Source organism: Pongo pygmaeus, chromosome 1 (genome assembly GCF_028885625.2).
Source record: "Pongo pygmaeus isolate AG05252 chromosome 1, NHGRI_mPonPyg2-v2.0_pri, whole genome shotgun sequence".
NCBI classification, from domain to species: domain Eukaryota; kingdom Metazoa; phylum Chordata; class Mammalia; order Primates; family Hominidae; genus Pongo; species Pongo pygmaeus.
In genome coordinates this window covers 114,326,500-114,470,678 of record NC_072373.2, presented here as the reverse complement: position 1 = coordinate 114,470,678, position 144,179 = coordinate 114,326,500, and the positions used below count along the sequence as shown (strand labels likewise).

Genomic DNA, 144,179 nt, shown 5'->3' with positions numbered 1-144,179 from the left:
GAAAATTTAACATCACTGTGAAAACTCAGAAGAAAGAATTTTTATTTCTAATGACATGAAAGAGACTGGAGAAACCTTCCAAGTTTAGAACACCTAAAAATGCTGGATAATTTATTTAAATGCTTTTCTAAGTTGGTGGAAAAGTAAAATAAATCTTCAAAGCCTGAAAATGACAAGAGAGTTATGGCCTGCATTTGTCATGTGGATCCCTCACGGCCTAGAGCCTAGACTTTAATTAGGCAGAAGATAAAGCCTATGTAAGGTGAGAGTGTAGTCAGATCTGAAACTACTATATGAAGCTGGCATCACTGTAAGGCAGAATTCTCAGTGTTCAATTAGAATAAAACCTCATACCATCGAGATTGTGGGGAACCTTGCCTGTTTGGCTTTGATTCTGGGTGAAGTAAAATAAGGTAAAAGCCTTCTGCAAGAAGTCCTCACCTCAAGCTTACCTCACAGGTATCTGGGACCAAACTCCCCAACAACTGTAAAACTTAAAAACCAACCTCCAAGCTGAATATTTACTTTAAAGAGGTGTCAGGATTGGTAGTCTACCCAGATCCATGGAATAATCAGATGAAAATCCTCTGTAGGAATATTTTCAACACACACACAGACACACACACACACACACACACACAGCCATCATGTTCTAGAATCAGAACACACAAACTGCAGAATAAGATGCACAGTGCATTAGAATTGTTAAAAATGGAAGTAAATAGGGCATTTAGAGATATAAAAGAGGAGATTATAAGAGTGACTAAAAGATTTGAAAAGGAATCAAATAGAATTAGAAATTCAACATACGGATTAAAGAGGTTAAATAACTGTTTAGAATCACCAAAAGAAAAAATCAGTGAATTGAAAGACAGACTGAAATATTATCCAGATTTTAGTAGAGAGAGCCAAGAAAAAGAAAAACATAAATGGAATATTGGAAAGCATGGAGGTTAGCATAAGGTATGCCATTACCTTAATCAGACTTGCACAAGGAAACATTGTAGAGAATGAGTGGTTGTGAAGGATAATATTCAAAGAGATAATGGCTGAGAATTTTCCATCATTAAAAAAATAAAATGATCCTTATATCAGGAAGCCAAAGTAGAACAAATAAAAAGAAATCCACACCTAGACACATCACTGTAAACTGCAGAACAAGAAAGTTCATGAAAATCATAAAGATCATAAAAGCATTCAAAAGAGAAAAAAATCAATAACCTGCAAAAGAATGCCAGTTAGATTCATAATAGACTTTTAAAGAGGAACAATGGAAATCAGAAGACAATAGTATAATGCCTTATAATTGTAAACCTAGAAGTATATACCTAGAAAAAATTTCTGACAACAATAAGAATAAAATAAAAACTTCCACAGAAATAAAAACTGAGAGTTTACAACCAATTTATTCTTATTAAAGAAAATTATAAAGGGTGTACTTAAGGTAGAAAGAAAACAAACTAAAAAAGAAGATATAAAATGCAAGAAGAAATAGTGAGCAAAGAAAATAATAAATGTGGGAAAATATAATCATTAACTAAATAAAAGTTATAATAAAATCCAATTTTGGAGAAAAAACAACATAAAATCAAAATCATGGAGAAAAATACATGTAAACATGGTTGGGGGGTGGAGGGTTGCTGTGATTTATCAGTAAAGTGTTCTAAGCTCTATTTTCAGGGAGATGGTAAAAACTCTTGCTTAACTTTGACTTTGTTAAGTTATATGTACATGTTAAAAGTCTAGGATGACCAATAAAAGAATAGAAATTGTAAGAATTTTAAATTAGGCAATGGAAAAAATATAAAGCATAGGAAAAATTCCCTACAAAATTAAATTAATCTAAAAGAAGGCAAAAAAATTAAATGAGCATAGAAGAAATATAACAAATGAAAGCACAAAATATAGCATGTTAAGTAAATAAAAAGATATTATGAATTACAATAAATGTCAGTGGACTAAATTCCCCAATGAAAAGTAAAAGGCTGGATTTCAGAAGATAAAAACAAAAGCAACATCTAATTTTATGCTGTTTATAATTGTCAAAAGGAGAAAATTACAACAAATTAATTTAAAGATCTTAATTTGCTGATTTTCATGGTTGTATTGTGGTTATGTAGGAGAATAAGGAAATACAAATTAATGTGCTTAGGCATGACGAGAGCAACAGATTGGCAATTTATTTTTAAATAGTTCAGAAAAAAGTTCTTTGTACAGCACACAGCTTTTCTATAAGTTTGGCATTGTTTAAAAATAAAAAAAATCTTTTAAAAAAAGAAAGAAGAAAAAGAATGTCCAATAAAATGACAAATATTGAACCTAGGCAAAGAAGATGCAACACATGAATAGTAGTTTCAAAAGGAGAAACTCAACAAATACTAAAAGAAACAGAACAAATACTAAAAACTGTAAATCAATAAAACTTTTCCAATAAAAAATGAAAATACAAATGGGAAAAACACACAGCATGCATTTGAGAATACTCACCCAATATAACCAATACCAAGGCATATACAAATATAGACTTTGTATACCAAAATTGGACTTTAAAGAAAAAGAGAAAATCCTTTTGGGATCCAGACAAAAAGATCCTGTGATTTATAAAGAAAAGAAAATTATGGTAACATCAGACTTTTTCACAGCAAAATTTTATGATGGAATAAAAAAAGGAATATCATTTAAGATAGCCTAGGAAAGAAAATATAAACAAAAGCTTTTATATTCAGCAAAACTGACTTTTAAGTAAAAGCAACAAAAACTGTCAACACAAAACAACTCATGGAACATTGCTCTCATGAGCTTTTCCTGAGGATTCTAATAGAGAAAAACTTAAATGATTAGAGAGACATTAACAGAAATGCTGCCACCTGGCCTCTATTTCCGGGTCCTATTATCTTCACTGCTGTCAGCAAGCTAAGTCCTCTAACGGCCTCTGACTATCATCCATGGCCTACAGAGGGAAGCCTTCACTTCTTTGCTGACTATTTCACCAGCACATTCTTTATTGTTTCTGTAAATAATGTGTAACTATGTTGAAGTGGAAAATAATCATCTAGCAGGTCTCCTAGTAGTACATAGCATATCCATCCTAGTATTCCCAATTTCTTGAGATTTCCTGCCCCTACCTCCCCATCCAACTGGATATTAAAAAAAAAAAAAAAATCTCTTCATCTACCATCTGTCATGGCAAGTCTGGCATTTTCAACTCTACTCAGTGTGAGCCATTGCTTTTTCAATGTTCCATTAAGCCCTCCTAGTAGGAAGTTTGAATCATCTCTGGGGGCCTTGCCAGTATTTTAAATCCTGTGTCTTATGAGAATGTTCCCAAGTCAATGAACCCTTCTCTATCCAATTATATCTTGAGGCCTCTTGATTAATCACTCTCAGAATCCAGTCCCAGGAAAGCTTTACTGACTCCTCCTGAAATATGCTGGCTAGTTCTTAAAGTTCATTCGGTATATAGACCACTTTCTCTCTTACTAGTCCCAGCACACCCCGCACTGGGATTTGTTGCAACTGAACCCTAGATATAGGGCTAGTTAATGGCTAGGAGAGGAGGTGGGATGGTTACTAAAAGGGATACATGCTACTTTCCAGAGAAGAAGATTCCAGGCTCCTTTCCAGCAAGAGGATGGGAGGAAGGTAAGGGAGACCATGCTGATTTTTAGGAGTGGGGCTACATATGCAAGCTAAGAAGCTTTGGAGGAGTCTTGGTAGTCAAAATATTCAGGGCCTAGATATCTAGATATCCCTATCTCATGTTTCGAGGTTCCAGATTTCTCAAATAGGGGCTCGATCTTGTTAAAACAGACCTACTTTATTGTGCATTTAACCATGTTTGATGTTTAGCTATTCTATTAAGTGATAATGGGAAATGAGAGCTTCTTTGAAAGTGCCTAAAGAGGCTCTCTGGCTTTCACAGCAGATTTTCAATTGTATATTATGCTTAGTTATTCCTTACCTTTCTGTAGTGCATCAATGGTGCTTATTTATAGCCATCTAATCTTGTCCTGTTTTCTCCATACATATCAAACAACTGATACATCACCCCTACTATATTCTCTTTCCCTAGTATATTCTCCCAATTCATCACCTAATGGTTTTAATGACTGGACCACCACCTTGTGCCAGAGGCCATTGGTACACTGCCTTATCATCAATGATGGGGTTCTCATTGCCAGATAAGCGTTGAGTAATCCAGCTTCAAAATGTCATTTTATTGCCTGTTTTCTCACACCATTTCTGGTACTAACTGTTGTAGTTTGGATTCTTTAGATGCAGACATTGAGACAGAATTCGGGGCTTAAGATGTTTATTAGGGAATCAACACCTATGAAGGAAAGGGAGAGAAAGCTGGATTGTTGGGTTATCACACAAACCCAACAAAGTCTTAGCCAACTTGGCAAGAAGTCTGGAGCAAGTATTGACTATCAGAGTGTCTGCCATTAGCCCAAAAAGACCAGGTCTTTATACCCCCTCCTCTCTTAATCACTAGATGAAGACTGCAATAAGAAGAGCATAATCTCAAGTATCTCTTTGCAGTATCTCAGGAAAGTATCTCTTTGTAGACTCTGAAGTAGCTTCCAAGTGTAGGCTCTCTACTGCTCCAACTTCTTGAAACTGGGCAGGAAGTCCCTCTGTGAAGGAGAATTTGGCAACTCATCTCTGTGGCTACACAATATGTAATGGCATACATTTGACAATGTATGCTTACTATTAGCATAAAAATTGGGCTAGAATAGGAATAGCATATGCAAATATATTTTACAATCATGACTGGTGGTGGCTGTAGTAGTATTATGCTCAGACAGATATGTGTGAAATGTGGATTAAAGCAAATGAATAGTAATGGATATTTTAATTCTTTTACCCTTCACGTCCTTGAGGATAAAAACAATTTTTATATATGTATATCTACCGAAAGGCCTAGAGAAAGACTAGGCCAGTATCAATGAACAATGCTAGAACCTAGAATGTAATATTGAATTATCATTTCCTTCTAAAAGAAACCAGGGCTTTTTGGAGAAATGACTGATTCAACATTTGGCAAAGGAATGTATTAGATTAAACTAGAATATTTTGTCATGCAAAATAGCAAAGAAAGTAACAAAGACTATTAAAATCATAACGAAAGTACTAAGGAACCAACTTGAAGAGACTCCTTTTGGCCAAAGAAGGGATAAAGAATCAATAAGAATAAGAAAATTGAAATATATTTAAATTCTTGTGTTTATAATGATATTTTAAGAACTAATTGGATGATGATAGAAAATCAATTTGTTATCTTAAAATTAGTAAGAGGAAATGATAAGCATTTATTCTGCCTTCTTAAATGAACTGAATTATTGAGTAACAAAGTAGCAAAATGAGGGAAGAATTTCTTTATAAAGTTCTCCTAGCTAACAAATAAAAACAAAATTATAAAATTAGAAATACCACCATAATCCAACTGCTAATTAATTATTTGATCTGGACAATAAGCAACAATATCACAAGAAGAGGGACAACCAGGTGTTATATGCCTCCTGATGAATAAACATTACACCACCTGTAGTACTGTGAAAGAGATCAAGCCTAAATCTGATTGAGCCTCTAGATGCAGCTGCCATTTTTTAAAAAATCCAGGGAACAGAGGAATGTGTTGAACTCCACCATGGGCATGCAATAAGCAAAATCCAGACTGTAGGAAACTTTGGGAGTCAAAAGTCTTGGGTTTCAACAGCTAAATTAAAAGAAAAAAGAAAGAAATGGATGAAAAGCTGTAGAGTAAAAGAAATGTTAAAGACCTAACTAACAATATTTTTTAAATGGACATGACAGAACACTATAGTATCTAATGATGCATACTTAGGTAAGAGAAAAAACCATTAAAGAACATTCTTATGTGATTACCATAAAAATCAGGATATGGTTACTTTTGTAGGAATAGGGGGTTGAGATTGGGCCAAGACAAATGGAGGGCTCCTGGGTGGCTGGCAAAATTCTATTTTCTTTTTCTACCATAGTGATGGTTCAGGAATGTTGACTAAAATATTTCACTAGTCTATACATTTGTTTATGCCATTTTATGTATGTTTTTCATTTTATAGTAAAATGGCTAAACATTCTTAAAAAGTAATAACAATAAAATAGCAACTTTTGAAGTATGGTTAAAGCTGTACGCAGAGGAAAATGTATAGTCTCAAATGTTTACATTAGAAGAGAAGTTAGGTCATAATTAGTAAATTAAGTTAGAAAAAAACAAAACCAAGTCAAATAAAGTAGAATAAGGGAAATGAAGAAGATAGGAACTGAAATTAATGCATTAAAAAACTAAGATAAAAGACCAATGAAGCCTAAGTGGAGACACTGATAAAAATTATAAAATCAATTATAAGATTGATGAAGAAAAGAAGGAGGTATGGCGTATATAGATCATAATGTATCTATAGAAACAGGAAATATTTAAAAGACAAGAGAGTATAATGAAAAACTTCATACCAATAAAATTGGAAAACATAGGTGAAAGGGAAAAATTTGTGGACTCAGCATTATAAAATGTTTTCAAACTTAATCCAAGAAAAATTAGAAAATACGAATGTGTGTATCAACATTTTAAGGAATTAAGTATTGAAAGAGCTTCCTAAAGAGAAAACACCATGCCCAGACTGTTTTATAAGCAAGTCTTATAAGAATGCCTACTATCACACTTCCATTTAACATTTTTCTAGATGATATACCTAGCAAATAAAACAATAATTATAAATGAAACTTATAAGATTTGAATAGAAAAAAATGAAAAAAATAAAAATGTAGTTTATAGATATCATTATCAATACAAAAAACTAAAATAATCTGCAAATAAATAACTAAAATTTAGAGATTCATGTTTGTCAGATATCAATGTATAAATACAAATGTCTATATATAGATAGAAAAGTCTATGGTGTGTCTATATAATGGCAGCATTTTACATTTATATTGAGTTTGAGGGATTCTAATTAATAGCACCTATTTTCCCAGCCTGAGTTCTGAACCAGACAAAACATAGGGATACAGAAAAACTAAAAAAAATCCCAATTAATAGTTAGTCTGAATTGAGATTACACTGTACATGGAAGATACACATCAAATTTCGAAGACAGTACAAAAACAATGTAAAATACCTTACTAATAGTTTTATATTGATTACATGTTGAAATAATATTTTAGATATATTGAGTTAAATAAAATATATTATTCAAGTCAAAAAAAAAAAAAAAAAAAAAAAAAAAAAAAAAAAAATGGACAAAGGACTTGAATAGACATTTTTTTAAAGAAAACATACAAATGGCCAACAGGTATATAAAAGATACTCAATATCACTAATTATCTGGGAAACCAAATGTAAGCCACAGTAAGATATCATGTCACACCTGTTAGATGGCTATTGTTAAAAGTCAAAGATAGTACGTGTTGGTAAGAATGTGGAAAAAAGTGAACCCTTGTATACTGTTAGTGAGAATGTAAATTGATACAGCCATTATGAGAACAGTAACATTCCTCAAAAAATTAAATATAGAACTACCTTATAATCCAGCAATCCCACTTCTGGGTATCTATCCAAAGGAAGTAAATCACTATCTTGAAGATATATCTGCCCTTTCATGTTCTTTGCAGCATTATTCACAATAGCCAACATATGGAAACAACCTAAGTGTCCATTGATAGATGACTGGATAAAGAAAATGTCACACACACACACACACACACACACACTTCAGCCTTGAAAAAAATATATTGTTGGCTGGGTGTGGTGGCTCATGCTTGTAATCCCAGCATTTTGGGAGGCCGAGGCAGGTGGATCACGAGGTCAAGTGATCGAGACCATCCTGGCCAACGTGGTGAAACCTTGTCTCTACTAAAAATACAAAAATTAGCCAGATGCGGTGGCACATGCCTGTAGTTCCAGCTACTCAGGAGGCTGAGGCAGGAGAATCACTTGAACCCAGGAGGTAGAGGTTTCACTGAGCTGAGATTGCACCACTGTACTCCAGCCTGAAGACAGAGCAAGACTGTCTCAAAAAAAAAAAAAAAAAAAGACATTGTGCTGTTTGTAACAACATGGATGAAGCTTGAGGACATTATGCTAAGTGAAATAAGCCAGACACAGAAAGACAAATACTGCATGACCTCACTTATCATGTGGAAACTAAAAATAATTTGAGCTCATGGTACAGAGAGTAGAATGGTGGTTACCAGGAGCTGTAGGGTGGCGGAAAAGAGGAGGTATTGATTAAAGGATACAAACCTTCAGTTATACGTTAAATAAGTACTGGAGACCTAATGTAGGTAACATGGTGACTATAGTTACTAATAATGTGTCATGTACATGAAATTTGCTAAAAGAATAGATCTTAAGTGTTCTTACCACTCACACACACACACACAAACCGGCACACACACAATGGTAACTACGTGACATAATGGATATGTTAATTAGCTTGATTGTAGTAATCATTTGACAATGTATACATATACTAAAATGTCACATTTTATACCATAAATATATACAATTTTTATTTGTCAATCTTACCTCAATAAAGCTGAAAAAAAACAGGCAGATAGAGGCTGAAATACTTTTATTACCAAAAACATTGATTTTGGAGAATGTCGCTAATATTTATGCAAAAGAGAGATTCATAATCCTGAATTCCAGAACCAGACAGCCTTATCCAGTGAGTCACAAGCAGCATATGAACACCAGATGCTGGTGTTCCTGCATCTCCTGTAAAGGAGGGGTGGTTTCTGTTAGGTTTTCTGCATGGCTTAGAGTAATCAGGACCACATATTCTCATAGACAGAGCAGCTTCTAAGAGGAAGGAAAGAGGAAGGGCCTGGGCATGAAAGCCAAGTTTATCCCTTCAAATCATTAATCAGATTATGCCGCTTCTTCTCCCCCAGGGCCAAAGTGAGTGAGGGGCAGAGACAACCAGGATTGTTTCAGGGGTGAAGCTCCCTCCACGTGGAAGAGAATATTCAGAGTGGGGAAGGATTTCCTACCTCCTAGTCAAAAAATAATTTGTAATATCACTCCCCCTCAAAAAGGCTGGCCCCTAGGAATAGATTTTAAAAAACTTATGCAAGATTTTTATGGAGAGAGGTGTAAAAATTTATTGAAAGATATTAAAGACAACCTAAATAAATAGAGACATATCATGGTCACAGACAGGAAGACTGACCATTGTAAAAGTTATTAATTTTCCCCAAATCAATCCACAGGTTCAATGTAATTCTAATAAAATTCTGAAGTAAGATTGTGAAGAATTTGACTATTTTTGAAGTTTATATGGATGATCAAAATGCAGTACACAATATAATCCCAGAGAAAAATGTTAGATAGGAAGACTTGCTCTACCAAATCAAGTCTTATTTCCAGCTATCATAATTAAAAGTGTGGTTTGAGTGCAGAGATAGGAAGAAAGCCCAATGGAACAGAATAGAGCCCAAAGACAGACGCATACATAACTGATGAAAGCCATTACAGGAAGAGCTGGCAATGATGATAAGCTGGGAAAAGATTAACCATTTAACAGATGACATTAAGACAACTGCTCATCTGTGTGGGGGAAAAGCTGGATCCCTGCCACAGACACACATTCTAAATAAGTGAAAGGATTCCACTGAAAAAGGGAAACTACAAAATGTTTAATGAAAAATATAGAAAATATCTTAATTTTGGGAGTGGGAAAGAATGCCTTAAACAATATTCATATGAGGAAATCCTTATAAAATTAGATTATAAATTTGACTGCATCATAATCAAAAACTTCTTTCTTTCAAAAGACACCATAAAGAAAAGAGATAAGCCCCAAATTGTTAGAAAATAGTTGCAACATATTAACTAATAAATAATTAATATCTATTATAGAACAAAATTCTGTGAATTAATAAGAAAAAGAAACATGGGCAAAACATATGAACAAGTCTTTCACAGAGAAGAAATAGGACTGGTTAATAAATGTGAAAAGATATTCAACTACGTAAGTAATATCACAATTGGGTAGCACTTATATCTGCTATATTTTCAAAAACTAACAAATCTTACAATACTAAGTATTTGAAGAATGTGGAACAAAAAACATATTCCTACACTGCTGGATGGAGTATAAATTGCCTTAAACACACAGGAAAACCATTTGGCATTCCTTGGTATTGTTGAAGACGTGAATGTCCTGTGATATAGGAATTCTACACCAAGGTATCTTTGCTGGGGAACTTGCACAGGTGCCCCAGGAAACATGAACAAGACTATGATTGCAGCATTGTTTGCAACAGCAAAAATGGAAATAATGCCAGTCCATCAACACTAGAATGGGTAAATAAATCATAGTACACTTATGTAATGAAATATTACACAAAAGTAAAAATGAGTGAATGACAATTATACGCACCAATAGAGATGAACCTCATATTGAATAAAAAATAAAAAATTATGAAAGAATACATGTAGTATGATTCAATTTATATAAATCTAAAAAGGCAAACAAACTTATTTTGGGGGATATATTAATTATGGTAAACATATAATGGAAAGCAAAAGCATAATTAACAGCAATTTCAGTTATTTCAGGGTCAGGGATAAGGGGAAAGGCTTACATGGACTTTCAAATACACTGATTGCTATGACCTAAATGTTGTTGTTCCCTTAAAATTTATATGTTGGAACTTAATTTCCAATGTGATAGTATTAATAGGTAAGGCTTTTAGGTGGTGATTAAGTGATAAGGGCAGAGCCCCATGAATAGGATTAATACCATTATGAAAGTGAGGGACCCTGTTTGCCCTTTCTGCCATGTAATGACACATACAAGTCACCATCTATGAGGAACAAGTCCTTCCCAGACACCAGATCTGCTGGCACCTTGATCTTGAACTTCCTCCAGAACTGTGAACAATAAATTCTGTTGTTTACAAGTTGCCCAGTCTAAGATATTTTGTTATAGCAGCAGGAACAGACTAAGACATTATCATATTCTATGTTTAAAAGAAAGAGGTGCCTGCATGTGTACTTATTTAATAAATACATTTATACAGTAGACATAAATTACACATACCATATATTAACATATGGTACAATGTATTTTACTTGAAGAATGAAAGAACATTCCTTTGAAAATGATATACTGAAAGGTTCAGAACAAAACTCTAGCAAGTTATTTGGGATCTTCAGTGAAATGCAAGAAGACGTAGTTTCTATAAAAAAGGAGCAGAAAATTCTAAGAAGACAACAGGCTGGGATGAAAAATCAGTAGGCTGAGAAACGAAATAAAGAGCATAGAATCAATTTGGAGGGGCTGAGATAATTTTTTTAATTATGGAAAATTAATATACAACAGTGGAGTTTACATCCATATTGGAAACAATAAGAAGATGATTTTATAGTTTTGAAAATTGAATCAATAATGTGAAGAACAAACGTAAGATTTTCCAAAAGATAGATAAAAGAGACAAAGACATAAAACTGATGGGAAAAGATGAAAGATCTGGATGAGTCCAGTTGTCTCTTTCAATCCTTCCTGGACATCTCCAGAACTAGGGTTGGTGCCTTTCTCTTGTGTTCCCACAGCAACCTGCATTACCCTATTGGAGTACTTATCACATTCTGGTGTGATTACCTGCTTGCTTTTCTCCCTCTCCTGCCTTGGAGGTTAGTCTGTAATATTCATAAACTCTATCTGATTCATGATGTATTGCCCAGAGTATAGGCAGGGTTTGCAACATAGTATTTGCATCCTTCAGGGTAGAGTCAGTTGTGTCTAGCAGAAAGCCCTAGTCAAAATATTTTAGACTGGTGGTCAGCAAACCACAACCCACAGGTCAAATCCAGGCTGTTGCTTGTTGCGTAAATTATGTTTGCAATGGACTGAATGTTTATTGCCTCCCCAAATTCATATGTTGAAATCCAAGATGATGGTATTAGTAGATGGGGCTTTGGGAGGTGATTAGGTCTTGAAGGTGGAGCCCTCATGAACAGGATTAGTGCCCTTATAAAAGAGACCTTAGAGAGACCCTCACCCCTTCTGCCATGTGAGGCTATAGCAAAAAGAGAGCTAGCTGTTTATGAGCTAGGAATTGGGCCCTCACCAGGAACCAAGTCTACTAGTACCTTGATTTTGAACTTCTCAGCCTCCAGAACTGTGACAAATAAATTTTTGTTGTTTATAAGCCATCCAGTCTATGGTATTTTGTTATAGCAGCCCGAATGGACTAAGACAATGTTTTATTGGTACACAGCCACTCCTTTATGTCTTGTCTATGGCTGCTTTTATGCTGCCATGGCAGAGTTGAGGAGTTGCTACAGAGAAAATATGGCCTGTAAAGGACACAATGTTTATGAAAAGTTGCCAAACCCAAGGAGGAGCCAAGATGGCCAAATAGGAACAGCTCTGGTCTACAGCTCCCAGCATGAGCGACACAGAAGATGGGTGATTTCTGCATTTCCATCTGAGGTACTGGGTTCATCTCACTAGGGAGTGCCAGACAGTGGGCGCAGGACAGTAGGTGCAGCGCACCGTGTGCCAGCTGAAGCAGGGCGAGGCATTGCCTCACTTGGGAAGCACAAGGGGTCAGGGAGTTCCATTTCCTGGTCAAGGAAAGGGGTGACAAACGGCACCTGGAAAATCAGGCCACTCCTGCCAGAATACTGCACTTTTCCGACGGGCTTAGGAAACGGTGCACCAGGAGATTATAGCCTGCACCTGGCTCGGAGGGTCCTACGCTCACAGAGTCTCACTGATTGCTAGCACAGCAGTCTGAGATCAAAGTGCAAGGCAGCAGTGAGGCTGGGGGAGGGGCGCCCGCCATTGCCCAGGCTTGCTTATGTAAACAAAGCAGCCAGGAAGCTGGAACTGGGTGGAGCCCACCACAGCTCAAGGAGGCCTGCCTGCCTCTGTAGGCTCCACCTCTGGGGGCAGGGCACAGACAAACAAAAAGACAGCAGTAACTTCTGCAGACTTAAATGTCCCTGTCTGACAGCCTTGAGGAGAGCAGTGGTTCTCCCAGCACGCAGCTGGAGATCTGAGAATGGGCAGACTGCCTCCTCAAGTGGGTCCCTGACCCCTGACCCCCGAGCAGCCTAACTGGGAAGCACCGCCCCAGTAGGGGGAATCTGACACCTCACACGGCTGGGTACTCCTCTGAGACAAAACTTCCAGAGGAACGATCAGACAGCAGCATTCATGGATCACAAAATTCCATGGTTCTGCAGACACTGCTGCTGATACCCAGGCAAACAGGGTCTGGAGTGGACCTCTAGCAAACTCCAACAGACCTGCAGCTGAGGGTCCTGTCTGTTAGAAGGAAAACTAACAAACAGAAAGGACACCCACACCAAACACCCATCTGTACAACACCATCATCAAAGACCAAAAGTAGATAAAACCACAAAGATGGGGAAAAAACAGAGCAGAAAAACTGGAAACTCTAAAAAGCAGAGCGCCTCTCCTCCTCCAAAAGAACGCAGTTCCTCACCAGCAACAGAACAAAGCTGGATGGAGAATGACTTTGACGAGTTGAGAGAAGGCTTCAGACTATCAAACTACTCCGAGCTACAGGAGAAAATTCAAACCAAAGGCAAAGAAGTTGAAAACTTTGAAAAAACTTTAGATGAATGTATAACTAGAATAATCAATACAGAGAAGTGCTTAAAGGAGCTGATGGAGCTGAAAGCCAAGGCTCGAGAACTACATGAAGAATGCAGAAGACTCAGGAGCCGATGCGATCAAATGGAAGAAAGGGTAATAGTGATGGAAGATGAAATGAATGAAATGAAATGAGAAGGGAAGTTTAGAGAAAAAAGAATAAAAAGAAATGAACAAAACCTCCAAGAAATATGGGACAATGTGAAAAGACCAAATCTACGTCTGATTGGTGTACCTGAAAGTGACGGGGAGAATGGAACCAAGTTGGAAAACACTCTGCAGGATATTATCCAGGAGAACTTCCCCAATCTAGCAAGGCAGGCCAACATTCAGATTCAGGAAATACAGAGAACACCACAAAGATACTCCTTGAGAAGAGCAACTCCAAGACACATAATTGTCAGATTCACCAAAGTTGAAATGAAGGAAAAAATGTTAAGGGCAGCCAGAGAGAAAGGTTGGGTTACCCACAAAGGGAAGCCCATCAAACTAACAGTGGATCTCTTGGCAGAAACTCTACAAGCCAGAAGAGAGTAGGGGTCAATATTCAACATTCTTAAAGAAAAGAATTTTCAACCCAGAATTTCATATCCAGCCAAACTAAGCTTCATAAGTGAAGGAGAAATAAAATACTTTATAGACAAGCAAATGCTGAGAGATTTTGTCACCACCAGGCCTGCCCTAAAAGAGCTCCTGAAGGAAGCACTAAACATGGAAAGGCACAACCGGTACCAGCTGCTGCAAAATCATGCCAAAATGTAAAGACCATCGAGACTAGGAAGAAACTGCATCAACTAATGAGCAAAATAACCAGCTAACATCATAATGACAGGATCAAATTCACTCATAACAATATTAACTTTAAATGTAAATGGACTAAATGCTCCAATTAAAAGACACAGACTGGCAAATTGGATAAAGACTCAAGACCCATCAGTGTGCTGTATTCAGGAAACCCATCTCAGATGCAGAGACACACATAGGCTCAAAATAAAAGGATGAAGGAAGATCTAGCAAGCAAATGGAAAACAAAAAAAGGCAGGGGTTGCAATCCTAGTCTCTGATAAAAGAGATTTTAAACCAACAAAGATCAAAAGAGACAAAGAAGGCCATTACATAATGGTAAAGGGGTCAATTCAACAAGAAGAGCTAACTATCCTAAATATATATGCACCCAATACAGGAGCACCCAGATTCATAAAGCAAGTCCTGAGTGACCTACAAAGAGACTTAGACTCCCACACAATAATAATGGGAGACTTTAACACCCCACTGTCAACATTAGACAGATCAACGAGACAGAAAGTTAACAAGGATATCCAGGAATTGAACTCAGCTCTGCACCAAGTGGACCTAATAGACATCTACAGAAATCTCCACCCCAAATCAACAGAATATACATTTTTTTCAGCACCACACCACACCTATTCCAAAATTGACCACATAGTTGGAAGTAAAGCTCTCCTCAGCAAATGTAAAAGAACAGAAATTATAACAAAGTGTCTCTCAAACCACAGTGCAATCAAACTAGAACTCAGGATTAAGAAACTCACTCAAAACTGCTCAACTACATGGAAATTGAACAATCTGCTCCTGAATGACTACTGGGTACATAATGAGATGAAGGCAGAAATAAAGATGTTCTTTGAAACCAACGAGAACAAAGACACAACATACCAGAGTCTCTGGGACACACTCAAAGCAGTGTGTAGAGGGAAATTTATAGCACTAAATGCCCACAAGAGAAAGCAGGAAAGATCCAAAATTGACACCCTAACATCACAATTAAAAGAACTAGAAAAGCAAGAGCAAACACATTCAAAAGCTACCAGAAGGCAAGAAATAACTAAAATCAGAGCAGAATTGAAGGAAATAGAGACCAAAAAAACCCTTCAAAAAATTAATGAATCCCCGAGTTGGTTTTTTGAGAGGATCAACAAAATTGATAGACCACTAGCAAGACTAATAAAGAAAAAAAGAGAGAAGAATCAAATAGATGCAATAAAAAATGATAAAGGGGATATCACCACCGATCCCACAGAAATACAAACTACCATCAGAGAATACTACAAACACCTCTACGCAAATAAACTAGAAAATCTAGAAGAAATGGATAAATTCCTCAACACGTACACTCTCCCAAGACTAAACCAGGAAGAAGTTGAATCTCTGAATAGACCAATAACAGGATCTGAAATTGTGGCAATAATTAATAGCTTACCAACCAAAAAGAGTCCAGGACCAGGTGGATTCACAGCCGAATTCTACCAGAGGTATGAGGAGGAACTGGTACCATTCCTTCTGAAACTATTCCAATCAACAGAAAAAGAGGGAATCCTCCCTAACTCATTTTATGAGGCCAGCATCATCCTGATACCAAAGCCTGGCAGAGACACAACAAAAAAGAGAATTTTAGACCAATATCCTTGAGGAAGATTGATGCAAAAATCCTCAATAAAATACTGGCAAACCAAATCCAGCAGCACATCAAAAAGCTTATCCACCATGATCAAGTGGGCTTCATCCCTGGGATGCAAGCCTGGTTCAATATACGCAAATCAATAAATGTAATCCAGCATATAAACAGAAGTAAAGATAAAAACCACATGATGCAGAAAAGGCCTTTGACAAAATTCAACAACCCTTCATGCTAAAAACTCTCAATAAATTAGGTATTGATGGGACGTATCTCAAAATAATAAGAGCTATCTATGACAAACCCACAGCCAATATCATACTGAATGGGCAAAAGCTGGAAGCATTCCCTTTGAAAACTGGCACAAGACAGGGATACCCTCTCTCACCACTCCTATTCAACATAGTGTTGGAAGTTCTGGCCAGGGCAATTAGGCAGCAGAAGGAAATAAAGGGCATTCAATTAGGAAAAGAGGAAGTCAAATTGTCCCTGTTTGCAGATGACATGATTGTATATCTAGAAAACCCCATTGTCTCAGCCCAAAATCTCCTTAAGCTGATAAGCAACTTCAGCAAAGTCTCAGGATACAAAATCAATGTACAAAAATCGCAAGCATTCTTATACACCAATAACAGACAAACAGAGAGCCAAATCATGAGTGAACTCCCATTCACAATTGCTTCAAAGAGAATCAAATACTTAGGAATCCAACTTACAAGGGATGTGAAGGACCTCTTCAAGGAGAACTACAAACCACTGCTCAATGAAATCAAAGAGGATACAGACAAATGGAAGAACATTCCATGCTCATGGGTAGGAAGAATCAATATCATGAAAATGGCCATACTACCCAAGGTAATTCATAGATTCAATGCCATCCCCATCAAGCTACCAATGACTTTCTTCACAGAATTGGAAAAAACTACTTCAAAGTTCATATGGAACCAAAAAAGAGCCCGCATTGCCAAGTCAGTCCTACGCCAAAAGAACAAAGCTGGAGGCATCACGCTACCTGACTTCAAACTATACTACAAGGCTACAGTAACCAAAACAGCATGGTACTGGTACCAAAACAGAGACATAGATCAATGGAACAGAACAGAGCCCTCAGAAATAACGCCGCATATCTACACCTATCTGATCTTTGACAAACCTGAGAAAAACAAGCAATGGGGAAAGGATTCCCTATTTAATAAATGGTGCTGGGAAAACTGGCTAGCCATATGTAGAAAGCTGAAACTGGATCCCTTCCTTACACCTTATACAAAAATTAATTCAAGATGGATTAAAGACTTAAATGTTAGACCTAAAACCATAAAAACCCTAGAAGAAAACCTAGGCATTACCATTCAGGACATAGGCATGGGCAAGGACTTCATGTCTAAAACACCAAAAGCAATGGCAACAAAAGCCAAAATTGACAAATGGGATCTAATTAAACTAAAGAGCTTCTGCACAGCAAAAGAAACTACCATCAGAGTGAACAGGCAACCTACAAAATGGGAGAAAATTTTCACAACCTACTCATCTGACAAAGGGCTAATATCCAGAATCTACAATGAACCCCAACAAATTTATAAGAAAAAAACAAACAACCCCATCAAAAAGTGGGCAAAGGATATGAACAGACACTTCTCAAAAGAAGACATTTATGCTGCCAAAAGACACATGAAAAAATGCTCATCATCACTGGCCATCAGAGAAATGCAAATCAAAACCACAATGAGATACCATCTCAGGTCAGTTAGAATGGCAATCATTAAAAAGTCAAGAAACAACAGGTGCTGGAGAGGATGTGGAGAAATAGGAACACTTCTACACTGTTGGTGGGACTGTAAACTAGTTCAACCATTGTGGAAGTCAGTGTGGCTATTCCTCAGGGATCTAGAACTGGAAATACCAATTGACCCAGCCATCCCATTACTGGGTATATACCCAAAGGACTATAAATCATGCTGCTATGAAGACACATGCACACGTATGTTTATTGCAGCACTTTTCACAATAGCAAAGACTTGGAACCAACCCAAATGTCCAACAATGATAGACTGGATTAAGAAAATGTGGCATATATACACCATGGAATACTATGCAGCCATAAAAAATGATGAGTTCATGTCCTTCGTAGGGACATAGATGAAATTGGAAATCATCATTCTCAGTAAACTTTTGCAAGGACAAAAAAGCAAACACCGCATATTCTCACTCATAGATGGGAATTGAACAATGAGAACACATGGACACAGGAAGGGGAACATCACACTCTGGGGACTGTTGTGGGGTGGGGGAAGGGGGGGGGATAGCTTTAGGAGATATACCTAATGCTAAATGATGAGTTAATGGGTGCAGCACACCAGCATGGCACATGTATACATATGTAACTAACCTGCACATTGTGCACATGTACCCTAAAACTTAAAGTATAATAAAAAAAAAAAAGAAAAGTTGCCACACCCTAGCTTAGACAACAATAGGATTTTTTAATCTTATATATCATGAATTTCAGAGGTATTGTGGGTCCAAGATTGATTGAGTGGCTCAGTGACATCATTAAGAACTCAGATTCTCTACACCTTTTCGCACTGCCATTATTGACAAGTTGGCTACATTCCCTGGTCCCTGATGAGTATCCAGAAACAAAAAAGAACTGGCTTTTTCTTGTGTCTCTTTTATGAAATTAACACATATGTTCCAAAAGCCCCTCAGGAGACTTTCTCTCATGATTGGCCAAAACTGAGTCCATAAACCACCACGTAAACTACTCTCTAAATCAGTAACTGACAAAATTTACAGAGACACCATGATTAGCCTATATCAAGCAGGATTAACCTAAGTCATTTGGAAGAAGAACAAATACTGGGAAAAAAATTGAGGTTCCATGAGCGTTTAGGAAGGGGGAAATGGCTTTTAGATAGGCAATCAATAGTGGATGCTGTAACACTCAATAAATATTTTTTGAATGAATTAATTACCAATAAAAGCTCTAACATTTGGATAATTGATGCTTCTGAAGAGTCCAGGGAAAAATGAGCAGAAGAAATAATTAAGGTTGCAATAGAAAAAATAGGATAACCTTTTTCTGCTCTGAACAAGGACTGGGGTATATAGATTACAAAGATTTAATGTGTTCCAGGGGAAAAAAAAAATCAATGGAAAGAGATTCTTGGCTAGATTTTTCTGATGAAAATTTTGAATTACAGAATAAAAAAAGAATTACCCAAGTGACAATATGAAAAAACAATATACCGCAAATGAACTGAGATCAAGCTGTCCTTAGGTGTATACTGTTCAACATTAATTACCAGAAGATAGTGGAGCAATGTATACGTATGTAAACACCAAAAAGCTGTGACTCAAGTGCATTTTCACAGCCAAGTTGTCTTCCATGTGTGAAGGTAAAAGAAAGCTATTTTCTGACGTGCAAGGACTCAGAAAATATACCTACTTATACCTTCTTGAAAAAATAATTTCTAAAGATGTACTCTTACTAAGGATGAAGAAAAATTAAGTGTTCAATAATGGTGAGGCCATGGTATAAAGAGTCTGATATCTGCTATTTGCCAGATGCTAGAGCAGCAACTCTCAACCAGGGAGTCTGTCAAAGTATCTTTATTGCCCTAGGAGGCAGGTCCCTGGCTTCCTTCTTCCACCCTAAATGAAAATCAGTGTGTAATAAGGGGTGGTACTGTAAATCTAGGGCCATCTAGGGCAGTGCTCCACAACCCTGATAAAAATATCAATGCTTGATCCCACTCCAGCAGTTCTGATTTGTTTTGGGGTGAGACCCAGACACAGGAATTTTTTGAAAGCTCTCCAAGTGATTAGGATATGCAGTCAAGGTTGGGGAGTACTCTTCTAAGAGAAGAAAGCCTGTATTAGTTTGCTAGGGCTGCCATAACAAGTTCCGTATACTGGGTGGCTTAAGCAACAGAAATGTGTTGTTTCAGGTCTGGAGGCTAGAAGTCTGAGATCAAGTTGTTGGCAGGGTTGGTTTCCTCTGAGGCCTCTGTCTTTGGCTTGTAGATGGTCATCTTCTCCCTGTGTCTTCACGTGGTCTTTCCTCTGTATCTATCTGTATCCTAATTTCCTCTTCTTACAAGGACACCAGTTTTATTGGATTAGAATCTACCCTAGTGAATGACCTCATGTTAATTTAGTTTCTCCTTTAAAGACCCTATCTCCAAATATAGTCACATTCTGTGGTACTGGGGTTAGGACTTCAGCATATTAATTTTTGGGGGAAAAAATTCAGACCACAACAAAGTCTTTGGCTCTTCCACATCTTAAGGAGTAGGAGGGATTCTGAAGAGTCATCAAATCAAAGGAATTTGGCTAGACCAAAAAACTAATGGTATGGTCTGCCTCTCTCTTAGGATCTCAAATCTTAGAAATTCCACTCCTGCTCCATAGTGATGCACTTTTTGCTTCTACTACAAGGCTGATGAAAGGAATAGAACTGACTGCTGCCTCTGCCTAAAATTTCTGTAGCAAGTAGCTCTAGTCAGTGGAAGACTCTCTTCCTTGCTTTGTCTAACCCACCCCACTAGCACTTCCACTCTGTTGTGCTAATGAGATGAGGCAGCCAAGCAACTTCTTGCTCTATCCTGCTGAGTTCTGCTCAAGACCGCGGTACTATGTTCCCTTGCCTTAGTGCAAGGAATTTAGAGTTTAACTTTGAAGTAAGGATGATAATAGTCCCTCCCTAAAACCGAACCCCTCCTTGTTTGGAGGCTGAAACTGCCTCTGTAAAACTAATAAAAGCTGACAAGACTAGGATTATGGGAGGGGCCCAAATTCTGCTAAGATGTAGGCATAGTTAAATGATAACCAGCCATTGTTCTCCAGCTTGCTTTTCTATAATCCTTTACTGCTCAGGGCCAGAAGTCACAAGATTTGTGACTTTCCCCATTTCTCCTATAGATAACATCACTATTGCAGAACCTAAGATTGGTTTTTCAGACTTTCACATTCTGGCAACTGACTGACTTCATCCAGACCTGTGACTCATGACTCAACTGCTCCCATGGCCCCCACCCAGATGCTGACTCAGCACACAAGGACCGTTTTCCACACCCCTATGATTTCATCCCTAACCAATCAGCAGTACCCATTCCATAGCCCCCTGCCCACCAGATTATCCATAAAAACCCTAGCCTCTGGGGAGGCTGATTTCAGGAATAAACTTCTGTTCTATCACTTGGCTAGTTCTGCATTTATTAAACTCTTTCTCTATTGCAAGACTGCTATCTCAGTAAATTGGTTTTATCTGTGCAGCAGGCAAGAAGAACCCATTGGGAGGGTGTTGAAAATTAAAATAAGGTGGTCAGCAAAGTCTTTATTTCCTTGAGAACATGATGTTTGAGCAACGCATGAAATGAGAGCAAGAAAAAAAATCAATCTACAAAGGGAAGCATAGAGACTGTTAAGAGGACATTGAGGCCTGATTTAGGAAAGAAGAAATAAGAGATCACTTAGTCACTCACAGTTCAAACTTCCAGGCTCAGTAAAAATGTATCCTAGAGGACTTAAAAAGATGCATAGGAGTTTATTCCCACTCAAATGGAGACAAATAAACATTGTGTTCTTTCAGAAAATAGGAAAATATAGATTCTAATACTACTTGGTTAGATTTCTCTGTTTCCTTGACAGAATTCTAGAACACATTCACAAACAGGTGATTTGTGTGCATTTAGACAAGGAAGTAGTTATTGGTGTCCAAATATACCCATATTACATAACATACTCCTAATATCTCTACACAGGGTGTGTGTGTGTGTGTGTGTGTGTGTGTGTGTGAAAAAGAATGAGAAAGAGTGAGAGTGAGAGCAAGAGAGAGAGAGAGAGGGAGAGACAGCACAGATTCCCCGGCCAACTAATTTGAAATTCTTTCTAGAATGTCACTCTAACCAGAGATTCACAATGCACATTAGCATACGAAAGGCTCCGCAGTAAATAAAATAGTTTAATTTTATTTAACCCAAGAATACTCCTTAAAAAAACCCAAAACCTATTATCTGGTGGAAAGAATGTTTTATAAAACATACTTACGGGGAAAGGGGGGAGGAAGAGCATCAAGATAAATAGCTAATGTATGCTGGGCTTAATACCTAGGTGATGGGTTGGTAGGCACAGTAAACCACCATGGCACACATTTACCTATGCAACAAACTTGCAGATGTACCCTGGAACTTTAAAATAAAATAATAAAATAAAATAAAATAAAATAAAAAACATATAGATACACCATGTGAGAAGAAAGGATCAAAGGTGGCAATCAAACACCAAGGAATTGGACTTGGCAGTGGAGGGTTTTGGAGCAAGAATGGACTAGACTAGAATAAGCAAGAATAGCCCTCTGCAATAACCAGGAACAGCTGGGGGTAGTGATGTGGGGCAAGCTAGGCAGGCTTAAAGGGCCAGAAAGCAGGCAAGTACCAGCATATGCACAAGTTCTCTAAGAACAAATCATTCCAAACTAAACTCATTTTCTTTGACAAGTGATTGAACCTGCATATCCAGGTAATGCTATAGACAGTACATTTTGACTTCAGGAAAGCATGTGATAGAGTTTCTTATAATATATTTATGGAAGGATGAACAAAAATAGGTTAAATTATAGTATAAATATTGGCCTTTTAGCTGGTCAACCCAGTTATTCCTAAAGAGCATTGATTGTTGGACTGCTGCTGCCAAGGTGGAAGGAAGTCTCTTGATGTCTGCAAGCAGGGGCAATGTAGAAACGTGGCTAAGACGAAAGGCTCTGATGTTGGACTGCCTGGCCTCAAATCCTGCCTCTGCCATTTGCTAGCTGGATGACTGTGGGCAAGTTGCTTAACCTCTCCATGCTTCAGTTTCCTCATCAATAAATGAGGGATACTAATGATACCTGTATGTTAGTATTGATATGAAGATTAAATGTGTAAATTCATGAGAAGCATTTAATAGTGCTTGCCCATGGTAAACAATAAAACAATAAATGTTGGTAATTATTGTATATTCTGTTCTGGAACCTAATGAATACATGCTTTTTTTTTTTTTTAAATCTTGGGCTTGGATTAAGACACCCAAGCCACTTTCTTCCCAAAGATGGGAGGGATGGATGATATATTAGATGACAAAGTCAAGGTACAAAAAGATTTCAACAGGTTAAATGAAGCATTTAAATTGTGAAGATAAATATTTCAGAGGTAAAGCTCCAAGAAAATTTCAAGGTCAGCTGTATGCCTCAACAAATCTACAAAGTCCAGGATAGGGTGAAGGTGAGTTAAAAGCAGTTAATACCTGGAGGGGGACATGAGGGAAACCCACAGATAAACTACAGAATGCTATGATTTTCTGGTTTTCTAAAGAACAAAGATTAAGGGAAGTGATGGTTTGAGTGTTTTCTATACTCAGCAGACCACATTCAGAGGATTTCATACCTTTGAGGGAGTGTCCTGCCTGTCTGCAAGCTATCTTCAAGTGGGAGCATATCAGGTGGGGCTGCATGAATGACTAGGGAATGGCCCCACAATCCCATCACGTGCATGCTGGTGTCAGAAAATGGGGACTATTTAGCCCCAAGAAGGGAAGACTCCAAGGAGGCCTGACAATTCTTTTAACATATTTGAATGTCTGCCATGGAAAAGAGGGATTTATTTGATTTATCCTTTGAAGCTTCACAGGGTAGAGCAGGTCTGATGATTTGAGTTACAGGGAAGCAATTTGGGTGAATGTAGAGAAGTGACCATGAATAAGAGACCTGGACTTCCCGGGAAGTGGTGAGCTCCTGTTATTGGAGGGCCCCCCACAGAGGGGAGATGCCCCTAGCCAGGCCAGCCTGGTGACAAGAAAATCCCTGCATGGGGAGGGGTGTCTTTGTATATGCCCTCTAAGGCCCCTGCTGACTCTGAGATTTGCCATTCTGTGGGTCTGGTAGGTTTGGGAGAATTTTCTTTGAAGAAAAATTCTCATGAGTTTATGTTACATCTGGAGGAAAATGCACAGGAGAATTTGGGAGTTGGTCTACTGATTCTTGGAAAGGGGGCAGTGAGAGAGGCTGCCACCCATTGTCACACCCCAGTCCACTCACCTCTAGCCCATCTCTTTTTACAGCATGAAGAAGGCCTTGCAAATAAAGCCATTTTGGGGGGAAATAAAATAAAAGCGAAACCAAGCAAGTGTGCATGCTGTAGAAAGGGAACACTTACTTGGAGAGTTTGTTTGATTCTTCTTCTTTAGTTATTTTCTAAGCAGCTTGGCAACAGACCTATTGGAGACAGCTTCCATGCACTGGAGTGTGAGTTTCCAAGCATTATAGGCACAGATGTTTTGGAAATCTAAACAGGCTGTCTGAAGCTGCTTTTTTAAAGTGAAGAACTGTTTTCAACAAATGTGGCAATCCATTTCAATTAAACATTTTAAAAGATTTTTGTGCTTATGTAAAGAACAGTTTTAATTCCATGGCCTGACCCTAACTTCTTCATGGAGATGACCAGAACTCCTGTGCTATTGAAATACAGGGCCACAGACAACTGATTCTACCACAAAGGAGAATACCCACCCCCGACCCAACTCTTTGTCTCCACCCATGGGGGCCTTTTCTCTGCCCCTACCTTCTCTTATTTCAGCGTATATTTAATTAAGGCTTCTGTGTTCCTGGTCCTGATAATACATTTAAACAGAAAAACAAGGCCCATATCTTCAGGAAGCTTAACATCTAGAGTGGGAAATAATTTGACCCATATGAAATGACTTGAGGATAATTGTAAGGCAATTAACAGGTCTGGCCATGGCAAGGATGGAGACAGGCCATACTCACCACCTCCCATACCACAATGCTTTTTGTGTGTGTAGGAAAACTCATATTATGGCAGCTTCTTGGGGAACACACTTACAGAGAGGGGTAGTTGCAAAGTCTGTTACGTAAATCTCAATGCCCTAGCAAGCGTGATGCTCTAGTTGGCCCCTGTTCTTCGGGAGGCAACTTAGAAGAGAGTATTGAGGAGGAACTTGGTAGGAACTTGGTGGCATAGAATGTGTGTATCTTCCACTTGGCTTTGAGCAGGAACAGAAAGAACAGTTCAGATAACTGCATACAGTAATCCTGGTTAATTTATGTTCCACAGATGAATTAAAATATATTGTCATTCCACATTCATTTTTTGAGTTTTTATCTTTTATGGGCTAATATCTGCTAAGTATGTGGTACCTGATTGCAAGAGAGATCTCATTCCTGCAGAAAAGACAGACTTGTGAACAAAATTTCCAGTATGTTAGATACAAAGAATTAACCAAGGCACCCTGTTTTCCAGGCATAGGTCAGAATGAATTCTTTGGGGCTGCTTTGCATACCAAGTGTTCTGAATTAAACCTTAAAAGTGTCTTTATTTTTTAACTTCTCATACACAGTGATTAAACAAAAAATGAAGAAAAAAGAATTAAAAAAACATTGACAGGAATTGGTAAACACTGTGTTTCATTTAGGGTTGGGAGCGTGAAGAATATGTCTCTTCTTTTTCTGCTAGTTATTATCCATCTGAAGGGATTATGTCATTATTTGTCCAACCTTCATGAACCTCATGAACAGCAGTGCTCTCCATGTAGAAGCTGGACTTAAGATTCACCCTCTTAATCCAGAAGGCTTCCTGCTGTGTCCCTTGCTTGAAAGACAGGGTTTGCAGAAAGGATGTTGGGTTTGGCTAACCAACAACATTTGATTATTTTATTTTGTTAAAGATTGCAACGTTATGCAGCCCTTTCCCCTCCTGTCAGGATTTTTTTCTCATGACTTTCATTTCTTCAGAGGTATTAAGACCATAGTCCCTGGTTTCAGGCTGGACACACGTCCTTCTCCTAGAGTCTACAAGTCAGTCTTTACTCTATAGGAAACCATCCAACTGAATGCTGAGTGTGCATTGACCTCTCATTCAGTCTTCAATAGGGAATATACAGTATCTGGTTCCTTCTTCCAGAACTTTTTTTCTTTAAGTTCCAGAACTAAGTTCCTTTAAGTCCTTTAATGAGTTATATCTGCTACATGGATATCTTTGTTACTAGCCGTTTGTCTGTACAAAAAGAATTGGTTACCAAAGTGAAAGGGGGGCTTTGGGGTGGTTAATTCCTATGTGATACCCTTTGAGTCTTACTTGTTTCATTTGTAAAATAGATTGAGGTAATGTAATGGGTGCAGGGGTTCTTTAGAAATGGTAAAGATCTATAACATTACACAGTATTGGCCAGGCGTGGTGGCTCACACTTGTAATCCCAGCACTTTGGGAGGCTGAGGCTGGTGAATCATGAGGTCAGGAGATCGAGAGCAGCCTGGCCAACATGGCGAAACCCCATCTCTACTAAAAATACAAAAAATTAGCCAGGCTTCGTGGTAGGTGACTGTAATCCCAGCTACCCGGGAGGCTGAGGCGGGTGAATCGCTTTTTTTTTTTTTTTAATTATTATACTTTAAGTTTTAGGGTACATGTGCACAATGTGCAGGTTAGTTACATATGTATACATGTGCCATGCTGGTGTGCTGCACCCATTAACTCGTCATTTAGCATTAGGTATATCTCCTAATGCTATCCCTCCCCCCTCCCCCCACCCCACAACAGTCCCCAGAGTGTGATGTTCCCCTTCCTGTGTCCATGTGTTCTCATTGTTCAATTCCCATCTATGAGTGAGAACATGCGGTGTTTGCTTTTTTGTCCTTGCAAAAGTTTACTGAGAATGATTTCCAATTTCATCCATGTCCCTACAAAGGACATGAACTCATCATTTTTTATGGCTGCATAGTATTCCATGGTGTATATATGCCACATTTTCTTAATCCAGTCTATCATTGTTGGACATTTGGGTTGGTTCCAAGTCTTTGCTATTGTGAAAAGTGCTGCAATAAACATACGTGTGCATGTGTCTTTATAGCAGCATGATTTATAGTCCTTTGGGTGTATACCCATTAATGGGATGGCTGGGTCAAATGGTATTTCTAGTTCTGGATCCATAAGGAATCGCCACACTGACTTCCACAATGGTTGAACTAGTTTACAGTCCCACCAACAGTGTAGAAGTGTTCCTATTTCTCCACATCCTCTCCAGCGCCTGTTGTTTCTTGACTTTTTAATGATTGCCATTCTAACTGGTGTGAGATGGTATCTCATTGTGGTTTTGATTTGCATTTCTCTAATGGCCAGTGATGATGAGCATTTTTTCATGTGTCTTTTGGCTGCATAAATGTCTTCTTTTGAGAAGTGTCTGTTCATAACCTTTGCCCACTTTTTGATGGGGTTGTTTTTTTCTTGTAAATTTGTTGGGGTTCATTGTAGATTCTGGATATTAGCCCTTTGTCAGATGAGTAGGAATCGCTTTAACCTGGGAGGCAGAGGTTTCAGTGAGCTGAGAACGTGCCACTGCACTCCAGCCTGGGTGACAGTGCGAGACTCTGTCTCAAAAAAAAAAAAATTACACAGTATTATTATAAAATATGTCCCATGCAATATTGCAATGGCAAGAAATTTCTTGCCAAATTTACACCACCTAGAAAACTTGGAGTCATCCTTTACTCCTCCTCCTTCATCACCTATGTCTAATCTTCCACCAAATCCCACTGATTTGCACTGCAGTATCTGATACTTTTCTTCCCACTGTCTCCACCCTAGTCCAGGTTCTCATTTTACCACCATATCTCCTGCCCCCATCCACCTCTCGCCTTCTTACACACAACTGGAGTGAAGGTCCTGCCCCACTATTCAAAGAATTACTGTGCTGTCTGCTAGAGATGCCAGCAAATCCCACCTCCACTTTCTGGCCTCCAGTGCCTACTATAAACATTTCTTACACCCCTGTCTCACCAACTAAGATCTCCTAATTCATTAACATGCATTCCTCACTCTTAAAAATATATTTGTCACTACAGGAATGTGATTTCAAATGTCTGATTTTTTATTCCTTTAACCCTTTCAATAAACATTGGTTGTTTTACTTTCTCTGTGCCAGGCATTGTGCTCTGTTCACTGTAAGAAATAGGCCTTAGTCTCCAGGCAGTACTGTGCAGAATGAAAGATCTGGGTTTGAATCTTGGCTCTGACATTTACTAGCTGTGTGATCTTGGATAAGATGCATATCTTTTTGAGTCTCAGGTTCTTCATCTGGTGTTGCAATGTGTAAATAAAACAATGTATGTGATCCATATCATTGGTCTTTTGTAATTGTTAGAAGTTACTATTATCATTATTATTGTTAATGAGCCAGGTCAGCCAACACTGTAATTCAGCTAGAGGAAGGAGAAAATGCAGGGAGGAAGGAGTGAATGCAAGGAAAAAGATGATGGGCCATTTCTGTGGTAGACAAGAAGGCTTGGTTTCAGAGCATGGGTGAAATACCCCCAGTGATGCAATAAATCATAGAGAATATCTGGTGGGAAATGTTACTCTTGTATTGGGCCCTACTGTGGCCAGTGTGGCTTGGGGAAGGCACAGTTACACTTAAGTGTTTGGCCATTCTCCTTAGCTTCCTGGGAACACCAGGGCCACCTGTCTTCTTTTCTTCCCTTGCCACCTACACCTGCACATAGAGTGTTTCTCATCTTTACCCTTTGTACTTCTGTTTGTGCTATGAAGCAGCAGATTCTGCCTGTATTACAGGGTAACTCTTATTTCCTAAGGCTTTGTATGCTCCTAGAAGGGAGGAAATACTTTATTAATACTGATAACTCCTCCAGTGTTACTGTAAGAGGTGCATGTAATATATACACAAATTGAATGTCAGTGATGCCTCAGTGATTACGGATCAGTTCCAAACTCAGCCCACAGCCAAAATTCTCTAACTTTGTCTTTCACTGTTCCCTAGGGGTGCTTTAGACAATCCAGTCTCCTCATGGTCCTGGAAAAATATAATGCTTATTACATTCTTGTGGTGTAGAAAATTTCACACGCTTTGGAGCCAAGGATACTTATATTTGAAAGCCACCTCTGTATTTATTAGAAGTATGTGTATAGGAGAATAAGCTTCATGATTTCTCTGAGACTCAATGTCATCTGTAAAATGAGGATCATAAAATGTGAACTTTTCTACAAAGCACTTGGAGCATAATAGGTGATATATAAATTTTAGTTTTCTTCCCACTTTCCTCTGTCATTTTCACTTCTGGAGATGCTATTTTCCTCTCTGTGCCTCCCATTTACTTAATTCCCCCTTTCAATGGTGTAGCCACACATCCTAAATCTTCCTTTTGATTATTCAACTCACTTGGATTTCCCATTCATTCATTCATTCACTCATCAAACTGTAATGTGGCACTTTCTTCACTGAGTCCTTGATTACATACTGCTCTGTATTGTTGTCCAGTTGTTGCAGTAACCTGGAGCGTTCCCCAAAGCTAAGCCTCTGTTAGCCTGAGTCCCTGAATGAGGAGGATGTGGAGCAGAGCCCTCCCTCCTCCATGACTTATGAAAGACACCTCACATACATGGGAATTTAGGCATTTATAGTTTTAAATTTCTGAAATTAGCATCAACTAAGTGATCCTGCCTGATACAGATATCTTACCTTCTGAATAAGGCTAAGTACAAGGACTGTGTCTTCTCATCCCCTCATATCTCATGGTACCTCAAGGAGTACAGTGCACATACCAGGCTTTTAGTATTTGTTGCTAAGCGAAAATATTTTCCTTCAATTATAGCATCTTGGGATTGAAAGGGATAACTAACCAACTAATGTCAATATTTGTTTGTCTGAATCTTTTCTATATATTTTCTGCCTGGTGTTCGAAAAATTCCAATGACAATTTCACTCCATTCTAAGTCAAATTGTCCATTTTTTAGAAAATTATTCTAGAAATTTCAGCCTTATGTAGATTTAAAAAAATGATTTTAATGTAGCATCCTCCCCTTGGTCTGAAGATGCTCTCAAGTAGTAAGGAAAATGCTGGTGCCTGAGCCCTGCTCCTCGCTGTGCTGGTGTGGAGAACGGGGCGCTTTCCTCCTGCCTGAGAGAATTTACATCAGTGAATTCCATGATCCAGGTGGAATATTCCCTTCGTTCAAGAAAAGCCTCAAAAGGCACCAGGCCACTTGTGGAACAGTTTTCAGACATGGGGACATGGCCAGTGGGTGAAGGAAGAGCTTTCTTTTGGCCACCTCGAAGCGTGGAGGGGTTTTGAGGAAAGGCAGGTGCTCTCTATGGTTGTGAATTGTGAGGACAAAGACACTCTATGTGGGATTCCATGGATTTTTCCCTCAGATGTTATAAGGCAATCCCAACTGTTGCCACAAAACCATGCAGAGACGCTCATCTGACAGCCCTGAGCTTGGCTGTACTGGCTCTAGTCACAGACGACCCTACACTTTCCCCAGGGAAAAGCCCATGATTAAGAGGCGTGGGAGGGTCCACTTGCAAGGATGCTGTTGACGTCCATCTGGATAAAGCCCGTAGGGACTGTGATTTATTTCCATGAACTGCGTCTCAGGGCTTTGCAGCCAGTGGTGGTCTGCAGTGCAGCACCAAGTTACATACGCAAGAGCACGCTCAGCCCCTGAGCTATTCAGCCCCAGAGGGATGTAGAAAGTTGAAAGCTCAGCAGAGGAAATAATATCACAAATTAAATGGTTTTGAATCATAACAAAATGAGTTTTTCTTGGAAACTGTTTTGTTTCTTTAAATCAAAAACAAAACCTCTCAGACTACAGAAAAACACAACCCAGAGACTTAGGCAATTTGGGGAGCTCATCACTCTTTTGCTCCCTCCCCTTTCGCTCCTTCCCCTTTCATTTTGAAGAATGATTTCTTTGACAACTGAAGAGTCCCCCAGATGAGCCTGTGACTTTCTAAGGCCAAGAGATTGAGTTTTCTTCAGGATGATAGAAAGAGGAGAATAGAAAATGTGATGAATGTGTTTGGGTTCAATCCCGAAACAATTATTTAGTCCGTCTACTTTCCAGGCACTGTAGAGGTGAAGAGGAACAAGACTCAGCCCCTATCTTTAAGATGGAAGAAATACCCATTCAATAAATAATTGTGGTGAGTTTCGATACATAGATATGTAGCAACCTAGCATGTGTAAAGCAGCTTTCTTAGGAACAATTAACTTTTCTTGTGTGCCACTATGTGTCAAGAGCTCAATATTTCTCACTAAAACCCAATGAGGCAGAGGTACCCCTTATTATTCTCTCCTCATAGATGGGGAAAGTGAGGTACAAAGTGCCTGAGTAACATGGTTAAGGTCTCGCAGCAAGTAAGAAGTGACTGCTATAACTAGAAGCAGATCTGTCTGCTGCTATCACCGATAGACTTAACTATGGAATTATACACACATATTTTATTTTATTTAGCACTCCCAACAGACCTGGTAGGTAGCAATAAATATGCTTATTTTACTAAATAAGGCAATGACCACAGATAGATTAGGTAATAACTTGCCCAAGATATCATGCATAGTAGCAGAGCCAGGGCTTGCTCCGGGTTTGTTTCCAGCAGACCGTCTCTGGAGGACAGTCCTAGGCAGCTGGTCAGGACAGATTCATGCTATCTATCAGATATAGGAGGGGGGTTTGGTATCAACTAGCATCCAGCATGGTGCCTGGTACCCACCAACTCTCTGTTGGTGTTTGTTACCTGAAATTTAATTTAACCTTCTACTTCCTCATAGAGGAAGAAACTAAGATCGAGAGAAGTAAGTGACTTACTTGAATTTGCAGAACTAGTAAGTACGATTACTTAAAAACTGAAGTATGAGAAGGAGTTTGCAACAAGAGCCTGGTTATTAGAACTGAAACGAGGTGGTATATTTGTATTCATTTAGATAGGCTAAGTTACACTGTGAGTATAAATTTTTTTCTCTGTAGCATAACGAAATCTCAATTGCCGAAAGGTTTACCAAACGAAGGCTTATTTCTAGTTTATGCTTTAACCCTGTGGCTTGATGGAAAATTCAACTCATACTGGTCTCTCAGGACCCAGGCAGAAAAGGGCTCTATCATTGTATGATTTCATCGTCTTAACACAAAGTTTTGGGGTTCACCAGAGCAGAGAAGGAGGGCATGGAGAATTACACACAGGCTGAAATGCTTCCACCGGGACATGATCCACATCACTTCCACCCTCTTCTCATTGACCAAAGCAGCTAACATGGCTGCTTCTAACATTAAGGAGGCCAGGCAGTGGCTTCCTTAAATCCTCCTTTGTGCTTGGAGGGAGCAGAGGCATTAATGACATATGATAGTTGAGTGCTTAGGCTCTAGAGTTGGAGAGTTATGTCTGCGAATTTCATCTGAGATGTTTATTGCTGTGTGATCTTGACTATTTCTCATCTGTGGTTTCTTCTTCTGTAAAATGGGTCAATCATAGTAACATATCAAACACTTAGCCCAGTGTCTCACACGATGTCAGCCCTTAATACATGTTAGTATCACCATGAAGTCACAATCAGTTGGGAAGTACGACAGTTATATTTCTGTTTTAAAAAGGAAGAGGAGGTGGATACAAGGGCAGCAAGACTGGCTACAGATACAGTAGTAAGGAAGCTATAGCAGTGTTCCAGGCAAGAGATGATGAGGGCCTGAACAGGGCAGTGGTTGCTAAGACAGAGGGATCAGATCTGAGAAAATTAAGAGCTTAAACTCACAGGACTTGATGATAGTGAGATTTTTTTTTAATGTTACTTAAGTTCTCTTCAGTACCTTGGAGGTTCACAGTTGGTGGCATGAGGAGGAGTGAGGCATCATGGTAAAGTCATAAAGGAGAAGAGACTCTCACAGGAGGCAGGAGGAGTGATGGCCTGGAAGCAGCAATGGGTGCCCAGTGCTACTCCCTCTCTACCCCCACCTTAGATTGAGGTAAATGAGGAATGGAAGAATGAGACACCATGGAGAGAGTGGTAGGGGGATGCTATGGTAAATGTTTATATCGCCTCAAAATTCACATATTGAAACCTAATCCCCAATGTGCTCATATTAAAAGGTGAGGTAATTAGGAGGAGGTTCAGTCATGAGGGTGGTGCCCTCATAAATGGGACAGTGCCCTTAAAAAAGAGGCCTGAGGGCACTCATTTGACCCCTTTGTCATGTGAAAACACCAAGAGAAGGTGTCATCTATGAAGCAGAGAGCAAGCCCTCACCAGAAAGCGAATCTGCTGGCACCTTGATCTTGGATTTCCCAGGCTCCTGAACTGTTAGCAATAAATTTCTGTCGTTGATGAATTACTTAGTTTGTGGTATTTTTGTTATAGCAGCCCAAACTGACTAAGACAGGGGAGCAGTGTCCTCAAGAAGTGTTAGTTTCTGCTAAGGCTAGAAGGAGAGAGTGCAATGGAATGAGATTTCCTGAGGAGGCAAAGGGTGAGTACTTGTCAAGGGACTGACTGGGAACCAATCATCTCTTGGGCCCCAGATCTCTAGGGAAGGTTACAACCAGGAGGCATGAGGCTTGAGGTTTGAGGGATGGCAATGCCTCGACCTCAGGGTCTTATCTAATTTCTCTGTGTGGTCCTAGGATCTAGCACAGAATACACAGTCGATGCTTGACTAATGTTTCTTAAGTTGGAAGGGAGGCCCCTTTAAGAAGAAGAGAGAGGCTAAAAAGCCCTTTTCCTGGCCAGACCTGATATTGTTCTATCACTAATGTTGGACTGAAGACATTAGGCAGCAAGTGACAAACACCAACTGAAGCTGGAGAATTTTGCAAGGCTATTCTTATAACTTACTCTGCAGACATAAAGTGTTGTCACTTTTGTCACTGTTTTGTCTTTGAGCAGGACAGGGAGTGCCCCTGAATTGAGCATTCCTCGGCCAGCCTTTCTGAGGCAGAGACTGACAGAGCTTCTGAGGACAAGACCTTAGGTATGAGCATGAGGAAGTCTCTGCCTATTACTGTGTTCTAGGACAGCCCTGGCCAGACCCCACAAACATGCTATGGGCCAGGGGAGTATCAGCTGTGTGGGCAGTGCATAGATAGCTGGGCCTTTCTGCCCAGTGTTGGTACAGTTACTGCCCTTCACTCTGCAGATCACGCATGGCCAGGAGTAGCTTTTGCTCCTCCTTTCATGCTACTCAGTCCACTGCAGCACTCTCTTCTCTTGTTATCAGATAGCGTGTGCCCAAGAGAAAGGTGAACATACCTAGGAACATTACCAGCCACATACATGGGCTCCTGTGTTGCCATCTAAAACCAAATAAAGATGTTTTTGAACCAACTGCACCATTGCTCCCTTCCCTCTGTGCAGGTTATAAAGAATCAAGTTGCTCCCCTCATTCTATTTGCTCATTAAATAAATTATTGTGGTAAAATACATATGAGATAAAATTTACCATTTTAATCACTTGTTTAACCATTGTTAAGTGCACATTTTAGGGCATTAAGTGCATTCACATTAAGTAGTTTCACATTGTTACGCAACAGAATCAACTTGCTTTTGCTTTGAGTGCCAGCCACCCTTGTTTCTGTCTTTTTCATATTCCTGCCAATATATCTAGAAGTTCCCTCCATCTTCCCTGTGTACATAAACCTTGGAAAAGATGACACCATGAGAATTGCTCTGAAATGCCATTTGCTGCTCTGTAGGAAATGGGCACTGTTAGATTTCTTATACTCTCGACCCACTGGCATTTTGCCTGTGAGTTATACGACTCCACTCCTGGGCACTTGGTGTAGGGATCAGCCACAATGTAAACCACACACCATTCAAGACATACACCCTCCTTTCCTCCCTTTATGTGAAAAGACAATCATGCTCAAATTCTTCCATGATTATAGAAGCTAGGAAAAAGCAAAAATTAACAAAATAACACAACATTACCTATTTCTATGGTTTCATCTTGTCTAACAAAATTATTGATCAATAAGTCTAAGTTGGTAGCATTGATAAACTTTTCCATGGTCCCTCTTCAGTAAGCTGTCTTCTGGGCCCATGTTTCCTGCTTGCTTAGCTTCCTGGAAGTCCAGCCTAGTGCTGGAATGAAGTAAAAAGAGGGAGAGGAGTGGTTAGCAAGACTCTTAGTCTATCTGGCTTGCTTTAACAAAAATACCTTAAACCACATGTCTAATAAACAACGGAAATTTATTTCTCACAGTTAAGGAGGCTGAGAAGCCCAGCATCAAGGTTCTGGCAAATTCAGTGTCTGCTGAGGGCCTGCTTCCTTATGGATGGTGCCTTCCTGCAGTTCCCTCACAGGGTGGAAGGGGCAAGGCAGCTCTCTCTGGCTTTTTAAATAAGGGCACTAGTTCCACTCACGTAGGCTCTGTCCTTGTTACTTGATCATCTTCTAGAGGCCCTACCACCTAATAGCATCACCTTGGGAGTTTAGATTTCAACATATAAATTTTGAGGGGACACAAACATTCAGATCCTGTGCCACTTTCAGTGTTTCATCAGAAATAGCTCTGCCAACTGGTGTCATTTCTCTATTGAAATAGGAAGCCTACATCTTAATGAATATAGGTTTTCATATCTTTCTGTTGGGATAAAGACTCAGAGGGTCACTCTACAAAGTAACACTGTGCCAAAGTAGAATCTCCTTTGGAACACAGAGGTAGGGATAGGTTGGTGATGCAGAGGAAAGCTTAAATTATAGAATTTATTTAGCCATCTGTTCAATAAATCTTAACTGAGCACCTACTGTTGTGTCAAGTTCTGTATTGGATGCTGCAGGAACTAAAATGAATCAAATGATTCCTGCCCAGTAACTTATAGTCCAGGGGTATGAACTTGCTTGCCTACCCAGGTGCTGTGCCTTTAATGCACAGTAACTGCCCCCTACTTCCATATCACACAGATAGCACCTCATAAAAAGATGCTCTGAGCTACCCATCTCCATTCACGGAGAAAAGCCTAGACCTTCTTGTTTCATTCACGTATTGTTCCCAGCTTCCTATTCTGTCTCTACATTAATTGGGACCTAATATCCTACTGATCTTATCAGGCCCAGGTCTAATGGCAGATTCAGCATCTCTATCTTGATACTCAAACATTCTCCCATGGTCATTGTTTAACACTGAAGTCCTGGATCTCTTCACTCATCTCTTCCCTGGTCCCTTCTCGTTCTGACTTATCCTGACCCCTTGAATCTTCTCCTCACATTGATCAGCCTGGCTGATACCATCTACACACCCTGGGACTTTCTCTAGGGGAGGGTTAGTCAATTGCACAGCAAATTCTCAAATCATAAATTAATTTTCTCCCTGCTGCCCAGCTGGAGTTAGAACTGCAATGAGTAGTTGTGTGCTCAGAGAATATCAATATCAGCCCACTTTAGCCTAGTCCAAGGAAAGTAATCACAGGGAAAGAAACAAGAGGTTATGTTTGTGTCTACAGCTTCCTGCAATATGTCTTCTTTGATGTTTTTTGAAGAAACACAGAAGCACTTTCTCTGCTTTATTTTTTCCAGGTTACCTATAATGCCACTCTATTCCCTAAGGGTAATAACTTAAAGTATAATTTCCTAAAATATAACTGGTAGACATTCCTCCACCCCTACACCCCTTAGCACCTACTAACACTCTATAGAACTAGCATTCTGTAGAACACAATTAAGAAAAAACTGAGCTAACCCCAGCCATCTTTTCCAGAGACTCTGGATTGTAATTAAGGTTCAGATATTCTTCCAAACAAATCAAGGTAGCACTGTGTGTATACTGCCAAATGTAGATGAACCAACCAGTTATTGATGTCAAGTTGAGTTAAAATTCTCTTCAGGTCTTTATGATTAGAAATTATCTTTTACATGGTTGCCTGAGTAGTCTTTCTAAAATGCAAACTGGAGCTTCACCATTTGCCTAGCCAATAAAATCTAAATTGTAGAAAACAGAGTTCAATGCCTATCATGAGTGAATCCTACCTGTTCTTCCAGCCTCATCTCTCTCTGGACTCCTAAGGCCACCTCGGACTCTATTCAAGCTACCTTCTTTCAGCTACTGACTACTCTACATTTTTCTTTGTCTCCAGGACTTTGCAAATGTTGTCTCCTCTGCCTGGGCCTTCCTCTTGCACTGGTAGTATGCTCCCACTCATCCTCCAAGTCTCAGCTCAAATACCCCTCCACAAAAGGCCTTCCTCTCCTCCATACACAGAATTAAGAGCTTTCTCTCACCTCGTGTTACCATTTGTTTACATTTGCGTCTAGTCATTACTCATTAATTGTGTCCTGGGCACCTACTGTTTTGTCAGTTGTTGGTGAGCCTTCTGAGGGCAAATACTCTGTTTCATTAATATTTTTTATCTCCAACGTCTAGTACATAGACAGAACTTAATACATATTTGCTGAAAGAATGGGTGATTAGACGAATGAACAATAAAAGTAGAGAGTGCTACTGCTTGGTTACAGATAAGTAGCTGGTATTCAATAACTCTGGAATGGAGAAAAATAGGCTTCAGGTTGCATGGTCACCAGTTGATATTTCTCACCTACAAGAAAAAAACATTGCACAAATAAAATATATTGCTGAATGATGTGATTTTAAAGACATAAATGAAACTATTCATAGAAAGATACTAGGGAGGCACCTAGTGTCTCTTCATGAAGGAATCTGTTTTTCCCCTACTCTACCATCTTCTCTAGCACCCATTGTTTCTCCCTCTTTGACTTCTTCCTATGCTTTTAAGTATGTCCAAACATTCCCTGTTAAATAAGAAAAGCAAACAAAAAATCTTCACTCATCCTTGAAATACTATGCCTATGGTGTGTAATGGAATCACTGCTCTATCAGGGTCATAATATGCACATAATGTATTTTGATTTCCTTGAAGTATTTGACAATGTATTTCATGAAATTCTTAAAGACAGAATGGAAAAGGCAGATTAAGAATTATGTGACAGTTGGTCGGGTGCGGTGGCCCATGCCTGTAATCCCAGCACTTTGGGAGGCCAAGGCAGGCTATCACTTGAGATCAGGAGTTCAATACCAGCCTGGCCAACGTGGTGAAACCCCACCTCTACTAAAAATACAAAAATTAGCCAGGTGTGGTGGTGCATGCCTGTAATCCCAGCTACTCAGGAGGCTGAGATAGGAGAATCGCTTAAACCTGGAAGGCGGAGGTTGCAGTGAGCCGAGATCATGCCACTGCAATCCAGCCTCAGTGACAGAGCAAGACTTTGTCTCAAAGGAAAAAAAAGAGTTATGTGGGAAAGTAGGGGGGAGGAGCCAAGATGGCCGAATAGGAACAGCTCCGGTCTACAGCTCCCAGCGTGAGTGACGCAGAAGACGGGTGATTTCTGCATTTCCATCTGAGGTACTGTGTTCATCTCACTAGGGAGTGCCAGACAGTGGGCGCAGGTCAGTGGATGAGTGCACCGTGTGCCAGCCGAAGCAGGGGTGAGGCATTGTCTCACTCGGGAAGCGCAAGGGGTCAGGGAGTTCCCTTTCCAGGGGTGACAGACGGCACCTGGAAAATTGGGCCACTCCCACCCGAATACTGTGCTTTTCCCACGGGCTTAGGAAATGGTGCCCCAGGAGATTACAGCCCGCACCTGGCTCAGAGGGTCCTATGCCCACGGAGTCTCGCTGATTGCTAGCACAGCAGTCTGAGATCAAACAGCAAATCCGCAGCGAGGCTGGGGGAGGGGCGCCTGCCGTTGCCCAGGCTCGCTTAGGTAAACAAAGCAGCCAGGAAGCTGGAACTGGGTGGAGCCCACCACAGCTCAAGGAGGCCTGCCTGCCTCTGTAGGCTCCACCTCTGGGGGCAGGGCACAGACAAACAAAAAGACAGCAGTAACTTCTGCAGACTTAAATGTCCCTGTCTGACAGCTTTGAGGAGAGCAGTGGTTCTCCCAGCACACAGCTGGAGATCTGAGAACGGGCTGACTACCTCCTCAAGTGGGTCCCTGACCCCTGACCCCCGAGCAGCCTAACTGGGAGGCACCCCCCAGCAGGGGCAGACTGACACTTCACACGGCCGGCCAGGTACTCCAACAGACCTGCAGCTGAGGGTCCTGTCTGTTAGAAGGAAAACTAACAGAAAGGACATCCACACCAAAAACCCATCTGTACAACACCATCATCAAAGACCAAAAGTAGATAAAACCACAAAGATGGGGAAAAAACAGAGCAGAAACACTGGAAACTCTAAAAAGCAGAGTACCTCTCCTCCTCCAAAGGAACACAGTTCCTCACCAGCAATGGAACAAAGCTGGATGGAGAATGACTTTGACGAGCTGAGAGAAGAAGGCTTCAGACGATCAAATTACTCTGAGCTACGGGAGGATAGTCAAACCAAATGCAAAGAAGTTGAAAACTTTGAAAAAAATTTAGAAGAATGTATAACTAGAATAACCAATACAGAGAAGTGCTTAAAGGAGCTGATGGAGCTGAAAGCCAAGGCTCGAGAACTACATGAAGAATGCAGAAGCCTCAGGAGCCGATGCGATCACCTGGAAGAAAGGGTATTAGTGATGGAAGATGAAATGAATGAAATGAAATGAGAAGGGAAGTTTAGAGAAAAAAGAATAAAAAGAAATGAACAAAGCCTCCAAGAAATATGGGACTATGTGAAAAGACCAAATCTGCATCTGATTGGTGTACCTGAAAGTGATGGGGTGAACCAAGTTGGAAAACACTCTGCAGGATATTATCCAGGAGAACTTCCCCAATCTAGCAAGGCAGGCCAACATTCAGATTCAGGAAATACAGAGAACACCACAAAGATACTCCTTGAGAAGAGCAACTCCAAGACACATAATTGTCAGATTCACCAAAGTTGAAATGAAGGAAAAAATGTTAAGGGCAGCAAGAGAGAAAGGTCGGGTTACCCACGCCCATCAGACTAACAGCGGATCTCTCGGCAGAAACCCTACAAGCCAGAAAAGAGTAGGGGTCAATATTCAACATTCTTAAAGAAAAGAATTTTCAACCCAGAATTTCATATCCTGCCAAACTAAGCTTCATAAGTGAAGGAGAAATAAAATACTTTATAGACAAGCAAATGCTGAGAGATTTTGTCACCACCAGGCCTGCCCTAAAAGAGCTCCTGAAGGAAGCACTAAACATGGAAAGGCACAACCGGTACCAGCCGCTGCAAAATCATGCCAAAATGTAAAGACCATAGAGACTAGGAAGAGACTGCATCAACTAACGAGCGAAATAACCAGCTAACATCATAATGACAGGATCAAATTCACACATAACAATATTAACTTTAAATGTAAATGGACTAAATGCTCCAATTAAAAGACACAGACTGGCAAATTGGATAAAGACTCAAGACCCATCAGTGTGCTGTATTCAGGAAACACATCTCACGTGCAGAGACACACATAGGCTCAAAATAAAAGGATGGAGGAAGATCTACCAAGCAAATGGAAAACAAAAAAAGGCAGGGGTTGCAATCCTAGTCTCTGATAAAACAGATTTTAAACCAACAAAGATCAAAAGAGACAAAGAAGGCCATTACATAATGGTAAAGGGATTAATTCAACAAGAAGAGCTGACTATCCTAAATATATATGCACCCAATACAGGAGCACCCAGATTCATAAAGCAAGTCCTAAGTGACCTACAAAGAGACTTAGACTCCCACACATTAATAATGGGAGACTTTAACACCCCACTGTCAACATTAGACAGATCAACGACACAGAAAGTCAACAAGGATACCCAGGAATTGAACTCAGCTCTGCACCAAGCAGACCTAATAGACATCTACAGAACTCTCCACCCCAAATCAACAGAGTATACATTTTTTTCAGCACCACACCACACCTATTCCAAAATTGACCACATACTTGGAAGTAAAGCTCTCCTCAATAAATGTAAAAGAACAGAAATTGTAACAAACTATCTCTCAGATCACAGTGCAATCAAGCTAGAACTCAGGATTAAGAATCTCACTCAAAACCGCTCAACTACATGGAAACTGAACAACCTGCTCCTGAATGACTACTGGGTACATAACGAAATGAAGGCAGAAATAAAGATGTTCTTTGAAACCAACGAGAACCAAGACACAACATACCAGAATCTCTGGGATGCATTCAAAGCAGTGTGTAGAGGGAAATTTATAGCACTAAATGCCCACACGAGAAAGCAGGAAAGATCTAAAATTGACACCCTAACATCACAATTAAAAGAACTAGAAAAGCAAGAGCAAACACATTCAAAAGCTAGCAGAAGGCAAGAAATAACTAAAATCAGAGCAGAACTGAAGGAAATAGAGACACAAAAAACCCTTCAAAAAATTAATGAATCCAGGAGCTGGACAAAATTGATAGACTGCTAGCAAGATTAATAAAGAAAAAGAGAAGAATCAAATAGATGCAATAAAAAATGATAAAGGGGATATCACCACCGATCCCACAGAAATACAAACTACCATCAGAGAATACTACAAACACCTCTATGCAAATAAACTAGAAAATCTAGAAGAAATGGATAAATTCCTCAACACATACACCCTCCCAAGACTAAACCAGGAAGAAGTTGAATCTCTGAATAGACCAATAACAGGAGCTGAAATTGTGGCAATAATCAATAGCTTACCAACCAAAAAAAGTCCAGGACCAGATGGGTTCACAGCCGAATTCTACCAGAGGTACAAGGAGGAGCTGGTACCATTCCTTCTGAAACTATTCCAATCAATAGAAAAAGAGGGAATCCTCCCTAACTCATTTTATGAGGCCAGCATCATCCTGATACCAAAGCCTGGCAGAGACACAACAAAAAAAGAGAATTTTAGACCAATATCCTTGATGAACATTGATGCAAAAATCCTCAATAAAATACTGGCAAACAGAATCCAGCAGCACATCAAAAAGCTTATCCACCATGATCAAGTGGGCTTCATCCCTGGGATGCAAGGCTGGTTCAATATACGCAAATCAATAAATGTAATCCAGCATATAAACAGAACCAAAGACAAAAACCACATGATTATCTCAATAGATGCAGAAAAGGCCTTTGACAAAATTCAACAACACTTCATGCTAAAAACTCTCAATAAATTAGGTATTGATGGGACGTATCTCAAAATAATAAGAGCTATCTATGACAAACCCACAGCCAATATCATACTGAATGGGCAAAAACTGGAAGCATTCCCTTTGAAAACTGGCACAAGACAGGGATGCCCTCTCTCACCATTCCTATTCAACATAGTGTTGGAAGTTCTGGCCAGGGCAATTAGGCAGGAGAAGGAAATCAAGGGTATTCAATTAGGAAAAGAGGAAGTCAAATTGTCCCTGTTTGCAGATGACATGATTGTATATCTAGAAAACCCCATTGTCTCAGCCCAAAATCTCCTTAAGCTGATAAGCAACTTCAGCAAAGTCTCAGGATACAAAATCAATGTACAAAAATCACAAGCATTCTTATACACCAATAACAGACAAACAGAGAGCCAAATCATGAGTGAACTCCCATTCACAATTGCTTCAAAGAGAATAAAATACCTAGGAATCCAACTTACAAGGGATGTGAAGGACCTCTTCAAGGAGAACTACAAACCACTGCTCAAGGAAATCAAAGAGGATACAAACAAATGGAAGAACATTCCATGCTCATGGGTAGGAATAATCAATATCGTGAAAATGGCCATCCTTCCCAGGGTAATTTACAGATTCAATGCCATCTCCATCAAGCTACCAATGACTTTCTTCACAGAATTGGAAAAAACTACTTTAAAGTTCATATGGAACCAAAAAAGAGCCCGCATCACCAAGTCAATCCTAAGCCAAAAGAACAAAGCTGGAGGCATCACACTACCTGACTTCAAACTATACTACAAGGCTACAGTGACCAAAACATCATGGTACTGGTACCAAAACAGAGATATAGATCAATGGAACAGAACAGAGCCGTCAGAAATAATGCCACATATCTACACCTATCTGATCTTTGACAAGCCTGAGAAAACCAAGCAATGGGGAAAGGATTCCCTATTTAATAAATGGTGCTGGGAAAACTGGCTAGCCATATGTAGAAAGCTGAAACTGGATCCCTTCCTTACACCTTATACAAAAATTAATTCAAGATGGATTAAAGACTTAAATGTTAGACCTAAAACCATAAAAACCCTAGAAGAAAACCTAGGCATTACCATTCAGGACATAGGCACGGGCAAGGACTTCATGTCTAAAACACCAAAAGCAATGGCAACAAAAGCCAAAATTGACAAATGGGATCTAATTAAACTAAAGAGCTTCTGCACAGCAAAAGAAACTACCATCAGAGTGAACAGGCAACCTACAAAATGGGAGAAAATTTTCGCAACCTACTCATCTGACAAAGGGCTAATATCCAGAATCTACAATGAACTCCAGCAAATTTAAAAGAAAAAAACAAACAACCCCATCAAAAAGTGGGCAAAGGACATGAACTGACAATTCTCAAAAGAAGACATTTATGCAGCCAAAAAACACATGAAAAAATGCTCGCCATCACTGGCCATCAGAGAAATGCAAATCAAAACCACAATGAGATACCATCTCACACCAGTTAGAATGGCAATCATTAAAAAGTCAGGAAACAGCAAGTGCTGGAGAGGATGTGGAGAAATAGGAACACTTTTACACTGTTGGTGGTACTGTAAACTAGTTCAACCCTTGTGGAAGTCAGTGTGGTGATTCCTCAGGGATATAGAACTAGAAATTCCATTCGACCCAGCCATCCCATTGCTGGGTATATACCCAAAGGACTATAAATCATGCTGCTATAAAGACACATGCACACGTATGTTTATTGCGGCATTATTCACAATAGCAAAGACTTGGAACCAACCCAAATGTCCAACAATGATAGACTGGATTAAGAAATTTGGCACATATACACCATGGAATACTATGCAGCCATAAAAAATGATGAGTTCATGTCCTTTGTAGGGACATGGATGAAATTGGAAATCATCATTCTCAGTAAACTATCGCAAGGACAAAAAACCAAACACCGCATATTCTCACTCATAGGTGGGAATTGAACAGTGAGAACACATGGACACAGGAAGGGGAACATCACACTTTGGGGACTGTTGTGGGGTGTGGGGAGGGGAGAGGGATAGCATTAGGAGATATACCTAATGCTAGATGACGAGTTAGTGGGTGCAGTGCACCAGCATGGCAGATGTATACATATGTAACTTACCTGCACATTGCGCACATGTACCATAAAACCTGAAGTATAAAAAAAAAAAAAAAAAAAGACAGGGAAAGTAGAGATAAAAAAAAAAAAAAGAGTTATGTGACAGTCATGCTCAAAAGTCATGGGTCATGGGTCAGAGTTAATCTGGAGGCAGGTCTTGGTGACAAGCCAAGCAGCTCTCTTCTGTAGCCTTATCTCCCTGTGAGCTTCCTCTCTGCATTCTGTTCTAGCCATGCTGGCCTCTTTTCAGCTTCTGGTACTTGCTGGGCTCCCTTATGTACCAGTTTTTTTTGCAGAAGGCCATTTCTTCTACTTGGAAATTCCTTCACTTCAGTCCCGTCCTTAACTAGCTGATCGTGTTCATTTCTCATCTCACACATCACTTTCTCCTCCTCAATAAGGTCAGAACCCCCTATCGTGGTGCTCAGGACCCTATGTGCTTCTTTTGGCTACAACTTCTCTTATTATGGGTTATTTTCCTCTTTCACTAGATTATAATTCCCATGTCTGATTTTTCTTTCTAGTGTATTCCCAGCGCCTATGCAGCCCTTGACTTGGATGACCAAGTGAATGAATAATAAATCTGAAGTCCAAGTTAAGCAAATGCAAAGCCTGGAAGTGTGTGGGAGGCTGCCTGGGGTCCAAAGCTGACAGGAGCAAGCAAACAAGGTAAGGAAGTTCATGTTCAGGCAAAATGAGTTTGCAGTGACTTCCTTGGACCAAGGTCACATGCAATAGTATTTCATTTAGAAGCCCCAGGTTGGCCAAATCCTTCTTAAACTCACAATTATCTGATAGTTGAGAGGATTGATCAATATGTTGGAATACTGGATTAAGATTCAGAAAGAATACAACATCAGTGATCATTTAAGTACTGAACATCTCTTATTAGTCCCATACTCTAACCTCTAGGGGGAGCTCAAGGACTCCCCCCTCCTCACAAAATGCCCCAAATTGAAGTGGTAGAGTTCTTGGTGGGAAGGACAGGCAAATAGACATGGAGCTGGACTGAGCAAACAGTCTTTTATTCATCCCCTGTTTTAGATTTGCTTTTTTCCTTTCCTCTTCCTTCCCTGTTGAGTTTGCCATCATATAGGCTTATTCAAATAAGGGCATAAAAGTCCTACAAAGATGCTCTACTCTGAGTTGCCAGGGTGGGAGATATCATAGGGATTTGGGGCTAATGCTAGAATTAGGAGTAAAGATTGCGCTTCTGCCTGGTACATTCTTTGTGCCTTTATTCCTTAAGCTGTCATCATGATGGGAGGCAAGAGGTAGAAGATACAGCTACCACATGGATAAGCCAGGCAATGTGCTAGACTTGGGAATGCCATGATGAGCTAGACATAGTTCCTGCCCACAAAGACCTTAACTCTCACCATTTAGTCAGCCAGATTTCTGTGTTTAAGCTAAATAATTACTGGCAAGATGCAAGATAGAAGAGTCATGGTTAAATAATACAGTAGTAAAAAATAAACACAACGCAACAAAACAAAAAACGAAGGGGCTATAATTTACCATCATCTCAAAATGAAAACGTAGTGTGATGTGGCTACCGAAAAAGTTTGTGTAATTTTAGGCTCCATTAATAGAAATATACTCTGTGGATCAAAGGAGTTAATAGTCCCATTGTAATTAGTGTTTGGTCAGTCCACATCTAGAGTATTGTGTTTCCTTCTGGACACCACATTTTAAGAGGAACATGGAGAAATTAGAGTGTGTCCAGAGAAGGCTGGCCATGATGGGAAGGGGCCTGAAAACTCCATCATCCAGGGATAATCGAAGGACTCAGGAATGCTTAGCCTGGGAAATAAAACACTTAGGTGGGGACATAATAGCTATTTTCAAAGATTTGTCACATAGAAAAGGGCATGAGCCAACTCCATGTATTGTTCCAGAAACAGCACTTTGGGTGAAAGGTGGAAATGTTGAGGAAAGATGTTTATTTCAGCATGAGGAAAAACTCACTGTAGCATCCAGGGTGTCCAACAGTGAGCCAAGATGGTCTCTTCTCTTAGCACTTTGCTTTCTGGTCTCCTTTTCTACCTCTCCTTCTCGGGGTTGGAACTTGTGATCCATAGGTTACCTTTCCTTTCTCTAGTTCTTCTTGGTTTCCTTAATGGAATGAAGCCATAGAGTTAACTTCTGTGTGAGAGAAAGGTAATGTTGTCAACTAACAATATTCTGGGCACTTTACAGAGATGATATTAAACCCTGAGGCAAAGGGTCATCTCCATTTTACAGATAAAGAAGCACAGCTTAGGTAACTTGCTCTGGGCCACATAGTTATTAATTAGGGGAGCTAGGATTTGAACCAAGGAATTCTGCTCTTGTATCTTATTCTCCTAATCTCTCTGCCACACTTACCTCTCCCCCACCAAAATATAAATTCATAAAAATTCAAAAAACAACAAACAGGTGAATTTGTAGTTTGAGCCAATATGGCTTAATGGAGTAGATGGAATAGGATTTTTTAATTTTTTATTTTTTACCCTCAGCCAATAAGGGGCAGAAATAAATACGTAGCTTGTGTGGGTGTGTTGAGGGCCAGTAGTGCTCACTGTGTTTTCCTGAACCTGCCATTACTTGCCACCTGAACTCTGCAGTTAAAAGAAAATAGCACTGAGATTTACCCCATGCTCCAGATGGTCTGCATATGTCAATGGGTTGAGCCTGTCTTCCTCAGTGGCACAGCCAGGATTCCAATTTAAATATCACCTTCTTTTTCTGACACTCTCCCGTCATTCCACTGGAATCTGGATATTCCATTTTAATTGTGTTTTTATTGCTTTACATAAGACAAAGCTTTCATAATGAAGAAAAATATTGAAAAGCCTCTTTCTCTTAAAAACCTTTGTGACTCACCAAATACACACAAACCACAGTGAATAAAGCCATGATTAAAATCTATGTAGAATAAATCTCTCAATGAATAGAGTTTTGCTTTTTGTTACCACGAGTCATCCAAGCCCTTTGATGTATGTTGGGCCCTCTTGCTCATAGACCTCAGTCCTGTCATCACTTTCCCCAGCCATGAATCTTATCCTGTGTGATTACTCAATGGGGAAGAAGTCTTGTCTGAGAGGAGGCCGAGGGAAGGCTTCCCGGAACATGAGTAGAAAAATCAGGAAAATGACCCAAGTGAAAGGTAAGCCCAGAAGAAGAAAATCAGCAGCAAACTGATAGCTTTCCCAGCTGGAATCCCTGCCTGCACGTGCTGAATCCAGAGGCTGCTGGAGAAACCGAGCAAGACTGATTTAGGGGGAGTTTTGCCCAGATTTTGGTCTTCTGGCTCTTGCTCTGTGTAGAATCATGTTGTAAAATAAAAGTAAACAAAACAAAACAAAACAAAACAAAAAAAACTTCAAACAGTCTCTGAAACAACATATTTTCCAGAGATAAACTTATATTTACTACCTGAGGCTGCGTATCTGTGGCACCAGATACCTAAATGTAAACCAAAGAGCTTCACTGGGTGATCTGAATATGCGATTTCTGGTGTACACAGACAACATTTACTTTGATTTTATTGCTTAGAGCAACTATTAATTCAGAGAACTTGTTGGCCATCTGTTCTGATAAACTTTTGGTGGTTTGAATTCTTTGCAACATTTTTTTCCAGCTAAGCTTCTCTTGTGACAATCATAAGCCTCATTTTTATTGTGTTCATGATCTTTTGCTCAAAATAGTGATATTTTTATTTAATGGATAAAAGAGAGATTGTGATCACAGCAACAACTGTTATAGGCTGAGAAAGGAGCCAGCTTAAGAAAGAAGGAATAGAACTGGTTGTTATTTTTAAAGGACATTCTTCAAATACGACAAACTGTAAATAAACTGTATATTGCCCTTTGAGGGTAAAAGCCTGAGGTGGAAACTCCACATATGGCCATCAGGAGGCCTGGTTTGGGGTTTTCAAATGCTTCAAATGACTCCTGACATGGTTTGACTATGGAATTCATCTACTTAAAGCTGAAGGAAGACAAATTCTGAAACTGATGGGAGCTACTTGTTTTACACATTGAACTGTGACATTTTTCATTTTTACAACCATTGCTGATGTAAGTGTTATGTAAACTCTCCTGGGTGCAGTCAAAGCAGCCCCTCCGGGAAGCTTTAGAACAGTCCAAGATGTCTGACACTGAGGAGGAGGACTCTCTCTTTTGCTTTCAAGAAGAAGAAGAAACTGAGGATAAGAGAAGAGAGAACGCTTGCTCAGATTTATTTCAAGAGGGAAAAATTCCACCTCAGGCCTCCAATGCTGTGCTTTGCTTGCCACCAAGTCTTTTTTCTACAAATAGCACCAAGGCTGGTGCTATGTAGCAGGTGTCTTGCTCTTTCTGCCTCTCTGTCAAATATACCTTCAAGGTCTGACACACCCTCTCCTTCCTACCCATGTCTCCACCTCCAGCTTCCTTCTGGGATAGGTTCCTACCTTCTTGGGACTTGGTTGTCATCCACACCACGTTTTCCCCAGTATGATGTTAGCCAGACAGGCCTCTTTCTGACTTCTCCTTACCAAAGGCAGAGGTTGGAATCCCACCGGTGGAGCTCAAGCCAGGACTGCTCTGTCCAAGGCTAGTTGGCCTGAGAACCAAAGAAATGAGCCTTGTCAGAGTTCCTAAGCAAGAACAGGTCGAGACCACTGGGGAGCCACGTGTGGTGTAGGACCTCGCTGTTCAAAGTGCGGTCCCCAGAGCAGCACTGTGTACGTCATCTAAGGGTTTGTTAGACATGCAGGATCTTAGTCCCCCATCCATCACCTACTGAATCAGACCTGATTCACGTGAACCTGAAAGTTTGAGAAACACTTCCATAGAGATCCCAGGGCAGGATTACGGTTAGGGGTGCAGAGCCAGCTGAGAGTTTGGAACTCAGTAGGTTTGAGACAGGAGTGGGAGCAGGTCATCAATAAGCAGGTGGAGGCCAAGGTGTGTGTGTGGGTGGGCTGGGTGATTGTTGCCTACACCAGAGGGTGTTGGGGCTGCCTCTATGTGCTGTGGGTATGTGGTCTATGGGTATATCCAGACTGAAAGTTAAAAGTAACACCCAATCCTCTATTCAGTCTCCAACTGGGATGTAAGAGCCCAGAGGACAGGGGCCCCATCTTACTCCTGTGTCTACTCTGGGCTTAGCATGGCATCTTGCACATCACAGATGTGCAGTCAGTGTCTGCTGAACTGAATAAGGTCCCCTTGGCCTATCCTGTCAATCACATAGCTTGGGGTGATTGTAGTGGAGTCACCATTGATTCTGTACTTCCCTCAGGAGTCTCCTGGTGACATAATGACATTTTGATATTTTCTTCAGGAAAAAAGCACCCTGCTGGATTAGATAGGGTCCAGCATCACAATCCTTGAGAGTCCAAACAATGCCCCCAGAGACCCAGGCCTCTGTCTGGTGTCAACTAGTCAATGTGCCATTTCTGCAAAAAGGAAAATGGACCTGCTGTTTCTTGCTGTTATTGTCTGAAAAGTCAGTGCCCAGATGCCAAGCCCAGAGCCTTGCTGTGCACTCGGGAAACCGTTATTGCCAGCCTCTGCAGACCCTCAGGAATGAGCTCTGCTTGCAACAGCCTTCTCCTGGCAAGAGTTAACACTAAGGTGCAGCTGAAGGAATGTGAAGACTGGAGAGCCAGCTTAGGGGATTGCTATTGCAATCAGAAGACAGCCCATGTCAGAGTTCCAAAGCCCTTTGAAGGGATGCCAGCTCAGACACATGTTTCCAATTATCATATGCAATCTCGAGACAGTGTGCAAGTTGCACTTTCATTATGTCAAAGTGAAAGGAATGGTGGGGGCGAGATAAAGGGGGAGAGGCTGCTAAGCTGGAGGCTGCACTTAGCTGTGGCACCAAATGTTAGCCAAGGCGCCGGGCTGGCCTCTCCAACCCAAGTCTCCCCCTGGAGCCAGGGGTGCATGGTACCTACTCTGAGAGCCTTTTTTTCTTCTTGTTTTGGGGATCGAGGAAACCCAGCTGATATGGCTGGAGGAGGCCCCATCTTCAGGAAGATATTTGATCAGCTCTTTGGTGTTTGGTCTTAACAGAGACAAGATTTTGTGAAAACCATATGGGGACTTTAACTGTGTCTTCCTACAGGATTTCACAGGGTTATTCTCTGAATTTTTCTAAGGTCTGTAATTGCAGGAGAAGCTAACTCCTCTGCCAGTTGTAGCTCAGAACGAAGTGAGAGAATAGACAGAGACTCTCACTTCTATTAGCAGTCTCTCTCATTGGGGCTGAGCAGCCTCTTGGTTGGATTTTACCTTGTTCGTAATTCTGGAGTAAGTCTCAGCACAGGACAGTAATTTCACTCAACTTATTTTCCGCAGGTAGTTTGAAGTTGTTTCCTCCAGGAAGTCTTTCCTGGCTTACTCTTTTCATTGGATTACTTCTTACTACTGTAGCCATTGTTTAGAATGTTCATTGGATGGATTTGTATGTTGCACTGTGTTTTTAAGTCAGTGGGTGGGTGCATGTGAGTGTAGAATGTGCACTTCTTGGCTGCTTCTTAGCTTCCAGGGGTTATTCACACATATACACACACACATATGCACACACACTATCCTTGTGTGTGTATATTTGTATATTGTGTCTATTTCTGTGCATATATGTATATGTAGCTGTGTGTACTGTATATTTACATATGTTTCATATACAATGATTTATTATGTACCAAACATTGGACCGAATGCCTTACAATACAATGAAGTAGGTTCTCTTATTTTCACCTACATTTTACATATAAGAAAACTGCAGTGCAGAGAGAGAAGTAATTTGTCCAGTGTCACTCAGCCAAGCCATGGGTGAGGCCAGGCTTTATCCCTGATGGTCTGATCTTGCTCTTGACATCAGCCTCTGAAAATTACCCAGATGCATCACATGCCTCAGGGAGGACCCTGTTTTCAACTGAGACCATTAACGCATTTATGGCTAACACAAGGTAGGTGCAGGGGATAGGAGGAGATAGGGTGGGGATGGAGAAAAAGATGGAAACTAAGTTCTGTCTTCCCTTCCTTAGGACATTGATCGCCTGCCACATGCAAGACTGGGTCCAGGTGCTGAAGAAACACAGAAGTGCAGCATCCTTGACTTTAAGGAGCAGCCCTGGGTTGGAGGGATTCTCTGCAGGCTGCTGTGGTGGAGGGAAGATTTGCCCAACTTACTCTTGGCCCTGGACTCCCTGAGCCATCTTCACACACCCAGGTGAACTTTGGGAAGGTAACAGCTTTTTAGTTGCAAACCCAAGTGAATTAGAGCAAAACAGATACCACGTGCTTGACACGTGGAAACTTTCAGAGCCAATGGTTTGTAAACTTGCCAAGAGCTGGGGGAGTAAACACATCCCAGAGAACTGTGGAGCACTTCTCTGGCATTGATGCACATAAGCAGAAAGCACAGCCTTCCCCAACGCTTGCCTTAAGATAGTCTTTTGTTTTAGAACCCAGAGGCTTGCCTGAGCTAATCCACATAAAGTGCTTAGTGCGATGCCTTGCACATACCAAGCTCTTAATAAATGCTAAGGTCACTATTAGCATTGCTTGTCATGGAATAAACCTAGGGTACATCTATAAAACTGTCCATAATCTTTCTTGCCTTGTGGAAAGTTGTTCCGCCCTATTCCAATATCAGCTAATCTACTTTTCAAAACGAAAATTTGTTATACACTTCTTAAGTGCTAGGTAGTTTTGTATATTTATGTGTATTATCTCATTAAATTATCTCTCAGCCCTCTGAGAAAAGCACTATTATCATCCATATTTCACAGATGAAGAAATTGTCAGAGTTTCCATATGTCAATTGTCAGAGATGTCAAGCAACTTGCTTAAGGTTACACAGCCTTAGCAGAAGTATTTGTTTGACTCCAAGCCTACCACTATGCTGGAGTCACTAGAATCCAGGTGGCCTATCTGAACCCGGATTCAGGCATCTGAAGCTGAATAGCTGCCATTCTTGCTTTTAACCTCCTGGTAAAAGCACGCTATGCCTGATCTATCTATCTATCTATCTATCTATCTATCTATCTATCTATCTATCCATCTATCTATCTATCATCTATCTATCTATCATGGCCTGGCTATGCCACATCTATATTCCATGATGTTCACTGACCAGAAGGTTTCCCTTATCCAATCCATACATGTGCCAATAAACAAACATTTAGTAAGCACCAACATAGTTGCTTCTCTCCTATAATCAACACAGGAATTGTTAAGTTTGGAGTAAATTACTTTTCCTAACACTTGCATAGGACTTGACTGTTTGCTTTCAAATACTTGGTTTTGCCTCATGCTCACAACTCTGGGATATAGGAATGATTATTTTCATTTCACAGCTGCAAGAACCAAGCTCAAAGAGGAACTGTTGCTTGCCAAAGTTTCACAGATAGAAATGGGGGAGCTGGGGCCAGAACCCAGCTCTGCTGACACCAAGCCCAGAGTTTGTACCATGACACTGGGCTGCTCCCTCGGCGCTGGGTTTGGCTGGTGACCTCAACTCTGAGCACCCGTTGCCTCCCACTGTTCCGTTCAGGCCTGTGCGAGAAAGACTCCCAGGCCTCTGGGTTCTCCATAGCCCATACTTCCATTCGGCTCCGCTTCTCTTGCCCAGCTGTCTCTCCTCCAAGGAGCGGACAGGGCGGACACGAGACCCGGGTGCCCTTTTGTCCTCTACTCCAGCTCTGGGCGGATCCTCCTCCCATGATGTGGATGATGCTGAGGAGAAAGTAACACTCCTGTTTCACGGAAATGAAAATAGCTGCTGGGTTGTTGCTGAAACTCTGTCCCCATGGTGGGCTTTCTATTAGCAGGGGAGGGGGTCAGGCTGGGGAGGCTGGCGCTCTGGTTGGTGGAGGGCGTCAGAGGGACAACTGAGTGTACCCCAGAGTCAGGCACCCTGCGGTCTCCCAGGCCAGGGCCTGAGCCTTGCTAGGAGGGCGGACAGCCAGGGCGGGCGCTAGTTTTCTTGGGCGTGATGGAGGACGCCTTCCACCAAAGGAAGTTGCCGAGAGGAGACGGATCTGCTCTCACCTTTTGGGCTTTTGGGGAACCCACGCAGAAAAATCTCAGTGAGGCACAGGAAGGAAAATTTTGCAATATATGTGCTGCTGCCGCTCCTCAGCAGAGTATAGTGGGCGGTTTGAAGCTGTTTTCTCGGTGTTCAAGTGGCTGGGGCCCTGGCGACCCCGGTCAGCCTTTCTGGGGCAGCCCAGGTGGGTCTGAAAGCCAGGGCTCCCCCCCGTGTGTGGGAGCAGAGCCCAAGCTGCGGAAACCACCGGGCGCGGGGTTGTTTTTGGAAGGCTCCGACTCCGATCAGCCAAACTGATATCCCTTATATTGTGTGAAAACATTGGCTCCCACGCTGGGACTCCAGTGTTTCCGCCTAAAGCAGATTTTGCCTTTGGGAAGGTGGCGGTGTTCCTGGGATGAGGGGCCCTCCTCTTACCGGACACGGAGGAGAGCAGCCCACATGGAAGTGAGGGCCTCAGCCTCTGTGCTCCCTCAGAGGGTCCTCCCTCTCGGCGGCCCAGGGGAGCCAAAGACATTTTTTAGATGTCCCAGTGTCTTGCAGTGCCGCGGGCAGCACTCCAGCACCCTCTTTGTTGGTGTAGCTGCCCAGAAGCCAACCTTCCTGATGGGGAGCTTCCTGAAGGCCTCCCTCTCCACTCCTCTCCCCACATCCCAGGCCCGAAGTCCAGTCCTAAGAGAAAAAAAGGCACCCAGAAACTTTGTAGGGGCACCTAGGACGGCTGAGACCACTGGCATTGGACCCCAGTAAAAAGTCACAGACACAGGTCACTGAGAGGGCTCCCTCCCTGAGGCCTTTATCTCACTTAGAATCTCAGCACAGAATGTTCTAGCTGGTGTTTCTTGAACATAAATCTTTATGTCAATTGCAGTGGCTCTGATAGAAAAAACAGGGCACATTTCATCATGCTTCTACACTAATCAAATGGCTCTCATGCCAAAGCTCCCTACGTTTCTAATTTGCCCTATTTGGATGGGGTTGGGGGTGGGGCTGGACAGCGAGAGTTACAGAGGGAATGAATAAGACCATTTGCTCTTTTCTCGGATGGACAATTTGGGCCTGTTCTCTTGAAAACCAGTGTAGGCATTTCATCCTTGGGGGGAGACAGGATGGATAGGAGGGGAAATTTTCTGTCTTAATATAAGTGCTCTGTCTGGGGGAATATTGTGGCTTCAGGGAAAATACAAAATGAAAGTTGCAGGGGAAGGGGTCGTGTGAGGCTGGGTGGAGCCCTGCTCCAGGCTGAACCCTGGAGTCCCTCTGTCACCTTCACTCCTGTCTAAGATGCTCTGAATGGAGTCAGTGTTTATGAGCACATTCAAAAAGCCCCACAAGAACCACCCAGATTGCTAATTTTCCTGGAGGCTGGAGAGTGCTGGTAAAGATGAGAGATCACACCTTCCTCCTCCTCCTGCTCTGTCCTCCCCTCCCCTTCTTCACATCTGCCTCTGGCCTTCTCTTTGTCATCCTTGTTTCATTTCCCCTGTTTGGGAGAAGCAGAAAGCCACTGTTCCCTGCCGGCCCACCTGTCCTCCACATCTCCAGGTTTATTTGGTTCTCACTCCATTTACTTAGTCTTTCTGCCCCACCCTCTTCTCTGCAGGTCCCACGGCCCCAGTCACCTTTGGTCACTTATGGAAATCATCCAATTAAGAATAAAAACGTTTTCAGAAGTTCTTTCCCATCTCTGGCTTCCCTGGCTGTGGGCCGATGGGGCCCCTGGAAGTTGCTACTGTGGCTGTTAGTGGGTTGCAAGTGTCAGAGGCACTAATGTTTTCTTGGGGTAATGAAGTCTTTCTGCAGGAGGCTGCTGAGGGATAAAACAAGTACTAAGGCCAGCTGAACATGAAACCAGATCTACGTTGACAGGCCTCGTGAGATTACTCTGTTACAACTCTTCCAGACAGCACATCTCCCTCTATAAATGAGCAGCTCACAGATCTTTGGTGCAAGCCTCTTCCTGTTTATCGAGTGCCCCCAGGACTGAGACTGTGCCTCCGAGGCCAGGGCAGCCCCATGCCCAGTGGTGATCTGCATCCTGATGAGACTCCACTAACTTCCCCAAGGGAGGAGACCAGGGCCCATGCTTCCAGGCTGTGGGCAGGTAATCCAATGATTAGGTAGCTTTGGCTCTGGAATGTGGAACAAAGTTGCAATCCAGTAGGCTTCCTTTGCTAATCATGCCTGGCTTAGGCTAATATCTGAAACCAGTTAGCCTTTCCTGAAGTTGCAGCACTGGCTGGGGGTGGGGTAAGGGTTACAGGTGGGCCTTAGAAGGAGCCAGGGGGTGCTTCGGACAATTCCCCCTGCATCTTCCTGAGACTTGCAGGTGATTTTACTGAGAAAAATAACCAACATCAGCACACAGGATGCTTCCAAAAATTTAATAAATAATGATTCTTTAAAACTGTATAAACTATAAATTACCATGCAGTCCTTATAATTTAAAATAATTTACAGGTTGAGGTAGGGAGGGGCCCAGGAGAGTGCAGAAGGGGCAGGGGGAGGGAGCGTGTCGGCAGGTCAGGCTCTTCTCACAGCCTTCCTGCTGAGCACACACACACAGGCCGTGTCGATCCGGATAAACCGCCAGGCAGCCTGCTTGCCATCCATGGTCAGCGCCTTGACAAAGGTGTGAGTTGTGGTACAATATGAGTTCCAGTGCTTTGAGTCAATGCCCCGGCACCCGCTGTCAACGGGATTTGGGTCCCGGCACTTGGTCTCAAAAAAGTACTGTTTGAATACACTGTTGTTAATGTTCACCTCTCCCAACACCATCACCTCCTTGCCCTTGATGTCTGTGGCGGTGGTCTTATCCCCAACCCACACGCTGACACTGTCACACACCGAGAATTCGCCCCTGTGGAAGATGGGGTGGGATGATGACCGCTTGCTCCTGTGAGTCCTGTTGAAGCGGGCAGCACCACCGACCTCGAAGTCCAGATCCTGAGTGTCTGCAGCTTCAGGTGGGGGCTGGGTGCTAAACAGCACACGGGGTGAACGGAGTCGCCGCTTTTTAAACAGCCTGGGGTCCACAGTAATGTTGCAGGTCTGCCCTGCCACACGTGCAGCTATCGCCGCTGCCGGGGTGCTGCGGGCTCTGCGAAGGGCGGTGTCAAGGGAATGCTGAAGTTTAGTCCAGTGGGCTTGGGGGATGGTGTGTCCTGCAGGGACATTGCTCTCTGAGTGTGGTTCCGCCTGTATGCCGATCAGAAAAGCTGTGATCAGAGTGTAGAACAACATGGACATTACGCTACGCACCTGGAATGAAAAAGAAATGAGGGTGACTTCATGGATTACTAAACGCAGTCAAAAGGCAGTTTCTGGGTCCCTCAGAGTTGACCTCCCAAGGGGATCACAAAGAGGTTTAATTCAAACTGGGGCACTTCTGAGAGGGAAAGGGTGTGCTAGCAATGGTTACACCGGGACAACAGGCGTAAACCGGGGCTGACTCAGGCAGTATGGATGTGTGGTCACCCCATCCGAGCTTCTCCAGGAAGTGACAGAGCCCCTGAAATTTTGCCCAGTAGTTCGATATGAGTTTGGAAACATCACTTACAGAGTCCTCTGAGTTCTCTGATGCTTAAGGTGGCTGAGGGAGGTGGTAAGTGTCCATGTGTGTACCAGGGAGGCCGGTGGGGAGAGTTTGACACCTCTCCCTGGCACTTGTGCCTTGATGTGATGGTGCTGTACTGCCCAACAGTTTTGAATCCTCTGGGAAAGCACTGGGAAGATCTGCTGGGGACATGTCTTGAAGCCTCAGCACTGGGTACCCCCTTTCAGACAGTGCACTGGGTCAGCTCTAAGATCTGGTGACTCGGAGCCCTTGTTATGAATTCATAAAGCATCATGTTTGGCAAAAACCTTGTGGCTCTGGGACCATCTTAGTCCAGGCACCTTTTCAGACACTACCCCACATATATAAATGTGGACCATATAATAGTTCCTCTTTGTGTGATGTTTTTAAAATGTGTTCACTTCTATCTTCTCATGAGTCTGTGAGTTCAATTAGGATTTATCATATTTATTTCACATATAAGGAAACTGATTCACAGAAAATGAACTAACACTAAAGCATTGAAGTCACAAATGAAAACTGAACCAGAAATAGAATCCAAAGTTGACCCCTTACTAAGCTAGTGTCCTTCCATCCACCCTTCCTTCTTTTCTCCCTCCCTTTCTCTTTCACTCTTAAGCATGTCTTTTCTTTTTATTGTTTGTTCTTATGTGACTATAGATCAAATGGTATGGATCTATCTGTCCCCAAGAGGACTCCATACTGCACTGCAGTTACCCCACAAATAATCCCCCAACTTGGTCAAGTAATTGTGGAATTAGTTCTGCTCCTGGAGGGCCTCTCACTGGCCTCTGTGGAGCTCCTGTGCATACTTGTAGATGTGTAGCAAACGTCAGCTTCCATAGATCTTCTTGGTAGGATTAGAAATATCGCCTGTAAGAGTGCTCTACAAACTTCCAATTCTATCCTTTCTCCCATCTCTCCTTCCCACTCTTATAGGTCATTCTGCTCCCTTTCCACACAGATGCCACCTAGTCCTCGAAGCCTTCTCAGATCACTCCAATCAAAAATGATCTTTTGCCATTCTGCACTTCAGAATAGCATAATTGTATGTGCATATGTGTGTGTTCATGTGAGTGTGAGTGTGTGTGTTCTCTCCTACTAAATCAGTGTAATGATAAGAACTCTGCATTGGGTCTGGGGGTTAGAAAATCTTGTTTGGATTCCTACTCCACTACTTTTTAGCAGAAGAAACCCATTTAATTTCCCAGAGCCTTAGCGTTCCCATTGATCAGAGGTGGGCAAAAAACACTATCTCCCAGAGTAGTTGTTAGGATGAAGTAGGTTCTCACAAAATTTGTGTAAATCATGAGTTATTTCTGTCTCCTTGTGGTCAAGGACTTTGTCTTTTGTGCTTTCTACTGCTGGTTTTACCTCTCTCAGACCTCCTTCAGAGCCATTTTTATTGTCTCACCCTGACTGTGAGATACTCGAGGGTGGAGCCGTGTCTCATCCACCTGTGTATCTGGGCACTGCATCCCTTGTATTCCACAGCAGTTTGTGCATAACCCTATCACCTCTCCTAGGGTTGTGGATAATCATTAACTTGTCTGTCTCCCTGAGAGTGCTTTGCAAGCTGCACAATTTGCATTTCAATATTTCCAGGGCCAGTTGCCGTGTCTGGCATGTAGTAGGTACTCAAAAAATTTAAGGAGAATGAATGAAAGAAAGAATGAATGAGAGTGGCAAGAGAAGCTTGCCATCTGCCTTCTTTCCATCACAGTGTGTGGTTTCTTTTGGCCTTTGTGCATATGGCTACACACTGCTTTTCTAATATGTTTTAAGGCAACACATTCTTCTCCTCCATACTGTGCTTTTATTCAGCTGGAAATAGACAGCTCTTTGGTGAGATACCAAGAAGGAAATCACCAAATTCTTTTCTCTGTGGTTTCTTTGAAGAATGTTTCTGTGTGCTCCAATTCTCCAGCTGACCATGCAAAGGAGGCAATGGCATATCTGGGGTTTTGACCATTACCAGATCTGTTGGCTAATGGTCTTGCAGATAAATGTCCGGTCAACTCTTAGCAGACTGAATATTCAGTTGGCAGCAAATCTAAACCTTTTACTTTTGCTCCTTTTCATGTTTCATTTCTTTGTTCTTCTCGGTACATAATATCTCTTATCAGATAGATTAAAGGAAAAGAAAGAAAACTGAAATTCATCCCCTTATATCCAAATTAGTAACACTTGTTGGAATTTCGAGAGGAAAATGAAATTAACTAAATAAAAGGGTTTCGATGGACATAAGGGACATACCTTTCCCTATTCCCCATTACCAGAGATTCCCACTTCATTCTTGGTCTCTCCTTTGGTGGGCTCCTCCTCTTCTAAGGAGCCCATCGAAATTTCTGTGCAATTGACTCCCATACCTGGATCTCTAATCAACTAGTCTTTCGAAGCTAGTTCTGCCCTCCAGCTTCCTGAGGGCAATTCTCCATAGATACTGGCATTTTAAATGCAAGACATCCAAAACAAAAATCTTCATACTCATAATCATAATTAGGATCATCTTCTCCCCATCTTCCTTCTCTGCATACAATAGCAACAGCCCCATTTTGGACCACTTGATGATAGTTTCACAGCTACCATCTCTTTTGATCCCCTCTCCTCATTCCGTAAACACGCTTCTTCACAGTTTCCTTTTTCTGTTACTGGAACCATCATTCATTCATCCACTAGCTCCATACCTCTGCTTATCCCTCTGCTTTTTCCTCCCTGACCTCCATCCAGCCCTTTTGGTTCTGGTTTGGTAGCATTATCTTGAAACTGTATTTTCTCTTCCGTTCTCATCTCTGGGCCCCTAGTTCAGGTCATGGGAACAGTCTCCCACCTGATGTCCTGGACCCTCATCTCTCTTCTTCCAATTCCTCCTATCCCTGGCCACCCCATTTAGCTTCTTAAAGCCTGCTCTGATCATATCACCCTGCTCAAAGGAGCTGGTGCCAAGTCCCTTGTCTGTAAGCCAGTAGGGACTGCTCTGCCTGGCAATGGGATCCTGCCTCCTTCTACTCCCCTCACATAGTTTGCATTCCGAGCACACAAAACTCCTGGGGGCAGTTCCTGCTTGAGCTTCCCCACCACTGCCCTTTTCAGACTCTTCCCTTCCAGGTATGCTCCCCTACCCTCTCAGGGCCTTTTCTGCTCTCCACCTCTGCTGGTGGAATCCTTCCTGTTGTCCTTCAACAACTTCAATGCTGCCTCCCCTGGGGAGCTTTTTCTAATTCTGAGACAAACTACCTTCTCTATCTCTTTTTTTTTTTTTTTTTTTTTGAGACAGAGTCTCACTCTGTCACCCAGGCTGAAGTGCAATGGCTTGATCTCGGCTCACTGCAGCCTTTGCCTCCTGGTTTCAAACAAGTCTCCTGCCTCAGCCTCCTGAGTAGCTGGGACTACAGGCACACGCCGCCACGTCTGGCTAATTTTTGTATTTTTTGCAGAGGCGGGGTTTCACCATGTTGGCCAGGATGGTCTTGATCTCTGACCTCATGATTCGCCCCCATCATCCTCCCAAAGTGTTGGGATTACAGGCGTGAGCCACCACGCCCGGCCCCTTCTCTATCTCTTAAAGCTTTCCCTTTATATTCTCTTAGGGCTGTTGTATTCTCTTATTCTCCCTTCTAGAGGACAAACTCCCTGTAGGCAGCAAAGTGTCCTACTCATCTTTGTTGCCTCCAGGTGACCTAGAACTCCTGGGTAACTCCATCTCTAAGAACCTGTGAGTATGTAGACAAGTCTCCTGCCTCCAGTGTTCCTTAATTCTCCATCTGCATGATGACATTAAAGGTATCTTCTAACCATTATATTCTTTCATTTCAGGCAATTATGAAGTTTTCTACCCTGCCTTGCATCTGCTGGTTTGACTGAACTGACTTCACAAAGTTCCTACACTCTAACACTACTTTTCCACTTACAGTCAAGATACCAAATGGTATCACATTTAATCACAATGGAGATTTGTATCACAGGCAGAATGTTTCATTAAGACCTGAAAATGCACCATTTAGAAAAGAACATTCTTTTTATTTTTGGTTGATATGAACCAGGGGAGAAGTTTTATTTATTTATTTTTTAAAAACACCCTTTGAAGCCTTTCTCCTGAACAGATGACAGCCTTCTGTCTGGCTTTACTAAGCAGAGCTCTGCAAGCTGAATGATCAGCTGGGGAGGACGCAATTAGGGGCTCACATGAATGAACATGTTCTATTTAATGTGAGAATGCTCTTTAATTGTCCTACTCCTACCTAAAATGGAAGATCCATGACTAAGAGTGGGGCAGGCCATTGGGATGCCTTTACAACCAGCCACTGATGGGCTGCCCTGCCCTCTTGCCCTCTTCTGAACCAGCGATACATTCTGTGGATTTCCAATGGTTCACACACTCCAATAATAGGATAAATTTCTTGCACTAGGTGAATGATCTTCAAAGATTCTGGCCTCACCTGAATAGGTGATGGAGCTGCTGGACAGAGCTAAGCAACTGGCCCAGATATTTGTGGTTAGGAGGGCTGATGGCACTGGGAGGCTTGGCAACCGTGCCTGGGGAGATGTGTTGTAGAAGGGAGTGAGAGAATTCCTGTCTTAGAGAGAGCCATGCCAAGAGCTGTGAGTGATTCTCGGGCTAGAGATGGCATATGTGAACCCAGGTCACTAACAGTTGGCGAGAGAGGAAATTCTTGTGGCCGAGGAAATCCAGCCTCCTCCTCCTCCATCTCATTCGCCACATTCTGAGAGTGGGCCAATGGTCATTTCTTGTTTTACGCTTGGCCTTCACTCTAAATGTTAACTGGCTGCTGTCTTCAGTTGTAAAGGCTCGAATACTCTTGGGGGTTGGAGCTGGTGTGGAGTGTGGGAGGAATTCTGTGGCTCCTCATTTCCCCAGGAAGGTACTTCAGAGGTGTCCTGGGCTGGGCTGAACAGAGAGAGGCATCGACAGAGTAAAATCCAGAGCCTCTGTTAGCATCTCCTGGACAGGATTTATTGGGAGGAGGCATGGCCTGGAAGGTACATCAGAGATTCAAGTCCAGAGGCTCTCAAACTTCAGGACATCAGAATCACCCGGAGAGTTTGTTACACTATAGACTGCTGGGCCCCATCTCCAGAATGCTCGATTCTGCAGGTCTGGTAGGAGGACACTAAGAATCTACATTTCTAGTAAGTTTCCAGATGATGCTGATGCTGTTGGTCTGGGGACCACATTTTGAGAGCCACGAGTCTAGCCTAATTCTTTAACTTTGTAGAAGACAAAAATGAGCCTTGGAGAGGCTAAGTGACTTGGGCTTTTGCAGCCAGTGAGTGGCAGGGCCAGTCTGTGGACACCTGACTTAAGCTCAGCCTTGCTATCTTTTAGAGGAGAGAGGCCTGAAGCCATATGCACACTGTAACTGATAGTGGTGAGTTTACTCATCCCCCAACATCGAAATGAAAATTCCATTCAACAGATTGTAAGTTTTACCTTCCTGATGCCACAAATCCAGATATTAGGGAATATTTAGATATTGAATTGTTTTCATATCTGCTTTGTTAGGTTTCTGGGCACCGTGTAGACTTGATCTAAAAGCACTTGAAATGCCCATGATAGAAATATGCAACCAGAAAGCACTAGCAGGTACCAGCGCCTGTGGGGTCACTGGGCTCTCGGAGGGCAGCTGTGCTGGATACATGAATGGGAACCAAATCTACTGATCTGAATTCTAAGAGACATACCTTGACATGAATGAGCTGAGATAATAGTAATTATTGTTTATTGGGTATAATTTTCTAATTAACCATTACACAAACCTGGGAGGTTGGCTGTATTATTCCTATTTTAACAATGAGAAACCAGAGATGTAGTAAGATTAAGTAATTGCATCACAGGTACACACCAAACAGAAGTGGAACTCGGAGCCAGACCTCCCGTGTGCAGATCTGGAACTCTTCCCTACCCCTCTACTCCACTGGTGAAGGGCACAAAGAGTGGCTGTGAACCTTCCATTTCGCAAGTTCCCTGCTCAGTCGGACCAGAGAGTTGTGTGGAGGGTCTGACTGACGCTGTCTATTCGAGGTCCTGTGTTCGGCAACTTTAGACCGTTAATGCAGCTCAGACTCCTGATATGACCCTGGCAGCCATGGGGCCAACCTGAGGGCACAAAAGATTTCCTTTCCTGAGTGGGCTAGGGGAGCTGCATTTGCTGCACCACTGAAAGCTTCTCCAGGCCGCTGCTGCTCAGCAGTTGGTTCTGACTTGCCCTCTCAGGTCCTGTCACTTGGGATTCCTGCTTCTGGCAGCTGCAGAGGGAGGACCTTGGCAAGGCCAAGGACCCTCAGGCACTTACCTCAGTGTGGCCAGGATAGAAAGCTGCTCCCTTGGTAAAATTGTTATTGGGTCCGGACGCTGAGCTGAGCTTGGGTCCAGCATGCCATCCAGCCCCTTGGACTGCACGACCACTGGCCAAAACTCTGTGGAGGGGGAAAGCTGGCATTAGACTGGTACCTCACCACATTCCCTGTGCCCTACACAGTGGGGAGGCATGTGCCAATAGGACAAATTCCATTTCCTTGAGTTCTGGGATTTTACCAGCATCAAGGCCCAGGAAGGAGCCAGAATTTGGCTACCAAAATTTACCAGGGCTTGGCCTCTCATGGTCCTGTGGTGGCACCTGCCTCTCACTCTTGCGCCATACCTTTTGGTTTCAGCCTGGACACAGTCCATGGCTGATCTTGCACCTAGTGCAGGTGTTTCTAGACACATGCCAAAGTCTTGCCCCAGCAGATCCCTAATCTGGCATCAAAATGGAAATTGTTCAGTACATTACACATGCAGACGTAGCAGATCCAACTCTGAACCAGCCTAAAATACCTTATACAGACACAAAATCCCTGACAATTCAGAGCAAGTTGGTGCTTTGATAAAAATGCAGATGAGTAATGGTGACAAATAAGACAGACTGACCATTTGAGAGAGAACGTGGAGCTCTCACAGAATCAGACAGGAATCTCAGAGTACCACACTGAAAGGCAGATTTTAGGATTAGAAGCTATAGAGCTGATACAATTTTAAAAAATCAATTTTAGGCTGTAGTTTCTAGAAACAATGGAAGTTTTCTATTCTCCTCTCACTTCTATAATGTAATCTATGTGGGCACTTCATTCATTCACAATATCTTCTGGGCACCGACTATGTGCCAAGCACTGTTTTTGGTGCTGAACAGCAGTAAACAAGACAAACAAGGCCTCTGCTCTCATGGGGCTTACAGTCTTGTCTAAATAAACAAGATATCTCCAGATTCTTTATATGCCATGAAGGCAATTACAGGGTCTGATGATAGAGAGCAACTGCAGGATATATCGAGGGGCCACTGTAGACATGACGCTCAGCGAGGAGATGGCCTTCAAGTTGAGATCTGGAGGATGAGAAGGAATGAGGGAGAGAGCATTCTAGGCAGCAGGAACAAGTGCAAAGGCCCTGAGCTAGAAACAAGACAAAGGTTCTGAGCATGAAGGAACGAGACCTAGAAAGTGAGCTGGAGAGCCAGGAAGAGCCAGGTCTACAGAGACACAGCAAGGAGCTATGGTTTTATCCTCAGGATATTAGGAAGGGAGTGGAGGGCTTTGAACAGGAGGGTGATATTTATGGATAAATGAATGAATGATTATGTCTATCACAGAATTTGTTGTAGGGTGGAGATGCCCTCCCAATAAAGTTCTAGAATGACATCTTAACTTTCCTCTCCATATTCTCTTTTCAACTTCAAAAAAATCTTCTCCCTGTGATATCTTTTTCCAGCGTGGATCTCCACCACATATCTTCATCCAACTCCCTCTCAGCTTGTGCTATGAAAGCAAATGTCAGAGAAGCCACCACGGTTCCACAAACTCCAACCACGAAGAGGAGTTGGAGAACAGGGGAGGTAGCAAGGGCCTCTGAAGTGATCTTCAAGTTGCTAGAAATCATGAAATTAAGCCCTGGGATGTCTTCATTCTTCTTCCTTTCCCATCCTGCTCAAAATAGTCTTCTTGCTCCAGAAAGTACCAGAAAAACCTTTCAATACTCAATTGGGGTTGAAGGCTAGTGATGAAAATGCATACTTAGACACTCTTTAAAAGGTTACATTCTGTGACAAAGAACATTTTCATGCTCTCCCAGGGTTGGACTTAGCATGGGAGAGGGAGAATGGCATGTCCCCAGGGTAAGAAGTGGGCATTATCTGGTCCCATTACTCATGGGAAGATGGTTTCATCTAGTCCATAAACCCTTCATCTGGGTGTTTGGCTAAACCTGAATGGTTGCAGGCTGGAACCCACACACCTGCATTCTGATTCAGTTCACTCTGAGCTTTCTCCTCTATAGGAGGAGATTCAGTTCATCTTTGAGCTTTCTTCTCTATAGGATAAGAAGCTGGCACAGATGACAGCTAAGGTCCCCTTTGGCTCTGATCATCTGAGATTCCGTGACTTTGAATGTTTTCCAGGCTGCATTGCTATGAGATGCTTAACTAGTGCTTTCTCTCATCCCAAAATTGGGATTCATTTATTTCATTAATTAAACACTTAAACTTGCAGGTCCTGTGCTGGCCACTGTTTTAGGTGTTAGGTGCTAGGGACAAAAAGAAGAATAAGACATAATACTTAACTTCCTAGAGCAAGTAATCTAGAGATAGGAAAAGGCACACATATAAACAAACATTATATGTTTGTTTAAAACATATAACATATAATGTTTTATAACATATAACATATAACGTTATATGTTATATGTTAATGTTATATGTTGTTATAAAAAAAGTACAGTGTGATAAGTATGATGTATATGTGACGTGATATGAAAACACAGTGGAAGGAGAAATTGGTTTTATCTGGCCAGACCAGTTAGAGACATGTTCATAGAGGAGGTAACATCTGAGCAGGGTTCTTAAAGATGAATAGGAGCTCATTAGGGAAGAAGGGAAGGAAAGGCCCCAGAGTTCAAGAACTGGGTGGAGATCCACCATGGCATTGCAAGAGGAGTAGGGGAGGGGAGAGGAGTATAGAATGGGCCTTACAGATCAGGAGGTGCTAATAGACTTGCAGTACCCACTTCTGGGGCCTGCCCACTGAACATCTTCCTATAGGACACAAAAAGCCTCCGCTTTTAATCAGTGGAGCAACCAGAGAAGTAATAGTGACTTTCTCTGGAAATATTCTGGATATTCCACTACAAGCTAGGATGGCCTCCAATTTGGATGACTAGAAGAAGAGGGAAGTTTGGTTTAAATAAAAAATACCACAATTCCTAGGAAGATCTGCATTCTTAGGGTGTCTACTATAAGCCAACTACAATGGATTCCCTGGCCCTGTATCTGCAATTTCTGGACCAAGTCACCTTAGTGCATCCCAGGGCCAGGGTCTCCTGCCAATCTCATCTGGATGTCTGATTGCTATATTTGAAACTGTGTCCAGCATTTCCTATGCCTTTGGCCTTGTCTTATTCTGTGTTGATATAAGCAGTTTACTACTGCAGAGAGAAATTCTCTGTCCACAATAATGAAACTCTAAATGATTTTTATAGATATTGTTGTCATCGTTTTTAGTCTCATGCTGATGAAGGTTGAGGCTCTAAAATTAAATCCAATTTAAATATTACAAATTTCTAATGCAAAGGCATTGGGACAAACAACCCAAATGCATATCTATTTTTAAAACCCTGTCTGATCCATAGGGTAATCACTTAAACAGAAATCAGGTCTCACACTTTTGATAAATGCATGGAAATAAATCCCAGCTCATTTCAGGATCATGTTCTATTCTTTCTTACAGGGCACAAAGGAATCCTAATAAAGTTTGATGTACTTCTTCTAGAGCTTGTCCTGTCCTGGGTTTCATGCTTTAAAGCAGTGGTTCTCAAAGTGTGGTTCCATAGTAGTATTGTAGTAATATCTTAGAACATGTTAGAAATGCAAATTCTTGGGTTTCACCACAAACCTACTGAATCAGAAACTGGGAATGCAACACAGCAATCTGCAGTTTAACCAGCTCTGCAGGTGATTCTGATAGTCACATAAGTTTAAGAACCATTGCTTTAGGGCTTCCACCTTGTTCCTCCTCATGGGGTGAAGTATCTAGTGCAAAGACAAAGTGCCAACCCAGAGCCAGTCCACTGCTGTAGACCACCTGCTTGAATGTAACTTTCCATATAACAGTCAAAGGTATGTTGTGGGCTTCTTCCCTCTTCTGGACCATACTCCTAGGACTTATCATCTCAAAACCCATGTCCAACCAACCCCGAGCCTGGTAGAGCTAGAGGAGAGAGGGTTCTTCTTAAGACCCCTGAGGTTAATCAATAATATTTTGATCAATTTCAGCCATGAAACTTGATTAATGGTGAACTGTTCAAAATTCAATCAATGCATAGTTTAAGGAAACTGGGCCTCTGCTGATCATTTGTCAGGGACTAATGGGCCTTAGCCACAGCTATTGAAACCTGATAACTCTGTCAATCACCATCCCCCTAATCCCTCCACACTCAGACTTTGTGGGACATTCTGTCTACCTCACTGGCTCCCCCTTTCTACTGTCCCTGAATCCTCTGTAGCAGTGGTTCTCAACTTTGGTTGTAGCTTGGAGTCTTCTGGGAAGCTTTCCACACTCCTGCTGCCTGTGTTTCACCTTCCGAGATTCTGATTTCATTGACCTGGAGTGCTGCCTGGGCATCAGGAATTTGTAAAGCTCCCTAGGTGATCCCAATATAAAGCCAGGGCTGGGAGCCCTAGGTGCACAGGATGAATGGGAAGCTTGGAATTGTCTTTGATAAGCTAGTAATTAAGAGAGATTATCAATAAATTAATATATCTCAGAAAACATAAAGTTCAGGTGTGGTCACATTATAAGCCACAAGAAGGTCTGAAAATATAGTTGACAAACCCTCTGGGGAATGTTGTCCCTGTCTGTCCTGCCTGACCCATGCCCAATTGTCTAGATATAATTGACATTTGTGAATTGGAAGGTTTTTGTTTGTTTTACTCCTTGCATGCCACTTAAAATGTTCTCTGGCAATGCCCATTATTGACCATTATTAAGGCCATTACCAAGCACATCAAATCATCTCAAAATGGCCACAGTTGATTTTTTCCCCCCAAAAGAACTCTTAGTCAGCAAACTTCATGGTTGCATTCCATACTAGAAAAGATTTCAAATTCCTTTTCCCATTGTGGACAGACTCTGAGTAAGGACTAACAGAGAGAGGGGATTCAGGGGAATAGTTACAGCCAGGAAGATCATAGCAGTCACACCAACAATCACTCTTATACCCTCAACAACATGTCCTTAATCCAAGGCATTCCTAGTGAGTTTCCCTACTCACAGAGCTCTCCTGGGCAGAAACTAGGAGAAAGGGGGCTGCAGCTGCCCTGGCATCTTTGATGTAGTGCAAGCTGCTCTTGGGACTAGCCATTGCTTTGGAGCACATGGGAGGACTGGTCCCAAAGGTTTTTTTGGCCAAGTGTCCCCAAATCTTTGGTATTCAAAATTTCAGCACATGGTCCTTGGACTTAATAATAGGTCAACCCACTATTTGGTAATAGCCAAATCGATCACTACATTGAAGATGCCAGGGCGGCTACAGCCTCCTTTCTTCTAGTTTCCACCCAGGACAGCTCTGTGAGTAAGGAAACTCACTAGGAATGTCTTAGATTAAGGATGTGTTGTTGAGGAAATAAGAATAGTTGTTGGTGTGCCTACTGTGATCTTGCTGGCTGTAGCCATTCCCCTCAATTCTCCCATCTCTTACCCTGAGCCTGTGCACAACAGGAAAAGGAATTTGAAATCTTTTCTAGTATGAAATATAATATGAGGTTTGCTGAGAAGGAGCTCTTTTTTGAGGGAAAAATCAACTTTGGCCATTTCAAGATGATTTGATGTGTTTAAGTATCTAGTGGTTTTGGCACATCCAATAGGAAAATAATACATCTGGTACCAAGGACATAGGAAGACATTAAGGTTCAGTGAAATTGCTATTCTTTTTGATGAAAAGTTTCAATGCTGACAATTCTAAAGTGCCCTGGCAATTTTCTTAAAAAAGAAATGGTCCTATGGCTCTTTGGGAAATTTGTGGGTAAATTACAAAACCCTTTCTAGCACTTCCCCGGAGAGTCAGACAGCTGTAGGTAGGAAGAAGTTGTTGTGGTTGGCTGACCTCAGCTTCAGAATCAAAGGGCACTTGCTATGAATGAGAGTGGCCTTCTATTGTGTGTGGTGAAACACAATCCGCATGTTTACCTGACTGGAGGAACTCATGAGCTGTATGACAGCCCACACCCCAGGGAGGTTTTCAAAGTGTGGGTAATTACAACAACATTAATGTGGTGGAAGATAAGACATCTAAACACACAGCAGCCTTCCGTTACAGAGCTGAGGGCAGAATATTTTTGCAAGAATGTAGGGCTAAATAATAGTCCTTGTAGTATAGCCCATCAGCTTAGTAATACTAGTAATACATCTATAATCTATATTTGAGTGCCAAAAACAATCCAATAATTTTTCAAATTTTTCTGAGACCCTAAGAAAACATCTCCTTGGTTCCAACTGGCTAATCCTTAAACCACACACACAAAAATCTATTTCAGTGATGCTTTTGGACTTTCACTGCTCCTTTGTTCCTATGCTTAGGACTAATAGCAGACAGCGGTACTGGGAACAACGACTCTCACATTCACATATAATCATAACAGCACCTATGGAGTCAAGGTTCGCATATAATCATAACAGCACCTATGGAGTCTCCAGGCTACTGCAGACCTTGAATGACCACCTAGCATTGAACGCGTGAAAGAAAACAAAACGGTGCCAGTGAATGTTAACACTCAGATCCAAGCCCTTTATTCTATTTGCTTTATAGGATTGAATGTCCTCGGCTCTTCTTGAGCTAGCCTTTTCCTCTCAGTGTGTGGTATGTTTTCTAAGCAATAGGTCAAGAAATGTTACAACACATAAGTCTATAATGTGATTCAGATGTAACTTCAGAAATTAAGACAAGGTAAATATTCACAGTCCTGAAAAAGACCAGGAAATATACTGGCTTAACTGACACATGGGATTCTAGTGCTTTAAAAAAGGCAGGCAGTCCATCCTTCAATTAAGGAGGGATAAGGGATGAGTCATGGGACCTGAATGTAAGGATTCGAGTAAAATGCCACCCTTACTCATTAAAGTGTCCATTAGATGAGGCCATTTCTGTTTGAGCAGCTGGACTTCAGTTTCACTGCAAAAATCGCTGCACCTCAATCAACCTGCATCCAAGAAAACATGGCTCACAAGCAGTCAGCACCAAACACATCCCAAGGGAAACCCAATCTGAGGACACATCAGATACCGTCCCACTCCACACCACTCTGGAGTGACAGCTGCCATCGTGTCTTGAGCTCCCTTGCTCTTCTGCACTGACATTTCCTGGCTTGTCTGCTGACTTCACACCCAGAAAATCTGACTCAAGGCATGAAAGAGATAACTCAGCCCAGCTTTGCCCAGGCATGCAGCACATGCAAATCCTAGGTAACCTGAGGCTAAGATAAGAGCTGGAAATGAAGAATTTACTTCCATGAGTGTGTTTGTCAGGGGGCTTTGTGCTGTTTTAGCTACTTCCTGTGCATGGCTTTAACTATCTTAGTCCCATATGGGCTCCTACTATGCAGTAACACATATGACTTATGGGGAATGCTGGAATGCCATCAGGGTGGTTAACTCTAATGAAGGGCTATTTCACAAGGATTTTTGAGCTTATGTTAAGGAGTTTCATCTAGCTCTTTCATTATCTCAGGAGGAAAGGTCAGGAGAGATGAAAACCTGCTGTCCTTTCTAAAGTCACTTGATTCTCACATAATTATATTTCAGAATATTCCCAGTCTTCTAGTGTTTCTTCTTTTAAGGTTTATTTGATAATGACAACATGAACAAAATAAAAAGTCTGCATTGGGGAAATTTACTCTGGAGCTAACGAGAGACCCACAGAGAGCATCTGTCTCTAGAGACCCAGAACATTGTGGGTAATTAGAAATTCCAGAGATGAGGGCAGACAGTTTTCCTTCTCAATCACCACACAATCACCACACTTCTCAATCTTTAGCAAGAGACTTAACCTCTCTGCCCCTCAACATCTTCTCTCAAAAATCAGAACAGTTAATACCCTCCATATTGGATTATTGAGAGGGTTAAATTGAATGAGCATTTAGCCCAGTGCCTGGCACCTTGTTGGTGCTACATAAATATCAGCTATTCTTATTAATATCATTAAAGACATTTGGCCAGAATCAGGCAGCTAGTTACTGGCAGATCTGGGTGCAGAAGAGAAAGTGATGCCTCCAGTTCATCCCATGCCCCCATCTGGCCCTCTCTGGCAGGCAGAAATCGCTGCTTTGTGTCCCAGTCGTGATTGGAATGGCTGGCCATGCACATGCTCAGTGGAACCGAGCAATTGTAGAACGCTCAGCCTGCAGCTGTGGGGCGATTATCTGCAATCATTTGCCAACAAAGATGCTGAGTAACAAACTGAAACGTTTGTTTTTGAAATATCCATTTTCTTCAGCCATGTCGCAGTCAGAGGGAGGAAGCTGCTCCAGCTATGGCTGTGTTCATCAGGGCGCTGCGATGTTTAGCTATCACTAAAACTTGCCAGGCACTGCAAAGTTAATAGCATCTTTGCTTAAGTAATTGCTGCCTTGCAGAACAAGTGAATCACAAGGAGAATACAACATGGATGGTATCCTCATGATCAAATTTATACTTGGTTATCCAGGGATTTGGGACAAGTTTAGGCATCTGCTGGATTAACTTCTTGAGGTCTTAGGAGTATTTCTATCCGTGGGGCTGTCCCAGTGTAGGCACTTAATGAATGTTTATTGAAAGGAATTGACGACTCTTCCCACAGCTGCGCCAGTTTATTCAACCCAAGTAAATCATTATTTCATGTTATACTGGGAAATAACAAGTGGTCCCAATTCACCTTCTTGGATAACTGGGTGAGCCTCCCTTTCACTTTGGCTATGTAGTGTTTTATTTAAGAAGGAGAGTGCCACATTGGTGGGCTGAGAGGTGCACCGCAGAGGAACTAAGAATCTAAGACCCTTGTTCCACCTTCTTTATGAGCACGAAAAGTGTACATAGGTGTTGTGCAAAACAGACATCCTCCTTACTTCCAGCTTGTTCATTTTTCTTGTCCAGAATTTCCTTGCAGAAGGCTATGCTCCAACCCAGCCGCTGGTTATGTTGTGCAATCCACTGGGATGGCAATCACCTCATTGTTTAGTTACAACCCATGAAAAGATGAAAAAAAGAAAGAAAAAAACACAGCACACATACAGAATGAGGGTGGAGACTGCACGATGATAATGAAAACCATTTGTTAGCATTTCACTTCTTTCTTTGTGAATCAGCCGAGTTTCTGGCACCAGGCCTCTGTCTGTAAAGGAAGCTGCACCTCAAAGGCCCTCCAGGGACTCTTTCTGCCTTGTCTGGTCTAGAGAGTGTCGCCTTTTGTCCCCAGGAAGGTGGGCCCTAGACTGACTGCCCCAGCTCCCTCTGCGCCGCAGCCACCAGGCCTGGTTCCAGCTCTCACCTTTTGTCCCAGGGTCACGTACCTATCCTGTGTGGTTGCACATTGGCAGTTACTTTTAAGCTCTGCCTAAACCACAGTTTGGTCTCGTGTGTGTGAGGATGCTTTTCCCCTTTGTTATCTCCCTGTATTGTGTCCCCTCATCTGTGTCCAGCACTTTTAGCCCTGCTTTCTTTTTAGCTATTTCAACTTTTCCTTCTTTCCACAGACCTGATTCCTGTATTCTCAAAATAAGGATTCAAACTTTGGAGGAATAAAAAGCAAAAATAAATTAAAATTTAAGAAATAAAAAACCTCAACAAACAAATACCAAAAATTTCACAACCAGTAGAACACTGTGTATCTGCCTGAGCATGTATGTTTTGCCTGCACTGTCCCAAACAGAGGAATCACTTCAAAAGGCACATGTGATGCTTATGGGCAGAGACCAGTACCAATGCTCTCTGTGCACCTGTATTCATTAAGTCCCAGGACCTAAGTGCTTTCGCTCTCTGCCCACTTCTGAAATCTATCACAGCGTTTAGATAGGTCAAGTATAGAATTTAGATCCTTAGAGCATGGCAGCATTATCTTCAACAACCACCACCACCCCTACCGCCACCACTGCCTCCACTTCTTCCATTACCGTCACTACCATCACCTCTTCCAACACCATCATCACTACTACTTTCTCCATCACCATCACCACTATCATCTCCTCCGTCATCATCATCACCACCATCCTCCCCAACACTTCCTTACCACCAACATCCTATTGCCACCACCAGCATTACCACTTCCAACATGTTGCCATGGTTACCATCCCCACTATCAACACTGCCATTACTATTACTAACATCATCATCATAATCACCACCATCATCACCATCATCATCATCCCCATCACTTCCAAAGGGTTAAAGAACTTTGGAGTCATGGAAGTTTGACCAATGTTCTCCAAGGCCTCCTCATAGGCCATCAGTAGAATCACCAGAGGCAGAAGATAGCTGAGCCTTGAGGTCATTTAGTCTCTTACAGAGTAGTTAAATGAATTGTGTAGGTCCATATAACCTCTAACTGAGTGGTGAATAGAGTTGGGTCTAGAAATCAATATTCCTGATTCCCCATATATTTCATTATACTATTTTCTAGCACTCATTCTGGGGCTGTTTTTTTCCTTTCTTTCTCCTGAGATTTTTCTTTTCTTTTGTCAGCTTTGTGTTTCCAATAATGTTGGTTATAACATTTTTCAGTTTAGACCTTGATAAATCTTAGAATTATCTCAAAAGAGCAATACCTGTAATGGTCACAAGAACATTTATATATAGATATGTGCACATACACACACAAGTATTTTTTTTTCGAGATGTAGTTTTGCTGTGTCGCCCAGGCTGTAGTGCGGTGGCATGATCTCAGTTCACTGCAACCTCCACCTCCTGGGTTCAAGCAATTCTCCTGCCTCAGCCTCCTGAGTAGCTGGGATTACAGGAGTGCGCCACCATGCCTGGCTCATTTTTTTTTTTTTTTTTTTTTGTATTTTTAGTAGAGATGAGGTTTCACCATGTTGGCCAGGCTGGTCTCGAACTGCTGACCTCAGGTGATCCGCCCACCTCGGCCTCCCAAATTGCTGGGATTATAGGCATGAGCCACCGTGCCTGGCCATATTTTTAAAACCAGGTAAGGAGTTATGTACCTTGGTCCTCCAAAATGAGGCAGACTCTTTCATTTGCCTGATGCAATCTATTAAAGGTAGGTGCACAATTTTTCCAGACCATGTTGAGTTTTTCAATTTCTTCACATCTGAAGACAAGTGGACTTTGTGCTTAGGCCTCCAAAAGAAGGGAACGCCCTTTCTGACCTCTCCTCTCAGCCTCCAGAAGGAGGCACTCCTCTGGCTAGTCCAATTCCATGGCAGCAACGACTCCCACTTGTAAGAGAGGAGTTCTGGGAGTTAAAGCCCAGGCCCTGAGCATGGCTGTCTCCTGGCCCTTCCACCCCAGCGGGAGAAGTGGCAGGACAGCTGTCTGAGGAGAAGGCCTAGACAGCTTCTTTTTTCCTCAGCCACCAGTTCAGACTGAGTGGGGAGCTCCTAGTGACTGCTGGGTCACTAGGGTGAGTATGCCAAAATTGTGAGTTTGAGTTTGGGTTTGTGGGAACAAAAGGCAGGGATAGGATAGAAATCCCCAAGAGTCCTCTTCAGCCTCCACCTTAGGCTGTATTAGAAGTATTAATAAGGGTAGAATGACCTATATTTTATGTATGAAATCAGTAACATAATATTGTGTGTTAAAATACGTTAATTACTCCATTAGCATAAACTGTGGGTTAGAAAAGAATACAACTACTACCACTAATACTCAATAACATGTATTATGTATTATGTACCAGACACTATACTAAGCACTTCATATATATTTGTTTCCTTTTAAAATACTCATTAAAAATCTTTCAAGGTTAGTATCCTCTTCATTTGACAGATAAGGAAACTTTACCTCAGTAGTGCTGTGGGGAAGTAGAAGGTCACACTGTTGAGTGGGTGGCATGATGGACAACAGCTCAGGTCCCTTACTCTGCAATTCATTCCTTTTTAACCCTACTCTGCACTGCTCAAAAAACTGACCAATTCAAGGGAGCAACAGTTCCATCCTCTGGGTTTTGTTCTGAGTGTTGATTTTCGCTTCCATGATATGGATAATGTATAGGTGGGATTCTGTGCATCTTCTATGCTTGAATATACCTGATTGCTTTTAAAAAATCAGCACACCCTTTTGAGTTTGTAAAATATCTTGGCTTCTCTACTTATCTGTCATGACATTCTCTTTGTTTATACCCTTGAGGGAGCTCCCTCCTCATGAAGTAATCTAACCACCAAGGAACAGATTTTGGAAGGACCCACTAATCTGATAGAAATGTAGCCATGAAAGATAGATGCTTAGAAATGTGAAGTTGTTCCTTACCGAGAACTTTATAGAAATAGAATGTGGCTATTCCATTTAATTTTATGCATTTTGGATAAGACTTACTCTTAATTCTGAGACTGTGAAGAAAAACTGCAGGCAAGACAGAAACTTCACTCTGGGCTGAGGATGTGATTCTCTGTTGATTGGTTTTTTGGGTGTGAATACCAAGCCAGAGGCCGATGGAGCCAAGTGGAGACTGTTAATATTTCCATTCATGGACATGCAATAGCAAACCATCTCATACATTTACAGGAAAGCATCAAATATAATATCTTTGTTGAGCTTAATCAAAACCAGAGTAAAATTCCAGTCGACAAGAATAGAAACTTACCCTAATGATTTCATTTTTAGTCCAAAACATACAGTGTTTTCTCTGCTTGGTCTGTTTGTCACTTTCTAAAACAAGAAATTACCAAGCAAAGACTTTGGTTTGAGGGACGAGTGGAAAGCAATAAACATTGAGCAGAAATGCAAAGAGATCGAATGTCAAGAGTCCTTGGTGGATGAACATTCAGAAGTGGATTCAATTTGTGAATTGTTGACTTTATTTCCCAGAATTCATGTGAGTTGCTCAATCAGGATCCAATTGTCCAGGCTTCATGCTCTCAGCAGTGAGCGCTTCATATAACAGAAGTAAATCACAAGGCAAAAAAGAGGAGGTTGAGTTACCATCAGTGGTATGCTGTTTATTTGTTTGTTTTAGGCAAGACATTTGCTTTCATTTTTAGCAGGTAAAATGGTCTTTTCCTAGAATAATAAAAATCTCACGCTACAAAAAACATAGCCAGAAGAGAAAGAACCATCTTCTGATTTGCCATAGTGAGTTGAGTAGATAGCTTAATATTAGGAATTATGTTGCTATGTATACAGCAAATTGGTGGTTTTCATTGCAAGCACTGGGTGCAACTCTGGAAGTTGCTCTAACCCGCCAGCCCACTGCCTCTAGAAACTCTCTTTAAAAGAGATAAAGCCACCATATTCTTTTAGCTTCTCAAGAATAGTGAGTATGATGGTGCAAATTAGAGGAAGGATCTTCATCAGTGAACAATGGCTGTCACCTACAGGGTAACAGTGACATTTTGCAGACACATCAGAAGGGCACACCATGGCCATTAATTATGCAGTTTGGCCCCGTCACCACTGGGCACTATGGGATACCTGACAATATTGGTACCAATGATTGATGGCCCTGGCCCTGATGCTGGATCTGCTGATTCCAGTTAGGAGCCATCCTGGGGCTAAGCCCAGGTCAGGGACAGAGGGAGAAATGGCTGTGTCATTTTCCATCAGCTTGGAGCTTGTTGAGTGTGGTCGCATGAATGGATGAGTCCTGAACAGATGGAATGAGACCACCCCAACACCTGTAGGCACTGGAACAAACTAAGTGAGCTGGGATTTGTCTTACCCTTAGGAAACCTGATGCTATTGTAGAGAAAACTGAAATAGTAGAAAGAGAATGTTGGAGATATAGTGGGATGCAACTGAGAGAGGAGGGGAGTAAGAGAATTAGAGCAAAGAGTAAATGAGAAGTGAGGGAAGCAGGAAAACAACAGAGGGGAGTGGAGAAAGCAAAGGAGGGTGTGGAGGGAGATCCAGAGGGCAAAGGAGCAATGTCAGCAAGAGAGAGTGAAGCTGAGAGAAAGACCAGAGAAAGAGACAGAGACTGAGAAAAGACTTTGAAGATAATCTCAACCTCCGCTCTGGTAAGGAGGAAGAAATCACTGCACAAATCACAAGCAGACTTACAGTACTCAGCTCATGCTGGTGAGATGTGATTCCTGAATTTCCCTAGAGAAAAAGTCCAATAGGTAAGCTTAGCCATTTTATAATAAGCAACAACTCTACCAAAAGAACCCAAATTTCACTGAACTGGCTTCTGGTAGTCTTACAAGATTATTCATGCTGATGTTTCAATTTAGTCTATTAGAATATGATTTCTGCTGGAAAAATTTCAAATATAAGCTCAAACCCAGTGATAACATTGCCTTGGCAGAATGATACAGTGATTTCATCTCATAGGTTAGGATAAGGTCATTTCCAAGGGCTCAGAGCATCTCCAACACAAAAGTCCTTCATTGCAGGGCCACTGGGCTGGGTGTGCCAGACTGTCTCTTAAAATAAATGAGATTGTATGACCTCACCATTATCAGATTCAGAGAAAATGCCTTGGAAAAGAAATTGTGAGTAGAAAGGACACAAGGATAACATTAGGAGAATTGGGGTTTCCCATTGATGCTTGGAACCAGCTGGAGTTAGTTACAGTATAAACTTTGTTTAATCACATTCTCTGTCATTAATAAAACCCCAAACCAAATACAGAGATAGATGATGATGTACTTGGATTTCACATTGAGTTTGCATCATTGCTTTACCAGGTGCCATCCATAAATCTGGGATGTAGGCTGCTGGAGCTGGGGCTGCAGAGAGGCTGTCTCAGGGATGTGCTTCCACTATTCCTCTGTGCCACTGCCATGCCCCTGTCACTGCTGTGCAGTTAGTCAGTGAACAGGCCGATGAAAGCTATAAGCTCTGCCCAAGACCCACAGTCATTCTCTTCCCAGAGTGGCAGGTGTTAAAGGCAAACCAGGAAGGTGAGGCACCTGAAAAACCACACCATAACAAAAATGGGTTGGATGAAGTAGGGATGTTAGAACTTCAGGAAGGCTTTCACAGGGAGTCTGAGAAGAGCTGCTCTCCATCATTACAGGAAACACAATGGGCAGAACTGGAAGAGAGGCAAGTGCTACTTCAACATGTTTCTAATGATATTCAACTAAAAAAATGGGCTGCCAGTTGTGGTGGAATTCTCTGTCATGAGCAGTGTTCAATTCAGTATGAATGACTGTCATGGCCTTTTGTTATAAGAGGATTAAACTTGTGTAGATTCAATTATATGTAATCAGAAAAAAATAAAAAGAAAGAGAGAAAAAGGAAGCAATGAAAGAGGTAAAGAAGAAAGGAAAGAAGGGAGGAAAGAAGACAGAAAGTGAGAGAAAGAAAGAGTGAAAATGAAGAACCACTTAAATAGTAAGGGTGATTCTTAGTGTCATTCCGCAAAGACTTGAATATACCATTTTTCAGTCAGAGTTGGTTCCCATTCAACTTTCATTCTTCATGATATTGGTGTTAAAGATTTGTGTTTTTAAAACAATATGGCCCCTTGTAAGCCAACTACTTCGTCTTGTGCTCAACCCAAGAAAGAGCTACTAGTTCCCACTGGAGGAATAACTAGCTGGTTGGACTTATTGAGAGGCACTAATGGTTCTCCAACATGGGTCCCTCCTCAGGGATTTTCAAAGGTAAATTTGGTTATAGTTCAAAGGCCTTTCAGACATTGATTTTAGAATGCAGCCCCTGTGTGTGATCAGTTAGGCTCCATTTAACAGGAATGCTAGACAGTCTGATTGGCAAGGAGGGAAGATAGGTGATCTTTAGCAGAATGACGTGGAGAAGGCTGCTGGGATACCTGAAGCAATCAGGTAGCCTTTGAGCCATTCTTTGCACTCTAATAAGACCCCTTTGTTATGCTGGTTAGAATTACTCATCTGACTGCCTTAGGGCAGGCTAGTACCTGCTTATTTAGGAAGCCAGGACTTGGTAATATGATAATAAAACTAATTTTAGATAGACGCATATGTTAAAGACAGACACAGGGGAATAAAGACTAGAAGGAAATATAATATGTGTTAGCAGTAGTTGAATTAGGAGATTATGGGTGATTTTTGTTTTATTCTTTATACCGTTCTATATTTTATAAATATTTTGAAATAAACTATGAATAGCTTTTAAAATTATTATTATACTTTAAGTTCTGGGGTACATGTGCAGAATGGCAGTTTTGTTACATAGGTATACACGTGCCATGGTGATTTGCTGCACCCATCAACCCGTCACCTACATTAGGTATTTCTCCTAATGCTATCCCTCCCCTAGCTCCTGACCCCCTGAAAGGCCCTGGTGTGTGATGTTCCCCTCCCTGTGTCCATGTGTCCTCCTTGTTCAACTCCCACTTATGAGTGAGAACATCAATGATAGACTAGATAAAGAAAATGTGGCACATATACACCACGGAATACTATGCACCCATAAAAAAGGATGAGTACATGTTCCTTTGCAGTGACATGGATGAAGCTGAAAACCATCATTCTCAGCAAACTATGAATACCTTGTAAACAGAATCATGTATTTTAAAATAATTTGACAATATTATACTTAAAATTGTAGAAATGCCCATTGTTTTTAACCTACTAATCTCACTTTTGAGGTTTTATCCTAAGAAGATGTCCTGAGAGGGAAAAAGCTATGTTTATGACTTTTTTCCTGCTACTAAATGATTTATAATTGCAAAGTCAGAAACCAAGTGTTCCTCAATAAAGGGATAATTAATTAGTTGCTTTGTGGAAAATCTTCTGCAAGAATTTCTACGCAGTCATTAAATGTGAAAACTGTGCAGACAGTAAGAATCAAGGACAATGCTGTGATCTAGTGCAGTATGGCGGCAAAACAGGTTAAGAAGAATATGCATGAAATTGTTGCAGCCAAGGGAAATCACATGTATGTGGGAACCAGGCCTGGAAGTAAATATGTAAAATGAAAACAGTTGTATTGAGTGCTAGAACTTTGGGTGATCTCCTTCCTCTCTTTCCCAATTTCCAAATGGCGGGTAATGTTGTTATAATGCCTTTATAATGAACATAAGGTCCATAAGCCCTTCCATGTGTCCTTTCTGTAAATCCTTCAGGTTTAGGACTATACCAGATACATTTTCATGTTACTGTTCCCACCATGGTGCCGAGCCTGGGCCTTTTCAGGGGCAATCAGTGTTGCTCCAGTCAGTGTTGCTGAGAAAGAAACCAGGTCTATTGGATGGCTTGGGGGTGTGGGTAAGAAACACGGTCAACCCATGAGCAGGCCCTTTGTTTGGTCAAGTTACAGTCTTACCATGTTGGATAGAGAATAATAAACTGATAAATTCATCCAATGTGTGTGGACATATTCCCTGTAATTGGAAGTTCTTGGGCATGAAATGCTAAGGGTTGAGAACTCAGATTCTCCTTTATTTATTGTTGACTCAGGCTGTTCTGTTCTCCAAAGCTCACATAAGGTTTGTATATATGACAGCTTTTGATTATCTGTGCTATGGAAAGAAAAATAGGAAAGAATCCACCAAGCATATATATTGGTTGTGTTTATCCCAGGCGTTGGGGCAAGGGGTGTGGGGTGTGGGGAACAGTCATGGGAGGAGTAACAGGCGGAGTGGGAGGAGGAGGAAGGGGACCACAAATATTTAATACATGCCTGGTACTTGCCAGGCATTATACTAGAAGCTTTTCAGTGTATGGCTCACTTATGCTTGAGACCACATGCAAAGTAGGTATTCTATTTTGGGCAAACAAGGGAGTTGAGATTGAGAGGCTAGATAACTTGTCCCAAGCCACATAGGCTAGAAAGAAGACAGATTTATCTAGTTCCAAAGCACAAAAGGCATTGATTTTAATTCTCTGGGAACATACTAACTGATAATCCACAAAATTGAAAATTCACTTACCATTAGTCTTAAAACTGACTTTAGTCAGCAGGAGTTCTTTTATCATCAGTGGCTCTCAACCAGGAAAGACTTCTCCCACTCCCACTCTTCCCTTCATAAATTTCAGATTTAAACTTGGAGTTGTCATCCAGATCTTATGCACATTTATTTGATTTACATATGCTGAGTGGCTCTTAAACGTATGCTCAGTAAACAGACAGCATCTCTGATGCTTTATGTATTTGAGAATTCTTCAGAGCCACAGAAATTTAATTTCTGCCACTCCTCCCACAAGGGACATTTGGCGATGTCTAGAGACATTTTTGGTAAGGGGGTAGGAGGGGTGCCACTGGCATCCAGTGGGTAGAGGCTAAGGATGATGCACACTTGCTATAATGCACAGGACTGCCTCCCACAGAACAGAATCATCTGGCCCAATATGCCAGTAGTACAGAGGTTGAGAAATCCTGCCATATCATAATAAAGCCTAATGTAATTTATCCTCACTAAATTCACTTCCTTGTTTACTTATGAAATTAAGTTTCTGTGGCTCTGAAGAATTCTCAAATACATAGAGCATCAGAGGTGCTGTCTGTTTACTGAGCATACAGTTAGGAGCCACTCAGCATATGTAAATCAAATAAATGTGCATAAGATCTGGATGACAACACTAAGCTTGAATCTGAAATTTATGAAGGGAAGTTACAATGAAATTGCCAGCAAGAAATTAACAACTCCCCAAGTGTTACCAATTGTGGCTAACCCTAATCTGTATTAAATTCTACAATGAATAGCTAAATGTTCACTTGATTCCCAGGATTCCCATATGTAAAATCAGAACTTGACTGTTCTCTGATTACAAGGTCAAATCACTAAATTTTAAGTTCTAACACTTAAGTTGTGTCTATAAGTAGAGAGTAAATTGCTTTAGTTTGCTGTTGCTTGTCTATTTGGTGGGGCAGCATGCATTAATTTTGTGACTTTTGAGGCATTAAGACATCTCTTGGTAAACTAGAGCTAATGAATTATTCAATACTTTTGTGGTTCACCGTAATTTTGTAGGCACAAGATTGTACCAATATTTGAAAAAGACTCTTAGAACTGCAAAATTGAAAAGGACTCAAGTGATTATCTAGTTTGGTCCTTAATCGGTCAATCAACCAGAATTCATTGGATGACCTACTGTGTGTCCAATCCCATGCTAGGTACCTGAGAGTATACTAGACAAGTATAAGGCATGAGCTTTGTTTTTAAGTAATAAACAATATAGCGGAAGAGACACGACAAAGGCATAGGAAATATTTAGTGAACAACTTGGGATATAAATTGTGCTGTACATACTGTCAGCAATGAAGGGGTCACAGAAGCCTGTATCACATGAAAATGCTGATATTTATGTACATCTTTGTCTTTTGCTTTATCTTGACAGATACCAGAGTTGCTGGATCTTAGCACTTTCTTTTTATTTGCCTTGGTGTCTAGGTAGAGAGCCTGGCCTGTATAAGTCAACTAACAAAATGTCTACTTAATAGGTGAATGAATGATCTCAATAGGAAATAGACCTTAATCTTGACCTTGAAGTCACAGAAATGTTTAAATCAGTGTTTCCCACCCCTGGGATGTCAAAAGGGGTTAGTAAAAAGAAGATTCCATGGTCAAACATATTTGGGAACTGTTGGATTAGAAACAGCTTTCTTTACTCAGAGCTCTCCATATGCATTGGGAATCTCTAAGATTTCATTTGTTTGAGATCATACTTATTTCACCATGGAAACATTTTTTACTGAGGATTTGGTAACATTTATTTGAATCAATATACCAAAAATGTATTGAGAATCATCTAAACCATCCAAAGAAAATGGCATTTTGAGTTGACCAATGCTTTGAAAATCGGTATAATAGAGCCCATAAAACTGTGGTTTGGGAATTTCATAGAGAGAGGAAAAAGAAAGTTCTGTCCCTCTAAGCCAGTCGTGTGTGAAGGAAAGACCTGAATACTTTTGATGTCTCACATAGTAGCTTTCATAAGTGGCCGTTTTGCAGCTCTGGTTTAGAGAGTACTGCTTTGGTCTGTTGTAGTGGTTTGAGCCTTGGATGCACATCTTTGAAAATCTTTGGATGTGTCTTTTCTTAATATTCCCAAGGGGCTTGTACTTTTATTTTTTTAAATGTCTTTTGCCTTGAACTGCTCAATTGGGCTTGATGAATTCTCAGCAGGCTGCTGGCCCAGACCTTTAGATGAACTGGGACAGCTGTTGTTTGTTTTTCTGTAAATCTGCACTTGCTTTAATTTTGGAGGGTTTCCTGGCATAGTTTGCAATGACAAGGATCACTTATGGGCACCAACCCACTAAAAAGGTAAAAGTGAAATACTCATCATAGTAAGTTTCTTTATTAAAAGCTTTTTCTTTTTTAGTTTCATAAATCTTTGAAACGCGTAATTGTTTGTTTGTTTGTTTTCTGATCAGCTTTTGAAACAAATCTTTCAGATACTAAAGAGTTTTTAGAAAAAGGCAAAGCAGTTTAAAAATAATTGATAGTGACCTGGGGAGTTGAGTAACATTTTATTGCCATGAGGATAAAATATAAGCAGACAGTGACATATTTTGCGAATTATTTCTATTTAAACATTTGAGCCTGAGGAAACAGTTGAGGGCAGAGCTAAATCCATTTTTGCAAGTAGCTTTGATTTTAAGATAAATTTATAAAATAATTCCTAGTACACTGTGTCATGTTCTAGCCCCACTTATAACCCTGAAATTTGTATAACTCAGGCTGCACCTGAACTCCTTCCAAAAGAGCCAGTTATTAAAAAGACCACATTATAGCACAGCCTATACCAGGACTTCAGGATGCGGGTCCTGAGGGTGGCATGGTGGAAGACCCCAGTCCATTACCTTAAACAAATGGACATGATTCCAAAGTCAAGGAACCAAGTGGTTTGATTCTGTAGAAGTGTAGCAGAAATAAACAGGAGCAAAAATCTTGGTGTGTCTGACTTGCTGTAGTTTGTCTACATGGTTCTGTGACACATGGCATACCCTTCCCCTCCAAGACAGACTCTACGACCTTTTGGCTCGGATCCAATCGACCCTTCTGTTGCTCTCCCCAGAGCTTGGCTTTGCATGCTCAGGCCTGGCAAAGGGTTGCTGCTAACAGCTCTGACTGGGATTGCACCTCCCTGTTTTCCCCATCACACAAAGCTCTATTTGTGCAGCTACTTCTTCCCAGAGCTGCTGCCTAAGTTCTAATGAAACATTGGGACTATCTCTCAGAAAAATTAACAAACCCTTTGGGCATGTTTCTTGTAGATGATATGAACTGGATTTAAGTCACAAAATCTGTGGCTAGTGCTCGGTAATTGCTCAACTTAATTCAACACACACTTAATGAGCACCTGTTCTGTGCAGGTGCATCATGCCTGGAACTGCATGAATTACAGGTGAATAAGACCTGCCTAGTAGGGGTAATAGATAAGCACACAAACAACTAAGCTGAAATACAGAATGAAAGTTTATTGTTGATTCACTCGTTTAGCAACTAGATATTGAGCAACTATTATGCACCAAAGCACTATTCTAGATACTGGGGATATAGTCGTGAACAGAACAGAAAAATTCTTGCTCTCAGAGAGCTTAAATTCTCATGGAGGTGGACAGAAGACAAATAACAAATTACCAGGAAATGTCCATTGGTGATAAGTGCTGGAAGAAATAAAGCACAGTAAGTGTTTTGGAATTATAAGTTGAAGCGCTAGTTTGGTCAGGAAAGGTCTTTCTGATGAGGCAATGTTTACAAAGAGACCTGAATGAAGTGCAGGAGAAAGCTGTGCAGAAATGTGGGAAGGACATTCCAGGCAGAGTGGATGGCCAGTGTGAGGTCCTGAGGCAAGAACCTGCTTGGCTGAAAACAGCAAACCTGCCCCTGTGGCTGGGGCAGAGTGTTAGGAGATGACAGCTGAAGGGCAACTGGAACCAGCTTTTGTAGGGCTTTATGGACCCTGGTGAGTTTGGACTTTATTTCTAAGGAGATGGGAAGCCATTAGAAGATTTTTAGCAGAAAGCAACATGACTGGATATATTTTAAGAGGAACACTGTAGCTGAGCACACACAATGGGGACCAAGAAAATAAACCGGAAGATCAGTTAGGCAGCTCCTGCAATTATCCAGGCGGGAGGTGATGGTCTGGGGCCTCATGGAAATGTAGGGGAGGTGAGAAGACAATGGAAGTGGGATGTATTGGAGGAATAGGGTCAAAAGGACTTCCTGACAGACTGTGATGTGCAGGAGTGAGGGAACAGGGGGATCGAGGATGACGCCAAGCTTTTTGGCACCCAGCTGAAAGGAGGTGAGATTTACTGAGATGGAGAACACTGAAGGAGGAGCAGGACTGAAGGCAGAATCAAGAGTTTAGGTTTGAAAGTGTCAAATTTGAGATACCTATATACTGAGATAGCTATATTTGAGATACCTTATATTGGACATACACATGGAAAATTTGAATAGGCAGTTGATACAGACATGTAGAGTTAGGGGAGAAGTCAAGGGCTATAAATGTACATTTGGTAAATATGTAGTAGCATTGGGACTTGTCTGGCATAGGGAGTACGAAGAACGAGCTCGCTGAGGTTCATTATGTGATTCGACTTCTGACTCTCATTGTCCTGTCGAGGAAGTTAAACAAATCTCCCCTTTCTAAGACCCCCTCGTCCCCTGCTGTGACTTTCCTTGTCAGTCTCTTGAAGCTTCCTGAGGGATTCTGTCTTATTTGACTTCCTGTCTCTTAGATTGTCAAGCATACACTTCGCACATTGGCAGATTAAGCAAATCATTCATCAGGTACCTACTATGCACCCAGGGCTGTGCTATGTGCTGTGTGATATCACAATGTAGTAAAAGGCAATAGCGGGAGTCAATGTCATTATATATCAACCAGAGAGACTATCTGTCGGAGTGAAAAGAGGAGCACTCAGGGCCCTAGAGTCTTGTCTTTGCTGCTTTGTGACATGGGGAAGTCATCACCCATTGGGCTCAATCTCACCATCTGTAAAATGACCCAGACTGGTTATCTCTAAGTTCTCTTCTAGTCCTAAACTCCTGCCACACCAAATTAAGCATTCATTACCTCTAGGGCTGGCTGGGAAGAGATCTAAGAGCCAATGTGGGCTGGAGGACTTGAGTAGGGGCCCTGGATATTTGTTTTACACTCACATCTATTCAGAAAATAAGCCAATTGATATCTCCTTGTTGATTGTCCACTTGTTTTTTTGCAGAAATTGGTGTCATCTTTAAAAGAAAAATGAAAATTATATAGCTAATGATAGCTACAATTTCTTATATATCTTGTATAGTCAGGTATTGTGGTAAATACTTTAAGTGGATGATCTCACTTAATGCTCATAATAGCCCTATGAATAGAGCTGTTTAATTTTTGCACAGAGGAGGAAACTGAAGCTATATATACATGTTTGCTTATGTAAATATCCAAAATCAACCAACAAGCTTACTTTAACTTAATGTTTTACTCAGATTACATAGTTTTAACCTAGAAATTCTCAAAGAAATTCAGTATAATTTAGATTAAACTTAAAATTTAGACCAATTGAAATAGTTGCTTATCTAGAATTTTAAGATAAAATTTTGTTAAGGGATATTGCATACTAAAAAAGAATTTCCAAACAATCTCAGAATTTGTTTCTGACAAGTTGAATACTATTTGGGAATTGGGTGTGATTTTCTCAAAGAAGTGTGTACAAGTCCAGATATGCCATGCTGCTTTTTAATTCCAATTCCCTCCTACTCAGAGATAATGAATGTTAATATTTAGGGTACATCCTTCCAGAATTGTCCATGGTATTTAAATTTTCATATTACTTTAGCGATCTAGGAGTGCTATATTTCACAAGGGCCTGGCCCCTCAGAGTGGATGTATGGAGAAGAGAAGGACTTTCTCTTACCCAGTTGGTAAAAAAAAAAAAATGCAGTTTTGCGTGGTAGAGAGGGGATGGAGTCATGGCCCTTGTAATTTTCCAATGTGATGGCACTTGCGTGGAGCCACCATCTGTTTGCAGGGCAGCTCGAGTGTTGTGCATCTGATTTCAGTAAGCTGGGCGAGCAGTTCCATCCTACAGCGCATTAGCAGGCAGGCACATCTGCTCTGTCTCCATGCTCCAGAAGCCAACGGAAAGTTAGTCTGGAGGAGCCCACGGTCTAGCTTGACAACAGAAGACAGTAGTTGCTGTTGGACCCTCTCCAATTCCTATGGAGGTCAGGTTTTGACCCAGAGCCTTTTGGAGCTTAAAAGCCAGGCTGGTATTGTTCTTTATCATTAGTTGTGTTGTCTCAATTAGAAAAAAGAAATCTATGAAGTCTGGATGCAGAATTCTCAAGTCTGGAATTCCTCCCACACATGGAAAACAAGACTCAGTCAAGGAAACAATGCCTCTGTGTTTGTCACCCACGTATTTGGGGATCTGACCACAGAGAATAATTTGCTGTTTATCAGAGTGCTCTTCACCTGGGATTGATGAGAAGTTGCGGCCAAGCTACAGTCAGGAGACCTTAGTCAAGTGACTCTGGCAGCAAAGCAAACACCATGCTCATTGTGTAACTTGAAATGCATCCCTGCCGCTGGCAGGAGTCCCATGTTTACTGTAATATTTGGAAAATTATCAGCAATAATATGTTTTATTGAACAATGTTTAGATAATGAGCATAATAACATAAACAAGTTAATTATTTCAATGTTAATAAGGAAAACATCCCTTCATCTTCAGACCACAAGCATTTCAGTGTAGTAAAATGATAGCCCCTGGCTAGCTCTCGGTGACTTGTAAAGTGGCTAATATTGGTCTTCACCTTTCCCTGTTCCAAAGGCTGCCCCCTCCACTGGGACCCCACTGTATATGCTCTCTCTCATTTTCTGGCCTTTCCATTCTCTCCTGGGGCCTCCCTTCCATGGCCTGCAGGGGCTCCCAGAATGGGGGCTGAAGCTAAGTCCAAGGAAGCTTCATGTGAATTAGAAGAAATGCCCCTTTCTCAGGCAGAGGCCTTGGTTTGGTGAGCTAAGCCCCAGCTCATCCCCTTAGCTAGATGCCCTAGACAGGACACAACCTGTACAGCTTTAATGGTGACTGCCCACAGTCCCTCTACCGAGAACTGGACAGTGCTTCCTCTCCAGGCTTTCTCACTGACTCTCACCGTCTGGGCCAGGACCCTCAAATTATACTTTGCCAGTGGTGGGGATGGAGTCAATGGATAACCCCAGGCTCCAAGGCAGTGTCAGGAAAAGGAGTAGCATGAGAGCTGTGCCGACAGGCCACAGCATAGGGCGAAGGAGGAAGCAAGACCTGGGAGGGGGCAAAGCTTCTCTGCAAAGCAGCCAAGGGCCATCTTCATGTCCACCCACCCTCCAACAGTCTGTCTGCTCACCCGGCACCAGCCTCCACCCCTATATACTCTGTGATCTCCAGCCACCTCTCTTCTTTGCTGTTACCTCTCTACTCTATGCAGAGCCTTCAAATAGCAACTTTCTGCATCACCACATCCCCACCTCCCTGGCAGCCCACCTGCTTGTCCCTACTCTCCCAACAGTATGCCCTTCCGAGAGCCTTTCCCCTGAGCCCACTCCTACCTGCTCCCCACTCCCAAACATGCAGCTGACAATCAGAATGAATTCAAGACTAGCCATCAACAGCTGGCAATGCTACCCGAATCACTTCTCATTCTTGCTTTTGGGTGGAAGCCTCCTGGAGACACACTGTTGGCCCAAGTGTAGCTTACAGCAGGGCTATGGACAGATGCTGTTGAATGGCTTCATGAGACTCCCCATATTCAAACTCTGTACGTTCCTGCCTGGCTCTCACTAGAGTCCTGGTGGGGGGACATACAGGTCTTATCCAGCATTTAAGTCTGACTAAAGGTCAGCATAGTAAATGGTTGTGTTCCACAATGCAGGGGGTGTCTTCTCCAGCATGGGCCAAGAATGAGAGTCACTCACTCCCTTCTGGAGCTAAGAGATGACCAGAGGGAAGGAAATTCTGTCCATCCAGGATGCCTGGTTTCTTTTCTTAACCAGACCCGGTGACTGACCTTCTTCTTCAAGATTCTCCATCTCATAGCCTTGTCTGGCTGCTTCCTTCGCACCCTGCACCACTGCACAGACACTGTTGCTCTCCACATTCTGTATGCACTGCAGACACACACCCACAAACACATGCTTATACACACACAAGCACACACACATGTGTACATGTACTCACACACACACGTACTCGGGTACACACCTGTACACACACAGTTTGGAAACAAAGACACTGCTACTGCAAAACCCTCGCCTCTGGGATGGCTGCTTATCCTTGCTTCCTAACAGACTTAGTAAGAACTCAAAACTCACCTTTTCTTTTGACAAATTTCTTTGGGGAAGTGGAATGGTAGTGGGGGTACAAGGGTGGTAGCATCAGTTGTTTTTAAAACTTGACCAAATCATACATAGTATGAACTCTAACCCCTACTCACCTGGCATTTCTGGTGCCTAGAAACAAACACAAAATTGCAGCAGTACCATCTCCTATATCATGCCCTCAGCTGGGCACCCAGCCCTCATTCTTGTGCCCCCAGTGGCCTGAGTTCTTCCTTATATTAAGGAAGAACAATGTCAGCCTAGCAGCCTCAGCCAGGCCCTGAATTCCTGAGGGGTCAAAGCCTGACTTGAGATCTGCCTGGCTAAGTGTCTTATACAGCACTGGGCAGGCGTGGGTGGTTGATAAATATCATTAGATGGCAAGGGGGTGGCGAAGACCAAAAGACCAGGCTCTTTCTTAGCTGCCTGGTATTAACTCGTGGGGATGTTCTGGATCCTGGGAGAAGCCAGATGGCCCAGGGTCTGAAATAAACAGCCCCAAGGTCCAAGTCACTTGTTGACAGTGCCTTTCTGGGAATAGGCATTCGGTAGAGTTTTTGCAGGAGCAGGACCAGGCCTTTGGTGGCTTAAAGGGCAGTGTTTGTGTCACCCTCAGCCTGAAAACAGGTGGAATACAATAGTTGCTCTTTATCCACAGGGGATATGTTCCAAGACCCCCAGTGTAAATAGTGCCAAATCCTATATACACTATGTTTTTTTCCCAAACCTACATAACCTATGATAAAATTTAATTCACACATTAGGCACAGTAAGAGATAAAAAACAATAACAATAAAATAGAACAATTATAAGAAAATGCCAGCATCCCTACTCTTGTGCTTTGGGGCCATTATCAAGTAAAATAAGGTCTACTTGAATGCAAGTACTGCCATACTGAAACAGTCCATCTGATAACCAAACCAGCGACTAAGTGGGTAATGAGTGACAGTCAATCTGACAACCAAGCAGGCTACTAAGTGACTAAGGGGCAGGTAGCCTAGAGAGCAGACAAAGGGATGATTCACGTTCCAGGCAGAAAAAGTGGGATGGCGCAATATATCATCACACTATTCAGAATGGTGCACAATTTAAAACATAAACTGTTTATTTCTGAAATTTACCATTTAATATTTTTGGACCACAACTGATCCCAGGTAACTGAAACTTTGGAAAGTGAAACCACAGCTAAGGGGGGGACCACTGTATATGAAGCCCATGAAGTGTTCGTAAAAAATGGCTCTACAAAGCAGAAGGAGGTGGAAGCCCTAATTTAGAGCATCTGCTACTTTCTGCCGTGTGATTATCCCTAGTGTGGCCAATTCCAGGCTAGAAGTGTGGCCTCACTGGGAGTGGAACTGGGAAGAGAAGCTTACGGTGGAGCAGGGGTGAGCCTGTGTGAGCTGGCTGCAGCCCGCCACTATGTGAGACATTTTCCTGGAGGACTTCTCTTTATCTTTGGAGCATCCTTCCTCTCCTTCTCCTGCCCACTTTTCAGACCTCAGATGAATCATCCCTTCTTCCAGGAAGCCTGCTCTGCCCACTAAGATGCAGTATGGACCAGCACGTGGAACTCTCCTTCATGGCACTTAGCACATGGAAATGGTCATTTCTTTGCGTGGTGACTGATTATCTTCCTGGCTAGTCTGTAAGCCCCGTCAGGAGGGAGAGAACCATGTATGGCTTTTTCCACTGTTGTATCACCAGTGGCTAGCACAGCTCCTGGTACAATGTTGGTGCTTCATAAATAGTTGATGAAAGAATGGAAGGAAGAAATGCATAGAGCCCTGGGCTGGGTGGGCTGTTACTAACACTGTGATTTTTAATCAAGGAACTTCATCCACCAGCTTTTTGGTTTTTTTTCCTTCTTTTTTTGCATTTATTATAAACAAAATGACTGAATTATTTCCCATTATTCTTTCAACACTAGGATTCTATGGATTTTTGAGTCCGAAAGGATTGCAGTTCTTTATGTTTGCCGTTGCCTCAGAAATGGCTCCACTTTTGCATGATGTGTGTGTGGGATGTGTGTGTGTGTCACAGCCAAGGGCAGATGGTAGAGCATGCAGGAGGGGAGAAGAAACCTTATAATGAAATGTTTTCATTTCCTTTTCATGTCCAAGGCCACAGGGTCATAAAAGAATCTGCCTGACAGCCAGCCCTGTAGTATTAGATTCATCCTAGTGATTCTTTTCCCAAAAGGCTAAAGTCTTCCTTGTAATTAAAACTGAAATAAGAAGCACCAAACAGATGGCAAGCCCCTTATGGGCAGGTGTAAGTCTTAAATGTTCTTACAGCCCCCAAAAGCCCAGAGTAGTGCATGCTCTACAGTGAGGACGCAGTCATACTTGCTGCATAATTAGCTTGAGATAGATGTGGCCCTTGCAGTAAGAGTTCATCCTAACTACCAATTTTGGTGGACCCAAAATGTTTCTCCATTTTTCTGTTTGCTTAGGAACACAGAGAAAATATCCTCATGGCATTTTATAAAGTTTTGGTACCTTTGATCATAAATGAGACAACCCTACAATTTACTTCTCCCCAAGTCCAAGGACACTAGAGAAACCTTGTCTCTGGAATTTCTTTTCTGTCCCTGCCTAGCACTTTCTGGCAGGGCCCATGGCAAAAGCTAAGTCTGGGCGCCTTGCCCTTTGCTGAATAAATTCCTTTCAGGGGGTACAGATCCCTTGCTTTCATGACCATCCCAGGAATGAAGGGTGACAGCCAGGTGGGACCAACTCCAGGCCCATGGTAAGAAAGGAAAGGGGCTGATCCCTTTCTGTGCATAGCATGACATTGCCTTTACATGTGACAAAGCCACCTGAAGGCTACGAGGAGTGGGCCCCAGAAATCTGTGGGAGTGATTTTTGGAGGCCATAAATGCCCTCTGACACTAAGAGACCTTTGGGGTGGGGGCTGCACTGTCCCCCCCTAAATTGTGAAATAGTGCCTTAGGAACCCAGGTTGGACCTGTCTAAATAGTGGCTTGACCAGCATAAAGAGATGATTGAGGAGCTAGCAAAGGAAGACTGGTTGTGATAACAACAACTCTAAATTTTTTGAGGCTTGTGTGCCTGGAGCTATGTTAACCATTTTATAAGCATTGCTATATTCAATAATTATAGCAACATTTTTATTACCCCTATTTTGCAGCTGGCTTAATGGGGCTTAGCCCACAAATGAGTGGTCAGTCACCATGATGCCATGGCAACGACCTTCTGCATTCCTTGCATGGGGATTTCCTCCCCATGTTTTAGGCTCCACTCTCCTGCCCTCTCACTTTGCAAAGACCTCAAGCTCTAAAACATTTCCATGAGTCATTGACTGATGTCTGAAATCTTACTTCCCAAGATTTTAATAATATAATGAGGATAGCTACCATTTGTTGAACAGCTTTTATGTGCCAAACACAGTGCTAAGTGTTACATATGTTCTCTTCTTACAACCACTACTTTATAAGGGAGTATTATTATTATTCTGGTTTTACAGTTCAGGAAGCTGAGATTCAGAGGGAGTTTGTACAAGTTATTGAAAGTCACATTGCTAGCAAGAAGGAAGGACCAGGTCCAGGCTTTTGCTTGTTCCATTGTTGCTGAGTGGGGTTTATTACCTTTCCAACTGAGAGAACTTGACAGCTGCTTAGAATCTGCCCCTGGGATGAGTATGGGTCTGAGCCTTCATCAGCCCTGTATTTCTTAGTAGGAATGAACATCCAGAGATCATGTTTCAATGGAGCAGAAGTTTGAGAGTATCAAATCTGTGTCTACTAAGAAGAGGACCTAATGATGGAAGGGGATCCCAAAGACCAGTTGGCAGATGGGTTTTGTGAATGAAAAGACAAAGTGGCCTGTCAGCAGCTCTCTGAGGACGCAGGAAGGGATGGTCAGCACAGGCTGTTTTATCACTTCTGAGGCTGTGGGACAGGCAACCTTATCATAGCCTCAGCCCTGCAAAGCACACAGTGCCCAGGCAGCTATGAGACTACATCTGTGGGAAAATCCATATTTCTGTGGACTGAGTCAGGCTAAATTAAACATGAGGGTAATTTGACACATCTGAATTTCATCACCATTATATCACACTGTAGACCTTGTAAATTTTCATAATGACATTTTTGCTAGGTTGGAGTAAGCTGTCTGCATCTTAGGTGTGTTACTTTAAAACTTTAAAACAGACTAATAAAATGAGGTGTTGGCCAGCTAATCACATGTAGTCATCTCCACAGAAGGATCCAGGCAGCAAAATGAACCAGAGTTATGAGTAAGTGTCCTGAGGTGGCCCTGAGGGCACAGACCCTGACCATACCCTTTCTCTTGGAAACAATGCCAGGATGGCCAGAGCTGTGTACATGCCACCAGGCATCCCTCTCCTGTGAGAGACTGTGTGATCTGCAAATCCCAGAATTTGTATAACCTGGAATCCTGGGACCTTGGAAATATGATCTATGACCTGCCCTGCTCACTTCATCTCCCTTAAGAACTGGACATCAATATCATTATTTTGAGATGGTACAAGGGGCTCACCTGGATGGAGGTGAACACCCACCCATCACCTGGCATTGCTAAGCACTGTTACATGTGGTGTTACTGTCATGACTTTCTAAAACTGAAGGACGAGATCAATGTTTGATGACGGGTCAGAGCATTTGGAATCGAGACTGTCCTGGAACTAACTGTGTGTGTCATAATGTCATGTTTCTCATGTGGTACAGGCTCTATATGGGTCACTATGTCTAAACAGGACTCTGTCTCTGCCAGGCTATATGAAAGGTTTGATTTTGTCCCTTATCTGCCTTCCAGTTCATAGCTTCCTCAATTGGCTCCTCACCCCAGGATGAGCCAACCCAGAGATTTTCTTCTGGAGCTGTCCTTCCCTGGCCCCTCCCTTCCCTGTATACTGGGCTCCATTCCTGACCTGAGCCAACCTGAGCTTCGGCTTCTCTTTCCTGGCCCTGCTTCTCTCCTACTCACTTTCTTTCCTGATTCCTCTCTTCCATCAGAGCCTAGACCCCTGAGCCCTAAAGCTTGGGTTTCTGTCCTATCACAGGTTAAAATCCACAGCTGTCTCTACAAGAAGGCTACAGGGGATGCATATATGCTTGAGAGGAAGCCCTTCTCCATTTTAGGGCTAGGTCATCTGGAGAGGCGGGGTACTCCGGAAACTCACAGGGCAGCCCATGGCTGGCCTACTCCAGAAAGCATTCCCTGAAATGCTAGATACCTCTGATCTCTTCTCCTAACATTCTGTCATAGGCCATGTCTGCTATCCTTGTCAATTATTTGTTGAATTACTCATTTGACAAAGAGTTATAGAGCTCCTACTACATGACGAATGGATCCCTCAATAAACACAGCAAAGTTTCTGCCCTCATTCATATGTTCTTGTGGAGGAGACAGATAATAAAATAACGAAACAAATCATAAAATTAAGTATTGAAAAATAAGTAAGGCAGGGTGGGGGAATAGAGTGGCAGGACTTGGTGGGGGTAGGATAGATATTTTAGATTAGGATGATCAAGAGGTGATAGCAGACCTAAAAATGTTGATCAGAAGCTAACCATGTGAAGATCTGTGGGTAGAAGTGTCCCAAATAGAGCAAACAGTGAGTGCAAAGGCCCCAAGACAGTAACAAGGTTGGCATGTTGAAGACATTGCAAAAAGGTCAGTGTGGTCACCACACAACCACAAGGGGAGGAGCGATTAAGATGCTGGAGACGGTCAGGGTCCAGATCGTATGAGGCAGATTTCCTCCACCCCAGAACTATCAACATTTTGGGTCAGATGATTTTTTTGTTGCAGGTGCTTGTCCTGTGCATGTTGTTTTGCTGCACCCCTGGCCTCTACCCACTGGCTGCCAGTAACACCCCTGAGGCCTCCACCACCCCCTTTAAGACCACAGAAATGAGGTGGTCATAGATATTGCCAAATGTCCCCTAGGAGAAAAATCACCTTCATTTAAGAACCACTGAACAAAAGCCATGGCAAGATAATTTTAGTCTACATATAGTGGAAATCCATGGGAGGCTCAGAGCTGGGAAAAACCATTGCAATTTACATTTTTAAAGGGCACTCTGGCTGCTGTTGGCCTAAAAGAAAAACAACAGCAGAGGCAGGAGATGCAGGAAGAGGTCTACGTGAGAGGTGACCCTGGCTCAGATTAAAGAGGGAGCAGTGGACTGTAAGAAGTGATTGGATTCTGACTACATTTTGAGGGTGAAGCCAACAAACTTGCTGGTGAATTGGATATAAAAGGTGAGAGGGAAGGCAGAATCAAGTATGGTTTCTAGATTATTCTGTGGGAATAATTATGTCATTATCTAAAGTAGAGAAGACTAGGAGAATAGTAGTTTGGGGGTTAAAAATATTCTAAATTTGAGATGTCCTTTAGACATCCAAGTGGACACGCCAGTAGAATATAAGAGTCTGGGGCCCAGGGGAGAGATCCAGGCTGGAAATGAACATCCGGAAGTTGTAGATCGTAGCTCATGCCTGGGGAGGATGAGATCATCCAGGAAGCGGGCAATCTAGAAAGGAAAGCTAAGCTCTAGGGCACTCCATATTTAGAGGTTCAGAGAATAAGGAGAAGCCAGCAAAGGAGGCCAGGGAGGAGGACTAATGAGGGAGAAGGGACATTAGGAGAAGAGACAGGGACATGTGTATTCCTGAGGCGTCCTGGCACTGTTGTTACATCTGCCTTAGACTGAGTAGTTGGGGAGCTCCTCAGGCACTCGTTTGTGTTCAATGGTGGCGGCAATGGTACTGAACTACTATAAGGTACTATATCCAAGTTTTAGACAACCAAATGATTGAGCAAAAGCCACCTTGGTTAATCTTTAAGAAATAAGTGCTACTGATCCCACTTTACAGTTGAAGAAACTGAAAATCAGAGCACTATAGCAACTCGCTTTCCATCACATGTACTTTAAGCACGACTCCTGGGACTGGAACCTTGGAAAGCCTGTTTCCACATTCATGCTTTTTCTGTGGTGTTCTTGGCCTCTGCCTCACAAGGTTCCGCTCAATGCCTGGCACAGGCCTCCATTCCGACCATGGCAGGAATACCTCATCTCTGCCCAAGTTTATGTGAGTGCATCTACATCTGCTACTGCGTTTGGAATGGACCAGGAGGAGCCAGAACTGCTCAATGCCAGGGCGAGTGACTGTCAAGATCCCTCATGCTATTAAGGCCAGAACCAGCACAAGCACCTGGAGTTTCACACTCCTGGTCCAGGCTTTCGCATCTTACCTTCTGTGTCTACAACCAGGATGTTTCCTCATCCATCAACCATATCCAATGCAACAGCCCTAATAGATATGCAGGGGAAGTAGCATTATTCTCATTTTCCAGATTAAGAAACAGAGGCTCAGAGAGGTTCTGTAATTTGCCTAAATTATACCACTAGTAAGATTCTGAATCAGGAATAAATTCCTCATCTCCTAAATCTAGGTATTACTGAGCTGAAATAATCTACCCCTGACTTAGCCATTAGTTTTTATTTCTTACATAATAACTTTCCCAAACCATAAAAGAAAGAAGATATGGACAGATTTTTCTAAACACCAGTATTGCCAGTCAGAATTCTGTAATAGGTTCATAGTCATTTAAGAAGTCAAAATGACTGGAAGATGAACATTTTGTGCACCATGTCAACTTAAAATTATTATTTTTTGGCTTAATCATAAAGACGCATTAAAAAGAACCTTTGAAACATATTTGTGTTGCTTTATTAAGCTCTCTGCTTTCTGACATCTCCTGTTCTTTTTTGGAAAAGTTCAAAAACAACAGCACTTGAAAACCCCACCCCCAAAATATTTTCTTTCATTTCCAAGACACAGAGATGCTGACACATGGGCATGAAATCTGAAGTCAAGCTTTGGAGTCTGACCTCTTCAAAATAGAAAATGAAAACCTTTCTAGTGTTCACACTTTCCCTGTGAAAACACAAGCACAACACTCTTGAACCCAGGTGAAAAGAAAGGTAATTAGTTTCATGCGTAAGAAACATTCTTAGTGGTGTGTCATTTCAGGGGCAATTGATTCCATTTGTCATTGCAATTTTCAGAAAGGGTGGAAATACATTCTCCCCACCACCTTTTCAGCACAAAAAAAGTAAGTCAGCATTTGCTTTTTCCTCTTAAAACAGGTGCAATGGCAATGAATTTAAACATCTCTCTGCTGGCTTGTTTGCAGTCCACTCCAGCTCCCTGGTGCTTGGCTCAATATCATCCACCTGCTTGGGAGGTGGGGGCAGGGCATGATGTGACAAATGTCTCTCTTCTGCTATAAATATTATTTAAAATGTGCAACTGGCTAGGCGACATTAATTTTATAGGCAATAGTGGAATAAGCGGTGGAGAGAAGAGGATACACTTAAAAAGATGAACATTATCCCTAGAAGCAGGTCTCTTTTCTCGCCTTCTGTCCCACTACCTTGCAACCTCAAATAGAGATATCTTAGCTGCCTAAAAAGCAGCATGAAATCTTTGGTATGGACAGGAATTCAGCATTTGAGAGGAGATGTCACTAATAATCCTCTATGAGTACTAGCGGTGAAAACGGGGCCCAGTGGGAGGGCATTTTACTAGGAGAGAGTTGGAATGAGCCCTGGGGGAACAAGGGTGAATACAGAATGGGGCAGGCTAAGCTTCCATGAGAACTAAGAGGTAGGCAGTTTGTCACCACTGATCTGTCCTCAGAGGCTACATTAGACAGGCTCTCAAGAAAATTGGGACATGTCACCTTTGTGGCCCTAAGGTAGAATCTTGGTGTGGGTCACTCTTTCACGTGCCCTCCACTGGGAACCAAAGGTCCGAGGTCAGTGATAGATTGCCCATTGGGTTGAGGGCTGGAGTTAGGATCAGGGTTTATCTGAAGGTGTCAGCTCCAGCATTCACATTAAGAGCCTTTAAACTGTTTATACCGGGGAGAAATTGAAACCCTCCACACTGTGGCAGCCTGGAGCCTCGCTCAGGAGAAAATGTTAGACTCTCTGCTCTGGGCAGAAACTTCTTTAGAATTTTGACAATATCAACATTTTAATGGTATCTTAGCCCTGTTGTTCTTATAAAAATATACTGAAGTGGAAGGATATGATTTTGTGGGATCAGAAGCTCCTTCCAAAGTCACTGAACCCACACTAGGACCAAAGCGTTTACCCCAGAGGCAAGGTCAGGAAAGGCCATGCTACCCACTGTCAGTGCCCAGTGACAGGGAGGAGGATGTCCTGTGCCCCTTGGACAATTACTGTTATGGTCATGCTTGGGGAAGAGAATCACAGAAAGATGGCTTTGCAAGCATCAAATGGGAGAAAGACGGTGCAGAAGATGGGGCCAAAGACAAGATATGATTATTGTTGCTTCTTTGCTGTGTTTGCCAGAGAAAAAGCAAACCTTAGGGATAAAAACATTGTCAATAGTTCTGATAATGTTGAGTAGTTACAAAGAAGATAAGAAAGAGGGAAGAGGAAGAGGTAGAAGAGGAAAAGAAGAGAAGAAGGAAGTAGAAAGATGAAGAGGTGAAGGGAAAAGAAGAGGAGGAGGAAGAGGAAGATAAGGAGAGGAAGAAGAGAAGGAGGAGGAATGGGCAAGGGGAAGGCAGATGATGACAGCAGCTCTCACTTACTGAGGGTATCCTTGGTGGCAGGCACAGAACTTCATAGTATGTACTTCATACATCTATGTATGTACTTCACAGATGTACTTCATACACTTTGTCACTTAATCTACACAACAGCTATACAAGGGAGAAACTAGTCTCACCTTACAGATGAGGACACTGATGCTTAGAGAATGAAAGTTACCAAAGATCACACAACTGCAAATCACAGAGTTGGGACTTAACCCCAAGCTTGCCTGGCTTCAGAGCCATCCGCTGTTCAAAATCATGCTGTTGTCTATGCCAGTGGCTTTCACACTTTTTTTGACTATGACTTATAGTAAAAAAATGCATTTTCCATCATGAGCCAGTTTGCATATATATGTAAATGTACATAGATACAGTACAACTAAAACAAAAGTTTCATAAAAATTTTCCCTTGCTATATGCAATGCATATTAATTTTTGAAAATGTTACTCTATTCTCTTTCATTTTTTTCCCTAATGAGAGTTGCAGACTAAGTTGATTTCACAACCTGTATTTTGTTTTCTTTTTTCTTTCTCTCTTTCTTTCTTTCTTTTTTTTTTTTTTTGGAGGCAGGGTCTCACTTATGTTGCCCAGGCTAGAGTGCAGTGGTATGATCATGGCTCACTGCAGCCTGAACCTTCTGGGCTCAAGTGATTCTCCCACCTGAACCCGCTTAGTAGCTAGGACTACAGGTATATGTCACCATGCCTGGCTAATTTTTTTATTTTTATTTTTGTACAGATGGGGTCTCACTTTGTTGCTCAGGATGGCCTTAAACTCCTGTCCTCAAGTGATCCTCCCGCCTCAGCCCCCTAAGTGCTGGGATTACAGGCATGGGCCACACACCCGGCCTTCAACTTGTAAAAACATTTTCTTTTCTCTGCTCTATGGCAGTTGATTAGAAGTGTCCTTGAACTCCTGCTTGATCTTAGTGGATGCTGGGCAGCATCTCGCTTCTGAGGCATGCAGCTAATTGTGTACTCTGGACCATCCCTCTGGCAAGAGGACATCATTAATAAAATATTTCAGAAATTACAAATATCTGACAAAGCCATTTGCTTGGAAAAGAGTCAGTCCAGGAAACCATCCAGAATATATAATCACTCATCTCAGGCACTGACTGCTAATATTTTAGGCAATTGATATATGCTTTAGCAAAAGAAACTATTTTCTCTGTTTTCAGAACCTAAAGAACTCATCTGTTCTGAAAGGCTACACACAGTCGCCATCTAACAATAAATGGTAAAAGAAAAGAAACATGCAAGGTGTTGTGGTGACTCTATCAATCCACCCTCCAGAGTAGTGCTGTCTTTCTCAATTTGGGGTGAATACAACCAGGATCTGAAATTAGATTGCTTTTCAGAGGAGCATGTACATCTCCACCCTGGTTTAGGATTTCTGGGATGATTTTGTTTCAGCAGCTAGGGGCAGTGGCAGGGTTGGTTGAATCACATTTAGGTCATGGAAAGTGAAGTCTGATCAGGTGGCTCAGCTCGAGTCAGCCCTGATGGGCTGTGGACTCGGTGAGTTCACTCCAAGCAATGTGCACGCTAATTGAGAAAACATGTTCCTGTGATGGCCTCATGCAAAAATCCAGATTTACGAATTTTTTTTTTATTCCTAAGAATTCCTTAAATATTTGCCGTGCGTGTCTATACAGCCTCCTGGAGTACTTCTCCTCCTTACTGAGTAGGGTTGTGTTTTTCTGCTGTGGCCCAGGTCAGGTTTTTAAAGGGTGGGATTCTGACAAACGGCAACTGGGCAAGCAGCCACAGGCCTCGGGGAGAAGAAAGAAGAGGGCAGGAGAAGAGAAAAATAACCCAGACCTCCTGTGCTTTTCCTGGGGCAGAAAAAGCAATTCAAAATCCTTGAAAAGCAATTGTCTGCAATGTCAATGAGGGGGTCCACATCGGGAAGGGGGCCTCAGCTTACTGGGCATTGGCTATATTCCGGACTCTGCGGTAAGAACTTTCCAGCACTCTCTCCTTTCCCCTTCACAATTGCCCTAAAAAATCAGTTGGAATCATGATTTCCTTTTACAGATGAAGAAACTGAGGCTTACAGGGGTTAAGTAATGTGCTCACAGAGCTAATGAGAAGTGAACTTGGACCTAAATCCAGTTCTGTCTGACTGTGTGCCAGGACTCCTGTAAAATCCTACCTGCCTATGGGACAGCCCCTCACTGCCCTCCGAGGAGCCTCCCTGAAAGACTTCTTGACATCCAGACCTGTCCCTCTTGGAGGTCATATATTCACGGAATTAGTACTTCCACTAGTTCCAGTTTTGATACTGCTTGCAATTGCTCCATGTGTTAATTTACATAAGAAGATTAAAAAGCCTGCAGACAAGTTTTGTTTGGTCTGTACCCATGTGTGGAAAGTGAAGAAATTTCGAAGTTTTGGCTTTTCAGTCTCAAAGTTTTGGCTTTTCTTGAAAAGTTCTTGAAGAGATCTGTATTGGACCTATAATCCTTTATAGCAATGGTTGGCCTGTCCCTTAACAATGAGGCATAGCCTCTCTAGTTTTTCACAGCCCCAGCAATCTCTGGCCTCAGCTCATTTATATTCTCTGATGAGCCACTAAGCCTTTTAGTTATGACTCCTGAGCAAGCTCCTTGGGGCAGGATCATGATTTATATTTATTTTGAGTCCCCACAGTGCCCAGTGTCCCAGGTAGCATATTAATAAGGATGCTAATTGAGAGAAGAAAATCTATCCAGTAGCCTGATACCTGGTGGGCCCCCTCCCCTGTGGGGCAAGGACTATCTTCCCCTTTAACCGCAGGTTCTATGTAATTCAGCAACAGCTGCTTAACCCTTGGCTCTTGGTCTGGGAGAACAGAAATGCCCCACTGCCATAGCAAAATTCACTTTCTCTTTCTTTTCTTGTAAACTTGAAGAATTCCTAAGACATTTAAAATCCTAAAGACACAGAGGAGTTGTTACGTGGAGTAAGGAAGCAAAACATTCTTAAAGCTGCCAGCAAACATGGTCATTCTCAAGAAATGCCTTATTTAGAGAGCATTGCATAACATTTCTGAAATAAAAGTCTGAGGAGAAGTTTGTCTCTGAAAGAAAATTACAGGAGAACCTCCGTGAGTCTTCTCTTACCCAGACATTACGAGGCGAAGATAATTCGCAAGATGAAATGTTTGGTTAAAATTCTATCAAAATGAGAATGTTAATTACAGAAGGTCAAAATATCAGTGAGTAAATTCCTAGAGAAGTCTTCAATGCAACCAAAAAGATTTCTCCTCCCAATACAGAAAAGCTTTATATGCACAAATACATTAAAAACATACAAAAAAGATGTTATCCTACCTGAAATAAAAAAAAAAACAACAACAACCATGAAGTGGGGGCTCCCCTCAGATCAGCCCTTCCAAGGGAGAACGTGAGGGGAGGAAGCTCATGTTCGTTGGTGCCCACCTTATGCCAGGCCTGTGCTGCTCTTCTGCCTACGACTTCCCACTTAATGTGCACAACAGCCAGATGACAGCATAGCTACTACTACGATCTTTGTTTTACAGATGAGAAAACTTAGGGACAGGAGAGGCCCTCCTATGTCTCCACTTTCCTGGAGTGCTCTGTCCTTCCCCCTGCTTATCTAGTCCAGCACCTCTCAGGCAGCTATAAACAGTGTGACTTCTTTTTCTGAAAGTGTTCTCCATAATCCAAAGGGAGCCTGTCCCACTTGGCATCACTCATACACAATGGGGGTTCAATACATAGTTATCCATAGTGATGAGGCAGTACCTCAATCTGTTGACCTCTCAGCCAGGTCTGCTCAGATCCAAAAATGGGTTGGCATTTCACTAGACTGAGCAAGTGAGACATGCAAGTCACTCTATTACTAATGAGGGTTGTAATCCATCTGTAATGATGAAGAACTGAAGTCAGGACAGTCTCCCCCACCCCCTAACCTGGGCAACGGCTGAGCTCTTGAGACCATCCTCCCTGGGCTCACTTAGCAACTGCACACAGAGGGGAGGTGACCTATACCACCAACTCTGACTACTGAAGGAGCAGCCAAATCAGCCCATCTGTACTGATAACAAATACTTCGTGGTTATTGGGAAACTACTGTAGTAGTGGATTGAAATTGCCCAATGTGGAATGGCTTCTGTGTGAAACTTGGGCGGTTCATTCCCACTGACTTCATAGCCAGCTTCTTTCATTTGCAGGGCTCTCCACCTGCAGAAGCCACCACAGGCGGTGCCAAAAGTGCCAAAACATCTCAATCTGCTTAGCCCAGTGGTGGATTTTCAGGGAAATCCTGACTGTCTGACTCTGACTAATAGTACTACTAAAAAAAAAAAAGACTTCCCGCACGTGAATGCGTTGGCTACATTCTTAGGCAATTCAAAAGCATTGTTGCTAGTTCCACCTGACAGATTTCATCATCAGATCAACCTCATTTGGGGAGGGAGCTTCTTAAGACTCTTTCTTTCTTTCTTCCTTCCTTCCTTCCTCCCTCCCTCTCCCCTCTTTCTTTCTTCCTTCCTTCCTTCCTTTCTCTTTCTTTCTCTCTTCTCTCTTTCTCTCTTTCTCTCTTTCTTTTCTTTTCTTTCTTTTTTTTTCCTCATTTGAAATCAGCGCCAAGCTCTGCAGTTCCTTTTCACTCCTACTTGTAATGAGCTGGGCATGAGTAGAAAGCATGTGTTCCTATAATACCCTCCTACCCTCTGAAGACATTATTCATTTTAACCCTATGTACTATAAATAAACAAATAGTTCTATTTTCTGTCCCCCAATGAGACCTTGAGGCAGAGGTGAGAATAATGAGCTATTCTACTTGAGAATAAACCCAGTGCCACAAGCACCATCCCTCAAGTGTAGTGTTGCTAGCCTACTTTTTTTTCAATGAAATGTCACATTATCAATTCTCATTTATTTTCACAGCTTGGGCACAGTTGTATTAATTCGATGTCAACGTGCACTCATGTTGCATTAAGTGCGGTCAATGCTGCGGGCTTCTGCTTCAGGGAAGGAAACTCCTGATGCCAGAGTGTGATCCACTTAGCAAAGGAGGGAAGGATTTCCTCCCAGTGCTGCAGACTCCACAGGCATGCAGTCTGCCTGTGTTTTTAATAACATATGGCAGAGTAGGAAGCTGCCATGCTCTAATAGCACCTGTCCCTTCACCTTACTCTTTCTGGTTTTCTTTTCCCATGGGTCATTTGTAGTCCACTTCACTCACAAAAGGCAAAGGATGACACCTGGTGGGACTACAGCACTGAAGTCCCTGCCGATGGTGGCCTAGAGTCTGATTTGCTGGCTCTTGGAGGATGAAGCCCAGGGATCGACTTCTGGAGCCCCAATTTGATCATTAACCACAGAAACCCCAACAATAGGGCCCTTATTGGTAATTTCCAAAAGACTTCTCAACTGGGAGCAGCATTATCTTTGAATACACTTAGCCCTCTATGAGGGGCATTTGGGGTTGTCACTATGACTTCTGACATTTAGGAGGTAAGGCAGGAATACTAAACTATCTGCACTGTGCAGATTGGTCACACTTAACCAAGAATTGTCCCAAAATGCTGACAGCTCCATTCAGAAAAAATATCAATCCAATATACTTGCCTAATGAGTTGGGAAAGTGAGGCCTGAGAAGTTTAGCGACTTGCTCAAGGTCACAAAGCTACTTCCCTTCCTTTCTCACAAGTGAGGAAACTATAACAGGAAGTTTACCCAAAATATAGGAGAAGAATATCAAGGGATCATCCTAACATTTTAATCTGATTCCTACTGTGTCCTAGTCTGAGGCCTCAAAAGCATGTAAAGTAGCCCAGAGAGGAGCAATGAAAACATCACGAACCACCAGAAAGTCTTCTCCATTGCATGTTTTCATTCTTCTGGTCTTCACTAAACTTTGTGGCTGAAGGTTTATTCTCCTTGGCTCAAATAGTGACGTTTCCATGCTTCTGCACAGCCTAATAAAAGACCAAGGGCCCCAAAGCCTCAGTTTCTCCATTCACATATCAGCCTCACGATCATCCTGGCCTCACTGCTATCTGGAGTTAGGATCTTAACTGTTTCCCCACTGTTGTCAAGCGATGTCTCATGGGAATGGATTGGGGAAGGGTCTTTCATCCTCATTTATTTACCTGATGCCACTGTACACTGTTTTCTCAAAATGGTCCACCACAGAATTGACTTCTCAGAACTGGCTAAGCCTGAGAGCTGATGGTTTGTGAGATCAGAGGTGCTAGTGAAAGAAACACACAGGAACTCTTTCTGTGCCACAGAAAGGTGTTTTCTGGGAGCATGGGTTGTTTGCACACAGATATCCAGAGATTTTATGCAAGCCGTCAGCAAACCTTCCACTGCTTCCTGAGAGCAGAGAATCTGCTGCCAGCAAAGGTCTCTAAGGCTTGCTCTAGACTCTGAAGTCAGTGAAAGTTCTTACTTGGAAAAGGTAAATGGCTGGGCTTCTGCTCCCAGGTCTGGCACTGACATCTGCTTGGGGATCTGGGCCTTGGCCCTACTCCATGCCCAATAGAGAAGAGCAGTGGTTGAATCTCTGTGTAGTTTCCCTGCTGCTCTCATGCAGGGTACTGCAGTAAAGCACTCCATCAATGAGCAGCAGGAGTGCTCAGCACTCTTTAAAAAGTAAAGTTGTGTGATTTTTTTCATCAGTTTAATCTCGGTAATGATGAGAAACTTCCCTCGGGCTCCAGCCCTGCCCTGCCCTACCCTACTCTCCCTGCTGATGTCGGCAGCCAGGGCCCCCTTCTTGTCCAAGGCACAGATTTCTCCCTGAAAGAGAATGAGAGTGTGAAGCCTCATTCCTTGCTCCCACTGGCCCTTGGGGCAGGAGAGTTGTGGGGTGGGCAATAGGAGAAGGCAAGAACCTCATTCCTTGGTACAGGTTAAAAGTAGGGAAAGAGTCACCAATACCAGGATGACTGCCCTGAGTGGGCCCAGTTCATTTCTCTGGTGGGCCTGGGCTGCTGTCGGAAATGCAGTGGTGCCAGCAGCTGGTTCTAAAATCCTCTGAGGTGCTCCTATACTTCTGTCAAATTAATATTCTCATGCCCCTGTGATCTTGGCTTTCCATTTTTGGTGCTTCCTTTTTCCCTTCACCTGCATAGAGATGTTGGGGAAAGAGTGGGGTAGGAGTTTGGTAACATGTGGCATTAACCCTATCCCCCTTCAACAAGAGGAATGTTCGCTTTTTGTGTGAGTCAATTCCAGCTAGGCCAGTCTCAGCCCCCAGACCCGCCCGTCTCCTCTGACCCTCTGGAAACACTGCCCATCATGAATTGACATTTGGGTCGCTCAGGTTGACATATGACTTATTCAACAAAAGAGACCCATCAGGTTTGATACAGCCTTTCTTCTGTGACTCTGCAGAGGGAGAAAGTTTCAGACATTCAGGAGGAAACCGTAAACACAGGATAAGAAGGGCTGGCAGGGGCCAATGCCTGCTGCCCTTCTGCACTGCCTCGAGAAGGGGAAAGATTCCCCTCCAGCAGACTTAACTGACAGCTTCAAGAGTTTGAGGACCCTGGAGAGAAGTTACTGATGGGGCCTCCACTGTCATTTCTGCATTTGCAGAGTGCAGCTGGCTATGCATGGACTGGGGAGGAGGGGACTGGCATTGGCAGTGGGTGTGCCCAGAGGATGGAGCCAGGACAATTAATCAAGTGCCTTTTCTACAGGATTTCCATTGGCCTTGGATGACAGATGGGGCAGAGGCACCCAGGAGAGCACTATTTTGGTTTCCAGCTGGGAACGTGCACTAAGTTTTCCTTAATACCCACAGCACCCAAAAGGCTTTGCTGTAATACACTTTAATGCATGAAACACTCATAAATTATCCTTCGAACTGTTACAACTTCCAACCTGGAACAACTTGGAAAAACCAGCCTAGCAAGCAGGCTCTTTTTTAATCTCTCAAATCACAAGACAAGAAACACCTTCCTTAAGAATCTCGGAGTGTTTTTTTTTTTTTTTTTTTTTTTTAGAAGGAGGTTTGTAATTAGAGGGAGCTAAGCTGCTTGTTTCTGCTGGCTCAAAGTTGCAGCTCCCTGACCCCTGAGTCCTCTTTCCCTCCCCTAGATCCTCCTCGCCTGAACTCAAGGCGCTCCCCGCCCCAACCTTCCACGCCCGCTTCTCCCACACCTGGCAGCAGACAGCTGGAGATGAAGCGTGTGACCCAAGTGGCAGGGCTGAACCTTGGCGACCTCGACCTGAGGTTGTCCAACGCGGCTCCGTGGAGGGCCCCGGTACGCCGGACGGACCCCGGCGTTGGCTCGCAGACTTCCTGCGTTAACCCCCGGGGCCCTCAGTCACGACTCCCTGCCCTTCGGAGACGCGCTGAGGGAACTGCCCCAGGTCTAGCGCGCCCCGTTCCGCTCGTTCCCCTACCTGGGGGCCGCGCAGCACTTTCCCGACTCGGCGCTCACCTCAGCCCGCGCGCTCTGCACTCCCCCCGCGGTGCTGGCGGCCACTCCACCCGCCCCGGCGCGCCAGCTGCCGGCGCATCCCTCTCCGCGCCCATTCGCTCTCCCTCACTTGCGCATTATCCACTTCTAGCCCTCGAGCTAGACCCTGGCATGGCCTTGGGCTTCTGCAGGCGCCAGGGCTGCTCCCTGGACTGCAGGCCATCCCGGGACTAGGAACTTCACGACCAGAACGAACGCTGTTCCCTCGGTCCGACTCGTCCTCCCGCGAGGGTCCCGCGCCCCCACACCCACTCGGGACATTTCTCAGGGCTGCTCTTCGGCCTGCGGGAGCCTCGGGGGTAACCAGAGAGCTCGCCAGACCGGTATCCTTGCAAACTCTCCGGCGAAGCCCAGCCACCCCTGCCCGCGCCCGCGCTGCGCCCCTCTCGGGATCGGCTCGGGGCAGCCTGACTCACCGCTGCGCTCCCCTCCGGCTCCCAGCGCTCTCTGCTGTGCCGGAGCGCCGAGCTGCTCTCACACAGGCTTCTTGAATTCTTAGCCCCTCCTCCCGTACTCCTGAGTCACACGCTCCAAATCCTGGCCCCCATCCCTCCCCTCCCCACCACCAGCCCCGCACCTGCTGTGGCTGGGCAGTGGTGCTCGGCTGGAGGGGGTCCTGGGGACTAGAGACGGATCGCTCCTGGAGGGCTGGCCAGACCCAGCCAGAGAAGGACTTTAAACCTTCAGAGGTCAAAGGGAAACCCACTGGGGTCTGAGGGGCCGCGCGCGCAAAGCCGGGAGGGGGATTTTCTGGGGCACCGGCAGGGGTCGTTGGGCGGACTGGCTGGGGCTGGGAGGAGTTGCTCGCAGCTTCCCTCACCTCTCCGCCCTGCCCCCGCGCGTTGCCCTTTGCCAGTGCCTCCCTGGTCTGCCCGGCGTCGCCCTAGGTGCCCCAGGCATCGGCTGCTCCCTGCGCCGTCTAAGGGAGGTTTTCTTCGGGGCGCCTTTCCTTACTCCAGGATAGGTGAGCACCCAGGGGGAGCTCCGCGAAGGGCAGGTGCCCAAGCTCCTCTGACAGGGGAAGGCGGCTGCAGAACCAGCTAGAAGGCCCCCAGGCCCGGCGAGTCCAGCATGGGGACAAGGGGTAGAGGACTTCAGGAGTCAGGATCTAGACCTGGGACCTTAACTTAAGGCCCTGGGTTCCAGGAACTTCCCGGAGTCCTTGGCCCCTCTGAAACTGTAGGCTGATTTGCGCGACTGTGTGCAATGCTAGTATTCTTTTCTGAGCTGAAGGTCCGCAACTTTCATCAGTTTTGCAAGAGGCCTGTGACCCCAGACTGACATAGCCAGCAAACCTTCTGCCTAGGCCCCCATGCCCCCCTCTCCACACTCCAGGCCCCACACAAATTCTTCCTGACCCTTCAAAATTTCTTGAGTTCCCTGGATTCAGCCTGACAGGGGAGCTGGCCTGACTTTCCCCCGCCCCTCTGCCAGGGCTGTTCCCACCCCGGCATAAAATGAGCAAGGGAGAAATACCCCTGAAGTCAAATTTGTCACCAAATGTGCATCATTAATTGTAGCATTCCAGGGGATTCATAGCTCTTTGGAAATTTACAGCCCCACTCCCTCCTGTGTTGAGCTTGTCTGTGCCTTCACTTCTTCCTTTAGCAAAGGTGGGTTGGACCCCTACCCTGTATGGATGCCACAGAGGAGAAGTGAGAGTGGGGATAGTAACAGGGAGGGAAGGTGGGACACAGAAGCTCCCTATTGCTGGTAACACCAGCCAGTGCAACTCAGCAGAAGGGCACTCTCCAGGGAACTGGGATTTAGTGAAGCAGATGATTCCTGTCCTAAGTCCGGGAGTGGTCCTTTACCCCAATGGATGGCACTTGAGCAAGATGAAGCCCTGACTAGGCATTTCCAACTCCCTTGACTCAGATTAGTCTTGAGGTCTTCTTTCTATTTTCACGTTTGCTCCCATAAGAAAGTTCATTCCATTTACACATGCTCTGAGAAGGATGAAGTAGGCAAAAAGCCCTGGAATTGGAAGTCAGCCTTAGCTTTGGTGTGACCTTATTGTTTCCCAGCCTTAGGCTTGTCCACTTCTGACTTGTTCAGATACAGGCTGGTGTATGAACACACTTTGGAAGTGAGGGCAAGAGGCCAGGGAACACCGTGAATGGCCCTTTCTACAAAAGTAGTATCATAGTCGGGGTGATCCATTAGGAAATTTATCATCGTCAATTAAACAAAAGAATTTCCAGATAACAGGATGCGTTCATCCATCAATCATGTCATGTATAAACTTGTTTGGAAAGCACTAGCCCCAAGCCTTACATAATAGCTGCCTGAGAATTTGGGTATGAAATTAAACTTTTAGAATAACAGAGAATTTGGTTGTTGAATGCAGAGCTTTTGTATGTGTTCTTGTGGCATCATTCAGAAGGACAAAAGGATTTGGGGCACTTGTGGTTCTTTTCCATGTGGTATGTAAGGGGGAAATTTTAAGTGATGTAAGCAGAGTATAAGTTTGCTTATATGCTCCATCCTCACCCCCTAAATTGTTGGTCATATTCTTATTGCACATGTTGGTTTAATAAGAGCTCCTTTCTGCCCCTAACTACCTCTGTTTCTGTCCCTGGACTTCAAGGATCTTGAGTAAATAAGAACATGTGAAAAACAAACACAAAAAAACTCCAAAGATTATTGATTGAGAGCCTACCATATGCCAGGCACTGTGTGTTGGCAGTGGTACCGGCTCTCAGAGAGCTTATGTTCTAGTGGGGGCTTGATTATCTGTCCCTGGCCATGTTTATCACCGTTTCCCTAGGTCCTAGCATAGGACCTGGCCTATAGTAGGTGCTCAGTTAATACTTGTTGAATCCAACAACGGTCAGAGTCATTTGTGACAGTGAAACCACTGGATTGGTTTCCAGCAGGTTCCAGATCAGCCTGCCTTTGGCACAGAGACCACAGCCAGGTGCCTTTTCCCCTGCCTCTTCCACTTTCAAGAAGGTTCAAACAGAAATGTTCTTCTCTTGGGTCATTGAGAGAAGGACTTCTAGGCCTGGACCAGCTACATTCACAGGAATGAAAAACAGCTGAGAGGGCAGCGGCCAGAGGAATGGTGCAGACAAGCAGAGGGTAAGAATGTTTTTCTGTACTAGATTTTCTCGAAAGAGCCTTTTATCCAGGGTATCAAAATAACCAGCAGCTGATGCATTTGCTGACTTGGAGGAGAGATTGTGGCGTGTACAGTAATTGTTGTTATTTCTGAAGATCTAGAAGCCTGCAGCCATTGAGTGCCTCATCAACAGCAACAGTCAGCTAGCACAAACCCCTGGCCTCTCCCTTGCTTCATTCCAGGAGGCCAGGACAAAGTGCATGTGCTATTTAAAACACCAGCAGGCTCAGCAGAGATCTGCCAGCAAGGATGGAATCACTGGATCTGCTAGTTCTTCATGTGAAACACAGAAATATTGTCCCAATTGCTGGAGGAAGTGATAGCTTCCGTTTAAAGATTCTTTTTCCTCTTCCTTCTAATCAGAGTGAAGAAGAACTTCAGAAGAGGAAATGTTTCATAATGCTTAGTGAGATGACATGGCCACAGAATCACAGAAATGATCAAGCCAGCCACCTTATTTATGGATGAAGAAACAAGGGCTCAGGAAGGACAAAGCTCAGCCAAATACACATGGCCAGTGTCCGGCTTTTTGACTTCTAAGCAAGCCTTCTTTTTACTACACTCCCTGAAAGAGGCTGGGAGAAAAACTGACCAATTCAGGCTACAGGAAAAAGCTGGTAAAGGAACTAAAGTAGGCCAGGGTGCAGAGAGGGCCAGGGGTGCCCCCTTCTCCTCTGGGCCATCCCTGCCTACTCCTGTGGCCTGCTCCTGGCTTTTGCTGTTTCTCCCTGAGATCTCCAGTTCTCCCATCTCTACTAGTTCCCTCGCTTTTGCTTGTGAACATTCACTTACCTTTTCTGTCTTAAAGAAACTGCTAGCCCAAACTCTGGATTTCTTAACTTCCATTCACTACCAAATTCCTCAGCAAAGTAATCTATACCCATCATTTCCTTGGCACCCCCCGCCAAACTTTCTGCAACCGAGTTCCCATCTTCCTCCCCTTCCTTTCCTTTCTCCCTACTGAACTGATAATTTTTTTTTAAAGGTCATTAGTTGCAAGAACACCACCAACACCAGCACAATCTCAGCAGCATTTATCTAGTGCTTGCCTTATTTCAAGTACTGGGCAAGGCATTTTTCCTAGCCTTATTAATTGGTCCTATTGATTTGTAGATAAGATGAAACTCTGAGAGGTCAGTCACTTCCCAGGTCTCATAGCTAGCCAAACGGCTGAGTAGAGAATTGAACCCAATCCCTTGCTGTTAAATGCCATACCTCCTCCTCCTTTCAGCCAAGCTCAGCTGACTTTGCCAGTCCTAGTCCACTCTATTCATGACCTCCTTTGTCTACAACTTTCCTTTCAGAACTCCTGTGACCGTACTATCCTGGCTTACTAGCCACCTCTCTGATTTCATCTGCCCTCTGCACTCATGGGCCTCCCACAGCTCAGTCCTGGGGCTTTACATTCTCCTCCACTCTTGTTCTTCCAGGTGTTTTTTCTACTAATTTTATAATTCCAAGCATGGTTTCAACTCTGGCCTCTCCTTTAATCACCAACACTTTGAGTGTTATGTGCAAAGCACTACCTAGGTTCTTGTTTCAGCAAATCTGCACAGGCCCTGGCAAGGACTGTGTTTCTGTCTGTCCTCTGACTCTCAGCTCCTCCATCCAAAGCCCTTGCTCTTAACTCAGCCAGGCAGCTGCCCCACAGATCCCATTCTTGAAAGGTCAGGAAATCCACGTGGGCCCAGGACAGTTCAACTCTTTTCCTGCAGCCCAGGAAAGTCACCAGTTTGGAACTGGCAAGATTTAGCCCATCTGTCCTCTTAGGTGGTGTGTCCTTAGGAGAAAGATTGACCCTCCTTGAGCCGTAATAATAATAATTACTTTTCATTATATGGAGTGAATATGTTAAACAATTTTCAAGCACCTGCTACGTGCCAGCCCCATTCTAGGTGCTGGGGATTCAGCAAATGAACAAAACAGCCTATAAACACATAGAATTTTTTATTTTTAAAATTTTTTAATAATTTCAACTTTTATTTTAGATTCAGGGGGCACACATGCAGATTTGTTACAGGGGTATATTGCCTGATGCTGAGATTTGGGATATGATTGATCTCATCACCTAGGTAGTGAGCATAGTCCCAACAGTTAGTTTTTCAACCCTTGCCCCACTTCCTTCCTCCCCACTTTAGTAGTCCCCAGTAGACACATGGAATTTAAATTATATTAATTTGCTTCACCTATTTAATAAATGTGCATTATTTAATGTATATTATATGCCAGGCCCGTAAAAGTCGGTTGTGATTTTGGTGAGCTTGCAGGACAGGTGAGTGAGACAGATGCAGAGACAGGCAGTGCCAATCAAGTCAATGATCTCCTTAGGTGCAAGGAGAGTCAGGTGAGCCCTCTGGGGACTGGATCCTCTCCTCTGCTGTCCCGATTCAAACAGCTGTGAGCCTCCACCTTTTCAGACTGGTCTGACTCCAGTCTCCACAAGAACTGGTCTCCACAAAAACCCCTGGTGACCCTGTGGCTTTCACTGGTGCTTTCTTCAGAGTCCCCTGAGGCTCTCTCACTCCTCTCCCACTGAGGCAAACCCTCAGTGTCCCTCACGAGCCTACAGCCAAGGCAAGTGTGCCTCCATCCGGGTCCTCACTATACAACCCTCCCTGGCCCTGGAGTTGGTACATTCCTATTGGGGCCACCCAAGAGATACCTCTGGGGCAGGATTCCCCAGTGATCAAGTTTGCCTGCATAGCATCACAGCTGCTCCTTCCTGTCACGTGGTATCATGTTGACAATTAAGGTTTTGTGGTGCTCAGGCAGGTAAGAACCCCACACTTTCATTTGTGATGCTCCTATGCAGGAGTCTGGGATAGATGGGTTCTGCCACATCCTGGGTAGATCTCTGTCCCCTCAGTGGTGACACTAAGCTCACTGCATTTATTAAAATCCTATCCTGGGGTAGAATCTGAGTTAAGTATAAGGAAACAAAGATCAAGAAGAAATGATTACTGCTATATAGGAACCTCCTATCCAATGGGGCACCAGACACATAAACTGATAAGAAATCTGTAAGGGAGGAGCTAGAAGCTGGGGAGATGGGAAATTCAGCCAAGTTAGAGCTTTGCCTTTGTTGTCATCCCATTGCATTTTGCATAAATTCCATATTCTTTGAAGAGACTTATGAGGCTCTGTGTCATCTGGCTCCTCCAGCCCCTTCATCCTCCTTTCTTGCTACTTTCTTTTCTTTGCTCTAGCCTCTGCCGTGGTGAATTTACTTCAGTTCATTTCACAAGCAGCGCCAGCCCCACAGGTCCTATATGGTGTTTCCAGTACTTCAAAAACTTTTAGCCTTCCTCCCACTCCTTCACCTGTCCATTTCCTCTTCCTTTGAAACTCAGCTCTGAGAATCTTCAATGACATTTCTAGTCAGGTGCTTTCCCTGATCCCCCAAGTCAAGACTGAGTGCCCTTTCTAGATGCTTCTGCAGCCCTCCATATTGCACAAAACACATGCTCAGTAAATCATTTAAAATGAGATATTGCCTGAGATAAGCTTTCAAGCATGCGTAGGAGCCAGAAGAAGAATGCCGGGAAGGACATCATTTGAGACAGAGGGAACACTTTGAATCAAGGTGTGCAAGTGTGAGACAGTATGTTGCGTGCGGGAAACCGCAGCTGATTCAGAACTGGTGGGACATGACGTGGTAGGAGATACTGCTGGATCAGTCACTGGGAAGGTCGAGGAAGGCATGGATAATGAAGGGTGAAACCAAATGCAGAGAGACCACCTGGGGCCGGTAGTTATAGTCAGGGTGAACAGTGATTGCAGCAGCCTGATCCATGCACTGGGAGCTAAGCATGCAGAGGAGACATTCAAACAAAACTTAGAGTGTAAATTCATCAGGAAGTGGGGAATGGCTGGATGCAGGGATAGGGTGAGAAAAGGGTCTCCTGGGTGCCCTTTGGATTCCTGATTTGCCTGAGCAGGTAAATGATGGTGCTGGCTATGGAGATGGAGCAACCAGAGGTGGGGCCTATGTAGTGGCCTGGGAAGCAGGGGTCTTCAATTTAGGATTTTGCTAGGCCCATGGAATACTCAAGGACATATGTGCAACATATGGAGTTTGGAGATCAGGAATGATGTCGAGGCTAGCTGTCTCTGCACACTGCACACAGGCTGAAGGCAACCAGTAGCATCATCTCAGAGTCTCCACTGAGAACTTACCTCCCCATCAAGCCACACTCTCACTGCCCACCATGTTGGCACCATACCAACTATGGGGCATCTCCCAGAGGCTAGAACCCAGGGAAACAGATCACTCTCTCCAGTGTTACCTGGTTCCCTCCTTCCTGTTTATTTCTATAATACTCACTCTCCACCTTGAGGTGCAGGCCAAAGTGTGAGAGCAATTGGGTACCCTGGCGGATGACCACCTTGCCTTTCCCATTTCCTTCTTCCTCTTGTCCTCTCTGGGCTGAACAAGAGTGTTTTTTTCTTCTCTTCTCAACCAGAACTCCTCTTACATCACATCCTGAGCTCTGTCTACCATAATAGCTTATAGTAAAACTCTATGATCCGGCTATCCAAGGCTGGCTCTTTATAATCTGTGAGAGCTTAAGAAATTCAGAATCCCTCCCCCTTTTTTTCTTTCACAAGAATGACTGACTTTCAAAACCACTGTCTCGCTATGAAATGTCTTGCTAAAGATGTATATGGACATTTTCCCTTTGCATTCCAGCTGCAACAGTCCCAAGGGTACCCTGTGAAAATCATATGCCCCTGGCGGAATCGGGGGGAATCACACAACTGGGAAATATGAAAGAGAATACCTATGCATTCCTTATCACATTTGTACAATAAATAACAATCTGCTATCCCCACTAAACTATAAAATTTTCAGGAACCTTAAACTCCTAGTACCCATCATAATACCTGAAATATAATAGGTTTTCAACAAATGCATTTCATATGGATGAATAAATTAAGCTCAGAGGGTTTGAATAATCATCTTGAACAAAACTAGCAATAGCTAACCTAGTCTGTATCTATATCACAGATTGGATATTTGTCCCCTCAAAATCTCATGTTGAAATTTGATCCCCAGTGTTGGAGATGTGGCTTGGTGGGAGGTGTTTGAGTCAAGGGGACAGATTCTTCATGGCTGGCCCTGTGCTGTCCTCATGGTAATGAGTGAAGCCTCACTATTAGTTTTCATGAGCTCTGATTGTTTGAAAGCGTCTGGTACCACCCTCCCCTCTCTCTTGCATCTTTCCTATCCCCATGTGATGCCAGCCCCACTTCACCTTCCACCATGAGTGGAAGCTTCCTGAGGTCCTCACCAGAAGCAAATCCTAGTGCCGTGCCCCCAGTGCAGCTTTCAAAATCCTAAGCTGAATAAATGTCTTTTATTTATAAATTGCCCAGCCTTGGATATTCCTTTATAGCAATACAAATGGTCTAAGACAGTCTGCAAAGCTCATGCCCTCAGTACTATACCTTACAGACTAATAATTGGGAAAATTCTTAAAGAACCAAATCAATTTTTGTCAGCATGGTAGGAGCTAAGAAGACTCTTTGTCACTCAGATGCGCTGGCTGATTTAACTCCACCATGACCTTTAGCTGTGCCCCTTCAGCCATGCTCAGTCCAAAGCTGTACTACTGTTATGTAAGCAGCAGTTTTGGACAAGTAGGGGGTTCCTGGGTCCCCTTCAGGTACTGGAGATGTGCCTCCATTGTGTGGAATTACAGGCTGAGCTGCTACATAGCCAATGGGAAACATGCATCACCCCTTATTTGACAAGAGGCTTGCTTCGAGCAGGACTTCAACTTCTGCCAAATTCTGAGTCTGGCAAAAATTGCCTAGCTCTAGGGGACCTTAGGTCATCTTCAGGTCTCAATCCTACCCTCAGTAAACGGCCTAGAATACTCGCTTGCCTTGAGATGAAACCACTGGAGTCCACTGGTTCTTACAGGAGTATTTGCATTTCAGTGGGCAGCAGAGCTAACTCAAAAGATGGAGGAGATAGTTTGTAAATTGAGTGAAGAAGATATTTGGGAGAATACAAGGTCAATGGGCAGGCCCTGAAATCATTTTGCTTAGGTTTTAAGATTGCTCACAGACAGACTGTATTGACTTCCATGAATAATGCTCTATCTCATTTCTGGGCCTTTGCAACATGCTCCTTCCTCTTCCTGGGACGTTTTCTCTGCTCTATGTTTCCTTCACTAAGCCAACTCTACCTCATTTCTAAGACCTCAGTGCAAATGTGACTTTCTTACTCCCAAATCTGGGTTAGGTGTCCTCCTCTGTGACCCCATCATCCCCTCTGACTGGTTCTCCACAACACTCTGCAGTCTACACACTGTATAATAAAGGCCTATCTGCTTGTTTGTCCCCATTCTCCTCCCCACCTCCTTTACGAGCTACTCTCTGGGGTGGCAGGGGCCGTGGCATCCCCAGCACCTAATACCATGACTGCATGCAGTAGGTATTCCATTCTTAATTGCTGCCTAACAATATGTTTACACGTACACTCTTAGATTCTTTATTTGCCTTTCTGTGGATAATCATACTTTCTTTGGACACACCTTCCCCCAAGAGAAGCAAAACAAAACAAAACAAAAAAAGCCTAGGCTTTAAAACCACAAGATTTGAGTTCCTAATTCCAGCCCCTTTGCTCATTGAGTCCAATGCTTGTAAATGAAAATGACACCTGCGTGTAAGGCACATGAGAGGGTCTGTGTAGGGGGTACACAGCACAGACTTGGGTGTCTCTCCTTTTCCACCACAGCTCCAGCACAGATGCTCCACCCATACAGCCCCCCAGCACACACACACAGGCACACGTGCCTTTTCATGGGCTAGCCTGATGGGATTATAGTGGTATTTGGGCAGACTAAGGGACGCTTGAGTGACTATCACAAGGTTAAAGAAAGAGAGGCTGCCAGATGCTTGGGAAAAGCAGAAGGTGAGGATTCAGACCAGAACTCCTTCTTCAGGCTCCCAGCTCCTCGGGGCTGTGGGAAGTCCTCAGGCTGTCTTTTCTTCCTCATTTTTTTGAGCCTGCAGAGTGCAGAGCTCTTTTTTTTCCCAGTTTGGAGTTTCATTTATCTGCATTCTAATTTTAAAATTTCCCCATGTGCAGAGATGACTTTGATCTTTAGCAGGAGTTTATTTCTTCCTATTACCATCACATTATACAATCTCTGACAGATTAATCACAGCTATTGTTGTACTGTTTATTCTACACACTGTATAATTTTACTTTCAAAATGTTATTTTAATTAAGAAGGAAGTGCATTGGGGGAAGGCATTTTCCTGACAGACAGGCTTCTCTGAGCAAGCGTATGCCCTGTACTGCCTACAATGGCAACATCTCCAGCAATGAACTCAAGTCCCAGGGAGCAAGTGAGACCTGGGGTTTTCTGCTGTCACAGGACGACTGTGAATAACTTGAATTATATGTATATATATATTGACTATGAAGCTGAATTATATATTTTGCCAAAAATTTTTCTTTATTGTCTTTTTAAAAAATAGCATGTCCTTGTACCATGTAGCCTAAAGAATGTAGCTGGAATTTGATAGAAGGCTTTAAAGGGACAGAGTTGGGCCTGTGGCCTTTGAGGTTTCTTTATCTTACATGTGAGTCCAGCCTGCCTCAGCTACTTCCTACCTTTATGATCTTGGGCAAGTTACTTAGCCTCTCTGAGCACCGGATTCCTCAGAGGTGGAAGAACTCTGCTAAGGATGCGGATGGAGAGGTTTAACCGTGACAGTGCAGGTAAGGGACTTTGGAATGTTTCTTGGTATATGGTGAGTGCTCAGTCAGGGGGTCCTTTGATTCCACAGACACATTTCCTTCTGCTCAGACCAAGCTAGGGGCAATGAGGGGGAGAAGCAGACTTTGCCAACTTGACAGTTTTGCAGAGGGCCCACCCTGGTTTGGAAAGGGTAACCACTTAGAAGCCGCAGAATCTAGAAACACATTTCAACCTCACCATTTACCCTCAAGTTCTGGACCCAGAGCCAGAAACCAAGCTGGTTGGAGCAACAAGTTCATTTTTTAAAAAAGAGAAACATTTTGTGGTGAGGGAAAAAATGCTTGCACAAGAGGACTGAGGAGAAAAGCTCTTATGTGTGATGTAGTTCCACTGGACAGAGATGAAATAAATGGCTGCTTTGCCACCAACGCCACAGGGTGGGACAAAGGCTTGATTTAAACTGTGCATCTGATGTGTACTTTGGTGCAGATAAATCCCAATTCAGTTGTATGGTATCGATGCTAATATCACACTGTCAGACCTGATTGACCTGATTAAAGTGACAAGGAGGCCTCCGCAGTCTCCCTTGGAAATAAGTAAGTCTATGTTATGGCAGAGGAACAACTGGAGGTGGAGAACTCCTGTCCCGGAAACGGAACCTAGAAACTATAGGCCCCTGACAAAAAGCTGCAGAAATGGAAGAAGAAAAATAATAAAATCTAAAGCATCTATAGGATAAAACCATCATTCCCACTTGGAATCCTGTATTAGTTCAAGGGATAACCACAATTCCTTTGTTACGTTGGAATTTTGTCATTTCAAATACTGAGCCCTTTGGCATAGAGTATTCAGCCTTTCTTTTTTGTCTCTGATCAGCAGAGCTGAATTGAGTATAGTACTTGGAAGAATTTGTCTTCAAATATAGTCATTAAATTGAACTGAGTAAAATTATTCCAAGAAATGGGCTATTGTTTGGGATCATTCGTTGTAGAGAAATATTTGTTGGATGGGACTTAAACCACATTCTTTAATAACAGCTGGGATCTGTTAAGGTGGAATAAAGGTATATGTGGAGGTAAAACTAAAGAAAGCACATATGGCATTGTCATTAATGGAATTTAGAATGCAGTTAATATATGAAACAGGTCGCGTGTCCAGGAACAGCACACAATGTCACACTGTTCCAACTGCAGCTTTAGTGATCTTTCCACCACACTCCTTGCACATATGGAGGGAAAGACAAAATTGGTTTGCATTGGAAGAAAGGGAGGTTTACCCTGTACATCAAGTGCAGTATTTGCAGATCTCTCAATAGAGAAATGAGGCACAGAGCATGCCTTTTTTATGGGGACATTTCTTTTCCAATGAAAACAAATTCATTGGAAACACCCTGTCTTAGTTAACATTTTTATAGGCTCTGATATACTTTTTGGCACTTTTATGTAATGCAGATATTCGTTTAAACTTCAGAAATAAAAGTTAACACAATTTCAGTTTATTCTACACATTTTTCCAGTACTAGGGCCTGGTAAACATTATAAGCTTTCCCTCCAGCTGCTGATGGCTCTGAGGATTGCTATTTGGCCTCTAACACTGTGACTCTCTTTTGTAGCATTTTCCTCTTCAGGTTATTCTTTGCCTTCTTCTTAGAAGAAGAGATTCAGGTCTAAACTCCTTGTTGCCTCTCACCACTCTGTCACCCCTGGGAGATCTCCAATCACTAACTATAAAAAGGTGGTTTGGCTTCCCTAGACCTCAGAGCAGGTCTACAACAATAGTCACTAAAAATGGGCATTGTCCAAGGTTTGCAAAAAGCCAGAGAAGGGTTCCAATGTTAATGGTTTCAAATAGCTGTTTTAAAAGGTAAAACTAATAATAAAAATATAATAAAAATTATAGTCAGGCATCTTGCAAATTTAAAGTATGACATAGAAGTGCATAATACAAATGATTCTAGTTAGTGTGCTAGGATATATTGTGCTAGGATATGAAGAGACGTGTTGGCACTGTCTGTTTTTAGCTGTGCCCGACCCATGCGGAGCAGCTCAAAGAATGCTTTGCAAGAAGAATGGCACAAAGCTGGCAGGGCAAGAAGACACCAAACAAGACAAAGTGAAGAAGGGACCTGAATGTGTTCCATGCTTTGTAGGTGTCAAACACACACACACACACACACACACACACACACACACACACACACACACACACAGAGCAGGATGTATTATTTTAGTCTCTTTTAATAGATTTTCTTCGCAGGTTTGGTATTTGGATCAGGACCAGTGAAGTCAAGGCTAATGTGATGGAAGTAATTGCAACCTTAAGGGAAGATATTTGCTAAGGCCTGCTCAGAATGGGTCTATACAAAACAGTGAAGGAGGTAACACCCCTTTTAAAGGTCTCTCCTCTCCTCCCTGCATCCCCTCCAAGGCCTATGCACACCTAGGAGCATCCCCTGTCCAGGCTGGACATGAGGTGGGGAGGTAAAGCACTGCCCTAGCAGTCAGGATTCTTTGGATATCAACTTGACCCATTTTCACATCAACTCGACTCATTTTCTACTTGAACCTGGGCAAGATCATTTATCTCCCTGGACCCCAATTTCTTCAGATAAAATGAGTGGCTTGGACTATATGATTTCAAGGGTTTCTTTGAATTGAAAGTTGCTAAAATAAATTGATCCACAATAAGGCAACCTCTATTGTAAGTCTGTTCATTTTGACATAAACTGCCTGTGAAGGGCAATGCTTATTTGAGAGGAATAACTCCTTTGCTTGCCAAATAAGGAACAGGGTTTGGGGTTTGTTTTTTAAGGTGTGTGTGCGTGTGTGTGTGTTTGTGTGTGTGTGTGTGTGTGTAGCAGGTGGTTTGGAGGCTCCAGAGCATTTTTATCCTTCTCGTTGTCCACACTGAAAATCTTGAGGTTATCTTTGACTTTTCTTTTCCACCTAATATCTGATTCATTTGCAAATCCTAGTGGCTCCACTAGAATATCTAGAACATGATTGCCTCTCATTGTCTCCCATGTTACTATGATCCAGTAGACCATCATCTTCATCTCTCACCTGGATTATAGCAATACTCTCTTAACTGCTCTCTCTGCATCCAACTTTGTCTCCTTTCAGACTATTCTGAACACCCATTCCAGCAAAGATTGACCCTGCTAAAACTTCTCTTCCCAAAACCTTCCCTTGGTCTCTGCATCAGTCAGTTTGAGCTAGATTATGCTCAGGTGACAAGCAACATCAACATCTCAGTGACTTAACGAAGTCTATTTCTCATTCAAACCACATGTCCCATGAAGTAGAGCAGAAGGGCTCTGTTCATCACAGTCCCTCAAGAACTGAGCCTGAAGGATACTCCTGAAGTCACTGAAAGCAGCAACACTGACAGCGCATTTCACACAATGGTTCTTAAAGCTTCTGCCTGAAGTGACCACATCTCCTCCACTCTCATTTTGTTGGCTGAGCCAGTCATATGGCCATATATAGCTTCAAAGGGACAAAAACGGGCAATCTTATCATATGGCCAGAGGAAAGAATGGAAACGTTTGGCCAAAAGCATAATAGCAACCACAGTTTCCCATCTTATTCAAAGGATAGCCCACGTCATCCTCCTCAGGGTCGTCCAGGGTCCTGCATGGTGTGCCCCAGCCCCCCAGCCCCATTACCTGTCTGATCCTACCTCATTCTACCTTCCCTCTGTCTCCACTTCTACTCCTTCAACACTCCAGGCATGCTGCCCTCTAGGCCTTTGCACTTGCTATCTACTCTAGAATGCCCTTCCCCAAGACACCTGCAGTGCTCTTCCCTAAGCGCTCTAGAATGCTCTTCCCCATGACATCTTCCCCAAGATGTTTCCCCAAGACATCCTACACTTCTTTCAAGTCTTTGCTCAAGTGCACCCTTCATATTGAGGATTTTCCCAGCCACTGTAATTAAAAATACACACCCCACTCTGCCCACCGCACCCCAGCACTCCTTATCCTGCTTCTCTGCCTTATGTTTTTTCTCCTGAACTTATCATCATGTAATACAATGTATAAGCAACTGATTTATTTTGTGGCAGTGTAGTTGTTTGAAAACTGAGCTCTGTGTTACTTACAGAGGTTAAATCCATGGCTCCTTCACTTCCTAGCTAGCTCCCTTGAGGAAATTCCTTAGCTTCTCTGTGCCCCAGTTTCCTTGTCAGTAAAGAGGGTTAGTAATAGCACCTACCTCACCGACTGGTGGTGAAGGTGAAATATGTGAAGCAGGCGAGCAGGCACACAGTAATAGCATTTGCTATTCTTATTTGTTGTCTGACTTGCTGCGTTGGGATGTAAGCTCTATGGGGAAGTAATATTTGTCCTATTTCAGCCCTGAACTCCAGAGCAATGTCTGACACACACTAGCCATAGCAGAAATATTTATTGCACAAAAGTGTCACTGCTTGAATGACTAGTGCATCCGGCAAGCTGGCTTGCACTCACTCTCCTCTGGCCCCTTCATGACCTTCAAGGTCTCTGGGCCTCAGCATGGGGAGGACTGCAGAGGGGCTGTCTCCTCCCACCCAGCCAGACTGTACATGCTCAGGGTCCCCGAAGCAACTGCCTCCATCACTGAGGGGACTTCCCTAGATGTGATGATGTGTGATGGATGGCATGGGCTCATGTTATTGGGAAGCATCCTGATGCACTTTGAGTCTGAGTGTAAAATGGACCCCAGAGTGCAGATAAAACGTGAGTAGGCTCCGGGTCATCAGAAAGTCAGCCCCAATGTGGAGCAGAGTGTACTGCCTTGAACCCCACACTCTCCTCCCATGGTGCCAGGTATGCCTGTTCGTTTTGAAAAATGGCCACTTGCTATTGTCATGATTTGTCTGTCTCCTGTGGGGAGTGCTAAGGGCCCAGCAGCTGTCCCTGGGCCAGGCACATAGTAGTTGCTCAATAAAGGTTTGCTAAATGACTGAGCCAATGGATTCTGAAACCCACTGAGTGGAAGCCAAACTTTACACCCTCTCTGGTATATTTGAGGGAATTTTAATCCCTCGAAGTATGGGACATTGCAAAGACAGCTATCAGAGTCAAATGTTTTCCTTGTAATTGGACAAATTAACTTAACAGCACGAACTTGAACTACCTTAATGGAGAGCATCTGGATTTCTGGGATGTTGTAGTGCTTTCTGGTCCACTGTATCAGACCTTCACAGATGGGTCATCAGCCTGAGGGAGCTCAGGGTGAAATCAGCAATTTTCTGGTCTGTCCCATCCAGGGTGCCCAGGAGCTTTCCATGGTGGAACTGGCTTAGGGTTACAAAGCAAAGTATAGATGCTGAGAGAAAATTCCTGGTAGTGAGGACACTGAGAATGTTTCGTGTTCCTAAATATGTTACATATGGCAGTGTTTAAGGTGTATAGGGGTGAGAGGAGGCCCGGGGAGAGTATCAGGTACTGTAATTCTTAGCTCTGGACTTGATTCTGTTTTCCAACGTCTGATTCTGTGCAAGGCCCATGGGGAATCCCTTTCCTGTTTGTTGCTTCTCTCAACCTTTGGGACTTAGTGAAAAAGGTCCATAGGATGGGAGCCGTTCACAGATGACACGAGGCAAGAAGCGAGAATCGGGGGGTTGCTTCCTTTTTCACCTTGGGACTTGGCATGGGAAGTTGTCGGCCAATTTGCTTACTCCACCAATGCCTACCTTGCAGGTTACTTGCTGAGAGCTCTCCTCCCCTGCCCTACCCCATCCCTGTCGGGTCTCCTTTCTCTTACTGGGAAAATAGAGAGAGCTGTGCTTGTGACTTGTCTGGGGCTTAGCCCCTGGGGCAATGGTGAAGCAGGTAAAACTTACCTGTGCTCATTGCTCTCTGTGGCTTCCCAACCCTGTTGCTTCTTCAAAGCCTATATAGCCTTAAACTGAAACTGTGTAGCCCAAGAGATTTTTTTTTTATCTTTGTGTGTGTGTCAATTTCTTCATCTGTAAAAAGATATTAATAAAACATACATTTCTATAAAGTTGCTTGGAGGATTAAGTGTGATAGTTCCCATAATGAATGCCCGATATCATCAATTTTGCCTCTCAGGAGAGGTTCTGACATCACTGCTTTACACGTTAGTAGCTTTAAGCCGGCATTTCCCAAGAACAGCTGCCTTTAGCAGAGTGACCCCCATGGAAGGATCCTTGGCATCAGGACAGCAGTTCGTGGAGGTGATCCCTGGGTTTGAGGCTCCAGTGCCCCTGGAAACCACATTAAATAAAGAGTTACCTGCTCCTTCTAGGAAAGACCCTTTCTGCTTCCTTCCTGAAGGAGGTTGCAGGCGATGATGAAATAAGGTCTGACAAGCACTTGTAAGTCCTTTACAAGCTGCTCTCCCTCCTTTTTCTCTTGAAAAAAGACTTATGATACAGAAGCCAAAAATATGTCTTTTTGCCATTTTGCTTTTAGAATTTTATATCATTATCATATTCATATATCCTAGAGTTTTGCTGCTGGAAGAGGATGTTTTTAAAAAAATTGTCATGCATTCCCCTGGCCAAAGGAAACCTCTGAGTTCCCAGGCTATCTGAGAGAAAATTCCTAATCAGCACAACTTTAGTTTGTGCTGATTGAATATCAGCTTTTATCAACAGTTTAAACAGAATTTCCAAATCAACAAATCAGCACAGTCCACAATATATGCCTAGTCTGGCATCTGTCCTTTTAACACCACCTCTCTGGATTAGATTCTGCTGGTGAAATCTATTTAACTTAGCCAGACTGCTGTGCCAATTGGTACCATTGAGATATTCAGAAGTCTGAACTTTGATCTGATAGAAACAGACATTATTGAAACAGAATTTTGTTTGTTGGCTCGGAGAGTATTGGCTCCTGGAGTCTTTCTGCTGTCAAGTTGCCAAAGGGCCATTTGTTTATGAAATTTGTTGTCTGGGGAGGAATAGATTCTGGGGAAGTGAATTTAAAGATTTGTTCCCTCAAGGACAGACTCATATGGAAAAAGACCATTGAGGAAAAAAACCTTTTAAGCTTCTTCTGCAGGTACTGCTTGTCCATATCCAGTGGGTCGCGGATCTCTCTCTCTCTCTCTCTCTGGGTGTGTGTGTGTGTGTGTGTGTGTGTGTGTGTGTGTAAGGATACCAAGAGGCTCCACTTTACAAAAAAACAGTAAGCCACAACTCAAACATACAGAGAAAATAGGGAGATTTTCCACATATCAGAAATGCATTTTGCAATGCCCCTTTCAGTGTCCCAGATTTGAAAAAAGAACCACAAATTCAATTTACGCACAGTATTTTAGGAATACAGGCACAGTGTAAAGCGAGGCACACCTGTACATTATTTAATAAGAAAGTATTTCTCTAGGATAAACAACCTTTTTACAGAGTCCCATGTTCTGGGTTTTGAAGCTTAAGCTACATACGGTATGAATTTTCATCTCAACAAATTTCCCCTTTTAACTTATGATTCAGTTTAAAATATTTCAAGGCTCAATAACAAACTCAGTTACAAGATAATTGGGAAAAGTCAGTGTTTTATTTGCTGATGTTCATCTATTTACTTTCTAGTGTTGATCTGTTTATTTGCTGTATCACTCTTTTCTTGGTCCTGAGGGTTTCTTTTTGAGATCTGGCCTGGCTCCCACCGAGCCTCTGCTAAGCCACTTGGTGGGCTGTGCTCTTTTTGTCTTCAGCACCCTCGCCATGTCCTTTGATGAGTTGGTGGCCTCACCTTATTCTGGGTTCTTTGAGTGATGCTCCACCCACAGGCTCAGGGGTGAAGCCTGTGGCCTAGGCCTAAGGCAATCAGCACATCACTTCCCTGGCTACAGAGCTCAGTTCACGAGTGGGCATGTGGCCCTGAGAGGGTCAGTGAGATGCAATGAGATTCTTCTGGGAATTCTGAAACAGAAGGAGAGACCTCAAAGTAGGTGTCCTTCCAACTTGAACCTGAGGCAATGTAAGCTGGAGCTGCTTGGGTTGCACTGGGGCATGAACTTTCTCAACAATGGAGCCTTGGGTGAGTAAGCAGAGCTGAGATACGGGGACAGATTAACAAGGTGATAAGGACAGCTTTGATCCCTCTAGCCAGCCATGCCTGAAGCTGGACATATGCCTTAGTCTGTGGGCATTGCTATAACAAAATATCATAGACTGGATGGCTTAAACCACAGACATTTATTTCTCACAGTTCTGAAGATTGGGAAGTCCAAGATCAGGGTGCCATCATAGTTGGCTTCTGGTAATGGCCCTCTTCCTGGCTTGCAGCTGGCAGCCTACTTACTGTGTCTTCACATAGCCCAGAGGAGAGAGAGAGAGAGAAATTTTTGGTCCTTCTTATAACAACACTAATCCCACCATGAGTGCCCCACTCTCACCTATACCTAATCATATCCTAACATCCCCACCTCCAAACACCATCACATTGGTGGCTTCAATATATGATTTTGAGGGGCATACAAACATTTAGACTTGTAAGTTATATAGACTCATAAATTAACATTTGGCTTTAGACTAATTAGGCTGAGTTCTTTGTCACTTGTAGCTGAACTTTAACTAATAGAGAAACACATCTTGGAGACCGGCATGTTTGAGTCCTGCATGTTAAGAGTTTCCATTTGTTCCAGGATTAAAGCTTTTTCTTTTTCCTCTACCCCATTTTTCTTTGCTTCCTCCTGAGCACAGGTGTGTCCCACATTGGAACATTCTGAATCAGAGTTTTGAGTCTTATGTTGCTTTGTATACCTGCTTCCTGGATGGAAGGTAACTCAGCCAATTACTATAATAGAAAGGCTATGAAAAGGTTTAGACTAAGCCCTGTTTTCATTTTCCTGCAGGTTTTCCTACACCGTGACTTCCACAGTAAATCTTTATATACCTCAAGTTTATTTTGGTCCATAAATGGTTCCATAGAATCAGTCTCATAAAGGTTACCATTACCTGCTATTTTTCAAATGGTCTGGAATTAAACATTTAGGCAACCAGAAGTGGTTTGATGATCTAGAATGTGGCAATGGATAGCCATGTTTTTTGCCAAAATACTCCAACTTTGCAAGATTGTTTATACGTGTTGGTTGATAGTTAAAACCATGATGACCACTCGGCTGGCTGTTTCTCTGCAGGACTGGAGTCACTAGCAGATATTGCCAATCTTGTTTCCAAAGTGGATGGGGAAACTGAGAGGCCTCCAACATTGGATTTAGTGTGAGCTAATATGAAAATACTGCAGGTGGCGAAAGAAAATGGGTTTTGAAGTCAGTAGACTTGCATTCTAATCCCATCCTAACTGTGTGGAAACTTGGGCAAGTCACTTTACTTCTCTAAATCTTAATTTTTTTCATCTGTAAATTGGGAATTATAATACTTACTCTATAAAGCTGCTATGAGAGTTTTTTTTTTTTGAGATAGGGTTGCCCAGGCTGTTGCCCAGGCTGGAGTGCAGTGGCACAATCTCAGCTCACCACAACCTCTGCCTCCCAGGTCAAGCATTTCTCCTGCCTCAGCCTCCCAAGTAGCTGGGATTATAGGCATGCACCACCACGCCTGGCTAATTTTTGTATTTTTAGTAGAGATGTGGTTTCACCATGTTGGGCAGGCTGGTCCTGACCTCAAGTGATCTGCCTGCCTTGGCCTCCCAAAGTGCTGGGATTACAGGTGTGAGCCACTGCACCTGGCCCTGCTATGAGGATTTTAAAGTTCATAAAATAGTGCCTGACAGATTAAGACTCAACGGTTTTCTTCCTCCCTCTGCCATATACATTGGGACAAACAATGGCCTAGGAATCGGGAGATCATTCAAGCCCTGGTTTTATTCCTGATCACTATGACACTAAGTAAATCTGTCCTTTTTTCCATTGTGGTAGCAGAAACAATATCATTGTCACTGTTTTATAGATGAGGAAAGTAAGGTTTAAAGACTTAGACAAGGCTTCTCACTAGTAAGTGGAATTGGAAATTGAATCCATCTTGAAAATTAAGGCAAATTCCATTCATCTACCCACCCACCCATTCATCCCTTTATTCAGCAAGTATTTATATATGAGTATCCATTCTGGACCAGGCAACATATTAAGTGCTTAAGTTGCAACAATGAACAAAATAGTCCCTGTCCTCACAGAACGTAATGGCCCTTGGAGTTTTTCCTTTTTAACTTGCAGAGTAATTATCAGGCCCAAAAAAGACAAGAAATGTGAAAGTGCTTTCTCAAGTATAAAGCACAGTCAAATATAAACTAACTTAATGAAATAAAGCTTGAAGACAAGATTAGAGAAAAAATAATGAAAAGGAATGAGCAAAGCCTCCAAGAAATATGGGACTATGTGAAAAGACCAAACCTACATTTGATTGGTGTACCTGAAAGTGACTGGGAGAATGGAACCAAGTTGGAAAACACTCTTCAGGATATTATCCAGGAGAACTTCCCCAACCTATCCACACAGGCCAATATTCAAATTCAGGAAATACAGAGAACACCACAAAGATACTCCTTGAGAAGAGCAACACCAAGACACATAATCATCAGATTCACCATGGTTGAAATGAAGGAAAAAATGTTAAGGGCAGCCAGAAAGAAAGGCTGGGTTACCCACAAAGGGAAGCCATCAGACTAACAGTGGATCTCTCTGCAGAAACTCTACAAGCCAGAAGAGAGTGGAGGCCAATATTCAACATTCTTAAAGAAAAGAATTTTCAAGCCAGAATTTCATATCCAGCCAAACTAAGCTTCATGAGCGAAGGAGAAATAAAATCCTTTATAGAGAAGCAAATGCTGAGAGATTTTGTCACAACCAGGCCTGCCTTACAAGAGCTCCTGAAGGAAGCACTAAATATGGAAAGGAAAAGCCAGTACCAGCCACTGCAAAAACATGCCAAATTGTAAAGACCATCGACACTATGCAGAAACTGCATCAACTAATGGGCAAAATAACCAGCTAGCATCATAATGACAGGATCAAATTCACAAGTAACAATATTAACCTTAAATGTAAAAGTGGGCTAAATGCCCCAATTAAAAGACACAGACTGGCAAATTGGGTAAAGAGTCAAGACCCATCAGTGTGCTGTATTCTATTCAGGAGACGCATCTCACGTGCAAAGACACACATAGGCTCAAAATAAAGGGATGGAGGAATATTTACCAAGCAAATGGAAAGCAAAAAAAAGCAGGGGTGGCAATCCTAGTCTCTGATAAAACAGACTTTAAACTAACAATGATCAAAAAAGACTAAGAAGGGCATTACATAATGGTAAAGGCATCAATGCAACAAGAAGAGCTAACTATCCTAAATATACACGCACCCAATACAGGAGCACCCAGATTCACAAAACAAGTTCTTAGAGACCTACAAAGAGACTTAGACTTCCACACAATAATAGTGGGAGACTTTAACACCCCACTGTCAATATTAGACAGTTCAATGAGACAGAAAATTTACAAGGATATTCAGGACTTGAACTCAGCTCTGGATCAAGCGGACCTAATAGACATTTGCAGAACTCTCCACCCCAAGTCAACAGAATATACATTCTTCTCAGCACCACATAGCACTTATTCTAAAATTGACCACATAATTGGAAGTAAAACACTCCTCAGCAAATGCAAAATGATGGAAATCATAACAAACAGTCTCTCAGACCACAGTGCAATCAAATTAGAACTCAGGATTAAGAAACTCACTCAAAGCCACACAACTACATGGAAACTGAACAACCTGCTCCTGAATGACTACTGGGTAAATAACAAAATTAATGCAGAAATAAATAAGTTCTTTGAAACCAACGAGAACAAAGACACAACATACCAGAATCTCTGGGACACAGCTAAAGCAGTGTTTAGAGGGAAATTTATAGCACTAAATGCCCACAGGAGAAAGCAGGAAATATCTAATATTAACACTCTGACATCACAATTAGAAGAACTAGAAAAACAAGAGCAAACAAATTCAAAAGCTAGCAGAAGACAAGAAATAACTAAGATTAGAGCAGAACTGAAGGAGATAGACACATGAAAAACCCTTCAAAAAATCAATGAATTCAGAAGCTGATTTTTAAAAAAAGATTAACAAAATATTATTCTCTTTTCAAATATATCGATAGCATTGCCCATACAATGAGGTTCCACCTAATGCTGATTTGAAATTGAGAAAACACTTAACACACAGGTGAAGAGGACTAAGGAAGTTTAACAGTTTCAGTTCAAATCCTCAAGCTCTGAAAGACATCAGGGCCTGAACCCAGATGTGGCCACAGGCAACTATACAGAGGTTCCTGCATCTAAACCCAGTGCCTGAGGCCACGGCCTGGGCTGTGCTTCTCCTGCAGTGTCTGTCTTGGTGGCTGGCAGCAGCTCTCACCTTGCATCCTGGCCTTCAGACAGATGCCTTCTTTGGACCGTCTGCTGGTTCTTGTTTCTGACATCTGCCTGGTCCCTGCCTCTCAAATGCTTGGCTCTATTCCCATGCCCAGCTCCAGCACCAAACTATTCCCAAATATTAGGAAGAAAACCCAATTGTGAGAAAGCTGCATTAAAAAGCAGCACCTTCTAACTGGCCTCTGCTCATTTTGTTGGCATCTGAGTGACCACCACTGGGCTGCCAGTCCATGGAGAGGGGTCTTGGACTTTAGGACGTCCGCTCTGTTTGGTAACTCATGGACTGAGCTCCCAGAGAACATCAAGGAATGATAGAAATTCTGGGATAAGCTTTGGGATGAGAGAACCACACAGGGTATGGCCTCAAGCTAGCTGGGATGGGGTTCTGGGTCGCTTTGGTTTTGTGATTAAGCCCATGTTCTGTGGAATCTCACATGAGCTGTTAAATCTGTCACGTTTTTGTGTTCTAACAAGTGGACTTCCTCAATGCTCTCCGTGCTCTCCTCAGGAGGACTGTGTGCCCTCTACTCTGTACCTGGCCTTCCAGCAGGCACCGAAAAAGCCCTGTAAGCTTCTCTGTGAGCGGTGGAGAACTGCACATGTGTGGATGTTGCTGCTCCCTGCAGGTGTGGTGGGCCCAGAGCCCCAGGGCCTGTGTCCCTTTTGATGTGAGCTCCATGAACATGGCACCAGAGGGAGTGTGGGTGGCTGCTCTGGTCCTAGAAAGGCTGAGGTTGGGTCCTTCAGAGCCACAGCTGGGCCAGCTGCTGCTGGGCTTCCCAGCATGTCACACACTGGGGCTGCCAGCAGAGCACACTGCTCCCTCCATCCTGCCTTCAGGCCAGCAACCGAGGGGCTCTTCCAAGTTGGTTGAAATCACATCACCCCAGGCGCCTGCATGTGGTGTGACTCCTGGTGTTGCACAAAAGTCCTCAACTGGAACCTGTGCAAGACTTTTAATATATGGCTGGGAAAAAGAAAAATGAACGTTCCCAGTATTTTTCCCATTCCCATTCCCTCTTCTACCAAGAAGATTTTAAATGAAGGGGGGTGGGGGGAGCTTCATACCAGAGGCAAGTTTGCAGTGAGAATCTCTGAGTCTATTTTTGTCCAGTACCATCTGGACACAAATCAAGAATCTAATTTTTCCCACTACTTTCTCTTTTTTTCCCCCCCTTTGTACTTTAGCTGACTCTGAGAGCATGAAGCCTGAAACCAAGTCTGGACCACAGAATTCCATTAAAACATAAAGAATAAACAGAAAGAAAATGTCACTGAGTTCCATGAAGTATTTCCCCCACCTACAGGGCCCATGGCAGCCGGGGCCCTGGAACTCCTCCTTCAGGACCTTCCAGATGCACCAAAAGGTGCAGAGAGGCTGGGTGCAAAGCACAGTGGCTGGCCCCTCCTGGTGCCACTTTGTACCTGGAGCTGTGGCTGCAGTGTGCTCTGAGCCCTGGGGCAGGGATATAAAGTGCAGCCATGTGACAGTCATTAGCCAACCTTCAGTAAGTGCCAACAGACTGCCAGTGGGAAGAGGTCGGTCTGTGAGACCTGGAAACCCTCTCAGCTTAGCAGCTTCACCAAAGTGACAGAGACCCTTGAGGCAGGCCTGAAATACCAACCAGTTCCTTCCCTGTCTTGGACTATTTCCCCTTCTCCTTCGTGGCCAAGGCCCCTGGTCAGCCACAACTTAAGATATTAATGCAGTGGATTTTCTTAACATTATACCAGTGGGATTTGGGTGGATGGGTAGATTTCCTTTAAAGTCATTTGTGTCAGAGGACTTTGGCTTGGAAATAAAGTACCTGAAGTTCTAGGCCCGATCTTCTGTATAAAAATGAACAGATTTATTCAGGAGCCTGAATGTTGGAAACTTAGCTCTAAGTTCTGTTGGTTCACCTAACATAACCAGACAAAGATGAATGTGGGGGCTTTGTTTCTTGTGTTTTTAATTAGTTTTATTTTTATCGATACATAATAGATGTACAAGTTTTTGGAGTACATGTGATAATTTCATACATTTGTATAATTTGTAAAGATTAAATCAGTGTAATTGGGATATCTATCACCTTAAATATTTGTCCTTTCTTTAGCTAGAAACATTCCAGTTATTATCTTCCGGGTATTTTGAAATATAAAATAGACAACTGTAAGCTAGAATCACCCAATTGATCTGGATTTTTTGGTTGTTTTTAGGAAGATGTGGGTCTGAAGAAGCAAGGACTGGCAAGTCTGATCCCCCACTCTGATTCTCATTGCTGAATGTCTGGGTCTTCCTTGTGCACCTGCTGGGGTGGGAGACTGTTCACAGCATACCTGGCCTATGACATGCCTAGCTCTCTGGGGCGGATCTTGGACAGGAAGCCTGCTTCTGCCAGAGTAAAGAATATGACGGAGCTCCTCATCCGATGGAGCCTCTGGGAAGAGGCAAAGAGCCAGCTGGAAGCCTGGTGGGCCTCCACTGCCAGCAGGACAGATGCATCAAGTCAGGTTTATGGGAGAAGTTTTCCCAGACCACTATGTCCAAACTTCTGTCCATCCCGCTATAACCTCTCCAGTTAGATGGATGAAAACCAGACCAGTCCAGCCGTGGACCAGAGCTGCACAGATAAGAACCCAAAGAAGAAACAAATGGTGTAGCATTAAGTATTTATTTCCACTTGAGCAGAAAAATCGGAGACTAAGGGAACTGGAGGAGTGTGGCCTTTGAATGAGACTTGAGGTGGTGAGACAGCAAGTGAACGTGGGGATACTTGCTCAGAGCTTTGCTAGAATACCTCATGGTTTACTGGACCTAGGACCTTCTCGATATAGAAATGACCATAAAAAGAAAGCAGACAGATTCCCATGAAGAAAAAGTGACCTCTCCTCTGAATTCCATGCTTGGAAAAGTACTTATTTAAAGGAAGGAAAAAAGTCTCCAAAGCAAAACCTGGCTTGTTTAGATAACTTGGCCTAGGAACATGGCGGAAGCTGAACCCAAGAACATGCCTGCACAGTGCAACTTCTGGGTGGGAGTCAGTTGTCTTTTCTGAGTTCCCTGGACCTGAGAGTGTGACACTGAGACCAGGGGTATGGAGAAATCTATCTCATATTTATGATATGTGGTGGGATCTTTACTGAGCATTTCAACCCATCCTGTAGAAAAGAGTGCTGAATCATGGTGGGTCACCCTTTTAGACTAGAGACAGCCTGGGTGGGTTCACTAGAACCAGCAAAATGGCCACAGGGCCAGCTTGGTTCTCCACTACAAAGGGCAGGTGAGGGGAGCAGGAGGTAGCACATTCACAGGACAGGACGATCAGAAGCAGAGAGTTGCTCTAAAATACGAGCACCAGATGGGGAAATTTAACAGAGTGGACTGTAGAGTCACTTGGAAGGAAAAATGGGAGAGGATTTTATATTATAGCTGCTGTCAATGGTTCTAACCTTGTAGAAATCTATAGGTAAAAATATTATGAAATTACGTATGCCCTTTGTTTTCACTCAGTTTTTAATTTTGCTTACTCTAATTACTAGCTTTTCAATTTATGTTTAAAAAGCAGTTATCAGATTTTTATTAATTAAGATAGAATAAATCTTTTCTTATAGACTCTATTTAGTTTTTTATTTTGAAATTGTGTTAAACTTATAGAAAAATTTACAAAAATAGTACAGAGAGTTCCTGTATATCCTTCAACTAGCTTTCCCTAGTATTACTGTCATACTTAACAATAATACATTGATCATAAATAAGAAATGAACATTGGTACGACACTATGGGCCAAACTACAGACGTTATTCCACTAGTATCCTTTTTCTGGCTCAGGATCCAATTCAGGATCTCAAATTGCCTTTAGTTATCATGACCCCCTAGTCTCTTCCAATCTGTAATTGTCCCAAATCTTTTCTTGACAACTTCAACATATGTTTTTAAAACTTTTTATTCTGAGATAACTTTAAATTCACATGCAGTTGTAGGAAATAATACAGAGAGATCCCTATATTCGTCACCTAGTTTCCCCCATTGGTAACATATCAATAACTATGTCATAATATCACAACTTGGAAATTCACATTGATGAGGTACATGGATCTTCTTCAGATTTCACCAGTTTCACATGGATCTGTGTGTATCAGTGTGTGTGTGTGTGTCTGTTTGTATCAGTTCTGTGCAGTTTTATCACATGTGTAGATTCATATGGCCACTACCAGAGGACAGTTCTATCACAAGGACCCGCAGTGCTACCCTTCTATAGCTATTTCCCTTTATCCCCAGCTCCCAATCCCTGGCAGCCATTAATTTGTTCTCTATCTCTATAGTTTTGTCATTTCAAGAATATCATATAAATAGAGTTATACAGTATGTAATCTCTTGAGATTGGCTTTTTTTCACTCAGCCTAATTTTCTTGAGATCCATCCAAGTTGTTGCATTGGTCAATAATTCATTCATTTTTCTTGCTAAGTGGTACTCCATGGTTTGATGGACCAGTTTGTTTAGGCATTCAATTGTCGAAGGACATTTGCACAACCTCAGTTCTTTTGAAGTCAGTTTTTGTAGAATGTCTTTTGATTTGAGTTGGTCTGATGTTTTCACATGTTTAGATCATGGCAATGCATTGTCATCATGAATACCATGAAAGGGCTGTGCCCTTCTGAGTTCATCCTATCAAGGAGTACATGAAGTCAATATGTCTCATTACTGGTGATATTAACTTTAATAGATTGGTTAATTGGTGTCTGCCAGGTTTTTTTCTGCTGTGAAATTACTGTTTTTCCTTAGTAAATAATAAATATTTTGGAGGAAATTGCTTTCTTTAATGGAACTTTGATAAATGTGGATGGTGTATTCTTAGCTTTCTTAGTTTATCTTGACCCACAAGCTTGTGGCTTTCTGGGTCACTTTGTCCAAAGCAGAGCCAGAGCTTGTCACGAGGTATCAGTGATTAGAGGAGGACGCATTATCCAAAGAGGAAACTAAACACTCTGTGCTTCTTAGAACACATTCTTCAATGTCAAATCTTGATTGAAAAAAAAAAACGCAGCTGAAAATGCTAGCACTGTGGGTGAGGACACACTTTTCAATAATTTCCTCTGGTGGGTTACGCACCTGCTTAGATAGCAAAAAACTTGTCCCTTTGGAGTAGATTCAGCTAAAAGTGTGCAGTGGGTGGCTTTGACTCAGACCTCTGAAGGGAGCAAGGTTGGCCAGTCACCTGCCTAGATGGGGACCCATCTGCTCTGTGTCTCCTGTTATAATGGAGGAGGGGTCCTTCTCTCACTTGAGAACAACTCTCCCCATTGCCCACCAATGCTTTGGCTCCTATACTCTTCCTCATTTATGGGAACTTTATGCTATCACTTTTACCATCTTTCTCTGTTACAATCTATTATCAATCACAGCTTGAACTACAGATAGTTAAACATACTTAAATCTTTCCAGTCTTAAAAGTTATAAGGAATATAAATAAAGTAAGTAAGTGAGTAAGGAAATCAGTAAGGAAGTGCCCTGAAAATTCCAAGGGGCCCAGAACTCCGAGGACATTTCCACCCCACCTATAAGTGAGTGGCTCAATGGCCATGTGACCTGGTTTTGACCAAAGTGATGGCAAGATAGGTTTGCTGTGAATGTTTCTTCTTGCTCTCAAATGACAGACACATGGATGGGTTTAATATTTTTCTCCAAGTGGACAGGAACCAGGAATGACAGTCCTGACTTCCACATCAGCCATCCTACAACTGCGATATGAACCAGGTTTAGGATGTAACAGCCATGTGGATGTTGGAATGGAGAGATGGAAAACATCTAGGCCTTCCTACATGTTAATGTTGGAAAAACAGGATATAGCATGGTTTCAGGTAGACCTAGTTTGTTCTAGCTCTTGTTCGTACTAACAAATTACTTCATTTCTCTCATTCTCAGCTTCCCTGTAAGATGAGAATAACAATAGTGAAAAGAATTAACATTTGATGAGATCTAATTATGTGCTAGGCACTGTTCTAACTCACTATGTCCATTCATTAAATAGTCACATGATCCTAATTAGATGAACACTCTTATTGTCCATGTTTTAGAGATAGGAAAAAAAAAAGCTTAGAGAGGTTGTTTCTAGCACAAAGTCACAAAGCTAGTAAAAAACAAAGCCAAAATTCCAAACAGATCTTGGAGTTCTATCCAACTCCAAGTTCTTACTACTTATTTGGAAGGAGGTATAATTTGAGTCTGAGCCCTTACTATCTAGCACAAGGCCAGGACATGGTAGATGTTTAATAAATGTTTGTTGAACAAATGTGGACTCTTCATATACTTTTTGCCAGCATAGAAACTGGGATTTTCCTTTTGTGAGCAGAGAAATGCTGAGAGCTGATTGGAAAGAACAAGAACTCTGACTGAAGGCAAGTTGTGACTTTTAGTTGGAGAGACTTAATGTCACCAAGCCACCAGTTAGTGGCCTGTTCTATGTCCCTGGAAACCCAAGCTGTGCTTTAGGCCAACAAGCTAGGAAATTATAAACAGATCTGTAGTACATGGGGCTCTGGTTTTTGATTTTTTTTTTTTTTTTTATGGAGTCTTGCTCTGTCACCCAGGCTGGAGTGCAGTGGCGCGATCTCAGCTCACTGCAACCTCTGCCTCCCAGGTTCAAGTGATTCTCTTGCCTCAGCCTCTTGAGTAGCTGGGATTACAGTTGCATGCCACCACGCCTGGCTAATTTTTTGTATTTTTGGTAGAAATGGGGTTTCACCGTGTTAGCCAGGATGGTTTTGATCTCCTGACCTCGTGATCCTCCTGCCTTGGCCTCCCACAATGCTGGGATGAGAGGCGTGAGCCACTGAGCCCAGCCACATGGGACTCTCTTTACACTCATAAGGAGGGTTGGTGCAGGACCACAGTACTTTTACACACTGTACCAGCAGAAGGAGTCTCCATCAAGATGGCAAAAGCACATCCTTATTGTGAGGAACTCCTTATACAATATTATGATGGTCTCCAAAAGAGGAAAGGTAGAGTAAACATTATTTGAGTTTAGCACTTGATAATTTATGGGTTTAGAGTGTCAGGACATTAGAAACAACCTTGTAATGCTCAGCACAACTTGACCATATTTTTAAAGTATTAATTATAAATGTCTTATATTAGATAAAGCAATTAACCCAGTGCTGATGAAGCCATGGTGGAGATGGCCGTGGGAGGAGTAGGCCTAATTTCCATGAATGGAACTGGTGAGGAGCACTAGAAGATGCTGGAACCCTTGTCACGGCCCAGGGTTATTGTAGTTGATGCTACATTCATTCTATTTGAATTATGCACCAAGACCCAATCCCCTTCCTTTGGTTCTCCCTGGACAAGAGCCTTGGCAGAGACTCACAGACATCTAAACTTTGGTCTAGGGGGAGTCATTAACACCTCATTTGTCACCCATCACATCTATCCCTAAAGGGAGAGTGCAAGGACTATGAAAATATCCTGTCCTGGGATTAGGGAAATAGGCAGTTGGAGCCATTTTCTTCCTTGTCTGCTGACCTAAGAAAGAGATTCCTTTTCCTATTTATGTTCTGGTTTTAAGAAATTACTAATTTGATCAGACTGTGCTCATGGATAAGAGACAATAAGAAGATGCTGTCTTTAATTTATTTGAATAATTTAATATTCAATCTTAATAGATCTTCCATTATGAAGGATGAAGTAGACAAAAGTTAACTACAGCTTCTGCCTTCATTCTTGGAAAAGACATGTCAGCAATTAGATGCTGATGGTGAAGGACTCTTTCCACAAGTTATGGGATTACTGTCATAGTTCTTCATACAACACAGGACTTGATGCTGTTTTAACAGTTTTTGTCTGAAAACTATCTTGATTTTGTAAAAATTTTGCCTGTATCGTCCTCTTTTAATCATTCAACCTGGCTGGGATTCAGCAATTTCTGTGTTTCAAACTTTCAACCAACTGCTTGACTTAACCAATTTTGACACCTTTGCTTCTTTCACTTTGATCCTTGAATTAGCTTCCCAGAGATACTCTAAAGGATTTATGATTAAAACTTCTTTCTGGGTAAAAGATTATTATTAATAGTATTTAATTTTAATGTCTCCCATGTTTGCTATCTGCCCTCTTTTTCTTCACAAGTTTAACATAACTTTTTCCCTTATTCTCCCATGTCTAAAACATCTATCCCATCATCAATGGTAAGGTCATTTTGTTTTGCTTATTTTTCCCCAACATGTGCAGATCTGGAGAAATGCTATATAACTTCAAAGATAATGCTATTATCATCACATTCACAGTGACATAAGAAAGCTGATGACAGTAACTGCTAGAGTAGGTCTATTATCTGTTTCTCACCAAATCTTTACCTGGCTCTTCTTAGATAAGCTATTAGACATGGGCTTTGGGTCACACAGGTCTTGATCCAAATCCTGGCTCTACTACTTACTAGCTTTGTGGCCTTGGGGAGTCTTTTAAGTGCCCTCTATTGGTCTAGATAGGCCAGCTTATGCTGCAGTAAAAAACAATCTCAAAATTTCCATGGATTAAAACAAGAAACGTTTATTTCTTGCTTAAGCAAAGTCTGATACAGGTATGGGCAGCTCTCTAGCACAGCTGATCTCTTCATGATGGCTCAGCATTAACCCTTCACGTCTACACTGGTTTCCTGGATCACCATCGCACAAGAAAGGTTAAGTGGAGAATTAAGCATCAACAACTAAATGTTCCTATCCAGGAAAAACAACATTACTTCTGCTTCCTTTTCACTGGACAGAATTCATATGACCACAACTAATATCCATATGGCAGAGCATAGCTACTTCCATGTGAGCAGAAAGAAGACAGAAGTGGATACCAATGAACAATTATAATGCCGCATTCCCTAACCCTCATTTTCCTCATCAGTAAAATGGCAAAGGATTATTATGTCAAGTCAATAAGAAAATGTATATTAAATACTTAGAATTAAAACTGCAAACACTCAGATAATTGAGAGTTTTATTATATATGTTAAAATGTAATAGCACGGACATAACATCTCTTTTGCATGAAGGGAAAGCAAAAGACATGATATTAAGAGCTCTATATGCTATTTCCAATAAAAGCACCATCATCTACAACTGCTATTTGAGCCACTTGAGTGCAAGATATAACTCATTGCATCATTCAGAGAAAGAGTGAGAAGGACATACACCAAAATATTAGCAATGGTTATCTCTAGTTGTGAAGTTGTAAAAAAATCTAGTTTACTTCTTTATAAATTTTGTCATTTTCTGGCTTTTTTACCATGAGTATGTATTATTAAGAATAATAGCTTATTACATACCAGACTCCCATTTTAATTCCCACAATATATTATGATTTTGATGTTATTATCCCAATTTTACACTTAAGGAAACTGTGGCACAGAGAAGATAAGTAACTTGCCCAAATAATGAATGATAGAGTCAGGATTTGTATATTAATCATAAAAAAAATTTTTAATAGTACAACATTATATTTATGACCCCAATATTAAGTGCACAATATGTGCCAGTCACTGTATAAGGGCCTATGGGAGATACTAAGATGAAGAAGATACAGTCTCAAGGACCTTACCATATCATTGAGGAGGTAAGCCACATATATACACAAAAAAGTTTATGATGCAAGTCCGTACATCAGAGACAATCATTCAAAGACAGAGACATGGTCTTCTTCATACTCAGGACCTGGCATAGAACAGCTGCTGGATACTAATTTGCTGAGTGAATAAATGATTAAATGGAATTTCAGAGCATCTAATTTTACTGATGAGTAGATGAAAGTCCAGAGAGGTTTCTTGGCTTGCTAGAATTGCACAGCTATTTAGTGGGTGGACTGAGAGAGCCTGTTAGTCTCCTGCTGTCTTCTACCAGCTTCTCCAGGAGAGAGAGGACCTTTGGGATGGATCAGTCTAAGTAAGCTTCTGCTTTGCCATGTCATACTTGATGATATCACCCTGATTCACTCTGCATCACCAGGCCTGAAATGTCTCTTCTCAAGATGATCCATGGCCTCCATGTTGCTTCACTCATGAGCACTTCTCTGTCTGCATGGTAATTGACCTTTCAGCAACATTCAACACAGTGAGCACTTCCTCCTTCTCGAAATACTTTCTCCTCTAGGCTTCTGTGACAGCGCAATGACCCATTTCTCTTTTTTCATTGTTCATTCTGTCTGGTCTCCTTTGCTGACTTTTTTTCTAGCTGACCACTAAATACTTGAGCTTCTCAGGGATTAATCTACTCTATCAACACACTCTACTTAATTCCAACAAGTCCAGCCATTCAACTGTCATCTTTTATGCAAATGATTTGGAAATCTATATCTTTCCCTTCAGTTCTGGATTCATGTATCTAAATGCTTACCTGACATTTTCACTTGAATGCCTAATATGCATCTCAAATTAGTTTCAAAACCCAAAGCTATTTTCCCCCACTCTTCTACATTTCAATAAATGACATCAGAAATCTCCCAGTTGGTCAAGATAATAAGCTACGAATTATTCTTTTGTGATCCCTTCCTTAAATTGTAATGTCCAATCCACCAATAATTCCTCTTCTCTGCCTCCAAAATATGTTCCCAAATTTATTCGCATCATTTCTTTCCCACCTCCTCATTCTAATTCTTGCTTGGATAACTTCAATAACCCCTAAATGGCTACCTGCTTCGATTATTGCCCATATTCATTCTCTCATAACAATGAGAATGATCTTTTAACAATGTAAATTAGATTTAGTCCCATTTCATTTAAAATACTATCCAGCTTGGAAAATCTAGCATTTGCCAATCTCTCTGACTCTCCACACTCTTCGCTCCCCAGTAGCCTATTTCCCATTTCCAATAATCCTGAGCTCCTTCCTGCTGCAGTGTCTTTTGACCTGCTCTTCATCTAGATCCAGGACTAAATGTGTGCCTTTCTTCCCAGCTCTGCATTCAGTAATGTCACGTATGTTAGTGCCTGGAAATTGGCTGTTGTAATTTTACACCATGAAAATCAGCAAACCTACAAATCAAGGCTTTTTTTCTTCTCTTTTGAGAGTGAGTTAATCAGGACCCCACTGCTCTTCCTTCAGCTTAACTCAAATGTTACTTTTTCAGTGAGGGTTTCTTTGATTACTGTACATGCAAATGCTATCCCCTTCCACCTCTAGTCAATGTCTAGTCTAGTCACATTACCTTGCTAACCTCCTTCATAACACACTATTGAAATTATCCATATTTGTTTACTTGATTGTCTCATCCACTAAAATGTGAGCTTTGTGAAGGCAGGGAAAATCTCTGTTTTGTTCACTGCTATGTTTACTGTTCACCTAGAACAGTGCCTGGCACATAGTAGGTGCTCAATAAACACAGTTTGTGTTTTTAATAATCAACCCCTGTCTTGCTTCCACCAATTATCCTCATACTGACCCTGGTCTGCTCCCTCTGGGTACCCCCTCAACTGTTCTTTTCAAGCTCACTATTCAACCCTAGAGTCTTCTTTCTCAGATGTCATCATTGCTCATCCCACAGAGCATACAGAGCTCATTGGCTTGCTGCCCTCACCTACCTACAGCTATGCACACCATACTATCTCCCTTTCTTCCCACCCTAGAAAATGGCTTCAGCATTCATTAACCACCTGCTATACAAAGATAAGTACCATACTTCCTTTGTTATCAAGGATATGATGGGCTGATGAGGAACAGAGGTCTATCTTTTTTCCTTTTGAGACTTCTTCCTACCTCCTGTTTATTCTTGGGTCTTGTTCTTACCTAATTATCTTCCTTCTATTCTTTAATTCCAAATTCTCTTGTTCTCAAATGACTACTTTCTCCCCAGCCTATAACCCTCTGCATATCAAGCCTGTCTTACAAACAAGCAAAGATATTCCTTGACCTCCTCCCATGTTCAGCCTCTGTCCTCTCTCCTTCAACAGTCAGCCTTTGCAAGAATCATCAATACATGCTGTCTCCACTTGCTTACCTCCTAGCCTTTCCTCTGGCCACTGAAATCAGGCTTCTCCTGCTACATCTTGACAGAAGCTTCTTCTAATACGAAGCACATGAGGTTATTACTTGTCCAAGAAAGTGGCAAAACTTATTTATATTCAGGCAGTTTCACACTAGAATTTCATCTCCTTATTCAATATGCCTTACTGCATCCCTTTCATTTTCACCCAACACTGTCTCCCTAAGCAATCTACTCATGGTCTTGGTTTTAATTTCACTTATTATCCTAATTATTCTAAAATCCGTATTGTCAAGGCAACCCTTTCTCCTAATTTCACCTAACCTACTAAGGTGGAAATCTACTCCACTTACGTATAGACACTTTAGATTCAACTTATCCTGCCAAACGACTTCTTCTATTACATTATCCCACTCTTAATTTATTCATTCACTTAACCAGAATCTATTGAGTATCTACTACACACCAGTGAGTAATAGGAATATGAAGGTAAATAAAAAAGAGTTAGTCCTTGCCACCAAAGAACCTAAAATCTAATTGGCACAAAAATATACATAAATACATGATTACAATGCAACATATTAGTTGCTGTAACAAGCATAAGTATAGTTTGCTATTGAAGCACTTAGGAGGGACATCTAATCCACTTGTGATTGGATTGTTAATTTGTAGTTCAAGAAATTGTTGTTTTGATTTAGCATAATTTGAGTAAACCATTCAATGAAATTTCTCTTATATATTTTTGAATAAGACAGATATTTGGCCAGAGATAAGTGGCTGAAGGAATATTAATAGGATGAGTTGATTAATAAATTAATACAAACTTAAGAGAGGTAGGAGTCTTTGATACCAGATCAAGGAGCTCCATATTGAGCCCAACACTATGCAATGTTTCCATCCATGGCTTAAATGAAGACATAAAGGCTATGTTTTTCAGCTTTTCAGATGAAACCAAGCTTGAAGGGAAAACTAAAGTGTTTGTTGATAGAACTGGCAAAAATAACTCTGGACAAATAGGAAGCAGGAAGCAAGATGAGATTTAACTGCAAAGTCCTACATTTTAGATCCAATATTCAAATAGACAAACACTAGCTGTAATAAATATTACTTAACTACATATGAAAAATATATAAAAGCTTTGAAGCATAAGTAAGTTACACAAGAATTAAAGAAGAAAGGGGGAGGTGTGGCTTTCTCTGTATTACTACATTGGTCAGGCCATACCAGGAGTTTCAGGAGCTACATCAGAGGGGAAAATTGACAAATTGATATGGGTTCAGACACAGTTACCAGGATAATGAGGAACTCCTTAAGGAAATGATAAATCTTCATTTGGAGAAGACAAAAGAGAAGATGTGAGACGACTCCTCTGTATTTATTCTGTGTAGGTCTAAAGGGCACTACAGATAGGTGGAAGTTAGATGAAGGAAATCTTTGCCTCAATTAAAGGAAGCATTTTCTAATAATTGGAGATAAGTGACAATGAAATGGGCTGCCTTTTTGAAGAGCTGAAGGTTTTAACACTGAAAGTTGCAAGCAGAGGCTGGAGAATGTTGGATGCCTGGTTCAGCTGGTAGTCAGGCTTAATAATATCTAAATGCCCTTCTAACTCCACATATCTTTGGCTCTTCTGGGAGGACCTGAGAAGAAGAAAGAGAGTCACAAACAACACAGTCTGCTAACAGTGAAGGACAGACTTTGCATACATGTACCTTGGAAGGTGCATGTTCTTTGCTCAACCATCTGTGCACACAATTAGCAGCCACTATCAGTGGTGTTATCTTTAAATACAAAACACACGACATGGATAAAATGTGCACAAATACATTTCTGCTTAAGTAGTCAACCAATA

At 42.4% G+C, this 144,179-nt stretch overlaps 1 protein-coding gene across 3 annotated transcripts; it reads right to left on the bottom strand.

The window, feature by feature from the left end:
- Positions 1 to 55,499: 55,499 nt before the first annotated feature.
- NGF (nerve growth factor) lies at positions 55,500 to 107,705 on the bottom strand. 3 transcript variants are annotated; one of them, XM_054492447.2, is made up of 3 exons: positions 107,620 to 107,705; positions 63,022 to 63,145; positions 55,500 to 56,391 (listed from the first exon to the last, which is right to left on the bottom strand). In XM_054492447.2, exon 3 carries the CDS (start codon positions 56,377 to 56,379, stop codon positions 55,654 to 55,656), a length of 726 nt encoding a protein of 241 aa, XP_054348422.1. In that variant the 5' UTR covers positions 56,380 to 56,391; positions 63,022 to 63,145; positions 107,620 to 107,705; the 3' UTR covers positions 55,500 to 55,653. The 3 variants fall into 3 exon arrangements, with proteins under 3 accessions (XP_054348422.1, XP_063507681.1, XP_054348404.1); XM_063651611.1 differs by lacking the exon at positions 107,620 to 107,705 and adding an exon at positions 104,572 to 104,772; XM_054492429.2 differs by lacking the exon at positions 63,022 to 63,145.
- Between the last annotated feature and the right edge of the window lie 36,474 nt (positions 107,706 to 144,179).

What these genes read in the sequence shown, in the direction of transcription:
- NGF (XM_054492447.2), bottom strand. Translation starts at nt 56,379, where the DNA reads ATGTCCATGTTGTTCTACACTCTGATCACAGCTTTTCTGATCGGCATA.